We start from the raw sequence: 144,179 nt of genomic DNA, 5'->3' as shown, positions 1-144,179 counted from the left end.
TTTTTTTTAGAGCGCGGACGACCGATAAACAGTGGTGTGCAACCTGTGCCAAACTAGGATCAGCAGGGAAGCCACCACTTCCAGCCTGACCACCACCAGCATGCGCAGGCATATGATTGCTAAACACCTGTTGAGGTGAAATGCAGTCCATTCACCGCCTGTGGGTCACACCACTGCTTTTTCCTCCATCTCAAATGCTGGCACTGAGATGCAATCCCCCTCCCAGAACTTAGGCATGAGCGTCTCCCGCCCTGCTTCCACCCCTTAGCTTGCACGGTCCTCCACTGCCTTCACCAATGTGTCCAAGCACTGTGTTCAGCTGCCCATAACAGAGGCATTAGAGTGCAAGCGCTAATATGCAGCCACCCACCCGCAAGCACAATTGCTAAACGTGCATATAAGCAAACTGCTGAGCCTGGAGATGCTCCCATATAGGATGGTCGAAAGTGAGGCTTTCTGCAACCTCATGGCAGTGGCCACCTCACGCTACTCGGTTCCAGTCGCCACTATTTTTCCCGCTGTGCCGTCCCCGCCCTACACCAGCATGTGTCACGGAATATCAACCGTGCCCTCATCAACACGGTTACTGGGATGGTCCACTTAACTACCGACACATGGACAAGTGTTGGCAGGCAGGGACACTACATCTCCCTGACAGCACATTGGATTGACCTGGTGTAGGCTGAGACAGAGTCTGACCCTGGGTCCGCTCACGTTCTACCCACATTGAGGATTGTGCTTCTTACCTCGGTCATGGTTTCTCCGGCTTATTATGCCACCTCCTACAACCTCCTCCTCCTCCACCTATCAATTACCATCTGTGAGCACGTCGTCTTCAGTCAATAGCACGAGGCGCTGCAGCACTACCATGGGGAAGCGGCGACAGGCTGTGCTGAATCTCCTGAGCTTAGGTAACAAGAGGCACACCCGAGAGCTGTTAGAGGGTTTGACGGAGCAGACAGATCTGTGGCTTTCGTCGCTGATCCTCCAACCAGGCATGGTCGTGTGTGACAATCGCCATAACCTGGTGGCGGCTTTGCAGCTTGGCAAACTAACACACATGCCATGACTGGCCCATGTGTTCAATCTGGTGGTTCAGCGTTTCTTAAAAACTACCCCAATTTGTCTGAGCTGCTCAGCAAGGTGCATCGCGTGTGCGCACATTTCAGAAAGTCGACCACAGATGCTGACACCCTCAGGACACTTCAACAGTGCTTCCAGCTGCCAGTTCACCGACTGTTGTGCAACGTGCCCACGGGCTGGAATTCAATTTTGCACATGTTGGCTAGGGTTTATGAGCAGCATAGAGTCATTGTTGAATACTAGCTGCAACATGAGCATCGGAGTGGTAGTCAGCCTTCGCGCTTCTTCACAGAGCAGTCAGGAAACTTTGAGGAGTCTATGCAAATGGTGAGTGGCGATGCGGCCATTATCAGCTTAACCATCTTGCTGTTTTGCGTGCTGAGAAGGTCGCTGCTAAGCATTAGGGCTGACGCTTTACAGATAGAACAGGAGATGGGGGATGACAATACATTGCTTGATAGCCAGACCACCCTCACGTCTGTTTCTCAGCGTGTATTGGAGGGGAGGAGGGGGAAGAGACGGCTGCCCACACTGCAGAGGGTACGCATGCCTCTTCCCTCACAGCGTATATCGGCTGAAGAGGAGGAGGAGGTGAAGGAGGAGGCTGAGAGACATCCTCCTAGTGAGGACAGCGATGTGTTGCGTACTGGGACTCTGGCACACATGGCTGACTTCATGTTAAGCTGCCTTTCCAGTCACTCTCGCGTTAGACGCATTCTGACCAACACAGATTACTGGGTGTTCACCCTTCTCAACCCACGGTATAAGGAGAACCTTTTCACTCCCATTCCTGAAGAGGAAGGGAGTACGAGAGTGATACAATACCACAAGGCCCTGGAGACAGCCCATGTACCTGATTGGCTGCACAGCTGGCTGACCTGCAGGTCCTGGTAGCCTACAAAGGAAGGCTTTTTTTGAGCAGAACAGCATACAGCGCCCCCCTGCGGCAGCTTCAAGGGTCTTCCTCGGCGGCATGAAACAAGTGTGACTCCCCCTGCCCCTGATGTAATTTTCATATTGCCAGCAGCAGCAGACCCAAGGCGCCCCCCCCCCCCCTCCTCCCGATGCCATGTTAACCTCAGCAGCAGCAAAGAGCCCACTGCACCAAGGGGAGAAACTGTGACAGGCAGACGACCGCAGACTGCAGCACCACAGCAGGGATCCCACTACGCCACAGCACAGCAGGAGCATCTGCGGCGGCACATGGCCAGTAACTGTGCACGGGGGACAGCGCATCATGGAGCAGAGAGGCAATGGGCTGCAGGGAGCAGGCAGCTGATGCCCGGAACGCAACACACAGCCAGCAGCAGTGACTGAGGCCTCATCCTCCGGGTGGTTGGGAGCCAATCCAGAGAAGCGGCGCGGGACCAAGCGGTAAGAGTCAGAGGTGCTGCGTCTCCACTGCTTTTTGCTGGCCATGCGGGCTTAGGGTGAGGGTTAGTTTTCTACCTAGGCTTAGATTATACACTGTAAAGGCTGGAGTGTTCCAGCTGTAACATGCCAGCATTTACAGCTCATAATCTAAGCCTAAGTGGAAAACAAACTCTGACCCTAAGCCTGCACGGCTGGCAAAAGGCAATGGAGACGCTGCTAGTACCTTCAAGGCTTCACCCTGTCAGGAGCTAGGGGTGTGACAGGGGCGTTCCCCCTGTCAAACCCCTAGCTTCCAGTGGCGTCAATATACAATAATACCGGAAAGACCTCAGCACTCCAAATGAAGTCCTGTATTCACCCAGAAACATATTACAAAGATTCAAACTCTTACAGGGTTTCTATCAAGCAATATATAAAGTAATAGTGCAGAGTATTTATGTTGCGTAGCAATGACATCACTTCCTAATCCAATCAATCAATAATAAATAAATAATGAATAAACAACTGATACATAAAAACACCAATAAATAATAATAATAATCTTCATTTGTATAGCACCAACTTATTCTGCAGCACTTTCGAAACAGGGGGAACACAAACAATACAGCAATTACATGTGGTATTCAGTTATTTGAAACAAGCAGGGTGGGGGTGGTAAAGGGTACAGGAGCAGAATATGTACACAATAGACAAAGTGGAAAGTGTGGGAAGCCATAGGAAGGGGCAGGAGGCATGTTGTGGGGGTGAGGGATTAGATCAGGAGATTTGGTATGCTTCTTTGAAGAGATGCGCCTTTAAGGCACGTCTGAAGCTCCGTGTTGGGGATTGACCGGATGTTTAGGGGTAGTTTGTTCCTTAGGTTTGGTGCTGCTCTAGAGAGGTTCTGGAGCTGAAAATGTGAGCTTTGTGTTAGAGGAGCGTTTAGTCTGAATGTGCTAGCAGATCGGAGCACACGGGATGGGTAATATATGGACAGTAGGGAAGTGATGTACGGTGGTGCGGTGCCATGGAGAGCTTTGTGGGTGAGGGTGATGAGTTTGAATTGTGTTCTCTAATGGATGGGCAGCCAGTGCAGAAACTGTCATAGTGCAGAGGCATCAGAGAAGCAGCTGTATAGGAAAATGAGTCTAGCTGCCGCATTTAGTATGGATTGGATTAAATCAACGAGCTTGTTAAAAATGCACTGAATGACCACTTTATTAATGATATGCCTTTGTCAAAACTGGAGCATTTCACTTGGCATACTGTAAATACAACTAGATGCTGAAATCATTAGAAATATTTGCCTGTGTGGACAGGAGAGCTTCTTTCTGTTGTAGCAAATTGATGGCGGTACTGATATGCTTTGACCATATTATTCTATGTACTCTCAGAGATGTTCTAAATGATTGGGATCTAGAGAGTTTATGTCACGCAAAGACCTTTTGGTATAAACATTGCTGCTTTTATGTCCTTGAAGGAAAAAAAGACTATTAAATTTTGCACCTTGAATGCTGTCACATCTTTCTTGTATGTTCCTAGGTTAGATCCATGGACTCTTGGTCCAGATGACAATGCATTTGTTTTCTCACTACTAAAGTGCTCTGGATTGTGCTGCTGGTGGTGTATTTGCTTCTACTCATGTGAGATCTGGGCAGTGTGATAGTTAGGAAGCAAGAAAAACTCACTGCCATGTTCTTGGAACCAATGACTATACTCCTTGTGGCATAGTGCATTGCCCTGCTGATAGTGTCTTTTTGGCATAGGGTAAACGGCTGACATTAAAGGGGTTGTCCCGCGCCGAAACGGGTTTTTTTTAACCCCCCCCCCCCGTTCGGCGTGAGACAACCCCGATGCAGGGGTTAAAAAAACAAACCGCTCAGCGCTTACCTGAATCCCGGCGGTCCGGCGTCTTCATACTTACCTGCTGAAGATGGCCGCCGGGGTCTGCTCCCTCCGTGGACCGCAGCTCTTCTGTGCGGTCCATTGCCGATTCCAGCCTCCTGATTGGCTGGAATCGGCACGTGACGGGGCGGAGCTACACGGAGCCGGCATTCTGCACGAGCGGCTCCATTGAAGAGAGCAGAAGACCCGGACTGCGCAAGCGCGGCTAATTTGGCCATCGGAGGGCGAAAATTAGTCGGCTCCATGGGAACGAGGACGCTAGCAACGGAGCAGGTAAGTAAAAAACTTTTTATAACTTCTGTATGGCTCATAATTAATGCACAATGTACATTACAAAGTGCATTATTATGGCCATACAGAAGTGTATAGACCCACTTGCTGCCGCGGGACAACCCCTTTAAGGTATGAACTCGGTCGTCCACTATGCCTAGGTAAGACCTAATGTTAAATGTCCATGCACAGGTATCAGAGGAGTGAGGGATTGCCAAGTAAACATTCCCAACACCATTCTTCTACCTTCACTGGCCTTACCTGTTGATAGATGACAGAAATGGTTCATTGATTCATGCAGGTTGTGCCAAATTCTCCCGTGAGCATGATGCAACAGAAGCCTTGGCTCATCTGATCATAGGATGATTTTCTGCTGCTCAGTTATTCAATTGTTGCACTCTTTTCCCCCAATAGTCTCGCCTATCTGTTTTTCTTAGCAATAGCACTTAAACTGTTCACCTCCTGCTATAGCCAAATGAATTTTGCACTCTGACACACTAGTTGAAGCAAAGGTTGTGTTTGGCTGCAGTTTCCTTGACTTTGCACCACCTGTCCATCAGAACAATTCTTCTTTCAGTGATGAGTTGTTTCCATCCACAGGATCTACTTTCGCTGGAGATTTTTCCTCAGTCACATGATTTTCTGAATACTTTCCACACAATTACATTAGAAAACCCCACAAGGTTGGCAGTGAAATCCTGGCCGCGGGTAGTCCAGTGCTGATGACCAGGCCTCGTTGGAAGTCACTGAAATCACTGGATTTTCCCATCTAATGTGGACTCACACTGAAACTGATCCACCTATCACTTGTTTGTATGCTTTATTCTAGGATTTGGGGTATAATTTCCATACAGGGAAGCCCCAATTAAAAGTAGGCCAATGTCTCTAAAAAAAAGTGACAATTTTGTGATACGCAGTAACTCGCAGGCAGTCAATTACATTGCCTTACACAGTTCCGATCATATTAGAGTGTTATAATTACATAATACTCAAGTGCAAAACAGAACAAGGCATTTTCTATTTATGCGAGATAGAGCCCATTGTTCCCCATGTGCGCCTACATACACACGCCCATACACAATTACGTACACCAAACAACACGCTTATTATGGGAAAAATAAACAAAAGCATAAAAAAAAGATGTCCTGAACATGACAGCAAGCGTGAGAACGCGGTCATGTGCAGTAGAATTTCACCGTCATACGCGGCAGTACACAGGGTCACAGCTGACCCTAGCAGCATTTTACATTGATGGCTGTATGAGTCCAGCCTTAACTGTAATCTAAACTGGAACAACCAGGTTCAGGCAGCTGCTGCCAAGGCAAATAGGATCATGGGTTATATCAAAAGAAATCTAGGAGCACATGATAAGAACATTGTTCTTCCTCTTTACGAGTCACTGGTCAGACCACACATGGAATTTTGTGTAAAGTTTTGGGCCCTGGTACTTAAGAAGGTCATATCAGATCTTGAGCGGGTACAAAGGCAGAGAACTAAAATAATAAAAAAATATCAAAATTGGAGTTATTTAGCTTAGAAAAAGACAGCTGAGGGGCATCCTAATAACTATGTATAAATATATTAGGGGTCAGTACAGAGATTTCTCCCATCATCTATTTATACTAAGGAATGTAACAAGAGGGCACTCTCTATGTCTAGAGGACACGTTTCTACACCAACATAGAAGAAGGTTCTTTTTTGTAAGAGCAGTGAGACTAGGGAACTCTTTGCCTCAGGATGTGGTGGTGACGAACTCACTAAGGGTGGCTTCACACGAGCATGTTTTTGTGCGTACATAGTGCACATGATTGTTCATCCTCTTTGCAAGTCACTGGTAAGACCACACATGGAATTTTGTGTACAGTTTTGGGTACTGCTACACAAGAACGTCATATCAGAGCTTGAGCGGGTACAAATGCGGGCAACTAAAGGTATAAAAAAATATCTTAGAAACAAATATCTTAGGAAAAGACAGCTGAGAGGCAACTTAATAACTATATATAAATATATTAGGGGTCAGTACAGAGATCTCTTTCCTCGTGTATTTATACTGAGGAGTGTAACAAGGGGTGCCCTCTAAGTGTAGAGGAAAAATTTCTAAACCAACATAGAAGGGAAGTTCTTTTCTGTAAGAGCAGTGAGACTAGGGAACTCTTTGTCTCAGGATGTGGTGGGACAAACTCACTAAAAGAGTATGAGAGGAGTCTGCATGCCTTTTTGAGTACAATATTACATGTTTTATCATTGATTACTTCAGAAGGATCAGTGATCCAGGGATTATTCTGACTGCCAGATTTGGAATTTGGAAGGAATTTTTTTCTGCTAAAACGAGGGGAGGATTTTATCTCTTTCTGGATAAACATTTTTAACTGGATAGATATGTGTCCTTTTAGCCTTACATAATATTTTACTATGTTACTTACAAGCTGATACTCATCTATATGAATATTTATCTATTTACAGGCCACAGTTTGAGACATTTATACTCCCTCTGATTTTCCACTTTGCCATTGATAATATTAATCAGAATCCTGACATCCTACCCAACATATCTCTGGGATACCATTTTTATGACACATGTTTAGATAGACGATTGGCGATACACCGTGTTTTACATCTTATGTCTGGTCCAGATAAGGTGATACCTAATTACTCATGTACAGGCCGTGGCCAGCTGATCGGTGTCATCGGAGATCACCACTCATCTACCACTATTTTAGCAGCACAAATCCTTGGACTATATGGATATCCTCAGGTATTGGATACTCTAAGTGCTGTCCTAAACTACAAGTGCTGTAATATGATAGAATTGGGATATTTGAGTGCTTGTTGTAGTTTTAATGATAAGTGTACAATGTTATTCAAATACATCTAATATATATGAGGGATGTCTCCAATGTGTAAGTTGCATGGACATTGGATGTGTCCTACATGTTGTCTTTCTATTTAATCATGTGAAAAAATAAGATGTGGTCATGACTGCACAGGGATGAACTAATTCCACGCCTCGATTCTGAACTCATTGCACAGATCATCACTGACTGTTTAATTGTAAGGTAGGTTGCAGCCTAAACTGTGGTAGCATATCTTGGTACAGGTGCTCACTACACTCCAACATTCAATTTACATTATTATCAGAGTCAATGGGGCACATTTATGAAAGGGTTTATACCAGCTTGCAGCATTAAAAAGTCATAAAATGTAGCACAAAAGATGTTTTTCCGTAAAAAAAAATTGCAATGTTTTTCCTTTCTGCGTAGTGACAAGGACTAAATTTTATAAAGTTTAAGACTTCTTCAACGAAAAGTTGGAATATTTCTAAAGGGAAAAGAAGAGAATATGAAAAAGCAGCATACATTACATAAAAACTTACAAAAATAAAGGGGATAAAGAGTAGGACACTAGACCTTATTGGTTGGATTGGTTAAGAAATCTGGGTGCTGAGAAGACAAACTTGGGGCAGCAGTTCCTGCAGTTGCTAAATTCATCTGGAGTTCTGATCAAAGAGGTTCTGCATCCCTGGGGTCTTATGGGCTCTCTTGCTTCTTCCAGTGCAGACTATTCCTGAGATGACATCTGCACTTATTCAAGCTATTCAATTGCTAGCCTGGGTCTGCTTTTTACAGGGCTGCTGTTTTCTTACTACTGCTATCAGTGCCTGGAGGGGTTGGGCTCCTGCATGCAGAGCTGTGAGCCTCATAGTGGGTGCTGTGTGTGGACACTGTCTGAGCCCTGTAATTATGTGCCTTCTCCTTCTTACTTGTTGGGCTGCCCTTCTTTTCTGTTACTGGCGAAGCCTGCATTGGATGTCCTGAAAGCAGGGGACAGGCGGAGACCCTCCACATACCCTGTGACTCCAGGAGTGCCCCCTGGTCGCCGCTCTCACTTCTGCACTGAGAGCCTCATGGTGGGGGCTGTTAGCGGGCACCATCTTGGACCTGCTGTTTGCTGCCTCCCCACTTCTTTCTATGGAGCGCCCCTCATTCCTCCCTGTGAATGCCTTATTTAGAGACATGGGGCAGGGGGAAACCCTCTTTCACTCTCCCTGGGTCTTGGATTCTACTTCAGCAACCACCTCCTCTTCTGATAGTGCTGCCTCCTTAACCCTATCTCCTCTGCTGCCAGCCATGCTGTGAAGAATTCTGTCAGGTGCTTAGTACTGGGGCGCACTGCCTTCCTCTTTGTCATGACGCTACATCTTGATCTATAGCTTCTTCTCCTCTGGTGTGTGATGGTCAGGACCCTCTGTGTCGGTAGCTGATGTTATCGTTTCAGGTCAGTACCGCAAATCTCAGCTTCTTGCTTCCTTTCTTGCCGCCATCCAGGCCTCGCCCCCAGAAGCTTTTATAGATTACAGTTAATGAAAGGTTAGGTGACACAAAGAGGAAGTTACACATTTTGGCGACATCTGTTAGTAGGGAGAACATACTAACAATATACTCTGTATTATAAGATACACGTTGTGCCTGATAGAATAGAGCGATAGAAGTTAATACAACTTGATTTTATCTTGAAGCCTGTTCTATTTTCATAAATCAAAGAATATCCATTACCAGATCCATCACACAGACTGAAAAACTAAGTTGAGAACACACAAAGCCATGTATAGCTTAGCTAATCAGAGATGAGATACCATTAACCACCTGAGAAGGAGGACTTCAAGTGTTTCAAAGTAGTACTAGCTGACTTATACAGCATTGTATATACTAGGGGGAAGCAGGGGGAGAGTAACTAATCAGTAAAAGTGAAAAAACCCTGGAATGATTTTAAGGAGTCATAAATAATTAATCTGAATATAGTGACCATAAAATACTGCATACATAACTGATATACATATGCTTATCTACCTAGAGGGGTCCACATTTGATAATACGCCAACTGTTATCCCACAGTTAATGTCAAATCTGAAAAAGAGCAAAAAGATTTAAAAATATATAATTATATATTATTATATTTATAAATAGACATAAAAACACAATTGGATATTAATAGATATGCTCTGAATCACTTGTAACCAAGTCAGTATGAACAGAATGGGGGAAGAAAGGTGAACATTAGAGATGAGCGAGCAGCAAAATGCTTGGGTGCTCGTTGCTCGAGTCGAACTTTTCGCAATGCTCGAGAGCTCGTTTCGAGTAACGAACCCCATTGAAGTCAATGGGCGACTCGAGCATTTTTTTATGGGACCGATGCTCCGCTTAGGTCATGAATTGTAAATCTCTGGAAATCCTCAGATAGTCATGGAAACACCACAGAACCGGATAGGAAAGGACAGGGGCAGCATGCATGGCTGCATATGGGTCTCCCAGGTCCCACTACTAAGCCAAAATGGGGGCAAGAGTGTGGCGTCACCCCCCCCCCCCCCCCCAACAATTTTTACTTTGGACAAACCCTCATTAGCAAGGCACACCATAGCTAAGCACCACACTACCTGCAACCAAGGACAATCACTGCCTGCGGGTCACACTGCTACCTCTTCTCCTGGGTTACATGCTGGCATTGCTGTCCAACCACCCCGCACAATCTTGCGCCCACAGCGCACACAAAGGTGCCCCTGCGCAGCGTTCAGCTGCCCTCATGCCACACATTCGCTTCATAGCCACACCACCCTCATGTCTATTTATAGGCACATACTGGATGAGGAGGAACCGGAGGCACCATCACCATCATGCAGAGGGTTGGCAGGGCCAGGCAGAGACCCTCTTTGAAAGGGGGGCGATAGCCCACAATGCTATTGAGAATTGATGATAAATTGACATTCGATCATCATTCCAATCCCGTGCCGCCTCCGTCACAAAATTGTCAGGAGCTGCAAACGTGGGCATAAAGGGGACTCAGGTGCCAGCACTTCTACACATCTCCAAAATGAAGCAATACTCTGTGTGGGAAGCATGTGAGCAGGCCCAGGGTCAGGCTCGGTCCCAGCTTCTATCTTGTGTGACCCAAGGTGCCACGAGTTGCATAGCAATGGGAAATCCATGTGTCCCCACACAATTCATTCTGTGTAGGTGTTAGATAGCTCAACACCGCAATGGAAAGTCTTTGAGTTCCTTGGGCTTGCCTATGCTGTCGGTGCACAAAGATGGTATTACACAAGAAGAAATCAGAGCGCCCAAACATGGCAGAGTTTCACCCCGCCAAGTACCTCGGCCCACATTTCTACCCTAGTCAGTCAGTGTATTTGTGCCAGACAGGTAAAACACTGCAATGGGAAGTCTTTGTGCACTCACAGCATAGGCAAGCCCAAGGAACTCAAGCATGGTATTACACATGAGGAAATCAGAGTGACCAAACATGGCAGAGTTTCACCCTGCCAAGGACCTCTGCCCACATTTCTACCCTAGTCAGTCAGTATATTTGTGTCAGACAGGTAAAACACCGCAATGGGAAGTCTTTGTGCACTCACAGCATAGGCAAGCCAAAGGAACCCAAGGAAAGTATTAAACATGAAGCAATTACAGAGCCCAAACATAGCAGTCTTTCAGTCCGCAGAGGACCTTGGCCTCTGCACACACCCTCAGCAATCGTGGGCATAAAGCGGACTTCGATGGTAGTACAGCTGTGAACGTCTCATTTAATTAGTTGCGGTTGCTTTCACCGCTCCAAAGACTGGATTAACCAGGAAGAAGTTCCACAGGCCCAACCTGGCGCAGAGCATTTCCCACAGGACATAGGCGGACTCTGATGCTAGTACAGCAGTAAACGTCTCATTAATGCAGTAACGCTCCTCTTGTTTGGCCCAAACTAGTGTCTCAGATAACTGTGGTAACACGAGAGAAAATACATGTGGCCCAGTGCTGATCGCCTGACCCCAAGCAGGAGGAGGAGGTGGCATTACAAGGCCAAGAAACCATGACCAGGACCGCTATAGTCTGTGTGGGAAATATGCGAACAGGATATGGGTAAGGCTCGGTCCCAGCAAACACCTTGTGTGACCCAAGGTGCCCCGAGTTACATAGCAATGGGAAATCCATGTGTCCCCACACAGATAGCTCAACACTGCAAGGGGAAGTCTTTGAGTTCCTTGGGCTCGCCTATGCTGTCAGTGCACAAAGATGGTATTACACAGGAAGAAATCAAAGTGCCTAACCATGGGAGAGTTTCACCCCGCCAAGGACCTTGGCCTCGGCCCACATTTCTGCCCTAGTCAGTCAGTGTATTTGTGCCAGATAGGTAAAACACCGCGATGGGAAGTCTTAGTGCACCCATAGTATAGACAGACCCCTGTAACTTTCCTGTAGCAAAGGTATAAACAGATCCCAGTAACATTTCTGTAACAGAAGTATAGGCGGACCCCAGTAACATGTCTGTAGTAAAGGTATAGGCGGACCCCAGTAACATGTCTGTAGCAGAAGTATAGGCGGACCCCAGTAACATTTCTGTAGTAAAAGTATAGGCAGACCCCAATAACATTTCTGTAGTAAAAGTATAGGAAGAACCCAATAACATTTCTGTAGTAAAAGTATAGGCAGACCCCAATAACATTTCTTTAGTAAAAGTATAGGCAGACCCCTGTAACATTTCTGTAGTAAAAGTATAGGCAGACCTCTGTAACATTTCTGTAGTAAAAGTATATGCAGACCCCTGTAACATTTCTGTAGCAAAAGTATAGGCAGACCCCAGTATAATTTCTGTAGCAGAAATATAGGCAGATCCCTGTAACATTTCTGTAGCAAAAGTATAGGCAGACCCCAGTAACATTTCTGTAGCAGAAGTATAGGCAGACCCCTGTAACATTTCTGTAGCAGAAGTATAGGCAGACCCCTGTAACATTTCTGTAGCAAGAGTATAGGCGAACCCTATAAACATTGGTGTACCATGAGTGTAGGCGAAGGCTGAAAAAATTAGTTAGATAACAGTATAGGCGAGGGCCAGAAAAATTGGTGTACCAAGAGTACAAGTGTACCCCTGAAAAATTGCTCAACCGCGAGGGCAGGTGAAACCCATAAACATTTTTTAAAGATACAGCTCGCTGTTACTTAATTTGTAACTGAGTCTGGAGGCAACCCTGAAAAAAAAATTGGTTTCTGTCAAAGTATCGAATAGTTTTTGAAATAGTAATAGTAATTGTATTAGTTTTGAAATTTTGAAAAATTGTAAAAAAAAAAAATATAAGCAGAGCCTTTTTGGCCGCAGAAAAAATCCTCCGGTGATGGAGAATGCTTATTTCTCCGGTTGCAGCGAAAAGAATCTTTAGGTTCCACTGCTCTCCGCCGGTGGAGAAGAGAAGTCTGGGTAAATCCAGCCTTTGTTCATCTTTATGAGTGTAAGCAAGTCGACACTGGCAGTTGACAGGTGGGTACGCTTGTCCGTGATGATTCCCCCAGCTACACTAAACACCCTCTTTGACAAGACGCTAGCGACAGGGACGGCCAGCACCTCCAGGGTGTATAGTGCAAGCTCGTGCTACGTGTCCAGCTTTGAAACCCAATAGTTGTATGGAGCAATGGCATCACGGTGGACGGTGGTACGATCGGCTACATACTCCCTCACCATCTTTTTACAGTGCTCCCTCCGACTCAGCCTTGACTGGGGAGTGGTGACACAGTCTTGCTGGGGAGCCATAAAGCTTGCAAAGGCCTTGGAGAGTGTTCCCCTGCCTGCGCAGGACATGCTGCTTGATCTCCGCACCTCCCCTACTAGTTGGCCCTCGGAATTGCGTCTTCTGCCACTAGCGCTGTCAGATGGGAAGTTTAGCATCACTTTTTCCCCAGGGCCCTGTGGTATTGCATCACTCTCGTACCCCTTTCCTCTTCAGGAATGAGAGTGGAAAGGTTCTCCTTGTACCGTGGGTCGGGAGGGGTGTACACCCAGTAATGCGTGTTAGCCAGAATGCGTCTAACGCGAGCGTCACGAGAAAGGCAGCCTAACATAAAGTCAGCCATGTGTGCCAGGGTGCCAGTACGCAACACATCACTGTCCTCACTAGGACGATCACTTTCAGGATCCTCTTCCTGCTCCCCTTCAGCCCATACAGGCTGAACAGATGAGGGGCAAGCAGCATGGGTACACTCTGCAGTGTGCCCAGCTGTCTCTTCCACCTTCTCCTCCTCCTACTCCTCCCCTTCCTCCTCCTCCTCCAAAATGCGCTGAGATATAGACATGAGAGTGGTCTGGCTATCAAGCGACATACTGTCATCCCCCATCTCCTGTTCCAACTGAAAGCGTCGGCCTTTATGCTTTGCAGCAAATTTCTCAGCAGGCAAAGCAGCCGGATGGTAACGCTAATGATTGCCGGATCGCCTCTCACCATCTGGGTTGACTCCTCAAAGTTTCTGAGGGCCTGGCAGATATCTGCCATCCAGGCCCACTCCTCAGTGAAGAATTGGGGAGGCTGACTACCACTACGCCGCCCATGTTCCACTATTGCTCTAGGCTGCTCGTACAGCCTGGTCAACATGTGCAGCCTTGAATTCCCGCGTGTGGGCACGTCGCACAGCAGTCGGTGCTCTGGCAGATTAAACCGATGTTGCAGGGTCCTAGGGTGGCAGCGTCCGTGGTGGACTTGCGGAAATGTGCGCAGACGCGGCATACCTTGCCGAGCAGATCAGACAAGTGTGGGTAATTTTTAAGAAACCACTGAACCACCAGATTGAAGACTCGGCCCAGGCATGGCACGTGTATGAGGCTGCCGAGCTGCAGAGCCGCCACCAGGTTACGGCCGTTGTCTCACACGACCATGCTCGGTTGGAGGCTCAGCGGCGAAAGCCAGAGGTCGGTTTGCTCTGGCAGACCCTGCAGCAGTTATGGGGACGTGTGCCTCTTGTCGCCTAAGCTATGTAGTTTCAGCACAGCCTGCTGACGCTTGACCACGCTGTGCTGCCGCGCCGTGCGATACCGACTGCTGGCGACATGCTAACACTTTTTAATTGAGAGGTTGAGGTGGCGGAGGAGGAGGAGGGGGAGGGTTTGGAGGAGGTAACCACGCTCGAGTGGGCACGATTTATGTTGCGGGAGACGTGCTGGTGTAGGGCTGGGAGAGCACACCGGGAAAAATAGTGGCGACTGGGAACCGAGTAGCGCAGGACCGTCGCAGCCATCATGTTTTTGAAAGCCTACGTTTCCAAAAGCCTCTACGGCAGCATCTCCAGGCTGATTAATTTGGCAATGTGCACGTTTAAAGCTTGGTGGGTGGCGGCGTATTTGCTCTTTCGCTCCAACGCTTGTGTTAGTGACAGCTGAACGCTGTGCTGAGAGACATTGCTGGATGGAGTGGAGGACAGTGGAGGTGAGGGTGCGGGTGCAGGCCGGGAGGTGCTCGTGCCTGTGTCCTGGGAGGGGGATTGGATTTGTGTGGCAGGTTGGGGCACAGAGGAGGGGGCAGTGTTGTGACCAGGAGGCGGTGAACGACCTTCGTCCCACTTTGTGGGGTGCTTGACCATCATATGCCTGCGCATGCTGGTGGTGGTGAGGCTGGTACTGGTGGATCCCCGGCTGATCTTGGTGCTACATAGGTTGCACAACACTGTTCGTCGGTCATCCGCGCTCTCACTGAAAAACATCCACACCTTTAAACACCTAGCCCTCTGCACGGAGGCTTGCCGCGAGGTGGTGCTTTGGGAAACAGTTGGGGGATTCTCCGCTCTGGCCCTGCCTCTCCCCCTGGCCACCCCACTGCCTCTTCCAACCTGTCCTGCTACTACACTTGCCTCCCCCTCTGAAGCCCTATCCTCAGTAGGCTTAGCAAAGCAGGTGGGGTCAGTCACCTCATCGTCCAGCTGATCTTCCTCCGAATCCTCTGTGCACTCCTCCCTCGGACTATGTGCCCTTACTACTACCTCACTGACAGACAACTGTGTCTCATCATCATCCTCCTCCTGTGAGGATATATATATATATATATTGCCATATGTTCTTTATACTTTTATACCTATATGCAAGTTTTATTCAATTCCAAATGAGAAAAAAAACTTATATGTCGCCTTACATCAGATATTCCAAGGCTTTACAAGGCGAAGACAAGATGTTTCTAGAAATTCAGAGAAGATACGGAACCAGACACAAAGCCGCGTGTACTTGGCCGTTTTCCCAGAAGCGCTGGAACAAGATATCAAGATGTTCAACCATGTACATAATTTTCACTGTCTCAGGCCGGAAATCCGGACTGCCCATATATGGTTATTAGCCCATCACCCCTGCTGGTGATGGGACAAAGGGTATAAGATCTCATGTAATCTGTAATAAATCACGTTGGCAAAGCGCAGCCATGTCCCGTGTGAGGAATGATACCAGACCTCTGTGTGGTGTTTTTTTCTTTACCGCCGGCAACGGGGCAAGTGGGGTGGGCCCGATTGGTGCTGTACTTAGAATATATTACCCTGACAAATGGCGCAACCAACTGGGGCGGTAAAACCAGGAGCTTACAGCGCAATTCACCCGGATCCACGCCACGGGGAAGCCGTCCTGCTGCAAACCGAGCCTGATCAACTCACTTAGAACTCCAGGTAAGGCCAGCATATATTTATGTTGTGTTTTACACTGCGAAGTCTTGCAGCAGGACGGACTATCTGTGGTTTGTGACCGGACGGGTTGGGTTAAGAGTTCTACACGGTAACTCGTGTGGGCTCCGGGTTTGCCGTCATGGACCACTGACCGTGATATGCGCACCAATCGGTCACCCGGAAACTAGTCTGTAGTCTATTTGTTGTTGAAGTCCGTAGCATTTTAACGATAGTGGAGATTGTTTGATTGTTTGCTGTATCTGCAGAAGTTTTTTTTTCTCTTTCTTTTCATTTTTGTCTCATAGAAGAAGGGACCCTCGGGTTTAGTTTAGTTAGTTAATGGTTTAGCTGAGGAGGAGACACACTCTATGAGATAAGTCTCATAGAAAAAGGGACTCTCGGTTGTTTTGCCTTATATATGGGGCTAACGATTTGATTTCAGAGAGATGCATTTTTATGGGACTGGTTCCATGGAAGAAGATGCCCTCGGTTGTTTTGCCGGTATATAAGGGGCTGACAATTTGAAAATTAAGAGGGATGCACTCTATGGAGCGTGTTATTTTTATTGTTGTTGTTGTTCTAATATGCGTAAGATCTTATTAAAGAAGACAGAGCCCCTCAAGGGCTGCCGCCGTGTGGATGAATTTGTAAAATGTAAGAAAACTCTAATGAAAATGTGTGACACCGACCCGCACGGCAGATTACAAAATGGTGTCTGGGAGGAGGTCTTTAGGACCGAGAGGTGCCTTGGAAGATCAAGGTTTTCTAGACAGTGCTGGAGGAGGAGGAGAGAGGAGAGAGAGAGAGACAGTCAGAGAAAGTATGTACACATTATTTGTTTAAGAAAGTATCCGTAAGTGAAATGTTGAAAAGTACAGTAAGTGATCAAGAGGGCGTCAGGAGAGTGTCTATTGAAGGTTATATTGGCAGTTAGGTAAGGGAGAGAAGTATGAGAAGCAGGCAAAGTCGATAAGAAAGTTACAATGCATGTGATTTGTTGGCAAAGAAAGAAGAAAATGTGTATAATACAAGATAGATAATAGATATAGATATATATGTGTGTGTATATATATGTATATACTGTATGTGCAAATAGTTAACTGAGCTTGCTTTTAGGGGAGAAGAGTTTTGTTGACATGTAGCTGCGAGTCTGTGTAAGCTTTCCAAGGTCGGAAGATAACAGCGAGAGAGAAAATGCAATAACAACCTTGGTTAATATCTTTGCTTGCTTACAATGAATTGAAATGAATTTAATTAATTATACTGTCTTAGTAGGCAGGGAAATATAGTAATTTCTAATGTATATTCTTACTTATACAGGGGTTGAAAATGAAGAACATGTTGCGCTGTAATTATGATTTCAAAATGCAGGCAATAGTTTACGCTAAAACAATTCAGTCTGTGTTTCATATTCGCGGAGAGATAACAGTTTGTTTTAAAAAGGTGGGGGCTTTCAGAATTCACTCCAAATTCAGGGTCACAGAAACTAAAACACTTCAGCGTTTAATACAGCATATAATAGTTTCAGTAAATAAGAAAGATAGAATATCTCAGTCACTTAGCAAACTTTTTCACATAATTTGTCAAAGATAGCGCTCATTCACAATCTCATCTCAATAGAATCATGTACTTTATAAAATTAAAAGCACTCACCTCGATGTTTTTCAACTGATGTATGTATGTTTGTCAAACTTTTTTTCGTCCGTGCATCTGTATGTACTGGTACACCTTCAATAGGGGGTGACGGAGCAGACTTGAGAGCATGGATGGATGAGAGTTAGTAACCCGTGTTCAAGCTGTGGTGGAATGTGTGATGCAGGTAATGACTGGGGATAAACGTCCTCCCCATGCATGGGACTTTGCTTGGTTGAGATGTGGACGTGTAGACTGTTAAGCTGAAATTAAGTTGGGAAGAAAGACGCACGGAGCCAATATCGAAGGGGTGGAGCTAGATGATGTAATAGTACGTAGTAATGTTTCATCCTTCTTGTCCAAGGGAGGGGTGAGGAGCGTGAGCAGCTAGTAAAAGTTTTTGTTTTGTTTTTTTTCTCCCGTCTAAGACATGGCAGGCAGGAACAGACTAATAATGAATTCACTTAAAGGGATCTCACATTTCCAATATTAATAGGTGTTTGTAGATTATTCTGTCCCGGTGTAACTCATGTTTCTGTTATAGGTGCTAACATCTTACAGGCCTTATCTGCATCCATCAAATCTTCTTACAATGTTGTACTACCTTAAACCGGGTACTATTGTTCCAATTGAGTACCCTGGTTTAAAGGGGGGGGGGGGAGGAGAAGGCATAGGTGATCTAGGTATTGCAAGTCAGCCATTTTTAAATTCAGCCATTTTTAAATTTTTTGCAAGCCATTTTTAATTTTTTTAAATTTTTTTGCAAAGGGGTTCTGATCTTTTTGAAATAAAATACCAGCATGATTGTCTAGCATTGATGCAACAAGAAAATTTAAGTTTTAAAAAGTTACTGAAAGCCCTTGCTAACAATGCATATTTTGAGTTGTTTTTTATAGATGGTACCCAGGGTGATTGACGACTCCACACTGGATATACAGTGGTTACACAACAAGATGTCCTAAAAGCAGAATGCCTCCGCATGTCGCAGTACAAGAAGCGGAACTAAAAGCCCTAGCTGAGGCGTGTAGAGTGGTAGAAGGTAAGACGGCAAACATTTGCACTGACTCCCGGTATGCATTTGGCATAGCTCATGATTACGGCCCAACATGGAAGGCCAGACAATTTTTTACCTCAGCAGGACAGCCAATTAAGAATGATGCAGCGGTCTCATGGAGGCCCTACTTCTACCTGACAAGGTGGAACGCTCACACCAATTCCTACACCAAAGAAGCAAGAGGCAACGCCATCACAGGCCACACAGCAAAAGCAGCGGCCCTCAAGCCGTGGAAGAAAGAAGAAAAGAAGAATTTGATAATAACTTTGGACTTTGACAAAACTTTAGACTTTGATATGAACTTGGACTTTGCTATGAACTTGGACTTTGCTATGAACTTGGACTTTGCTATGAACTTGGACTTTGCTATGAACTTGGACTTTGATAAAAAATTTTGGACTTTGATATGCTAAAGACTTTACAGTTACAAGCCAGCAAGGAAGAAAAGACAAATGGACTAAAAAGGGACGGCGTATGGTGAACAGTCAACAGCACTTGCCTACCACGGTCCCTGTGCCCCATGATGGCCCAGCTGATGCACGAAAAGACGCACCTCTCGAAGCAGTAATGATGTCGACGCTTGAACGAGGACGGGTGGCTCCTGGGTTTTCTGTAGCTGCTGCATCATTTGTCCAATTTTGCATGATCTTTGCCGTAAGCAACAGGGCAGAAGTAAAATTTGCCACACCACACTTGCCTAGACCACTCTACCCATTTCAGGGATTGCAAATTGGCTACACTCAGCTCCTACTTGTTGGGAAGCATGAATATGTGCTTGTTGTTGTTGTTGATGTTTTTCAGGTTGGAGACCTACTCTGTTACCAAAGTAAATAAGCAGGTAACCACACAGAAGCTCATGAATGAGGTAATCCGCAGATATGGGGTACCGGAAGTGATTGAGTCAAACAAAGGTACACACTTCACAGGTGAAATAATGCAACACATTATGTCTGTTTTTGGGTATATTCCAGGCTTTTCACACACCCTACCATCCACGGAGTTGTGGGAAAGTAGATACAAAAGGCAATGAAGAAAATGGGCAAATTTTGAATTGAGTGTCTTCTATTAGTTTTTCTTTTTCTTAGGAGGATACATGCCACAGTAGCAGAGTTTGGGGAATGATTTTCTTGTTAATTTTGTCATAGGCCTCTCCAAGGAATTGTCAATAATGTATTCTGTAGTCTCTGCTTTTCTCCCAGGTCCTACAGATGAGTGTCACAATCTAAAACCAGGTGACAGGGTCTATGTGAAAAAGTTTGAGAGAGAAACCCTGTTTGAATGTCCTTACCAGATGTTGTTCACCACCCAAACTGCAGTCAAGCTCGAAGGAAAGCCCACTTGGATCCACACTTCGCACTGAAAAAACTAATGATCCTACATATCCTTTAAATGCTATAATGTGGTACAATTCCTCTAACACACACCTTTGACTACTGTACACTAGCCCCCTGTTTCAGAACAAATTAATACAATCAAATGTGCAATATGAAGCCTACACTGAGGGTGAGAATCCAACACCGCATTGTGCTAAGAGATAAGTTGACGCTCCAGATGGTAACTTTGATCCACATGTACACATAGATACAATAGGAGTGCCAAGGGGGGTGCCAGATGAATTTAATTCTAGAGATCAGGTTAAAGCAGGTTTTGAGTCCTTATTTGCTATTTGTCACTGTTAATAATAATGTAGATTGGATGAATTATATCTATTACAATCAGCAGAGGTTTGTAAACTACACCAGGGATGCTTTTGCAAGGGTTAGCTGACCAGTTAGGGCTTACTGCATCCATGGCCCTAGAGTAGCCGTGGATATGATTTTAACAGAAAGAGGTGGGGTATGTAATTTCCTGTATGTGTATTATCCCTTTGATCAAAAAGAGTATGAGTAAGGGACTGGACAATGTGACACCAAAATTTCCCTTGTTTGAAAAAGATGAAGAGCCAGTTCCGATAATGCCAACCAGATACGTTACCAGAAGAATGGAGAAATGGACTAGTACTGTGTCTGCCCCGGTCTCATAAGATGGACTGTCAGTGGACTTCCCATTTGCCTAGGGAAAGTGCAGAAGACCTTAGGTTCCGGCGAGGGCACACCCTGTGGGGTGTTAACTCGTACAGATAGAGGGTATGGATGCCCGGAAATAAGCCCAGGGAATCCATGGCCTCCTTTTGAGGTGAGGTAGGGATCCCTCCCTTTTAGGAGTAGGGACTTACGGGCAGTGGAGAAACCCTGACGCAAGGGAGAGACGACCGAGGAAGAGTGCAAGGTCTGATGCTTGAACTCCATATTAAGTTTTTTTAGGGGGGTTTGTGAGTATATATATATATATATATTGCCATATGTTCTTTATACTTTTATACCTATATGCAAGTTTTATTCAATTCCAAATGAGAAAAAAACTTATATGTCGCCTTACATCAGATATTCCAAGGCTTTACAAGGCGAAGACAAGATGTTTCTAGAAATTCAGAGAAGATACAGAACCAGACACAAGGCCGCATGCACTTGGCCTTTTTCCCAGAAGCGCTGGAACAAGATATCAAGATGTTCAACCATGTACATAATTTTCACTGTCTCAGGCCGGAAATCCGGACTGCCCATATATGGTTATTAGCCCATCACCCCTGCTGGTGATGGGACAAAGGGTATAAGATCTCATGTAATCTGTAATAAAGCACGTCGGCAAAGCGCAGCCATGTCCCGTGTGAGGAATGATACCAGACCTCTGTGTGGTGTTTTTTTCTTTACCGCCGGCAACGGGGCAAGTGGGGTGGGCCCGATTGGTGCTGTACTTAGAATTATATTACCCTGACACTCCTCATGCACAAAAAGCTCTGGAGACAGTTGCCGGAAGTCCCCAGCCTCATCATCCGGACTCCGGGAACTTTCAAAAGTTTGGGCATCGGTCACAACAAACTCCTCAGGTGAGAGAGGAACCATTTTTTCCCACTCATGGCAGGGTCCCGAAAACAGTTCCTGGGAGTCTGCCTGCTCAGAATATGTCATTTTCATGGAGTGAGGAGGCTGGGAGGAAGGAGGAGCAGCAGCCAGAGGCTTCAGAGTTGCAGTCCCTAGTCCGGGAGTAGTGTACTGCGTAGAAGACTGAGTGGTCGATACATTGCTGGATGTATTTTCTGCCATCCACGACAGGACCTGCTCACACTGCTCTATTTGTAATAAAGGTCTACCACGCGGACCTATAAATTGGGATATGAAGCTGAGGACCCCAGAAACTTGCCTCTCTCCTAATCCCACAGCAGCCGGCTGTGATTCACCTGGACCAGGAACTCAGCCTGTGCCCACACGCTTGCTTGGACATCCACATCCGCATCCTCGACCCTTACCCCTACTCATCATCATGGCGGATTAAGAATAGAGCGGGGCCCAAATGAATTACCCCACTATACAGCACTGACAACTGTGGTTTAATTCACTGCACACAGAGACTTGTAGAAAGCGGAGGCTCTATGCTGTGACTTGAAAAAATTAACCCGCTGTCTTGTGCTGATACCTAGGGGTAATTTACTGCTCGCAGAGACTTGTAGATTATAGAGGCTGTGAGGAGTGGGAGAAGACTCTAAAGCCAGTGGATAGTGTTGGTAACTGCGGCTATCTCCACCCCACCAACAAAAATATTATTGTCAGACGCTCTACACAGCAGCAGAGTTGCAATACTTTGCAGTGGCCCGGGTGATATTACAGTACTGTTTAGTGGTGAGACAGCTGTCTAATTCACTGCAGACAGAGAACGGTATAAATGAGGTAGTTTGCAGCAGGCTAGAAAACGGTATAAATGAGGTAGTTTGCAGCAGGCTAGAAATTATTTGAGTGCACTTTCACGGTGAGAGCGGTATTGTACGGCACTGCAGCCTGAAAAAAGTATTACTGAAAGGCTGCAAACAGGCCTAGCTGTGTAATACAAAAATGGAAACACTACAACTCCCAGCAGGCCCCAACTAAAATGCACATGGTCAGATGTCGCCCAACGAAGGAGCTTTGCAGTTTTTGCACGGAGGATACGGACTGTATAGTGTTTATAACTTTCCCTATAGAAGTGGCTGTGGCCCCAACACTCTGCGTCTAATTCACTGCAGACAGAGAACGGTATAAATGAGGTAGTGTCGCTGCAGGCTACGAATTATTTGAGTGCACTTTCACAGTGCACTTTTCAAGTCTTTTGGAGAGGGGGCTGTCCTTCGTCCCCACGGCCCGGTTTGACCCGTTCGTGTGGATGAAGGACATTTCCCTCTTCACTCGGAAACTACGATGGAAAAAGTTTTTTGCCATCAAAAATAGGGAACACATGAACGAATTAGGTCTAGATATCTCTGACCTTCCTGGTCTTCAAGCCTTACAAGAATTGGAGGATGAGAATCTTAAGGTCCAAGGCACTGGTCCCTTTACAAATTTGAAACCCTCCAACAAATCCAATCCTCCTTTACTCAAAAGTCCGGAAATTAATATTTTCAAAAAGTTTGTGAAAAAATGACCTTAAGGCACTGAAAATTTCCAAAAATTCACATCCAAACCTGACGCAGGGCGAACTCAAAACACTCAAAAATCTAAAAATGAATTCACGGATAATTATCAAACTATCCAATAAAGGCGGTAACATCCTGATAATGAACAGGCCACAATATGTGGAAATGTGTCAACCTCTACTCCGTGATACCTCTACTTATGGTTTACTATCCTACAACCCTACCAACATTTTTGTATCTGAACTTCAGAATTTACTACGGCGGGAACTTGACTCAGGCTGTATCAGTGATAAAGAATACCAATATATGTGTCCCACTAGGCCAACAGTGGCAATGTTTTACGCTTTACCAAAAGTGCACAAAGGCACAAATCCAATTAAAGGAATACCTATAGTGTCAGGGGTCGACAACCTCACTCAAAACCTGAGCATCTATACTGATAAAATCTTGCGTTCATATGTTCTTTCTTTACGGTCATACGTTAGAGATACTATGGGCGTCCTTCGTGTTCCTGATGGAATTTCGGTCGACCCCGACATCCTCCTTACCTCATTGGATATTGAATCACTCTACAGCTCAATTCCACACGAACGTGGACTACAGGCGGTCAAATTCTTTCTCCAGCAGAGGGTCGCATTTCAATAACCATAACCAATGTATCCTGGACTTTCTCGAATTCACTCTGAGTCACAATTATTTTCTGTTTGACACCAAGTACTTCCACCAGCTCAGGGGTCCAGCGATAGGGACGCCTTGTGCCCCATTCTATGCTAATCTGTACCTGGGCTGGTGGGAGGAAAGGTTCATCTATAACAACACAATGTGGTCTGATAACATCATCCTCTGGCTCCAATATATCAACGACATCCTCGTTTTCTGGGAAGGCACTTCTACATCTTTCAAGAGCTTTGTGGACTCACTGAATGAGAATACCCTAAACCTTCATGTAACCAGTGAGATCAATTCTACCACTTTGCCTTTCTTAGATCTGCTGATCCAGAAAAACGAGGATGGTACCATCTCGTCCACACTCTATCGCAAAGCAACAGCCCCAAATAGCCTACTCGGCTGTTACAGTCATCATCCCACTCCTCTCAAGCGAGGAATTCCGAAAGGACAATTCTTACGTATGAGACGGAATTGTTCAGACGATTCTTCCTTCTTGGAAGAAAGTAAAAAATGTATCCAGCGATTCAAGGATAGGGAGTACCCAGAAAACGTGGTCCTAGAGGCCTTTAGGCATGCATCCCAACAGAAACGCACAACTCTCCTAACACCTCGTGAACGTTCGGTTGATCAATATACCTGAGTGATAGGCACTTTTGACACAGCCTCAACACAAGTACGCCATATCTTGAACAACTATTGGGACATCTTAAAGAGTGATACGGATCTTGGGAAATCTATTTCACCCATGCCACTTATTACCTTTTGCTGGGGTCATAACCTTAAAGATCACCTTGTTAAAAGTCATCTCTACCCGGACGACACAAAGACCTGGCTTGGGTCCAACAAACCCTGCGGAACCTTTCCATGCCATGGCTGTGCGGCATGCCCGTTCATACTAAAAGGCAACTCATTTACTGGTGCTTCCACTTAAAAAAAAACATATCAGTGTCGCGATTTCATCAGTTGCAGGACTCAAAACTTTATATATATGGCTACCTGTCCGTGCCCTAGAAACTATATAGGAAAAACGATCCAACAATTCCGTCGCAGAATTTTAGGGCATATTAGAAACATAAAGTGCCATGAGTCCACACCCCTTGCGGATCATATCTGGGCAATGCATGATGGAAATGCACACTCTCTTAAATTTCAAGGCATTGAATTGCTGCGGACACATGGCCGGAGAGGGAATATCGATCAATGCCTGTTCCAAAAAGAAGCTGCGTGGATCTACCGCTTGAACACCCTTAACCCAGCCGGCTTAAACGAGAACTTGTTTTCTAACTGCTTCCTATAAATTGCTGCAGACTGTTACTCTATTTTTTTAGATCTAGTGTCTGGATAGAAAGCTGAATAAATATCTCTCCTTCTTATTGATCTCGGCATTGCTGCCACTATCTCAATTATGAGTACTATGAGTTATATCATGTATGTTTTACTGAGCTTTCATTATAGCTTTACACTTTATCACCAGTACTTACCTTAATATTCCCAAATAGGACTATCAACCCCGGTTACATTAGGAATGCTCCCATTCCTTCTTGGATCAATTTCTGTAGTAAAGATGTAATCCTAAATTAAAATATAACTTTTATTAATTATTTATTCTAAAATCCTATTCGGATATGAGGGCTTTCATAAAAAAAACTTTTATAATGGGCGTGTGATGCATTCCATTAACACTTGTATATCCAATAAAGCACCTTAATATGTTGTTTAGTGAGGCGAATCTGCTGTGTATAAATATCACTTTGCAGAAACTCTTACAAATAGAAACGCTAGCTTCCGACCAGCTTCAATGTTTTTAGCGCACTATATGTTGTTTCGTACGCTTTTTTCCGGCTGGGGTTGGATATACACAAAAACAAATATTCTAGTCTCTAGTCTAGGACTAAGATCCTTTTTATAAGATTCAATTATAAATCTTTATCTAGAGAGAGATGTATAATCTCTCTTGGTTCTGTTGTGTATAGCTCGACGCGTTTCTTCGCTATTCGCGATTCGTCAGGAGCAACACTATTTATCACGTAGAACCAGATAGGTTAGGATCAAGCACACTAATGCAAATACATTGATCCAGTATATCTTTGGACCCAATGTATAGTGTGCACAAAAATATAGCACGCCAGTACAGGTGCATTCAGAAATTAACCAGATGGCTATATAGCGATGATACCCCTAAAGTCCCTATCTGTGCTCAGGTCACTGATACTAGTCACTAGTGCCCGGCTCAAGAGGGTGGTCAGCAAATCAAGATACATAAATAAACAAAAAGAAAAGAATCTGGCAGCAGCTCCAGCCTTAGACCGCCTGCAGACGAGCGGAAATCCCGCCGCGGGATTTCCCGCGGGATTTCCGCCGCTGAAAGTCTGCATAGGAGTGCATTACAATACGCACTCCTATGCAGACGGCCGCGGTTTGGCCGCGCGAAATCTCGCGCGGCAAACAAACCGCGGCATGTTCTAATTTTGTGCGGAGCACGCACTTACCTGGCCGCCGGCTCCGGTCTGCGCATGCGCCGGCTGCGCGGCAGCCGGCACATCAAAGAGCCGGGGCCGCCAGGCGCGGGTGAGTACGCGCTCGCCCCTGCAGGCTCTGGGGTCGGATCGCGCGGCGAGATTTCTCGCTGCCGGATCCGACCCGCTCGTCTGCAGGCGGCCTTAGTCGTAGGCTGGAGGCATCTTACCACTAAGGCTGGAGCTGCTGCCAGATTCTTTTCTTTTTGTTTATTTATTTATCTTGATTTGCTGACCACCCTCTTGAGCCGGGCACTGGTGACTAGTATCAGTGACCTGAGCACAGATAGGGACTTTAGGGGTATTATCGCTATACTTGCTAAATAGGGTCCTGCAACCTTTAGAACTTAGGGTTAGCACCTAGTTAGCGAGGTTGAAAAACTACCTAGCGCTTATAGATACTGGTGACTGAAACCCTGGCTTCTCTTTGAATCGTATTCTGGTAGCCTAGTTCCATTTAAAAACAGATGCCGGTTTAAGATAGCATTCAGGCTATATAAATATTTAGAATGATCCTGCCGAAGTATCATCCAAATATATAGCCATCTGGTTAATTTCCGAATGCACCTGTACTGGCGTGCTATATTTTTGTGCACACTATACATTGGGTCCAAAGATATACTGGATCAATGTATTTGCATTAGTGTGCTTGATCCTAACCTATCTGGTTCTACGTGATAAATAGTGTTGCTCCTGACGAATCGCGAATAGCGAAGAAACGCGTCGAGCTATACACAACAGAACCAAGAGAGATTATACATCTCTCTCTAGATAAAGATTTATAATTGAATCTTATAAAAAGGATCTTAGTCCTAGACTAGAGACTAGAATATTTGTTTTTGTGTATATCCAACCCCAGCCGGAAAAAAGCGTACGAAACAACATATAGTGCGCTAAAAACATTGAAGCTGGTCGGAAGCTAGCGTTTCTATTTGTAAGAGTTTCTGCGAAGTGATATTTATACACAGCAGATTCGCCTCACTAAACAACATATTAAGGTGCTTTATTGGATATACAAGTGTTAATGGAATGCATCACACGCCCATTATAAAAGTTTTTTTAATGAAAGCCCTCATATCCGAATACGATTTTAAAATAAATAATTAATAAACGTCCTCTATTGGACGGGCTACATCCCCCCTCCCTAAGGGGCGGTCCTGGGCTAGGTATTTATGGCGCTGACGCCAAGACAGCAATCACTACCTGTGGTTCACCATCAGAGCCACAGGTCTTACACCTTTCTTTCCATCTTTTATTTTCATTTGATGCTCTGGCTAAATTATCATTAGGGTTTTGGGACAAGCTACCCAATATTGATCAGACTATCAGCTAGTGCCACTTAAAGGCATGTGAGGGTATATATATATATATTGCCATATGTTCTTTATACTTTTATACCTATATGCAAGTTTTATTCAATTCCAAATGGAAAAAAAATCTTATATGTCGCCTTACATCAGATATTCCAAGGCTTTAGAAGGCTGAGAGAGATGTTCTAGAAATTCAGAGATGATACCGAACCAGACATGAAGGCCGCATGTACTTGGCCGTTTTCCCAGAAGTGCCGTATCAAGATGTTCAACCATGTACATAACTTTCACTGTCTTAGGCCAGAAATCCGGACTTCCCATATATGGAGAATGCATGTTTGGCCGTTTTCTTAGAATTGAGTGGGTGATTCTTTGTACTGGAGTTAATTGAATACGTGATTTTCTGTACAAGCCAGAGGCGCCTCACTGTCTAAGGCGGAAATCCGGACTGCCCATATATGATTATAAGCCCATCACCCCTTGTTGGGGAGGGGACAAAGGGTATAAGATCTCATGTAATCTGTAATAAAGCACGTCGGCACAGCGCAGCCATGTCCCGTGTGAGGAATGATACCAGATCCCTGTGTGGTGTCTCTTCTTACTGCCGGCAACGGGGCAAGTGGGGTGGGCCCGATTGGTGCTGTACTTAGAATATTTAATACCCTGGTAAATGGCACCCGAACGTGCGGCGACAAAACCGGAGCTTACAGCGCAATTCACCCGGATCCACGCCACTGAGAAGCCGTCCTGCTGCAAACCGAGCCTGATCAACTCACTTAGAACTGCAGGTAAGACAAACATATATTTATGTTGTGTTTTACACTGAGAGTCTTGCAGCAGGACTGACTATCTGTGGTTTGTGACCGGACGGGTTGGGTTAAGAGTTCTACACGGTAACTCGTGTGGGCTCCGGGTTTGCCGTCATGGACCACTGACCGTGATATGCGCACCAATGGCTCACCCAGAAACTAGTCTGTAGTTTATTTGTTGTTGAAGTTTTAACGTTTTAATAATAGTGGAGATTGTTGTATCTGCAGAAGTTTTTTTTCTCTTACTTTTTATTTTGTCTCATAGAAGAAGGGACTCTCGGTCGTTTTGCCTTATATATGGGGCTAACGATCTGATTTCAGAGAGATGCATTTTATGGGGCTGGTTCCATAAGGAGAAGGGACCCTCGGTTGTCTTGCCGGTATATAAGGGGCTGACAATTTGAAAATTAAGAGGGATGCATTCTATGGAGCGTGTTATTATTATTATTGTTGTTGTTCTAATATGCGTAAGATCTTATTAAAGAAGACAGAGCCCCTCAAGGGCTGCCGCCGTGTGGATGAATCTGTAAAATGTAAGAAAACTCTAATGAAAATGTGTGACACTGACCCGCACGGCAGATTACAAAATGGTGCCTGGGAGGAGGTCTTTAGGACCGAGAGGTGCCTTGGAAGATCAAGGTTTTCTAGACAGTGCTGGAGGAGGAGGAGAGAGGAGAGAGAGAGAGACAGTCAGAGAAAGTATGTACACATTATTTGTTTAAGAAAGTATCCGTAAGTGAAATGTTGAAAAGTACAGTAAGTGATCAAGAGGGCGTCAGGAGAGTGTCTATTGAAGGTTATATTGGCAGTTAGGTAGGGGAGAGAAATAAGGGGAGCAGGCAAGTCGATAAGAAAGTTACAATGCATGTGATTTGTTGGTAAAGAGAGATGAAAATGTGTATAATACAAGATAGATAATAGATATGGATATATATGTGTATATATGTATATACTGTATGTGCAAATAGTGCAAATAGTTAACTGAGCTTGCTTTTAGATGAGAAAGATTGTTGACATGTAGCTGCGAGTCTGTGTAAGCTTTTCAAGGTCGGAAGATAACAGAGAGAAAGAATGCAATAATAACCCTGGATAATATCTCTGCTTGCGTAAATGGAATGAAGGCTTGAAATGAATTTAATTAATTATACTGTCTTAGTAGACAGGAAATATAGCAATTTCCAAAACATATATTCTTACTTATACAGGGGTTGAAAATGAATGTTGCAAGGTCTCAGGATATGTGTTAATTATGAGTTCAAAATGCAGGCAATAGTTTAAGCTAAACAATTCAGTCTGTGTTTCATATTCGCGGAGAGATAACGGTTTGTTTAAAAAAAAATTTAAAAAAAAAGGTGGGGGCTTTCAGAATTCACTCCAAATTCAGGGTCACAGAAACTAAAACACTTCAGCGTTTAATACAGCATATAATAGCTTCAGTAGATAGGAAATATAGAATATCTCAGTCACTCAGCAAACTTTTTCACATAATTTGTCAAAGATAGCGCTCATTCACAATCTCATCTCAATAGAATGATGTACTTTATAAAATTATAGCACTCACCTCAATGTTTTTCAGCTGATGTATGTATGTTTGTCAAACTTTTTTTCGTCCGTGCATCTGTGTGTACTGGTACACCTCCAAGGGGGGTAACGGAGCAAACTTGAGAGCATGGATGGATGAGAGTTAGTGACCCGTGTTCAAGCTGTGGTGGAATGTGTGATGTGGATAATGACTGGGGATAAAAGTCCTCCCCATGCATGGGACTTTGCTTGGTTGAGATGTGGACGTGTGGACTGTTAAGCTGAAATTAAGCTGAGAAGACGGACGCAATGTGCCAATATCGAAGGGGTGGAGCTAGATGATGTAATAGTACGTAGTAATGTTTCATCCCTCTTCTCGACAAGGGAGGGGGTGAGGAGTTTGAGCAGCTAGTAAAAGTTTTTTGTTTTGTTTTGTTTTGTCTCCCGTCTCAAATTTTGATAAGACATTGCATGCAGGAACAGACTAATAATGAATTCACTTAAAGGGATCTCACATTTCCAATATTAGTAGATGTTTTGTAGATTATTCTGCCCCGGTGTAACTCATGTTTCTGCTATTGGTGTTAACATTTTACAGGCCTTATCTGCATCCATCAAATCTTTTTACAATGTTGTACTACCTGAAACAGGGTACCCTTGTTCCAATTGAGTACCCTGGTTTAAAGGGGGGGAGGAGAAGGCATAGGTGATCTAGGTATTGCAAGTCAGCCATTTTTAAATTCAGCCATTTTTAAATTTTTTGCAAGCCATTTTTTAATTTTTTAATATTTTTTGCAACAAGGTTCTGATCTTTTTGAAATAGAATACCAGCCTGATTGTCTAGCAGTGATGCAACAAGAAAATTTAAGTTTAAAAAAAAAAAAAAAAAGTTACTGAAAGCCCTTGTTAATAATGCATATTTTGAGTTGTTTTTTATAGATGGTACCCAGGGTGATTGACGACTCCACACTGGATATACAGTGGTTACACAACAAGATGTCCTAAAAAGCAGAATATCTCCGCATGTCGCAGTACGAGAAGCGGAATTAAAAGCACTCACGGAGGCGTGTGGAGTGGCCACAGGTAAGACGGCAAACATTTACACTGACTCCCGGTATGCATTTGGCATAGCTCATGATTACGGCCCAACATGGAAGGCCAGACAGTTTTTTACCACAGCAGGACAGCCAATTGAGAATGATGCAGCGGGCAGAGTCTCACGGAGGCCCTATTTCTACCTAACAAGGTGGAAAGCTCACACCAATTCCTACACCGGAGAAGCGAGAGGCAACGCCATCACAGACCACACAGCAAAATCAGCGGTCCTTAAGCCGTGGAAGAAAAAAGAAAAGAAGAATTTAACAATAACTTTGGACTTTGATAAAAACTTGGACTTTGATTTGAACTTGGACTTTGATAAAAACATTGGACTTTGATATGCTAATGACTTTACAGTTACAAGCCAGCAAGGAAGAAAAAGACAAATGGACTAAAAAGGGACGGCGTATGGTGAACAGTCAACAGCACTTGCCCACCATAGTCCCTGTGCCCCATGATGGCCCAGCTGACGCATGAAAAGACGCACCTCTCAAAGCAACAATGATGACGACGCTTGAACAAGGACGGGTGGCTCCTTGGTTTTCTGTAGCTGCTGCATCATTTGTCCAATTTTGCATGATCTTTGCCATAAAGCAACAGGGCAGAAGTAAATTTGCCACATAACACTTGCCTAGGCCACTCTACCCATTTCAGGGATTGCAAATTGGCTACACTCAGCTCCTACTTGTTGGGAAGCATGAATATGTGCTTGTTGTTGATTTCTTTTCAGGTTGGAGACCTACTCTGTTACCAAAGTAAATAAGCAGGTAACCACACAGAAGCTCATGAATGAGGTAATCCGCAGATACGGGGTACCGGAAGTGATTGACTCAAACAAAGGTACACACTTCACAGGTGAAATAATGCAACACATCATGTCTGTTTTGGGTATATTCCAGGCTTTTCACACACCCTACCGTCCACGGAGTAGGGGGAAAGTAGATACAAAAGGCAATAGAGAAAATGGTCAAATTTTGAATTGAGTGTCTTTCATTAGTTTTTCTTTTTTCCAGGAGGATACATGCCACAGTAGCCGAGTTTGGGGAATTATTTTCTTGTTAATGTTGTCATAGGTCTTTCCAAGGAATTGTCAATAATGTATTCTGTAGTCTCTGCTTTTCTCCCAGGTCCGACAGATGAGTGTCACAATCTAAAACCAGGTGACAGGGTCTATGTGGAAAAAGTTTGAGCGAGAGACCCTGTTTGAATGTCCTTACCAGATGTTGTTCACCACCCCAACTGCAGTCAAGCTTGAAGGAAAACCCACTTGGATCCACACTTCGCACTGAAAGAACTCATGATCCTGTATATCCTTTACATGCTATAATGTGGTACAATTCCTCTAACACACACCTTTGACTACTGTACACTAGCCCCTGTTTCAGAACAAATTAATACAATGAAATGTGCAATATGAAGAGTACACTGAGGGTGAGAATCCAACACCGCATCGTGCTAAGAGAGAAGTTGACGCTCCAGGTGGTAACTTTGATCCACATGTATACATAGATGCAATAGGAGTGCCAAGGGGGGTGCCAGATGAATTTAATTCTAGAGATCAGGTTAAAGCAGGTTTTGAGTCCTTAATTGCTATTGTCACTGTTAATAATAATGTAGATTGGATGAATTATAACTATTACAATCAGCAGAGGTTTGTAAACTACACCAGAGATGCTTTACAAGGATTAGCTAACCAGTTAGGGCCCACTGCATCCATGGCGTTCCAAAATAGAGTAGCCCTGGATATGGTTTTAGCAGAAAGAGGTGGGGTATGTAATTTCCTGTATGTGTATTATCCCTTTAATGTGACCAAAATTTCCCTTGTTTGAAAAAGATGAAGAGCCAGTTCCGATAATGCCAACCAGATACGTTACCAGAAGAATGGAGAGATGGACTAGTACTGCGCCTGCCTCAGTCTCATAAGATGGACTGTCAGTGGACTTCCCATTTGCCTAGGGAAAGTGCAGAAGACCTTAGGTTCCAGCGAGGGCACACCCTGTGGGGTGTTAACTCGTACAGATAGAGGGTATGGATGCCCGGAAATAAGCCCAGGGAATCCATGGCCTCCTTCTGAGGTGAGGTAGGGATCCCTCCCCTTTTAGGAGTAGGGACTTACGGGCAGTGGAGAAACCCTGACGTAAGGGAGAGACGACCGAGGAAGAGTGCAAAGTCTGATGCTTGATCTCCATATTAAGTTTTTTAGGGGGGTTTGTGAGGGTATATATATATATATATTGCCATATGTTCTTTATACTTTTATACCTATATGCAAGTTTTATTCAATTCCAAATGGAAAAAAAAACTTATATGTCGCCTTACATCAGATATTCCAAGGCTTTAGAAGGCTGAGAGAGATGTTCTAGAAATTCAGAGATGATACCGAACCAGACATGAAGGCCGCATGTACTTGGCCGTTTTCCCAGAAGTGCCGTATCAAGATGTTCAACCATGTACATAACTTTCACTGTCTTAGGCCAGAAATCCGGACTTCCCATATATGGAGAATGCATGTTTGGCCGTTTTCTTAGAATTGAGTGGGTGATTCTTTGTACTGGAGTTAATTGAATACGTGATTTTCTGTACAAGCCAGAGGCGCCTCACTGTCTAAGGCGGAAATCCGGACTGCCCATATATGATTATAAGCCCATCACCCCTTGTTGGGGAGGGGACAAAGGGTATAAGATCTCATGTAATCTGTAATAAAGCACGTCGGCACAGCGCAGCCATGTCCCGTGTGAGGAATGATACCAGATCCCTGTGTGGTGTCTCTTCTTACCGCCGGCAACGGGGCAAGTGGGGTGGGCCCGATTGGTGCTGTACTTAGAATTTTAGTGACCCTGATAGGCGTACATGAGAATCTTACTCTAGCTGAATTAGGGACTTAGGGCTGACTGTCCGCTATATGAACAGACCTCTGGTTCAAATCTTCTAGACAAGCAGATTAGACCATCTCAGCATCTTCTCTTTTGGTCTATATTGCTAACGGTCAGCCTTAATTTGGTATGACTAGGACACCTGTCTATAAGTGTCTGTATTCATCTGCATAGAGATTTACTATTTGGATCATCTCTATAAGGCATCAACGAGGGGACCTTTATACTGAATTTTATCTCTAAGTGTGATCCCTTAAAACGGGGGTTAGCCATTAATCTAGGCTGCCTCTGGGTTCCCTAACAGAAAAGAACCTCTTCCTGATACGTTATTGTACCTATATCATACAGGTCAAGAGTCTATATATATATATATATATGTCGTCAACAGATGTCATACACTTTTAGCCATCACCACGTTGTCTTACCATACGAGTTGGTCTGATAAGACACGGGACATAAGGAAAGTGCCTTGAAATACATTCTAGTATTTTTATAATAGTCAATCATTTATCTTGGCTCCTGAGGAACCACCTTTATAAGTGGGGAAACGCGTTGAGCTTTAAAAACTTGCTGACTTGCGAACTGCAACTCTCTAGCTGAAAACTATACAAGTTTCTCTTAGCAGTACTCCGCAAAAACTGACTATCTGTCATACGTACCTGGATACACATAAATCCAATCCTTAATTGTCTATATCGCACTTACCTTGATATACAGAAATCGAACTTATCCTCTCGTACACATGAAAAGTATCATACTGTAGTACATGAGTAAAGTGTCTAGAAAGGATATTGCTGTATCCTTTGTCTTCATGTTTAGTCTGTCTGTCAGCCCATTAATGTTGTTTTAATAGGATCTCAATAAACATGATCACTGTATGTTTTATTTTTATATACTAAGATAATTATTGTATCTTAATTGTTTAACCCCTTAGCGGCCAAGCCTGTTTGCGCCTTAATGACCAGGCCAAATTTTTGAAATCTGACATGTGTCACTTTAACATAGAATAGCTCCATAAAGGTTTTGTATATCCAAGTGATTCTTTTTTTTTGTTTGTTTTTTGTTAGTTCACTTTTTATTGAAAAAATTTTCATACAGGGTATTCAACCTTACATTAGTGTAATTTGTTTATCCAAGATGCTATAACATAAAGCCCAAGGAGGTTCTTACAAAATACATGCGTATGTTACCATATTAACTGAATAACCTTATTGAGCTGACATGTGTCTAAACTGCCCAACCTGGTCAGTCACCACGCTCAAAGGCTTTATTTATCTGGCCAGAGTGGGCAGAGGTAATCGCTTTTATGCATCTATACTTATAAAACCTATATAAATTGTTAGTAGGGTAGGGATTAATGGCTAGGATAGGGGGAACGAAGTGAGAGGGGGAAACGGGGGGAGGGGGGTAGAGTTGGGGCAGGGGAAGGGATGAGAGGGAGGCGGGGGGGTGGGGGGGTGGTGGTCTCAAATCTCCGTATTCAGACTTCAAACTTTTATTCTGCGCTTAACCCCACTTTTATGATCTTGGTACATAAACTGATGCCTTCCACTCGACACCTACGTCTACACATTTGTAGGTAACATTGTTATTTCCCCTTATATCTTAGGACCCTGAGGCAATTTTTTCGGGCTTAATTGCCCGTGTGCAGATGGTCCCGTCCCTGCCGGGGGGTTGCAGAGACGCGAGCACCCGAGCGGCGTCCTCCCGATGGCTCATAATTGGTATATCTCAAAGCTCCCTGGAGCTCTGTGGTTTGGCAAACGGGGAGGGTCCATCATTCATGTCCTCGGTCTGGTAAGATGGTATGGCTAAAAACCAGTGTGATAAAACCGTTCCAGTGTCTCACATTTTAGGGTTGAGTTTGTTATGTGTGGTAGATTATTGTCAGAACCGGCAACTCTCGGGGCCGCCGGGCCCGCACCACCGGTCCGGCCACCCGGGGTACAGGAGCACGGCGCAGAGGTACCCCGGTTCTTGTGATCTCCCCGGGCCGCTGTAAGACTGGTCGCCGCCGGGTTGCTAGGGAGGCAGCTGGTGCTTCTAGTCGCTTGACTACCAGGCTGGCTTCCCTGGTAACTGTCTGTGCAGTGAGACTGGGGGCGTGCCCCCAGCCCCGCCCTGATTAGCCCTGCTGCTGTCAGGCTCCCCGCCCCAATCAGCTTCTGGGGCGGGAGCGCTGACAGCATTTAAATAGGTGTGTTTTCCTCTCAGGCCTTGCCAGTGTTAGTTTGGTTCTCCAGCTGCACCCGCGTTTATCCTGACTGCTCTTGTGACCTCGGCTTTTCTGACACCTGCTTTTGGACTTGACTACGTTTTTGCCTGACCCCTCCGTACTGCGTACCCTCTTGTTGCCTACCCGGATTGTCTGACCATTCTACCGTTGCTTGTCTCAGTGTCTGTTTGTCTCCCGTGTCCCGCTTCCCTAGTGAGGGTAGGGACCGTCGCCCAGTTGTCGCCCTGGGGGGTAGCCCAGGGGGGCAAGTAGGCAGGGACAGGGGTTGCGGGATATCTCAGGGACCCCCATATCCCGGACACTGTCCTGACAGTAACACTGGCCGAACTAAGGTCAGACCCTTGCATCCGCCCGGCAACTTTGAGCCCCTCGATGGAGGCCGTGGCGGCTGTAGCGAACCAGGTCCAGGTCCTTACGACCCTTGCCCAGGACCTAACAGCCCGCTTGCAGCCACGGGAACAAGTGGCAGCTGCAGGCCCCATGCAGCCCTCGTCCGCTCCAGGAACGATGTCAGAACCTCGAGCCACGCTTCCGGATTGCTTCTCCGGAGAGAGAGATCAGTTTTTTGCATTTAGAGAGAGCTGCAAGCTCTACTTTGATCTCCGCCCCCACTCCTCTGGTACTGAATACCAGAAAGTGGGAATCGTAATTACCCGCCTGAGGGGAGAGCCCCAGAATTGGGCTTTCTCGCTACCAGCTGGCTCTCCAGCCCGACTATCCCTTGACGCCTTTTTTTTCGCCCTGGGTCAAATTTATGACGAACCCGACCGGGCGGGCTACGCAGTCTCCAAACTTCTGGCCCTGCGCCAGGGTTGTAAGATGGCGGAGGACTACTGTTCCCAATTCCGTCAACATTGTACGGAATCCCGGTGGAACGATGCCGCCCTAAAAGACTTATTTTTGACCGGTCTGTCTGAGGATCTCAAGGACCTACTTGTGGCCCACCCAGAGCCTAAAACCCTGGAGCAAGCCATGTCGCTGGCTATTCGAGCCGACCGACGTTTGAGGGCCAGACACGCCGCTCGGACCACCCCACTCCCCACGTCTACTTCTTCGACTGACCCGACCTTTTACCCTCCCACCACCGAGGCCATGGAGCTGGGAGCCGTGAACCCCGAGCAACGACGGGAACACCGCCTGAAGAAGAACCTCTGCTTCTACTGTGGGGAGCCGGGTCACCGCATTGCTACCTGCGCTAAGAAGCCACGGCAGGAAGAACTCCCGCTCCTAGGCAGTTATCGGGGGGACTGTCTAGGAGCCAAGGTACTCCCTGTGTTGTCCAAAATGTTAGTGCCTTGCACCCTAGAATTTCATGCTATCCACCGTACTGGGCAAGCCTTTGTTGATTCGGGGGCTGCGGCTAATTTCGTTAACTTTAATTTCGTTGCTCAACTGTCCGGGGTTTTGTTACGTTTAGAAACTCCGATTCTGGTTTCAGGAGTGGACTCCACTCCTTTGCAAGCAGGGGTGGTTAATCTGGTGACCCCTGAAGTAAGGTTTACTATAGGAGCCTTACACGTTGAAACCTGCACCTTTCTAGTGATGAGAGATTTGTCTGTGGACGTCGTCCTAGGCCTCCCCTGGCTCCGGGAGCACAACCCGGTAGTAAATTGGGACACGTTGGAACTGGTAAAGTGGGGTCCCCGCTGTGCCAACCACCTTTGTGCGGTGAAGGTGGGAATCTCCACCTGCGAGGGGAGCCCCCTACCAGAATACCTCTCCGAGTTTTCTGACGTGTTCTCCAAACAATTATCTGAAGCTCTGCCCCCTCATAGGGAATGGGACTGTAAAATAGACTTGATTCCTGGGGCCAAACTTCCTAAGGGCCGCATTTATAACGTTACGGTTCCAGAGAGAGAATCCATGAGGGACTACATCCAGGACAGCCTGGCCAAGGGGCACATCCGGCCCTCAGAATCCCCGGTGGGTGCCGGGTTTTTCTTCGTTGAGAAGAAGGATGGGGGTCTCCGGCCCTGTATTGACTATAGAGAGCTAAATAAAATCACAGTCCGAAACCAGTATGCTCTTCCACTCATTCCTGACCTCCTCAACCAGGTCGCTGGTGCCCGATGGTTTTCTAAACTTGATCTCAGGGGAGCATACAACCTCATCCGCATTCGGGAGGGGGATGAGTGGAAAACCGCCTTCAATACGCCCCTCGGGCATTTTGAATACCTAGTTATGCCTTTTGGATTGTGTAACGCCCCCGCCATTTTTCAGGGGTACATGAACTCAGTGTTTCAGGATATCATGGGGGTGTTCGTGGTTGTATATCTAGACGACATTTTGATTTTTTCCTCCGACTTGCCGAGTCACCATACTCACGTTCAGACTGTGCTAGCTCGACTCAGACATAACAAGCTGTTTGCTAAACTCGAGAAATGTGTTTTCGGGGTACAAAAGATATCATTTTTGGGGTATATCATCACGCCATGCGACTTCCAGATGGATCCTGAAAAGGTGAAGGCCATCACGGAGTGGGCCCAGCCAGGGTCGTTGAAAGCCCTTCAACGCTTCCTCGGCTTCGCCAACTACTATCGCAAATTCATTAAAGACTTCTCCGTGGTGGCTAAACCTCTAACGGACCTCACCAGAAAGGGGGCAGATGTGAGGACCTGGTCTTCTGAGGCTCTGAGGGCCTTCAATACCCTAAAGGCGGCGTTCTCGTCTGCACCTGTCCTAGTACAACCGGATCTGTCCAGTCCTTTTGTGGTGGAGGTAGATGCCTCTGAGTTTGGTGTGGGAGCGGTACTGTCCCAAGGTCCCTCCACTCTCACCAACCTTAGACCGTGTGCCTATTTTTCTAGGAAGTTTTCGTCCACCGAACGGAACTATGATATAGGCAACCGGGAATTGCTGGCGATTAAGTGGGCTTTCGACGAGTGGAGGCATTTTTTGGAAGGAGCCCATCACCAGATTACGGTACTCACTGACCATAAAAACCTCACTTATCTAGATTCCGCTAAGAGGTTAAATGCTCGGCAAGCCCGCTGGGCCTTGTTTTTCTCTCGGTTCAATTTTGTTGTTACCTATAGACCCGGTTCTAAGAATGTCAAGGCTGATGCCCTGTCTAGGAGTTTTGGTTCTCCGGAACCTTCCGAGCCGGAGCCTGAGAGCATTCTCTCCCCTGGGGTGGTCCTCGCTGCTGTCTCCTCCGACCTTTCACCTCTCATTCACGCCGCTCAACAATCTGCTCCTGAAGCCCTTCCGGAAGGCAAATTATTTGTCCCGTTGTCACTGAGATTGAAAGTGTTAGAGGAGACACATGCTTCAGTCCTAGCTGGACACCCCGGTATCAGGGGTACTCTGGAGTTAGCGGCCAGACTCTATTGGTGGCCGCACATGGCCAAGGATGTACGGGTATTTGTGTCCGCGTGCCCGGTTTGCGCAAGGGGGAAGAACCTCAGGAGACGTCCTGAGGGGCCTCTTCTGCCCTTGCCCATTCCGTCCAGGCCATGGTCCCATTTGTCCATGGATTTTATTACTGATCTGCCATCCTCGCTGGGGAATACGGTCATTTGGGTAATAGTTGACCGTTTCTCCAAAATGTCTCATTTTGTTCCACTTGGCAAGTTGCCTAACGCCAAACTTTTGTCTGAGATGTTCATCAAGGAGATTGTTCGGTTACATGGGATCCCCGAGGATATTGTGTCTGATAGAGGGGTTCAGTTCGTCGCTCGCTTCTGGCGAGCCTTCTGTAAAAATCTAAACGTTAATTTGTCCTTTTCCTCCGCTTTCCATCCCGAGAGTAACGGACAAACGGAACGGATGAACCAAGAACTTATCCAGTATCTGCGACTGTTTGTCTCTGATAACCAGCATCAGTGGGCCAACTACTTACCTCTCGCCGAATTTGCTATTAACAACCATGGTAACTCGTCGACCCAACTGTCACCTTTTTTTTGTAACTATGGGTTCCATCCCCGGTTCTCGCTTTCTACTCCTTTGGTCTCGAACAATCCGGCCGCCGACATATCCGCCGAAGAACTGTGCACAGTTTGGGCCCAGGTTCGTAAGAACCTTCAGGGTTCCCAAGAGAAACTGCGTAAATACGCAAATAAAAGACGTACTATCTCTGCACCTTTTGTGGTCGGGGAGCAGGTTTTATTATCATCTAAGAATCTGAGACTTAAGGTTCCCTCCCTGAAACTTGCTCCTCGGTTCATTGGCCCATTTACGGTTTCTCAGGTTATCAACCCGGTGTCATATAAGTTGGCACTTCCTGACCCCTGGAAGGTCCACAAGGTTTTTCACAAGAACTTGCTTAAGAAGTATGTGACTCCAGTTCTCCCCACCCAGAACCCGCCTCCTCCCTCTCTGGTACAGGGGGAACTGGAGTATGAAGTAGAAAGGCTTGTGGATGCCCGACGGGTTAGAGGTGGGCTGCAGTACCTGGTCCACTGGAGAGGATTTGGCCCTGAGGATAGGACGTGGGTCCCTGCCAGGGACGTGCATGCGCCACGCCTAGTCCAGGCATTCCACAGGGCTTTCCCGCTTAAGCCCGCACCTGGCCATGGGGGTCCGGTGTCCCCCCGTAGAAGGGGGGGTACTGTCAGAACCGGCAACTCTCGGGGCCGCCGGGCCCGCACCACCGGTCCGGCCACCCGGGGTACAGGAGCACGGCGCAGAGGTACCCCGGTTCTTGTGATCTCCCCGGGCCGCTGTAAGACTGGTCGCCGCCGGGTTGCTAGGGAGGCAGCTGGTGCTTCTAGTCGCTTGACTACCAGGCTGGCTTCCCTGGTAACTGTCTGTGCAGTGAGACTGGGGGCGTGCCCCCAGCACCGCCCTGATTAGCCCTGCTGCTGTCAGGCTCCCCGCCCCAATCAGCTTCTGGGGCGGGAGCGCTGACAGCATTTAAATAGGTGTGTTTTCCTCTCAGGCCTTGCCAGTGTTAGTTTGGTTCTCCAGCTGCACCCGCGTTTATCCTGACTGCTCTTGTGACCTCGGCTTTTCTGACACCTGCTTTTGGACTTGACTACGTTTTTGCCTGACCCCTCCGTACTGCGTACCCTCTTGTTGCCTACCCGGATTGTCTGACCATTCTACCGTTGCTTGTCTCAGTGTCTGTTTGTCTCCCGTGTCCCGCTTCCCTAGTGAGGGTAGGGACCGTCGCCCAGTTGTCGCCCTGGGGGGTAGCCCAGGGGGGCAAGTAGGCAGGGACAGGGGTTGCGGGATATCTCAGGGACCCCCATATCCCGGACACTGTCCTGACAATTATGTTCAGCTAGTGTTTTTGCTTGTTCGCTACTTGGGTGTGTCTCTGCTTCAATGCAGTTTGGTCTCCTCTCTAATGGTATCGACTGGAAAGAGTACCAAGTAGACTCTGTTGGAGCTAATCACCTCGGATATAGGGGTGTCCGCTCTTGGGGGCTAACCTTGTGTTGTGGTGCTAGAGCAATAGTTTACCCAAGGTGACCAGGTGGTCAGGAATGCTGGATATGTCGAGTTAGTCCAGCTAAGGATCTCCTCAAACTGGTATATCTGGTTGATCTTTGCTTTCCACATCTTAATGGAAGGGGGTGCTGGGCTTCTCCAATGGAGGGGGATTAACGCTTTGGCTGCCGCAACCATAAATGCGGCGAGTTTGTCCTTTAGGGAATTGAATGACTTGTTTGGTCTATTTAATATTATCGTGTCTGGGGTTAGAAGGATTGCTTTTCCCAGGATTCTATGCATTTCACTTTTAATTTCTGACCAAAAGGATTTAATTGTCGTGCAGTTCCACCAGATGTGTAAATAAGAGCCTGTCTCCTCCTGGCATCTCCAGCACTTATCTGATTCTGAAAGTTTATAGTAATACAACCACTCAGGGGTTTTGTACCATCTAGATAGCAGTTTATAGTGGTTTTCTTGGAGGCGAACGCAAGGGGAGACGCCATAAGAGGCTTTAAATATCATTTTAATTTCTGCATCAGATAGCTTGATGTCAAGCTCCTTCTCCCATGAGGAGATATAGAATGGTCTGCTTAATGTGTGCGCTGATGTGAAATTTTTGGCCAGAGAAGAAATTTTCCTGGATTCTGTATTTTGGGATTTTATTAACCTTTCAAATTCCGTTGTTGGCCTTGTGGAAGGGTGATCTTTTTTAAAATTGGCGATTGTATTCGCAATGTGCGTAATGTGGAGGTTTTGTAGTTTCATTTGTATGCCTAACGAGTTAATCGCGGTGGTAGGTTCCTCATGAATAATGTTTTGTAAGTCTTGAATTGTATTTTCTTCAAAGATGTTCCAGAGGTTCTCTGGTGTCCAGGTCTTAGGATGTTTGATGATATTGGGAAGTAGGCTTAAAGGTGCGCATGGTGATGGCGAGGGAGCTAACTCGTGGGATAGAGCGTCCCAGGTCTCGCAGATGCCCCTCAGCAGGATACTAAAGTCTTTTGACCGGTATGTTTTTGGGCCGGGGAGCCACAGATCTCTTATAAGGTTGTTACCATAGGTTTGTTGTGCTATTTTCCTCAATTTATGGTTTTTTATCGGGGCTACCATTCCCAGCCATCTGTTTAGGTTTATTGCCTTGTAGTATTCCAAGATGTTAGGGAGGCCCACTCCTCCATGTTGTCTTCTTCTAGACATTAAAGAATATGCCAGACGTGGGCGTTTATATTTCCAGAAGAAACATGAAAATTGTGAATTGATTTTCTTAAAGAAGGATTTGGGTATGTGTATTGGTAACATTCGTAATTTGTATAAGATCTTGGGTAAAATATATGTTTTAATGAGATTTTTCCTTCCAAACCAGGAGATAATGGGTAAGTTATATGCAGTTAGGAGAGATGGGATTTCTGTTATTAACAGCCCCAAATTGGTCTCATAAAGTTTGGAAAGGTTATTTGTAATTTTGATGCCAAGGTAGTCTATTGAGTGATCTGCCCACGTGAATGGGGATGATTTCTTTACTTCCTCTGCCCTGTGGGGAGGTAGTGAAATATTTAGTATGACCGATTTGTTTATATTAACTTTTAAGTTGGAAAAGCTGCCGTATTCATCCAGTAGGAGATTTAAGCTATTAAGACCTTGTGCAGGATTTGTAATCAGGAATAGCACATCATCTACAAATGCAGCGGATTGAATACAATCCCCTCCAACCTCTAAGCCTCGTATTTCTGGATTTTGTCTAACCGCCTGGAGGAGAATCTCTAATGTGAGGATGAATAGTGTGGGGGAAAGTGGGCATCCCTGGCGCGTGCCGTTTGTTATGTTGAATGGTTGGGATAGGATATCATTTATTTTTATTCTTGCGTAGGGTTTTGCGTAAAGGGAGAAGATGGCGTCGATGAGTTGGCGAGGGAAATTGAATTTGTCGAGGGTCGCTCTCATAAATGACCAGTTTACTCGGTCAAATGCTTTTTCAGCATCGATCCCCAGGAAAATTAGGGGGATGTTCTTTTTCTTAGCATATTGTATCGAGTGTAGAAGTATGGCAGCGTTGTCCTTTCCCTCTCTACCTTTTACGAAGCCTGTCTGTTCGTCAGAAACTAGTTTGGGTATAATTCTGCTCAGGCGATTAGCAATTAATTTAGCCCAGATTTTTAGATCTACCGTATATACCGGCGTATAAGACGACTTTTGAACCCCGAAAAATCTGCTCTGCAGTCGGGGGTCGTCTTATGCGCCGGTAATACAAAAAAAAAAAAAAGTGTAAAAAAAAAAATGTTATTACTCACCTCCCACGGCGTTCTGTCGCGCTCCGGCAGGCTGTCGCTCGCTCCGGCAGGCTGTCGCTCGCTCCTCGTCCCCGCCGCAGCATAGCTTTCTGAATGCGGGGCTTGAAATCCCCGCTTCCAGAAAGCTAGTACACACGCCGGCAGCCATGACAGCATTGAATGGCTGTGATTGGCTGAAGGCGCACGTGTTAGCAATCACACCCATTCAATGATGTCATTGAATAGTGTGATTGGCTGAAGCCACGTGTGCTTTAGCCAATCACAGCCATTCAATGATGTCATGGCTGCCGGCGTGTGTATTAGCTTTCTGGAAGCGGGGATTTCAAGCCCCGCATTCAGAAAGCTATGCTGCGGCGGGGACGAGGAGCGAGCGACATCCTGCCGGAGCGCGACAGAACGCCGGGGGAGGTGAGTAATATTTTTTTTTTTTTTCTCCACTGTATACCGGCGTATAAGGTGACAGTTGGGGGGTCGTCTTATACGCCCCGTCGCCTTATACGCCGGTATATACGGTACGTTCAATAGAGAGATTGGGCGGTAGTTGTTGCATTGGGTTGGGTCTTTGCCTTCTTTATGTATTAAGGTGATGTGGGCTTCCTGTGATTGTTTGGGGAATGTGGCTCCGTTCATAATTGCATTTAATGTAGATCTAAGATTGGGTTCCAAAATGTGTTGTAGTGTTTTATAGTAACCTGTAGTGAGGCCATCAGGTCCCGGGCTCTTACCGTTGGGGAAGCTATTTATAACTTCTATCAGTTCTTCTTGGCTCACAGGGGTCAGGAGATCTGTGGCTTCTTCTGTATTAATTTTGGGGAGAGTGAGCTTTTTGAGGAATACCTCCATGCTCTTGTGTTTTCTTTCAAGATCTGTTTGTGTGAGTTTACCTTCAATGTTGTATAAATTTGTGTAGTAGTTATGAAATTCTGTCGCTATATCTTTAGATGATGTAGCTTTCCCCCCCGAGACTTTTTTAATTTCTTTGATGTGAGTTTTTTCTCTCGCTTTTTTAATGAGGGTTGACATCAGTTTGCCTTCCTTATCTCTGTGAGCATATATCTTTTGTTTGAAATTTATAGAGGATTTAGCAAACTTTTTGTCAAGGATTGACCTTAATTGATCTCTGAGAGCAATTAGTTCAGTTTGTGCCTTTTCTGCTAATGCAAGTTTCCTTTTTTGCTCTAGGGATGCAATATTTGTTAATAGGTTATCTATTTTCTTTTGTTTCTGTTTCTTAAATTTTGAACCTAGAGATATGAATAGGCCCCTCACGAATGCCTTGTGTGTTTCCCATATCAAGGGAGCATTTGTGTTGTCTTTTGAATTAATTTAAAAAAATTCAGAAAGATTCTTTATCAGCTCTTGTTTATATTCCTCTTCTCTTAATATCGACTTGTTTAAGGACCATCTCCATTCCCCTAAGTTGTTTGAAAATATATTTAAACTCGTGTGCATTGGGGCATGATCTGAAATTGTTATGCAGTCTATTTGGGAGCATTGCATGGCTTTTAGTAAATTGTTTGACACAAAGATGTAGTCGAGTCTCTGGTGTGAGGAGTGGACATGCGAGTAGAACGTGTAATCCTTTTCTCCTGGGTGACTATATCTCCAAGAGTCAGTTATATTTAGTTCCTGCAAAGCTAAATGAATTCTTTTAAGTGCCCTCTGCGAGACCTGGGACCTACCCTTTGAGGTGTCTAGCAATGGGTTTAGTGTCACATTTAGATCCCCGCCCAGAACTATGTGGCCCACCGCAAAGGCCCTCAGTGTATGCAGAGTGTCTGTAAGCCACTTGGTTTGGTTCGTGTTAGGTACATAGATGTTGGCTAGGGTGTACGGGGTACCACCTATTTTGCCTTTTACGAATAAAAAGTGACCCTCTGTATCAGTAAGTTGTTTTTCACTCTGAAAGGGGAGATCTTTGTGAATTGCTATTGTTACACCCTTTGAGGCTGAGGAGGGATTGCAACTGTGGAACCATTGTTTAAAATAGTTTTTTGGGAGGGTTGGAATCTTGTTACTTTTAAAATGAGTCTCTTGGAGAAATGCGATTTTGGTTTTACTTTTTCTTAATAGCCATATCATATGATGTCTTTTGTTAGGGGAGTTTAAACCTTTAGCATTGAAAGTGGTAAATGTTGTGCTTCCTGTTTGAGGAGATTTTTTGTTGTTTCGGTATATGTTGTGGAGTATCAGATTTATCAAGATGTCTCGTAGACATATTTCTGGGTTCTGTTTACGTATAGATTTGCGTGGAGAGTGAAGGTGGAGGGGAGAACGGGTTAAACTGTTGGAAGTAAAACTGCAGTTAACGTTGATTTCTTGACAGGGAAAGGGGTGTCTGGTCTACTGTTGTATGAACTGTAGCTGTTTTGTGTGGATCAGAAGCACCCCAACAACCTCCCCTTGCGGGTCTCTGTTGTCGGTGTCTTTCTCATCTCAGTACTGCCCCTAAGTTAGGGCGAATGTTGGAGTTCTGTATGTGGTGGACTCACTCACGTGTGCGGCCTCCCCTGATGGCGTGTGGTCGGGTGTTATCCTCAGTTCCGCCTGTGCCGTCCGGGGTATTCCTCTCCACCCTCTGGACGGGCACCTCCCTCCATTGATTGAGTCCTGGTGTTGTGGCATGAACCTGGGTATGGAGAGAGGCAAGCCGGAATAGCAGGAAGTAGACGACATGAGAGGTAGAAGGAAAGAAAAGGCACGTTAACTTAAACAATAACAAGTGCAAATGTTTCCTTCGTTGCCAACCTGACACAGTCTGCCTGAGAAGCTTATTATAACTAGAGTACATACTGGTGAACTTGCCTGATCTGATAACCTTCATGCTGGGATCCCCGGGTAGGGGGAACCCGGTGGGTCGACCCCCATACGACCCCCAGGCCCCACCCAGCCCCGGGACCCACTCCCCCAATCAGGCTCCTCCTCTTGCACAATTCTTAACCATTAAGGGTTAGTAATCCTCAATTCAAACAAATTTGACTTAAGAGTCTTTGTTTAAACGTCTGATGCTCGCGCTCTCCTCTTGTATCGGTCAGCGGATGTGAGAGTTGGAAAGTAGGAGAACTCTTTCATAGATACTTGAGTCTTGCGAGGAGAAGTTCACCAGCGTCTAGAGATGATCAAACATGTTCGGCCCCGCCCCTTTTCGCCCGAACACCGAACTTTGCGAGTACTTCCGTGTTCGGGCGAAAAATGTTCGGCGGTCGCCGTGGCAGCGCGGGGGGTGAGGCGGGGAGTGGGGGGGAGAGGGAGAGAGAGAGGGCTCCCCCCTGTTCCCCGCTGCTGCCGCCCGCGCTGCCACGGCGACCCCCGCCCCCCGGCGGCCCCCGAACCTTTACGCCCGAACACTGAAGTGTTCAGGAAAGCCGGTGTCCGGGTGCGTAAGTGTCCGTTACGGACACGTTCGATCATCTCTACCAGCGTCTCTTCTGTATTAACGTATTGGGTAAAGTAGGCAGTACAAAGAGGGCAGCTTAAATCTCAAAGAGCAAAAGTCTCGTGACTGTGTCTCCCTCTCGTTGGTCTACAGCGCCACTCATCCGGGAGGTCGTCACCACTGCAAAAAAAAAGTCTCTTAAAGTGTTCTAAGATGAGGTTTTTGTGCCATGTTTTTTGCTTTTGGGTGATTTGAACTTCGTAATTGATTTCCAAGGCTCTACCTCCGGGAGAGGGGGTATAGTTAAATCGTATTGTGTCAGCAACCAGGAAGGTATATCTATTGGATCTATTTTCAGTTGTTGCCAGATTGCCTCAAGGTCTTCCGGGGTTCTGACTGTCAATCTGTGCCCCGCATCATTAAATGCTAGACCAAATGGGAACAGCCAGGAGTATTGAATTCCTTTTGATTTCAGGGCTTCCAGAAGAGGTCGCAGTAACCGCCTTTTTGCAAGAGTGGATGGCGCGATGTCCTGGAAGAAAAGTAATGGCGCGTCATTATATTTGAACATCTGACGAGTTCTTGCGGCATTTAAGATGGCACTTGTGTCAGTGAAGGAGAGCAGGCCGCAAATTACATCTCTTGGCGGGTCTCCATTTTTAGGTTTGGGTCTGATTGTCCTGTGTATTCTCTCAATTTGGATTTGTGTGACTCTCTCTTCTCCCAATAAATCTGTAAAGATTTCTTCGGCCACTTTGCGTAAGGATTCTGTTGCCCAGGATTCCGGAAGACCTTTTATCCGGACGTTACAGTGCCTGCTGCGGTTTTCTTGATCCTCGATTAAAGTGAGCGCTCAATCTAGGTATGATCTGTAAACTTCCACTACTTGCGTGGTGGCTTTTGCATGTTCTATGATGGCTGAGTACGAACCCTCCCGGTCCTCTACTCTGTGGCCTATTTGTTGTAACTCGGTTTTGATGTCCGCCAGTTCCAACATTATTGGTTGGGTGACTTTCAGGAGTGCTTTTTAAAGAAAGATTTAGATATTTGGGCACTGAGGTCGCACTCTTCTTCTTCCATATCGCTATCTAGCCCTGAGTCTTGAGTTGCAAGGTCAGAAGTGTTTTGTGAGGGGAGCGATTTTGCCATGGTGCTTGGGGATTGTAAGCTTTTTTTTTAAAGAAATTTCTGCATGTCGACTTGATTTATTTGTCTTCTTGGTGTGTTTGGTGGATCACAGCTGCGTTCTCTGCTACCCCTCACCATTTTGTGCAATTATAAGAGGCTCGTAGAAATTTATCTGACGATCAGAGGGGCCTTGGAAATTAGCTATATTGTATTGTGTCGGCGTTGTGGGTCAGGTCAAGGTGCAACTTCCTTCACACAAATTAGAATTCAGACTATCATCTTTGTAGGCTGGCTTCAGCCCATGAGTAGATGGTGTTGCAAGATGACAGAGGAAAAATTAAATTTTACGGTTTTGGCAGACATATCTATAGTCCTGAAAAATTATGTTGAAGATCTGTGTGTTACAGTTCTGTAGAGAATTAGAGCTATGCTTTTGGGAGGGTTTCTTCTTTTCTTTTCTGTGCGCCAGTAAGCTATTTGCTTATTGGTAATGAAAAATTGTTTAGCGTGTTGCAGTAATAACAGACATGTGTCTGGAGACTTCAAAAATTGAGTGAATTATGGAGCTGGGTAAACCAGCTCCGGAAAAATTAGGGCAGCACCCTTAAATACGATTTTGTTTTGCTTTAACTTGTGTAGTTTGGGCTGGATGCTCCTATGAGATAAAGCCTCTGCTATCTCTGATGGCCGCAGGCTCGGAGGGGGAAGAGGGAGGGGGGGCGGGATGGCGGGAGATTCGGGCGGGAAACAGGCTTAATGGTGGGCAGCTGGGATTCTGGGTGAAATAATTGTTCCCTTAGCTCTGGAGAGTTTGCCTGGTGTGTGAGAAGGCTTATTAGGGTCTCCGGTACTCACTATTTTTGTGAACGCCGTCTCTCTCCTTCCTGCAGGTTGCTGCAGCTCCCGCTCGTGGGACTATCCAGGGAAGAGTCCTGTATGCTGTTTTTGTGCCCCAAGCTCTCCTCTGCTCCTCTCTACTGGCGCTGCTAGTCGGAGCTCTCTGGGGATCTTCTGCTTTAATATACAGTCCCTCTAAGGATCCTCCGTGCGTACCACTCACTCTCCTCTCTCCCGCTCCCGTCCAGGGCTCCGCACCGGTGCTGTATTCCGGGACTTCCGTTACCCCGATGTCGTGGGGAAACCACTCAAAATGATCCTCCCACTGCAGTGGGGTTCTTTCAGTTGGTGTGGGAAGCAGTTGTTGGCTAGAAACGCCAAAAGAAGTCTTAAAAACCTCTATGGCTCCGGAGCCACGTTTCAATGCGTCCTCACACTCTGCAGGCTTGGCCACGCCCCCCATATCCAAGTGATTCTGACATTGTTTTTTCACCACATATTGTCCTTCATTGAGGTGGTGAAAATAGACTGATAGAATTTGTGTATATTTATTAAAAGTGCCAATATTGGGAACATTTGAAAAAATTGTTGTTTTCTTTACATTTTCAATTGCAATATATCAAATATGTGCAAACATACTGTACAAATTTTTACTACAATATATATTTCCATCTGTTTACTTTATTCTGGATGCGCATTTGAAAAACTATTGTGTTTTTTAACCATTTAGGAGACATATAAATTTAACATTACTTTTCAGCATTTTGAGGAACACTTTGTTTTCCTACACCAAGCCAAGATTGCAAATGCTCATAGGTGCCAGAATGATAGATACCCCTATCTGACCCTATTTTAAAAACTACGCCACTTAATGTATTCATTGAGGGGTGTCATGAGTATTTTGACCCCACAGTTTTTTTTTCAGAAATTAATTAAATTTAGAGGAGAAAAAGTAAAATTTCATATTTTTGCAAGTATGTCATTTTAAAGACATATTTTTTTCCTATAGTGCACATGAAAATGAGGATTGACCCCCCAAAATAGATACCATGTTTGTCCTATCTTCAGAAACATAACCATTGTACCCCTAATCTTATGTCTGGATGCACAACGGGGTCCAAAATGAAAGGAGTAGTCAGCGTCTTTCAGAACAGCAATTTTGCCTGAAGGCGTTTTAGGTCCCATAGCACACTTGTTGAGCTTTTGAGCAGCCAAAACCATAAAAAGAAAACCCACAAATGACCCAATTTTGAAAACTAGACTCCCTAACAAATTTATCTAGGTGTATACTGCATATTTTGATCCCACAGTATTTGAATGAATTCAAGCAAAGCAAAAGGAAAAAAATTGTGATATTCGTGTTTTTGGCAATTTTGTCATTTTAAAAACAGCTCTTTTTGTACAGCACTCATATGAAGGAATACTTGCACCCCAAAATATGTACCCCGGTTTGTCCTGTTTTCATAAATATACCCATTGTTGCCCTAATTTTATGTCTGGATGCACAACGGGGCCCAAAATGAAAGGAGTAATCGGTGGCTTTCAGAACATAGATTTTGCTTGAAGGTCTTTTATGCCCCATAGCACACTTGTAGAGTTCTTGAGCGGCTAAAACCATAGAGAACCCCCACAATTGACCCCGATTTGAAAACTAGACTCCTTAACAAATTTTTTTAGGGGTGTGTTGACCATATTGACACCACAGTTTTTGAGTAAATTCAAGCAAAGCAAAAGGAAAAAAATGTGATTTTTCATTTTTTTGGCAATTCTGTCATTTTAAAAACAGCTTTTTTTTTGTACAGCACTTATATGAAGGAAGACTTGCACCCCAAATTAGATACCCCTATTTGTCCTGTTATCGGAAATTTACCCATTATACTGCTAATCTTATGTCTGGATGCACAACAGGGCCCAAAATGAAAGTAGTAGTCGGTGGTTTTTAGAACATAAACTTTTATGCCGCATAGCACAATTGTAGAGTTCTTGAGCACCCAAAACCACATAGAACCCCCACAAATGACCCCATTTTAAAAACTAGACCCCTTAACAAATTCATCTAGATCTCTCCCTCCCCCCGCTACCCCCCGCTACTCCCCGCCACCACCCCGAGCCTGCTCGGACCAGTAAGCAGTTACTCGAGAAGAGAGATGCTCACTCAAGTAACTGCTTTATCTGAGTGTGCTTGTTCATTTGTAGTTAAAATACACAGTACACCCCTAAGCAAAGCAGTAGGAAAAAAATTACGATTTTCATTTTTTGGGCAATTGTGTCAATTTAAAAACAGGGTTTTTTTGTACAGCACACATACAAATGAAGACTTTCACCCCAGAATGGATACCCCTGTTTATCCTGTGTTCAGAAACCTACCCATTGTGGCCCTAATCCACTCACAGGACACATCGCAAGGCCTATAATGGAAGGAACACCCGTTGGATTGCAGGGCACGACAGAATAAATTCCAGGCCCCATTACTCACTTTTACGGAATAAAAATTGACTCCTTAAAAATATCCCCCCCCCCCTCTCCTTTCACCCTGCGCACCCTTTTTGGCGTTCCCCAAAAAGATAAAAGTAATAATGTGAACTGTGTGCTGTTTTCGAAGACAGGGGTAATTAAGGGGGCCTGGTTGGGATGGGTACATACAGTTTGACCATGGCAGTTAATAACATCCATCTACCTTCTCCCTCTCTCAACAGGTACGTTCATTTCTGCATCATCCCACTCCAAGCTTAACTCCTGCTATCTCCCTCTCCTTAAATCCTCTGTGCTGCTTGCTTGCTTGCTGTGAACTGTGTATTTTGCATTTCATCTGTTTGCATCGGTACGTTCATTTCTGCATCATCCCACTCTAAGCTGAACTCCTGCTATCTCCCTCTGCTTAAATCCTCTGTGCTGCTTGCTTGCTGTGAATTGTGTATTTTGCATTTCATCTGTTTGCATCGGTAAATGAAACTTTACTTTTAGTCATTTCTGCCATCCACCTCTCCCAAATGGCATCCTTCACCCATCCTTGCTGAGATGCTTTCCTTATCTAAGGAGAGCAATAAATTTCACCCTTTTGGTCATTAGGTTTGCAATGTTAAAGACAGCTGGCCAGTCCATTGGAACCTGATTAGCCACTCCCAGCTGTTTCCTAGTCATACCTTAAACTTTCACTATGATATCAGTGTAAGCATGCATGCCATGCGTGTGGCTGCCACGCAAATATAATGCTGTATGAAGTATGCTGGATAAAGTATGATACAGTTTGACCATAGCAGTTCAACAGGATAGGAGACAGGTAGGCCACAAACTCTGCCTAAATACTTTACACTTCAAAGCTATTGCTAATGCTGTCACCTCTGTTCTCATCCTTGCTCTCAGTTTCAAAACTTCTTCCAAGCGCCCACCTCTGGGGTACACTATTCACATTAGCCCCTCTCTACTGTCCTCACCTATGCACAGCTTGCATGCACTCTTTACCTTCTTGCTTAGCCTCAAACCACCTAGCGCCAATTATAAAAATAACAGTCATCCTCATAAATCTCCTAACCATCTGCTAACCCTTTCTATCCTGCTGCTACTAGCTGCTGGGGATATCTCTCCCAATCCTGGCCCACCCTCCACTGCTCCTAGTTATCATCCCCTACCTGACTCACTAATAAAATCCCCAAGCCCAACTGCTAGCCCATGCATACCCTCCCCTGACTCCTTTAAATGTGCGCTCTGGAACTGCCAGTCAGCATGTAACAAACTCCCCACCATCCACGACTTTTTTACTGCTCATTCTTTAAATCTGCTCGCTCACACAGAAACGTGGATACAGCAGTCTGACACGGCCTCCCCTGCTGCACTGTCTTACAATGGCCTGCAGTTCTCCCTACTGATCCTCCTCGACCTTTCCGCAGCATTTGACACTGTTGACCACAAACTCCTCCTCAGTATGCTTCGCTCCATTGGCCTAAAGGATATTGCTCTCTCCTGGTTCTCCTCCTACCTATCTGACCGCTCTTTCAGTGTCTCCTTTGCTGGCTCTACCTCCCCTCCTCTTCCTCTTGCTGTTGGGGTCCCCCAGGGCTCGGTCCTAGGCCCCCTTCTTTTCTTGATCTACACAGCCACAATTGGACAAACCATCAGGAGATTTGGCCTCCAATACCACCTCTATGCTGACGACACCCAGCTATACACCTCTTCCCGTGACATCTCTGCACCTTTACTCCAAAACATCACCGACTGTCTGTACGCTGTCTCTAACACTATGTCCTCTCTCTACTTAAAACTAAACCTCTCTAATACTGACTTACTGGTATTTCCACCCTCCACTAACCGACCTCATCCTGACTTCTCTATCTCAGTGTGTGGCGCCACCATAACTCCTAGACAACACGCCCGCTGCCTTGGGGTCATATTTGACTCTGATCTCTTTTACCCCCTACATCCAATCTCTGGCCCGAACATGTCAGCTGCACCTCAAGAACATCGCAAGAATCTGCTCTTTTCTCACTGTGGACACGCTAAAAACGCTTACTGTTGCCCTTATCCACTCCCGGCTCGATTATTGCAACTCGTTGCTGATCGGCCTCCCCTACACCGGACTCTACCCTCTCCAATCCATCCTGAATGCGGCAGCCAGGCTCATCTTCCTGTCCAGCCGCTACTCGGATGCCTCTGCCCTGTGCCAGTCACTGCACTGGCTGCCCGTTAAATACAGAATTCAATTTAAACTCGCTACCTTCATCCACCAAGCCCTCCACAGTGCAGCGCCCCCCTATATCGCCTCCCTCATCTCAATCCGTCAACCAGCCCGGGCTCTCAGCTCTGCTAATGAAACCAGACTGAGCGCCCCTTTAATTCGAACTTCTCATTCCCGCCTCCAAGACTTCTCCAGAGCAGCATCGGTCCTCTGCAAGGCACTACCAAAGGCTACCCGAGCAATCCAGGACTCGCAGAACTTCAGGCGTGCTCTAAAAACGCACCTCTTCAGGGAGGCATACCGCATTCCCTAAACAAACCCCTCTGTTCTCCGCCTGATAACATGCTCTCGGCCCTAGTGACTGCAATCCCTGCTAGCCATCATAAACCGCTCCTGCAGTCACACCGTTTCTACCGTCACACGTCTAAATGTCTGACCATTGTCTATGTGTATAACATCGCTCACTCTTCCACTTCGCCATACCATGCATATCTCCAGCCCCTTTACCTTCTGTATCACCCCACTATTCGTAGTATGTAAGCTCGTTGGAGCAGGACCCTCACCCCTATTATATCAATCAACTGATTACTATATGTAACTGTGGTTCTGTAATTTTTGTATTTTGTCTTTCTGTATTCCCCCTGTCTATGTAAGCGCTGCAGAATATGTTGGCGCTATACAAATAAAGATTATTATTATTATTATTAAATGGGGGAATAAAAACGGATATCCCTCCTCCTCTCATGCTTTTTTAAGGGTGTATTTTGTGACCTTAGCGGCAGGGATGGGGTGTAAAAAGTGGAGCTCTGTGAGGCTTTGTAAGCTTGCTGAGGTGCAGTGGTCTCACGCAGAAGGCGCTCAACAAACTGCAGGAAGGCGAGCGTTCCCAGGGCTTCTTGTAAACTACGTATTACAGGTAGCAGTCTAAATAATCTTGGGTTCACATGTCCGAATGTGGAATCTCCTTGTGGAGGCCAGCAGCGGATTCCAGCTGTGAGCCCGGCCGCGGCACTGCGTACGGCCGCATAATGTACTGCGCATAACTGTGTACTCACACAGGTGGTCATGCGCAATACCCCTTTTTTGTGTTTGTATTTCCTGCACAGTCAGTTAGCGATGACCCACAGTCCGTACACATTGTGGTAGCGTATGGGCTGCGGGTATATCCGTGACCATGGAGCACAATGGGCACTATGTAGTGGATAATAGAACCTGCTGTGTTCTCTTTTCTGCAAGTGGATTACGATATTCGAACCCACTAATGTGAGTGGAATTGTGTGATTGCATCTGTGAGGGGAGATGAAACTTCAAATTTTTTTTAACTTTTACATGATTGCCACTATCCATTGGATAACGGCAAACACGTGAACAGGAACTGTTCAGAGAGGCCCCCCCCCCCCCCCCCCCGTGAAATCTCCAGCCTCTTGGCTAAGATTTGTAGCGAGGAGCAGGGAGAATTTAAATTACCCTGGCAATCCACGGCTTTTCACCTGCGTCTGCCATTTTGGCGATGGGAGCGTGCGCAGAAGCTGGGATAAGGTCCGAGGATAAATCCGGGGGCCTTAGGTACGTAATTTCATCTCCCTCACGGATATGATCCATGAGGGGAGATGAAATGTAAGCTTTTTAAACTTTTTTAAGCTTTTTTTTTTTTTACACTCTTTTTTTTTTTTTTTTACTTCAAATGATCACTGTTTTACATTGGATAACAGTGATGACGTCCCCGGTGACATCTCTATGCTCCTGGCTACACATGGTAGCTAGGAGCAGAGGAATTCTGAATTTCCTGGGGCGCGAGCCCTTCTGGAGCCAGGAGATGTCAAATTTGCCGGGGCTCCAAGCCTTTTGCGCATATGAGTGACATCATGCGTCAGGAGGGCATGCGCAGAAGGCTGGCGTCTAGTCCCGGAGAGCCAGATCAGTGGGAAACAGCACAGAGGACGGACAACTGAATCTTAAACTTTTTAAAACTTTTTTGCACTTTAATGCGATCAGCGCTATCCAATGTATAGCGCCGATCGCATTGCTGAGGGGGACTCCCTGCAGCCCGGAATGATAGCTCCAGGCTGTCAGCTACCTGCAGGCACTGGCAGCATGGAGCAGTCACGTCCATAGCCCACGTGGCTTTAATCCCTGCAGAAGCATGTTTCTACATCCTCAGGGATTAAAGCCCACTTTTCTAGAACGAAAAAATACTACGGGCTGGTCACTAAGGGGTTAATGATCACATGATCTTGAACAACTTTAAATAATGGTCTTTGCGCTGATGCATTGCATAACAACCTATAGATTCTGTGATTTCCTCTGTGACAGAAACTGTTGTCGATTATTGAGGACTTCCCTAATAAATTGACTGAAAACAGTCTACTAAATGTACTTTCTTTTTTTTCTGTGTTTTGCAGATCAGCTATGGAGCCTCCGACCCCTTATTATCTGATAGAATCCTCTATCCACATGTTTTCCGCATGGTCCAAAATAGCCACATCCACAATATGGTGATCACCGACCTCTTGAAGTACTTTGGCTGGACCTGGGTTGGGATTTTAGTGTCGGAGGATGACAGCGGAGAGAATGAGCTGCAAATACTAACAAAGTACATGAGAGAGCGCGGGATCTGTGCCGCCTTCACCATAAAACTTACAGAACAGAATGTTTATTTTAAAGATATGGATTTACATGTTTTAGATATTCCAGAAGGAGTCAATATCATTATAATGTGCGGGACCTACTCTAATTATGGAACTCATTTTTTATATAATTATGGTTCTATATTGCTTGACAAAACCTTCATCCTTCCACCATCGTGGGCTTACAGTTTAATGCTTATGGAGTACCGGGATTCAACATTGAATGGAAGTCTGGCAGTGGACGTTTCATCACAACCTTTTTCTGGAATGGAAGATTTTTTTAAAAACTACAAGAAATTCCCCAATCTATTCCATTATCAGTCTTTCTGGACACTATTAGATTTAATGGCAGGAAATGATGATAAAGATTCATTTATTTTAGTCAATTTCAACGATGAAAGGTATAATGGCACTTGTCAGTATACCGTGCCCAGTCTGAGGAATTTCCTCTCAGCGGGGGTTGCCCCAAGACTGTATTCTGCAGTAGAAGTTCTGGGAAAAGCTCTACATGAAATGTTCTTATTCATAAAATACAAATATAAAGATGACTCAGTAACTGGATTTATACACAACAGACGGAAGTTACAGCGCTACATACAAATGATGAAGTCCTCACCGGATCCAATGAGACCTTCATATTACTTTAATGAGCAGGGGGAGGCCGAACACCCATATAAGATCATAAACTGGTTGTATTTAGATGAGGCTACACACGTGGTTGACATAGGAAATTTTTCACCGTGTGCTTTCAGTGGTGAAAATCTTCACATAAATCCGCAGTCTATAACTTGGAAACACACAAATAAGGTAAGAAGTGTTACATCATGCAGGTGACTTTGTAAAGCTATTGTCTGTCATGAAACATCATTTTTTCGTTTACTAATAGAATTAATCTACATAAGCAACTGAAAAAAAAATACTAAAAATGACCATAATCACTGATACAAAGATATATGGGCTGGTACAAACACCATCTCCCTGCAGTACGTAGAAGGGCAAAATGCTATATGGGGAGGTAAGACAGCTGCAAAATACAAATATACTTTATGGGGGTGGCTGCTTAGTATTATGCTTTCACACAGATACGTTTTGTATAATGTCCTAGTCATACTGACATGTGTAGTGAATAGAGATGAGCGAGCACACTCGTCCGAGCTTGATGCTCGCTCGAGCATTAGGGTACTCAAGATGCTCGATACTCAAGTCGAGCACCATGTGGTACTCGAGTTAATTCAATTTCCTTCCCTGCATGTTTAGTGCCATTTTCTAGCCAAAAGACATGCAGGGAAGGCATTATAACTTCCTCCTGTGACATGCCAGCCCTATCCCACCCCCCTGCAGTGAGTGGCTGGCGAGATCAAGTGACCGCCGAGTACTTAAAGCGGTCCCGCCCGCGGCTCGCCTCAGACACACGCTGGCAGAGATTAGGGAAAAGTGCTGCTGCTGCTATAGGGAAAATGTTAGTGTAGGATCCTGTCTTCAAGAACTCCAATGGTCCTTCTTAGGGCTACCTCTGACTGTGTGCATTACAGTTGTGGCTGGCTGGGAGCAGCAGTGCACAATTTTTTTTTTTCATCTCGGGTTGTGCAGGCTATTACAGCTATAGTGTTCTCAGTCTGCAGTCTATTATACTGAGTATAGGGAAAGTGCTGCTGAGATAGGGAAAGTGTTAGTGTAGTATCCTGTCTTCAAGAACCCCAACGGTCCTTCTTAGGGCTACCTCTGACCGTGTGCATTTTACTTGGTGCCTGGTGGGAGTTGTAGTGCTTCCATTTTTGTATTACGCAGCTAGGCATGTTTGCAGCAGCCTTTCGTAATATTTTTTTCTGGCTAGAGTGCAGTACAATACCGCTCTCACCGTGAAAGTGCACGCAAATAATTCCTAGCCTGCTGCGAACAAACCTATTTGTACCATTCTGCGTCTGCAGTGAATTAGACGCAGAGCGTTGGACCACAGCCACTTCTAGAGGGAAAGATATATACACTATACACTCCGTATCCTCTGTGCTAAAAACCAAAAGTTCCTTCCTTGGACTACATCTCAGTGTGTGCATTTTACTTGGGGCCTGCTGGGAGTGGTAGTGCTACCATTTTTGTATTACGCAGCTAGGCCTGTTTGCAGCCTTTCAGTTAAACTTTTTTTCTGGCTGCAGTGCAGTACAATACCACTCTCACCGTGAAAGTGAACGCAAATAATTCCTAACCTGCTGCGAACAAACTTATTTATACCGTTCTCTGTCTGCAGTGAATTAGACGCAGAGTGTTGGCGCACAGCCACTTCTAGAGGGAAAGTTATATACACTATACAGTCTGTATCCTCCGTGCAAAAACCGCAAAGCTCCTTCATTGGGCGACATCTGACCGTGTGCATTTTACTTGGGGCCTGCTGGGAGTAGTAGTGCTTCCATTTTTGTATTACACAGCTAAGCCTGTTTGCAGCCTTTCAGTTAGACTTTTTTTCTGGCTGCAGTGCCCTACAATAACGCTCTCATCGTGAAAGTGCACTCAAATTATTCGTAGCCTGCTGCGAACTACCTCATTTATACCATTCTCTGTCTGCAGTGAATTAGACAGCGGTCTCACCGCTAAACAGTACTGTAATATTTACCGGAGCCACTGCAAAGTATTTCAGCTTTGCTGCTATGCAGAGCGTCTCACAATATCATTTCCGTTGGTGGGGTTGAGATAGCTGCAGTTACCAGCACTATCCACTGGCTTCAGAGTCTTCTCCCACTCCACACAGCCTCTATTATCTTCAAGTCTCTGTGAGCAGTAAATTACCCCTACATATCAGCGCAAGACAGAGGGTTACTTTTTTCAGGTCACAGCATAGAGCCTTCGCTATCTACAAGTCTCTGTGTGCGGTGAATTAAGGCCCAGTTGTCAGTGCTGTACAGTGGGGTAATTTATTTGGCCCCTGCTCTATTCTTAATCCGCCATGATGAGGAGTAGGGGTAAGGGTCGAGGAAGTGGACGCGGACGCCCAAGCGAGGCTGTGGGCACAGGCCGAGTTCCTGGTCCAGGTGAATCACAGCCGGCTGCTGCGGGATTAGGAGAGAGACAAGTTTCTGGGGTCCCCAGCTTCATATCACAATTTATGGGTCCGCGTGGTAGACCTTTATTACAAACAGAGCAGTGTCAGCAGATCCTGTCGTGGATGACAGAAAATGCATCCAGCAATGTATCGACCACCCAGTCTTTTACGCAGTCCACTATTCCCGGCTTAGGGACTGCAACTCTGAATCCTCTGGCTGCTGCTACTCCTTCCTCCCAGCCTCCTCACTCGATGACAATGACATATTCTGATGAGCAGGTAGACTCCCAGGAACTGTTCTCGGGTCCCTGCCACAAGTGGCAAAAAGTGGTTCCTCTCTCACCTGAGGAGTTTGTCGTGACCGATGCCCAACCATTGGAAAGTTCTCGGAGTCCGGGTGATGAGGCTGGGGTCTTCCGGCAACTGTCTCAAGAGCTTTCAGTGGGTGAGGAGGACGATGATGATGAGACACAGTTGTCTGTCAGTTAGGTAGTAGTAAGGGAAGTAAGTCAGAGGGAGGAGTGCACAGAGGATTCGGAGGAAGAGCAGCTGGACGATGAGGTGACTGGTTTGCTAAGCCTACTCGGGACAGGGCTTCAGAGGCGGAGGCAAGTGCAGCAGCAGGACAGGTTGGAAGAAGCAGGGAAGTGTCCAGGGGTAGAGGCAGGGCCAGAGCGAAGAATCCCCCAACTGTTTTCCAAAGCACCCCCTCGTGGCAAGCCTCCGTGCAGAGGGCTAGGTGTTCAAAGGTGTGGATGTTTTTCAGTGAGAGCGCGGATGACCGACAAACAGTGGTGTGCAACCTGTGTCGCACCAAGATCAGCCGGGGAGCCACCACTACCAGCCTCACCACCAACAGCATGCGCAGGCATATGATGGCCAAGCACCCCACTAGGTGGGATGAAGGCCGTTCACCGCCTCCGGGTCACACCATTGCCTCTTCCCCTGTGCCCCAACCTGCCACACAGATCCAATACCCCTCTCAGGACACAGGCACAAGAGTCTCCCGGCCTGCACCCTCACCTCCACTGTCCTCCACCCCATCCGGCCCCCGAGCTGTTGCAGGGTCAGACAGAGCAGACCAACCTCTGGCTTTCGCCGCTGAGCCTCCAACTGGGCATGGTCGTGTGTGACAACAGCCATAACCTGGTGGCGGCTCTGCAGCTCGGCAGCCTCACACACGTGCCATGCCTCACGTCTTCAATCTGGTGGTTCAGCGATTTCTGAAAAACTACCCTCACTTGTCTGATCTGCTCGGCAAGCTGCGCCGCATCTGCGTACATTTCCGCAAGTCCACCACGGACGCTGCCACCCTAGGACCCTGCAACATTGGTTTAATCTGCCAGAGCACCGACTGCTGTGCAATGTTCCCACACGGTGGAATTCTACGCTGCACATGTTGGCCAGGCTCTCTGAGCACCGTAGAGAAATAGTGGAATACCAACTCCAACATGGGCTGCGTAGTGGTAGTCAGCCTCCCCAATTCTTTACCGAGGAGTGGGCCTGGATGGCAGATATCTGCCAGGTCCTCGGAAACTTTGAGGAGTCTACCCAGATGGTGAGCGGCGATGATGCAATCATTAGCATTACCATCCCGCTGCTATGCCTGCTGAGAAGTTCACTGCAAAGCATAAAGGCCGACACTTTGCGGTTGGAACAGGAGATGGGGAATGACAGTATGTCGCTTAATAGCCAGATTACCCTCATGTCTATATCTCAGCGCGTTTTGGAGGAGGAGGAGGAGGAGGAGGGGGAGGAGCAGGAGGTGTAAGAGACAGCTGGGCACACTGCACAGGGGACCCATGCTGCTTGCCTCTCATCTGTTCAGCGTGTTTGAGCTGAAGAGGAGGAGGATCCTGAAAGTTATCTTCCTAGTGTGAACAGTGATGTGTTGCATACTGGTACCCTGGCACACATGGCTGACTTCATGTTAGGCTGCCTTTCTCCTGACCCTCGCGTTAGACGCATTCTGGCCACTACAGATTACTGGGTGTACAACCTTCTCGACCCACGGTAAAAGGAGAACCTTTCCACTCTCATTCCCGAAGAGGAAAGGGGTACGAGAGTGATGCAATACCACAGGGCCCTGGTGGAAAAAGTGATGCTAAACTTCCCATCTGCCAGTGCTAGTGGCAGAAGGCGCAGTTTCGGGGGCCAAGTAGCAGGGGAGGCATGGACATTAGCCAGTATGTTCAACGCAGGCAGGGGAAGACTCTCCAAAGCCTTTGCCAGCTTTATGGCTCCCCAGCAAGACTGTGATACCACTCCCCAGTCAAGGCTGAGTCGGAGGGAGCACTGTAAAAAGATGGTGAGGGAGTACGTAGCTGATCGTACCGCTGTCCTCTGCTCCATACAACTATTGGGTGTCAAAGCTGGACACATGGCACGAACTTGCGCTGTGCGCCTTGAAGGTGCTGGCTTGTCCTGCCACTAGCGTCTTGTAAGAGAGGGTGTTTAGTGCAGCTGGGGGAATCATCACGGTTAAGCGTACACGCCTGTCAACTGCCAGTGCCGACATGCTTACACTCATAAAGATGAACAAAGCCTGGATTTCCCCAGACTTCTCTTCTCCACCGGCGGAGAGCAGCAGACCCGAAAGATTCTTTTCGCTGCAACCGGAGAAAAAGCATTCTCTAGCACTGGAAAAAAAGGGGGAATTAGCTTTGTCAATCTCTCTCGGATATTAGTCCCCCTCCTCCTACTCCTCCTCCTGAAACATCATGACATCACGCTGAACTGCCAATTTTTCTGCGGCCCAAAAGGCTCTGCTTACAATTTTTTTTGCAATTTTTCAAAGTTTCAAAAGTATTGATACTTTAATAGAAACCAATTTTTTCACAGGGCTGCCTCCAGGCTCTGTTACAAATTAAGCAATAGCGAGCTGTATCTTTAAGAAATATTTATGGGTTTCACCTGCGCTATCGGTTGAGCAATTTTTCAGGGGTACAATTGTACTCTTGGTACACTAATTTTTCTGGCCCTCGTCTATACTGTTATCTACCTAATTTTTCCGGCCTTCTCCTACACTCATGGTACACCAATGTTTCAGGGGTTCGCCTATACTCTTTCTACAGAAATTTTACTTGGGTCTGACTATACTTCTGCTACTGAAATGTGACAGGGGTCTGCCTATACTTATACTACAGAAATGTTACTGGCGTCTGTTTATACGTTTATTACAGAAATGTTACAGGGTTCTGCCTATAACTTCGCTGCAGAAATGTTACTGGGGTCTGCCTATACTTCTGCTACAAACTTGAAAAAATGATGTTGGCAGCAGTTGCAGTGCAAAGCAATGAAGATCTTTTTATTCCTCCCAAAACATGCAAACACGACGTTTTGACTCCATGAGTCTTTGTCAAGTATAGACAACAAGTGAATAACATACAAATATATAGTGTGTCTGATATCACATTAACCAATCACAACATAACATATAATAAAAATTGACCTGCATTCGTTGATGTCATCATGGCACACACCCTAAAGGTACCATGTTTCTGGCCTTCAACTTCCTCCTATGCTTATCGCGTTGTCATGGCATTTTAGCTTAGAGACCTCCCATTGCTTATTGAAGGTCACAAGGTGCGTGCGTTTCTGCCGTCACTCGTGACGTCATGGCGTCACGCTGGCAGAACGTGATCACGTGTGATCGGCGTGCCACCTCATCCAGAGCGTTATAGCAGAACGTCCCGAACGTCATCCAGAGCATCTCGACGGAATGTAATCACCTCTAATAGGTGTGCCGCATCATCCGGAGCATGCCGGCATCAAGTCACATGACAGGATGACGTGCCCCGTCATCCGAAGCATACAGAGATGTCGGGTAGACCATTACAACGATCGTTGGCTCCCCCCCCTGTAGGGAAGTTGCCATTATCCAGAAGGCCCTGCCCTCTTGCTGGCCACTGGATCTGGGTATCAAGCATAGTCATTAGTGCATTACATATGGGCATAATGTCATAATGTCTACCATATAATAAAAGATTTTGCTCTAGCACATTGTGTATATTATTACACTGACGTTTTATATACTCTGACGCTTTATCTATAATTACCATGAATTTAGAAAATATGTGTCACTGTTCTATCCCCTATTTCACCGCACACCAACATAATTGTTCGCATGCAGAATAAGGATGCTACAAAGTCATTACAATTATCCAGTGGTGGTTAACTTATCTAGTCGGATCGATGTGACATTTACATGGATAAAGGTTCCAATGCGTCTTGTATATTCTTAGTGCCATGATGACCTCACGAATGCACTGTGAAGACAAAACCGATATAATAGTGAGTTAAAATCCATAATAAACATGGCGTAACCGATGCAGAAAGTAGCCAAAATAATCACAGGAACATATGGGTGTCATATTCATGATTCAAACCCCTTGGGGTCATTGTGTCCAAATTGAAAATCCAACGTAACTCTTTTCTCAATAATGATCGCATTCTATTCCCTCCCTAAAATGTTTCCGGTACAGAGTCAATAATCCGAAATTTTAATTGGCTCACTGAGTGTCCATTATCATCAAAATGACGCGGTACCGGAAGATCCAACTTTTTGGTGCGGATCGCACTCTTGTGACTAGAGATTCTATTTCTCACCTCCTGTGTAGTTTGGCCTACATATTGCAGGCCACACGGGCAGGTGAGTAAATAGATAACATATGTCGAGGAACACGTGTACCAGCCCTTAATTTGGAAACTTTTCCCTGTTTGCGAATGGAAAAATTAATCACCTTTAACCATGTTTGAGCAGCTGGAACAGCCCAAACATGGATAATTACCCATTTTAGTGGACAAAAAGGTTTTAGGTCTTATTGGAGGGATTTTTTCAAAGGTAGATTGCACCAATTTGTCCTGCTGACTCACACAGCGTCTGTATGACATAATCGGTTGTTCACCAAATTCAGTTGCTTGTGGGGCTAACTGTAATAATGGCCAGTGTTTACGTAAAATGGATGATACCTGTCTGCTTACAGTAGTATATGTAGATATGAATGGTATACGTTCCTTTTTGACGACTCTATTCTGTGGTGTTAACAATACGTCCCGTGTAAGCCTCTTTGCCTGTTCCATTTTTTCAAAAACTAATTTTTTGGGATAACTCCGACTGAGAAATTTCTTACACATCTTACTTGGCACCCGGCTATGCCTGAAACTAAACACCTTTAGGGTGTGTGCCATGATGACATCAACAAATGCAGGTGAATTTTATTATATGTTATGTTGTGATTGGTTAATGTGATATCAGACACACTGTATATTTGTATGTTATTCACTTGTTGTCCATACTTGACAAAGACTCATGGAGTCGAAACGTCGTGTTTGCATGTTTTGGGAGGAATAAAAAGATCTTCATTGCTTTGCACCGCAACTGCTGCCTACATCATTTTTTCAAGTTTATACAAGGAATGGCTTGGTTTGGATCCCAATCCTAGTGGGCGCGCAGGACATTTGTTCAACCTTATTGGACTCAATCAGTGCTGCTGACATCTTCCTTTTTTCTGCATATACTTCTGCTACAGAAATGTTACAGGGGTCTGTCTATGCTTCTGCTACAGAAGTGTTACTAGGGTCTGCCTATACTTCTGATACAGAAATGTTACTGGGGTCTGCCTATACTTCTACTACAGAAATGTTACTGGGGTCTGTCTATACTGTTACTACAGAAATGTTACTGGGGTCTGTCTATACTGTTACTACAGAAATGTTACTGGGGTCTGTCTATACTTTTACTACAGAACTGTTACAAGGGTCTGCCTATACTTCTGCTACAGAAATGTTACTGGGGTCTGTCTAAACTTTACCTACAGAAATGTTACTGGGGTCTGACTATACGTCTACTACAGAAATGTTACAGGGGTCTGCCAATACTTTTGCTACATAAGTGTTACTGGGGTCTGCCTAGACTTCTGCTACAGAAATGTTACTGGGGTTTGCCTAGACTTCTGCTACAGAAATGTTACTGGGGTCAGCCTACATGTTTGCTACTGAAATGTTATTGGTGTTTGTTGGCCTATACTTCTGCTACAAAAAATGTTGCTGGGGTCCGCCTATACTTTTACTAAAGAAATGTTACTGGGGTCTGTTTATACCTTTGCTACAGGAATGTTACAGGGGTCTGTCTATACTATGAGTGCACTAAGTCTTCCTATCACAGTGTTTTACCTATCTGGCACAAATACACTGACTGACTAGGGCATGAATTGTTGGCCGAGGCCAAGGTTGTTGGCGGGGTGAAACTCTCCCATGGTGGGGCACTCTAATTTTTTCCTGTGTAATACCATCTTTGTGCACTGACAGCATAGGCGAGCCCAAGGAACTCAAAGACTTCCCCTTGCAGTGTTGAGCTATCTGTGTGGGAACACATGGATTTCCCATTGCTATGTAACTGAGGGCACCTTGGGTCACACAAAGTGGAGGCTGGGACCGAGCCTGACCCTGGGCCCAATCACATACTTCCCACACAGACTATAGCGGGTCCTGCTCATGGTTTCTTGGCCTTGTAATGCCACCTCCTCCTCCTGTTTGGGGTCATGGGATCAGCACTGGGCAACATGTATTTTCTCCCGCTTTATCACAGTTATCTGAGACACTGGTTTGGTCCAAACAAGAGGAGCGTTACTGCATTCATGAGACCTTCACAGCTGTACCAGCATCGGAGTCCGCTCTATGCCCGCGATTGCTGAGGGTTTGTGCAGAGGCCTATGTCCTCGGCGTAGTAAAAGTCTGCCATGTTTGGGCACTGTGATTTCTTCAGGTTTAATACTTTCTTTTGGTTCCTTGGACTCGCCTATGCTGTGGGTGCACAAAGACTTCCCATAGCGGTGTTTTACCTCTCTGCCACAAATACACTGACTGACTTGGGTAGGGTGCAGAGTGCAGATGGCTTTCCCCTTGCGTTGTCAATTGAGGCATCCGATACCTACACAGAATGAATAGTTTGTGGACACATGGATTTCCCATTGCTATGTCACTCGCGGCACCTTGGGTCACACAAAGTGTTTGCTGGGACCGAGCCTGACCAAGGGCCCGCTGACATACTTCCATACTTCCCACACAGACTATAGCGGGTCCTGGTCATTGTATTTTTGGCCTTGCAATGCCACCTCCTCCTCCTGCTTGGGGTCAAGGGATCAGCACTGGGCAACATGTATTTTCTCTCGTGTTACCACAGTTATCTGCGACACTGATTTGGGCCACACGCATTCATGAGACCTTCACAGCTGTACTAGCATCGGAGTCCGCTTCGTCCCCGCGATTGCTGATGGGTTGGGCCGAGGCCTATGTCCTGGGGAAAATGCAACTGTGCCAGGTTGGGCCTATGGAACTTCTTCCTGCTTAAGACAGTCTTTGTAGCGGTGAAAGCAACCGCAACTAATTAAATGAGACGTTCACTGCTGTACTAGCATCGGAGTCCGCTTTATGCCCACCATTGCTGAGGGTATGTGCAGAAGCCGAGGTCCTGAGGGAAATGAAACTCCGCCAGGTTGAGCCCGTGGAAATTGTTCCTGGTTAATCCAGTCTTTGTAGCGGTGAAAGCAACTGTAACTAAATAAATGAGACCTTCACAGCTGTACTAGCATCGGAGTCCGCTTCATGCCCGTGATTGCTGAGGGTGTGGACAGAGGCCTATGTCCTGGGGAAAATGCAACTGTGCCAGGTTGTGCCTATGGAACTTGTGCCTGGTTAATGCAGTCTTTGGAGCAGTGAAAGCAAACGTAACTGATTTAATGAGACCTTCACAGCTGTACTAGCATCGAAGTCTGCTTTATGCCCACGATTGCTGAGGGTGCGGGCCAAGGTACTTGGCGGGGTGAAACTTTGTCATGTTCGGGCGCTGTGATTTCTTTATGCGTAATACCATCTTTAAGTTCCGGGGCTCGCCTATGCTGTGGGTGCACAAAGACTTCCCATTGCGGTGTTTTACCTGTCTGACAGAAACCCACTGACTGACTAGGGCAGAAATGTAGGCCGAGACCCTTAGCAGGGTGAAAGTCTGCCATGTTTGGGCACTGTAATTGCTTCATGTTTAATACTTTCCTTGGGTTCCTTTGGCTCGCCTATGCTGTGAGTCCACAAAGACTTCCCAGAGTGGCGTTTTACCTGTCTGACACAAATACACTGACTGACTAGGGTAAAAATGTGGGCCGAGGTCCTTGGCGGGGTGAAACTCTGCCATGTTTTGGCGCTCTTATTTCTTCTTGTGTAATACCATCTTTGTCCCCCGACAGCATAGGCAAGCACAAGGAACTTAAAGACTTTCCATTGCGGTGTTGAACTATCCAACATCTATACAGAATGAATTGTGTGGGGACACATGGATTTCCTATTGCAATGCAACTCGCGGCACCTTGGGTCACACAAGATGGAGGCTGGGACCGAGCCTGCCCCTGGGCCTGCTCACGTGCTTCCCACACAGAGTATTGCTGCATTGTGGAGATGTGTAGAAGTGCTGGCGCCTGAGTCCCGTTTATGCCCACGTTTGCGGCTCCTGACAATTTTGCGACGGAGGTGGCACAGGATTGGAATGATGATTGAACGTCAATTTATCATCAATTCTCAACAGCATTGTGGGCTATCGCTCACATTTTCAAAGAGGGTCGCTGCCTGGCCCTGCCATCCCTCTGCAGTGTGTGCCTCTGGTTCCTCCCCATCCAGTATGAGCTTATAAATAGACATGAGGGTGGTGTGGCTATGAAGTGAGCGTGTGGCATGAGGGCAGCTGAAGGCTGCACAGGGAAACTTTTGTGTGCGCTGTGGACGCAGGGTCGTGCGGGGGTGGTTGGACAGCATGTAACCCAGATGAAGAGGCAGCTGTGTCACCCGCAGGCAGTGATTGTCCTTGGTTGCAGGTAGTGTGTTGCTTAGCTAAGGTGTGCCTTGCTAATGAGGATTTGTCCGAAGTAAAATTTGTTAGGGAAGGAAGACTCTTGCTCCTATTTTGGCTTAATAGTGGGATCTGGGAGCCTGAGATGCAGCCATGCATGCTGCCCCTGCCCTTCCCAATCTGTTTCTGTGGTGTTTCCATGACTTTGAGGTTTTCCAGAGTTTCACAAGTCATGACCTATGCGGAGCATCGGTCCCATACAAAAATGCTAGAGTCGCCCATTAACTTCAATGGGGTTCGTTACTCGAAACGAGCTCTCCAGCATCGTGGAAAGTTCAACTCGAGCAACGAGCACCCGAGCATTTTGGTGCTTGCTCATCTCTAGTAGTGAACCATTCAAACCTACAGAACGCAGATGCTGGGAGGAGAGGTCAGGGGTCATGGCCTCTGGTTCTAGTAATGGTGGGCAAATGGGAGCGACCAGAGGTTTAGGATGGGAAAACTATTACTATTGGGTATGCTAAATGTATGGACAGCAGCTAAACCTTTCCTCAGTGATCACTAATGGTATGGCTATGGAGGCAAAATATTCTGAATGATCACATTATGTAATTGTCAGCGTTCAATTCCAGCTGTTTGAAAAAGAAGCATTTCACCTTGAAACACATCACAAACTGGCAAATTAGTAAACATTGTGTTCACAGTCCATAATCTTCTCTGTGTTTAGTGCTCAAGTCCTAGCGTCACTTATACTTTTACCGAGGAGCAATAGGTCAGAACAACTGTAGTACATCAGTTATTTACTTTTGTGTCTTTAGTTCTCTGTATGCTAAAACAGCAAGAAGAGTTATAGGTGGTGCCAATGCTGAGGAGCTGATGTAGGTGGTGCCAATGCTGAGGAGTTGATGTAGGTGGTGCCAATGCTGAGGAGCTGATGTAGAAGGTGCGTGTGCTGAGGAGCTGTTGTAAGAGGTGCCAGAAATGAGCAGCCGTTGCAGACAGAAATAGTTCTAGGGAGATGATGTATGCAGTGCTGTTTGTTCATCCATTAGTACACAAAACTGGAAAACTGTATGTGATGGATATGCTGGATTACTACACAATAAACCGAGTGAGTGATGAGAGACAGCACCAACAAGGTTTACACTGTTTTAAGCAATTATGTCAGACCAGGAACATGAGTCCTGGAAGAGGAACACATTGCATAGGAAGTCCATGGATAGGATTTTCAGCCATTAGGGTGGGATACCCAGCAAAGGAATTATAACATAAAGATGTGTCCTCTCAATTTTGTTATGGACTCAGAATTGTCAGAATACAAAATTGATACAATCTAGTGCCATCCAATAAGAAGTAAGTCTATTAAATATACACACTTTTTTAATTTGGCGATCAAGGAATGATGAAGGGTCAATAGATGCATCTGAGACATCTTTTACAATTGTCCACTAAAAAAAATGTGTACATTAAATGTATACATTTTTTAAAACATGGAATCATATTGTGAGCATGGCAGATGAATGGCCTCTTTATTATTTTGTTTTCTTTTATCTTGGAAAGTGTCATGTTGTGGGAAAGACTAAAAGAAGACATTTCTGTAGGCCACAGGAGAAATCCACTTACTGGCAATAATATGGAGCCAACTTCAAAATCTTCTTCCTCATAAATGTCCCTCATGGATTTAGCTGCAGCTTCATCTCCCCTCTACAAAACAAGTCTTCCAAGGCAATGAATCTTTCGCAGCATCCCTTAGAAGTTCTGGCTGCAGCATCATCTCCGCTTTTCAATGAGGTCTACAAGCAGGTTTCTCTTTAGCCCCTACCTCACAGGCTGAATTGGGAGGTAATTTGAAAAATCTATACATGTCACTAAATAAACATAGGCTAGGCTAATTAATTAGGGGCACAGCATGGAGGTTTTCCCAGCACATAGATGAACATGATCAGATCAGCAAGTGTAGTGTCCCCATTGTCTTTGGTAATTCTATGTTTCTCTCTTTAATTGTGTGGCGATGAGATCTCATTATTGCTGTTACCATGCAGGGCGGCGCGGGGTCCCACGATCGGCACATGCGGCTCCGGCGTCGGCGTCCTGGAGCTCTAGGTCGGGGCTCTCCCGGCGGCTTGGGGCGGCCGTTGGGCGGCGGCGTGGGCGTGTCGACCCGTAGGGTGCCGCCCGCACGCCTCCATCCTTCTTATGCAGCAATGGGAGGAGTTGTCTCTGCCCACTCTCCACCCCTGGGCGGAGCCTTGTAGTTAAAAGACTGGCAGTGATCTGAGCTCACTGCCAGTTATTAGTTCTGTCAGCCACTAGTCAGTCCTGTCTGCAGTTCAGCTCAGTCAGTTCTCTAGCTGCTTGTCAGTCTCCTTTCCCAAGCCTTGTCTTGCTCTGTAATTCCTGTTTGGTCATTCCATCTGCCTTTTCTGTCGGCACTCTGTCCCTCACTAGTTAGGTTCTTCTTTGTAGTCGCCAGGTCCCTAGCCTAGGGTAGGGACCGCCGTCCAGTTGTCCGCCTGGGGTTAGCCAGGGCCGAGGCAAGTAGGCAGGGACAGTGGGGTGCTGGAAGTTCAGGGCACCCCACCTGGCGCTCAGGGGGTCAGAGTGCCGTAACAATTGCTCTAAGTTTTTGTCCTGTTTCCCCAACATAAAGGCCCCCAACAGGACATTTACTGCACAGGATCAGGTAGACAACATCGGACATGGAACATGCGATCTTATAGTCCTGCTGTGTGTTGGGGATCTATGTCCTGTCAGTGGTCAGTACATGTGAGCGGTTTCTTGCATTGCAGGGAAAAGTTCCTTTTTGTGTCTCAGAGGGCAATGCACTCCTGATTATAAAGTTGCTCAAATTTTGGAGGGAAGGGTCTGGGAATATGGTTTCAGGCGGACATTCTTTTGTAGGGTACTAAGGGAAACTGCAAAGAAACTCTGATGTATGTTTTGCTTGTTGCTTCTACCAGGGGTAAAAGAAGCAACAAGCGAAATGTACATCGATGCTTTGGTATGGTTTTTGTGTTGGATGAATGTGGTGACAGTGCTTATTTGCACTGGATTTATATGCCATTTACCTTTCTATTCATTGATTATGATATATAACTGATATATGTTTTGGTAACCAGTCTTCATGCATACCTAACTTATGGACATTGCATTCTTTATTCCAAATCTTTGTATGTAGTTTTAACTTTGTTATTGAATAAAGTATTTTTCTTTTACACTACGTGTTTTTTTTCCCCTTTGGGTGGATTTTCTGTGGTGCTTTATTGGCTGTGATAATATAGAAGGTTCTAAACTAAATAAAGTCAATGTGAACATGGCTCCATAACCAAATGGATTACCCCCAGAAGTTCTTCAAGAATCAGCTCAGCTCTTTCTGCAACCCAGTTCTATTGGCTTCACACACAGCATTTTTCTGGAAAATTCTCTTGCAATTTTTGAGGCACTTTTTTGATCCAAAGCCAGAAGTGGATTAAAAAAGAATGAAAACTATAAAGGAAGAACTTCTCCTTCCTGCTAGATTGAATTCTGGCTTTGGCTCAAAAAACTGTATCAAAAACTGCAAGTGCAGCTTCCAAAAAATACTGTGTGTAAAGCCACCCTTCATAACATTTAGAGATACTCTAGTGACTGGCATAGTGGCAATGGACTTGTAATATCATGTTCATTGTTTATTTGAAACATACTCCACATTATCCCTGGGTAATTATAGGCCTTTAAGCCTAAAAAGCTTGTCCAAGATAAGAAAAATGTGTGGAAACATAATAAAGAGCTCATAGAGCTCATGCTCACCTCTCTCCGTTTGTGCCCTACCAGCATTTCCAGTCTTTGCTGATGATGTCATCTTTGTAGGTAGCAATCAGCCTGAGCCATCTTTGAACAAGCTGCTGCAGCCAATTGGAGTGCTTAGTGATCATCACTGATGACTATCATTGGCCATCACGGCAGGTTTATGGGACATCACAGGCATACTACAACCTGACTTCAGCATGCCTAGAAACATTGTCATACACTTGAAAATGTTTTCACAAATTGATAATCTGCTATTCAACAGTGTGTGTGTGTGGGAGTTGCCTCAAGTGGAAGCTATACAGACCTATTTTTATTTAAAAAAAAAACTGAAATCTTACCAATTATCCCCAGAATTTGTTTTGATTTACTAAATCAGATTTCCAAAAACACCATTATGTCATCATTACCATATATCATTATTTCTTACAATGTTTGCCAGAATAAAAAGCTCTAATTTCATTATTAGAGATGAGCGAGCACCAAAATGCTCGGGTGCTCGTTACTCGGGACGAAATTATCGCGATGCTCGAGGGTTCGTTTCGAGTAACGAACCCCATTGAAGTCAATGGGCGACCCGAGCATTTTTGTATATCGCCAATGCTCGCTAAGGTTTCCATTTGTGAAAATCTGGGCAATTCAAGAAAGTGATGGGAACGACACAGCAACGGATGGGGCAGGCGAGGGGCTACATGCTGAGCTGCATCTCAAGTTCCCAGGTCCCACTATTAAGCCACAATAGCGGCAAGAGTGCCCCCCCCAACAACTTTTACTTCTAAAAAGCCCTCATTAGCAATGCATACCTTAGCTAAGCACCACACTACCTCCAACAAAGCACAATCACTGCCTGCATGACACTCCACTGCCACTTCTCCTGGGTTACATGCTGCCCAACCCCCCCCCCCCCCCTGCACGACCCAGTGTCCACAGCGCACACCAAATTGTCCCTGCGCAGCCTTCAGCTGCCCTCATGCCACGCCACACTCATGTTTATTTATAAGTGCGTCTGCCATGAGGAGGAACCGCAGGCACACACTGCAGAGAGTTGGCATGGCTAGGCAGCGACCCTCTTTAAAAGGGGCGGGGGCGATAGCCCACAATGCTGTACAGAAGCAATGAGAAATATAATCCTGTGCCACCGCCATCAGGAGCTGCACACGTGGGCATAGCAATGGGGAACCTATGTGCCACACACTATTCATTCTGTCAAGGTGTCTGCATGCCCCAGTCAGACCACGTTTTTTTTATAAATAGTCACAGGCAGGTACAACTGGGAATCCCCAACTCCGCAATGGGAATTCCGTGTGCACCCACAGCATGGGTGGCTCCCTGGAACCCACCCGCTGTACATAAATGTATCCCATTGCAGTGCCCTGGACAGCAGAGCTAACGTCAGATTAAATGCAGGTGGTCTTCGGCCCACACTGCATGCCCCAGTCAGACTGGGGTTCTTTAGAAGTAGACACATGCAGTTACAACTCCTTGTGGACCGACAGCATGGGTGGGTGCCAGGAACCCACCGGCGGTACATAAATATATCCCATTGCAGTGCCCAACACAGCTGATGTAACGTCAGCTTTAATGCAGGTGGGCAAAAAATTAATTGGATTACACTGTAGGCGAGGGCCCCAAAAAATTGGTGTACCAACAGTACTAATGTGCGTCAGAAAAATTGCCCATGCCCAACCAAGAGGGCAGGTGAAACCCATTAATCGCTTTGGTTAATGTTGCTTAATTTGTAACTAGGCCTGGAGGCAGCCCAGTTAAAATAAAAATTGGTTCACGTGGAAGTTTTAACGCTTTAATGAGCATTGAAATGTATAAAAATTGTTTACAAAAATTATATGACTGAGCCTTGTGGGCCTAAGAAAAATTGCCCGTTCGGCGTGATTACGTCAGGTTTCAGGAGGAGGAGGATGAATATTATACACAGATTGATGAAGCTAAAAGGTCCACGTTTTTGATGGTGATAGAGAACAATGCTTCCATCCGCGGGTGCAGCCTACGTATTGTTTAGGTATCGCTGCTGTCCGCTGGTGGAGAAGAGAAGTCTGGGGAAATCCAGTCTTTGTTCATCTTGATGAGTGTAAGCCTGTCGGCACTGTAGGTTGCCAGGTGGGTAAGCTTATCTGTGATGATTCCCCCAGCCACACTAAACACCCTCTCTGACAAGACGCTAGCCGCAGGACAAGCAAGCACCTCCAGGGCATACAGCGCGAGTTCAGGCCACGTGTCCAGCTTCGACACCCAGTAGTTGTAGGGGGCAGAGGCGTCACCGAGGACGGTCGTGCGATCGGCTACGTACTCCCTCACCATCCTTTTACAGTGCTCCTGCCGACTCAGCCTTGACTGGGGAGCGGTGACACAGTCTTGCTGGGGAGCCAGAAAGCTGTCAAAGGCCTTGGAGAGTGTTCCCCTGCCTGTGCTGTACATGCTGCCTGATCTCCGCGCCTCCCCTGCTACCTGGCCCTCGGAACTGTGCCTTCTGCCACTAGCGCTGTCGGATGGGAATTTTACCATCAGCTTGTCCGCCAGGGTCCTGTGGTATAGCATCACTCTCAAACCCCTTTCCTCTTCGGGTATCAGAGTGCGAAAGGTTCTCCTCATACCGTGGGTTGAGCAGTGTGTACACTCAATAATTCGTAGTGGCCAGAATGCGTGTAACGCGAGGGTCATGAGAAAGGCATCCTAACTTGAAGTCCGCCATGTGTGCCAGGGTACCTGTACGCAACACATGGCTGTCCTCACTAGGAAGATCACTTTCAGGATCCTCCTCCTCCTCCTCTTCAGGCCATACACGCTGAAAGGATGACAGGCAAGCAGCATGGGTACCCTCAGCAGTGGGCCAAGCTGTCTCTTTCCCCTCCTCCTCATCCTCCTCATACTCCTTCTCAACGCGCTGAGATATAGACAGGAGGGTGCTCTGACTATCCAGCGACATACTGTCTTCCACCGACTCTGTTTCCGAGCGCACAGCACGTCACACAGCAGTCGGTGCACTGGCAGATGAAACCGATGTTGCAGGGTGGCAGCGTCCGTGTGGGACTTGCAGAAATGTGCGCAGAGCCGGCGCACCTTTCCGAGCAGGTCTGACATGCATGGGTAGCTTTTCAGAAAGCGCTGAACCACCAAATTAAAGACGTGGGCCAGGCATGGCACGTGCGTGAGGCTGCCGAGCTGCAGAGCCGCCACCAGGTTACGGCCGCTGTCACACACGACCATGCCCAGTTGGAGGCTCAGCGGCGCAAGCCAGCGGTCTGTCTGCTCTGTCAGACGCTGCAGCAGTTCGTGGGCCGTGTGCCTCTTATCTCCTAAGCTGAGTAGTTTCAGCACGGCCTGCTGATGCTTGCCCACCGCTGTGCTGCCATGCCGCGCGACACTGACTGCTGGCGACGTCCTGCTGCTGCTGACACATCTAGATTGCGAGACAGAGGTTGAGGAGGAGGAGGAGGGTGCTTTAGTGGACGAAGCATACACCGCCGAACATACCACCACCGAGCTGGGGCCCGCAATTCTGGGGGTGGGTAGGACGTGAGCGGTCCCAGGCTCTGACTCGGTCCCAGCCTCCACTAAATTCACCCAATGTGCCGTCAGGGAGATATAGTGATCCTGCCCGCCTGTGCTTGTCCACGTGACTGTTCTTAAGTGGACCTTGGCAGTAACCACGTTGGTGAGGGCGCGTACAATGTTGCGGGAGACGTGGCCGTGCAGGGCTCGGACGGCACATCGGGAAAAGTAGTGGCGACTGGGAACTGAGCAGCGCGGGGCCGCCGCCGCCGTCATACTTTTGAAAGCCTCCGTTTCCACAACCCTATACGGCAGCATCTCCAGGCTGATAAATTTGGCTATGTGCACGTCTAACGCTTGAGCGTGCGGGTGCGTGGCGGCGTACTTGCGCTTGCGCTCCAACACTTGCGCTAGCGACGGCTGGACGGTGCGCTGACAGACATTGGTGGATGGGGCCGAGGACAGCGGAGGTGAGGGTGTGGGTGCAGGCCAGGAGACGGTAGTGCCTGTGCCCTGAGAGGGGGGTTGGATCTCAGTGGCAGGTTGGGGCACAGGGGGAGAGTCAGCGGTGCAAACCGGAGGCGGTGAACGGCCTTCGTCCCACCTTGTGGGGTGCTTGGCCATCATATGTCTGCGCATGCTGGTGGTGGTGAGGCTGGTGGTGGTGGCTCCCCGGCTGATCTTGGCGCGACACAGGTTGCACACCACTGTTCGTTGGTCGTCTGCACTCTCAGTGAAAAACTGCCAGACCTTTGAGCACCTCGGCCTCTGCGGGGTGGCATGGCGCGAGGGGGCACTTTGGGAAACAGTTGGTGGATTATTCGGTCTGGCCCTGCCTCTACCCCTGGACACCGCACTGCCTCTTGCAACCTGCCCTGCTGATGCCCTTGCCTCCCCCTCTGAAGACCTGTCCTCAGTAGGCGTAGCAAACCAGGTGGGGTCAGTCACCTCATCGTCCTGTTGCTCTTCCTCCGAATCCTCTGTGCGCTCCTCCCTCGGACTTACTGCCCTTCTACTACCTCACTGATAGACAACTGTGTCTCATCGTCATCGTCCTCCTCACCCACTGAAAGGTCTTGAGACAGTTGCCGGAAGTCGCCAGCCTCACCCCCCGGACCCCGGGAACTTTCAAAAGGTTGGGCATCGGTCACGACAAACTCCTGCAGTGGAAGAGGATTCGAAACCCTTGCTGCCCATTCTGGGCAGGGGCCCGAGAACAGTTCCTGGGAGTCTGCCTGCTCCTCAGAATGTGTCATTGTAATGGAGTGAGGAGGCTGGGAGGAAGGAGGAGCAGCAGCCAGAGGATTCAGAGTTGCAGCAGTGGACGGCGCAGAACTCTGGGTGTTCGATAGATTGCTGGATGCACTTTCTGCCATCCCTGACAGGACCTGCTCACACTGCTCATTTTCTAATAAAGGTCTACCGCGTGGACACATTAATTGTGAGATGAATGTGGGGACGCCAGAAACGTGCCTCTCTCCTAATCCCGCAGCAGTCGGCTGCGATACACCTGGATCTGGAGCTCGGCCTGTGCCCACACCCTGACTTGGGCCTCCGCGTCCTCGGCCGCGTCCACGTCCTCTAGGCCTACCCCTACCCCTCAGCATGGTGTATTACCAGTAGTGCAGAAACAGAACGCTGTAATTAAATGTGCCGCTTATTGGCCTGTGGTTGAAGGCTGACTTTGCTTACGGAACGCACAGCAGAGGCAGGAAATAATTTTGCGCAAGCCTGCTGTAACACTTAGCTGGCTGCGTATGAATTAGGAGGATAACTACCCCCAGCACAGACCCAGTACACTGAGGACAGTCACAGGCAGCCCAAATAGATTTTTTTTCCCCAAATGTTTTTGGAAAGGTCCACTGCCTATATTCAATCAATATGTCTTCTGTCCCTGCCTCACCACTACTGGCCCTGGAGTATGTATAATTACTGCAGGGCGCAATGCTCTGCACGGCCGATATACAAAAAAAAAAAAGTGCAACACTGCAAAAAGCAGCCTCCACACTACTGCACACGGTTAGATGTGGCCCTAAGAAGGACCGTTGGGGTTCTTGAAGCCTAAAATACTCCTAACAGTCTCCCTATAGCAACTCCAGCAAGACAGCACTTTCCCTGAGCTATGTCAGAACGCATCTGTGGCGAGCCGTGGGAGGGGCCGATTTATATACTCGGGTGACACCTGATCTCGCCAGCCACTCACTGCAGGGGGGTGGTATAGGGCTTGAACGTCGCAGGGGGAAGTTGTAATGCCTTCCCTGTCTTTCTATTGGCCAGAAAAGCGCGCTAACGTCTCAGAGATGAAAGTGAAAGTAACTCGAACATCGCGTGGTACTCGTCACGAGTAACGAGCATCTCAAACACGCTAATACTTGAACGAGTATCAAGCTCGGACTAGTACGTTCGCTCATCTCTATTCATTATCCTTCCAGTACATTTCCCTTAACCCCTTAGTAATCAGCCCATAGTGTTTCTATATCTTGCCCAAGTGAGCTTTAATTGCAGAGGACATAAAAACATGCATCCTCTGGGGATTAAAGCCCTACAGGCTGTGGATGTAACTGCTCCATGCTGTTGGTTATCGGAGTTAGCCAACATCATTAAGTTTTCATCCCAAGCCACGGGACTACTCCTCCGGTCATGCAATCGCTAGTATCCACCGGATACCGGCGATCGCTTTAAAATCAATGTAAAGTAAAAAGAAAGTTAAAGTTTCAGCTCCCCTTATGTATTGGATTCATAAGTGGAGCTGAGAATTCTCACCCCTGTCCTCCATGATGTCCGTTGGCATTCTTGTCCTCCCCGGACCTGATGCCAGCGTCTGCACATGCGCGCCAGACGGCATTACGTCAAGCGCATGTGTAGAGGGCAAGGAGGCCAGGGAAATTTAAAAACTCCCAGCTCCTGGCTAGCATTAGTAGCTGACAGCAGGGAGCTATCACCGAGAACCGCTATATGCAGTTCCTGGTCACATGAGCGCTGTCTTCCAATGGATAAAGTTAAAAAAAGTGTAAAAACAAAAAGAAAAGTTTGTTTCATCTCCTCTCTTGGATTATCAAAATATACAAACGACAAAGGGGCCAGCAGCACGTACAAAAGATGCTTGATGTAAGGAGGAGATCCCCCGCGTAGTCAAGAGGTAGAAAAAAAGCATACCTTTATTAGATATCCCAGATAAAACACAGACAGCAGCAACGTTTCGGCTTTTGGTTAGCCTTTGTCAAGCTCATTAGTGTAACATACAGACACCATATTTAAATAAACCAACACCAATCAAAGACGACATGTAAAAACACACCTACAAAATACTTGCCTCTGATAGGAGTGTGGAACTGTCCATCAAGTGTTGCCGCCCCGGGTCATCAACAACAACACCTGTGTTGCCTGAAAAAAGCCTAAGAGCTAGTAATGCCATAGCTGTGATGTCATCACATGGAGACCAGCAGCTCACGTGTTGTACCTACACCCGTTCGCTATGGTGATGTGTAAACAACTGAGGGGTGAGGAGGTGAAGCATCATCAGCAGCATCAGCAAAAAAGCCTTAGAGCTTACCATCATGTCGCAAAGGGGCGGCGGGACCGCCGTGTCTATATGTAAACAGTTGGAAAGTTAGTCCTAATCGCAAGGGGCAACCTCTCTGGCTCCGGCGAGTCACAAGTGGGCGTGGCCTCGCGATATCGGCACGTCATAATGGGGCGGAGTTATGGGGGGAAAAAAAAGACACAAATGTAGTCCCAGTGCCTGCACGTCACAACGGGGCGGGACTTAAAGGATACGCCGCGTCATAGTGGGGCGGGATTGTAGGGAAAGCACACTCATGTGAACCCAGTGCCACCGCGTCACAACGGGGCGGAGCTTAAGGGATGCGCCGTGTCATAGTGGGGCGGGATTGCTAGGAAAACCTACACAACATCCCACTTCCATGAGACACAAAAACGTGCAGGATAATCGCAGCCTGGGTGATCACGCAAAATTTAAGACAATTGAAGTTTGATGTTCCTTTCGGTTTTGGCCCCGTTGTGCATAAAGACATAATATTATGGTGACTATGAGTATGTTTCTGAACAAAGGATAAACAAGGCTATCTATTTTGGGGGGGTGGGGGAGGCTTCATTCATATGTATGCTGTATAAAAAAAACGTTTTTTAAAATGACACAATTGCCAAAAAAAATGAAAATCACAATTTTTTCCTTCTGTTTTGCTTGAATTCATTGAAAAACTGTGGAGTCAAAATAAGCAGTACACACCTAGATGACTTTGTTAAAGGGGTTGTCCCGCGAAAGCAAGTTGGGGTATACACTATATATATATATTAATGCACTTTTTAATGTACATTGTGCATTAAATATGAGCCATACAGAAGTTATTCACTTACCTGTTCCGTTGCTAGCGTCCTCGTCTCCATGGTGCCGTCTAATTTCAGCGTCTAATCGCCCGATTAGACGCACTTGCGCAGTCCGGTCTTCTCCCTTCTGAATGGGGCCGCTCGTGCCAGAGAGCGGCTCCTCGTAGCTCCGCCCCGTCACGTGTGCCGATTCCAGCCAATCAGGAGGCTGGAATCGGCAATGGACTGCACAGAAGACCTGCGGTCCACCGAAGGTGAAGATTCCGGCGGCCATCTTCACAAGGTAAGTAAGAAGTCACCGGAGCGCGGGGATTCGGGTAAGTACTATCCGTTTTTTTTTTTAAACCCCTGCATCTGGTTTGTCTCGCGCCGAACGGGGGTGCTATTAAAAAAAAAAAACCCGTTTCAGCGCGGGACAACCCCTTTAAGGTGTCTAGTTTTCAAAATGAGGTGATTTGTGGGGCATCTCTGTCGTATTGACCGCTGAAAGGTTCTACAAGGGGGTAATGGGGCCAAAATCACCAAGCTAAATGTCTGTTCCGAAAGCCACCAGCTGCTCCTTTCGGTTTGGGCTCTGTTTTGCATACAGACAGAAGATTAGGGCCACAATGGGTATGTTTCTGAACACGGGACAAACAGGGGCTGCAAGTCTTCAGTCATTTTGGTGCTGCACAAAAAACAAACTGTTTTTAAAATGAATTGAGATGAAGATATAGATGCACGTTTAAATCTAATATGCAAAAAAATTTTGGATAGGGAGTATTCCCATGAGGTTGTACTACCTGCATCAGATTAAGCATGTTCCTTAAGTCAAATGGATTTGTTGACCCCCCAGAATAAGCAAGAAAAGCCCCCCCCCCCCCAAATAGTCAGTATCCAAGTAAAAAAGTAGATTCAGTGCTCACGGGATCCACGGCACTGTATAGCACAGATTCCCCCAATGGGTTAAATAACAGTTACTTTATTGCAACGCATTTCGGCATCAGAAAGCCTTTTTCAAGCAATAACTATTATAGCAGCAGCACACACTCAGATATATATATCATATACAATAAATGCTCTTACCTCGCTAGACGCCGCATACCTTGTGGTGTTGCTGTTATAATTGTTATTGCTTGAAAAAGGCTTTCTGATGCCGAAACGCGTTGCAATAAAGTAACTGTTATTTAACCCATTGGGGGAATCTGTGCTATACTGTGCCGTGGATCCCATGAGCGCTGAATCTACATTTTTACTTGGATACTGACTGCATGAAGACTTCTTTGGGAGAAGTCTGATTTGATGTCAGCTGGCTCTCTGGTGTTTTGCTGGATGGTGGATCAGGCAGGAAAACTTGGTTTCCTATATTTTTATGCCTTCTTGGATGTTGGGTGCCAGTGGGACCCCTTTGATAAGGTGGATAAGTGCGGTTTCAACTGTGATCTGACCCCCCCCCCCCAAATAGTATTTGTGTTTACCTATAATCCTGTGAGTAGTAGGATAGCAGGGATCATCAAATGCTATTGCTCTATTTTGGGCAAGAACTGCCCACAAATAGCAGAGTTTGTGAATCTTCCTGTGATGGCCTAAAGGAGATGCTGCAACATCAAGGACAAACTGGTCTGCTCATACCAGGGAGTGGAGAAAACACAAAGACAACAGGTGTTAACCCGACCCAGACAGAGAAATTTTCTCTGCTTGGGGTGTTCATTTGTTAAAGGGTCTAGTATTTAAAATGGGGTCATTTTTGGGGATTCTCTGTCATTTTGGCCACTCAAGGGCTCTACAAATGGGCGATGGGGACTAAAACACCTTCAAGCAAAATAACTGTTCTGAAAGCCACCAGCTGTTCCTTTCAATTTGGGCCCCGTTGTGCATACGGACATAAGACTAGGTCCACAATGGATATGTTTCTGAACACAATAGAAACAGGGGTATCCATTTTGCCATGTCTTTCATGTCTTTAAAAGAACATATTTTCAAAAATATGAAATTTTATTTTCTCTCCTCTAAATTTCATTAGCTACTGAAAAGAAACTGTGGGGTTAAAATACCCCCGACACCCATTGGTAAATACATCAACGGGCTCAGTTTTTAAAATGGAGTCATTTGTTGGGGTATCTATCATCCTGACTGCTATGAGCCTTTGAAATCTTAGCATGGTGCAGGAAAACAAAATGTTGCTCAAAATTTTAAGAATTAATGCAAAATTTGTATGTCTCGTAAATTGTTAAAAAATTGAACGTTTTTCATATATGCGTCCAGAATAGACTAAACAAATGGAAATATATATCTCATCAAAACGTTGTTCAGTATGTTTGCACATATTTGAGATATTGCAAATGAAAATGTGAAAAATTTGGCACTTTTAAAAAATATACACAAAACTCGGGTACACTAAATACTGTTGCTTTTTATGTATGTGGGACAGTAGGGATAGAAAATCACATTACATTCAAGTGGACTGGCCTACAAGAAATCTTGACTCCACTGAGAAAAATGTAATTCCCGAGCCTCTTGTGGACTTAAAAGATGTTCTTCTTCCACTCCTTCATATAAACCTGGGTTTAATGAAAAATTGTGTCAAAGGTATGAACCAGGAAGGACGGGCATTTAAGTACTTAAGAGACAAATGTCCTACATTGAGTGATGCAAAGGTTAAGAAAGGTTTTTTTGTTTGGCAACAAATTAGACAACTCGTAAAGGATCCTGCATTTATCCAAGTTTTTGAGAGAAAAGAAAAGGAAGCTTGGCACGCCTTAAATTGAGTTATTCATGGATTCTTAGGCAACACAAGAGATGATAACTATACTCAGTTGGTGACAGTACTTCTGGAAAAATAACATCAACTCGGAAGCAACATGCCCCTTAAAAAACATTTTCTCCACTCCCACCTAGACCTTTTCCCTCCTATTTGTGGAGCTGTCAGTGATGAACACAGAAAAAGATTCCACCAGGAGATTTCTGTAATGGAACAAAGATATCAGGGCCATTGGAATGAAGCAGTGTTTGCATATTACTGCTGGTCTGTGAGTAGGGTTGCTCTGGAACTCACTTACAAGAGGCAAGCCAAAAGAAAACGATCTCATGAAGTCACCACATGATTCTCTTCACACCAAATCACCTGCCAGGAATTCTTCCAGCAATTTAGAACTCTTAGAATGTAACTGTCATAAAAAAAATTCAAATGCACTTTCAATGTTCTTAGCATACGTAATTAAAATGTAGCATTTTCTTTTAATTCGTTAAAATAACATACTTCCACCTATTGTATATCACAGAAACTAGAGCTAATAAAAATTTTCTTTGTGATATTTGTTTTTCTCACCCCAAAATTAGTAAGATTTGACTCAAGAAGTTAAGGAAACATTCCAAAATATTTTTTTGGTGGCCAATTTTATAATCCAAAAATTTGTTAAAAAGATGTACACAATTATTATTGACAACCATTAATTTTGCTTTGTAAATCAGACAGAAAGCTTCTATTGTCATTTTAGTGGCAGCAACACAACTAAATCCCCCGTTTTTTGTTTCCCTGGAGAAATCTGGTAAATAAAGTTCTGAGAATCATTAACTGTTTCCTGACCGCCCACTGTAAATTTATGTCCTAGCTTGCTGGCCTCTGTGTAGCAACAACAACAATTTATCTTTCTTTCTCCCACCAGATCATGCGTCCTAGAGCAGGTCCAGCCCCAAATACTGTCATTATCAAGCACTGCTTCGAGTGCACTCATCAGGATCTCCATGGTTCAGGTCCCCATGTGATAGTCCTGACAGCCACTCATAGTGCTACAAATAGAGATGAGCGAGCACCAAAATGCTCGGGTGCTCGTTACTCGAGTCGAACTTCCCGCGATGCTCGAGGGTTCGTTTCGAGTAACGAACCCCATTGAAGTCAATGGGCGACCCGAGCATTTTTGTATGGGACCTATGCTCCGCTAAAGAAGGGGGAATATTGGACATCATAACCCCCTCCTTCAAAGTAAGTCTCCTTCTTTTGAAGGAAAAAGTTTTTTTCTTTTAAATACGATTTTAAAGTTCTGTGAGCGCAGGAAGTATTTTTATTGAATGAAACATTTCTATGCTCCGCTAAGGTTTTCAGTTGTGAAAGTCTGGGAAATTCAAGAAAGTGATGGGAACGACACAGAAACGGATGGGGCAGGCGAGGGGCTACATGTTGGGCTGCATCTCAAGTTCCCAGGTCCCACTATTAAGCCACAATAGCGGCAAGAGTGCCCCCCCCCAACAATTTTTTACTTCTGAAAAGCCCTCATTAGCATGGCATACCTTAGCTTAGCACCACATTACCTCCAACAAAGCACAATCACTGCCTGCATGACACTCCGCTGCCACTTCTCCTGGGTAACATGCAGCCCAACCGCCCATTTCAGTAATAGTAGCAGTCAAGACAGGCCCCAGTAAGAATTCCAAAGCAGCAGTATAGGGGGAGCACAGTATTAGTTCCATTTCAGTATTAGTAGCAGTCTGGACAGGCCCCAGTAACATATCACTAGCAGCAGTATAGGGGGAGCACAGTATTAGTTCCATTTCAGTAGTAGTTGCAGTCTAGACAGGCCCCAGTAACATATCACTAGCAGCAGTATAGGGGGAGCACAGTATTAGTTCCATTTCAGTAGTAGTTGCAGTCTAGACAGGCCCCAGTAACATATAACTAGCAGCAGTATAGGGGGAGCACAGTCTTAGTTCAATTTCAGTAATAGTAGCAGTCAAGACAGGCCCCAGTAAGAATTCCAAAGCAGCAGTATAGGGGGAGCACAGTATTAGTTCCATTTCAGTATTAGTAGCAGTCTGGACAGGCCCCAGTAACATATCACTAGCAGCAGTATAGGGGGAGCACAGTATTAGTTCCATTTCAGTAGTAGTTGCAGTCTAGACAGGCCCCAGTAACATATCACTAGCAGCAGTATAGGGGGAGCACAGTATTAGTTCCATTTCAGTAGTAGTTGCAGTCTAGACAGGCCCCAGTAACATATAACTAGCAGCAGTATAGGGGGAGCACAGTCTTAGTTCAATTTCAGTAATAGTAGCAGTCAAGACAGGCCCCAGTAACAATTCCGAAGCAGCAGTATAGGGGGAGCACAGTATTAGTTCCATTTCAGTATTAGTAGCAGTCTAGACAGGCCCCAGTAACATATCACTAGCAGCAGTATAGGGGGAGTACAGTATTAGTTCCATTTCAGTAGTAGTAGGAGTCTGGACAGGCCCCAGAAACGTATCACTAGCAGCAGTATAGAGGGAGCACAGTATTAGTTCCATTTCAGTAGTAGTTGCAGTCTAGACAGGCCCCAGTAACATATCACTAGCAGCAGTATAGGGGGAGCACAGTATTAGTTCCATTTCAATAGTAGTAGCAGTCTGGACAGGCCCCAGTAACATATCACTAGCAGCAGTATAGGGGGAGCACAGTATTAGTTCCATTTCAGTAATAGTAGCAGTCTGGACAGGCCCCAGTAATAATTCCGAAGCAGCAGTATAGGGGGAGCACAGTATTAGTTCCATTTCAGTATTAGTAGCAGTCTAGACAGGCCCCAGTAACATACCACTAGCAGCAGTATAGGGGGAGCACAGTATTAGTTCCATTTCAGTAGTAGTAGCAGTCTGGACAGGCCCCAGTAACATATCACTAGCAGCAGTATAGGGGGAGCACAGTATTAGTTCCATTTCAGTAATAGTAGCAGTCTGGACAGGCCCCAGTAATAATTCCGAAGCAGCAGTATAGGGGGAGCACAGTATTAGTTCCATTTCAGTATTAGTAGCAGTCTAGACAGGCCCCAGTAACATATCACTAGCAGCAGTATAGGGGGAGCACAGTATTAGTTCCATTTCAGTAGTAGTAGCATTCTAGACAGGCCCCAGTAACATATCACTAGCAGCAGTATAGGGGGAGCACAGTCTTAGTTCCATTTCAGTAATAGTAGCAGTCAAGACAGGCCCCAGTAACAATTCCGAAGCAGCAGTATAGGGGGAGCACAGTCTTAGTTCCATTTCAGTAGTAGTAGCAGTCAAGACAGGCCACAGTAACATTTCCGTTGCAGCAGTTTAGGGAGATAACAGTCTCTTTCGCATTTCAGTAGTTGCAGTATAGACAAGGCCCCAGTTACATTTATGTAGCAAAAGTGTAGGCCAACCCCACACACCTTGCTGTACCATGAGTGCAGGCGAAGCCCATTAAAATTAATAGGATTACACTGTAGGCGAGGGCCCAAAAAAATTGGTGTACCAACAGTACTAATGTACCTCAGAAAAATTGCCCATGCCCAACCAAGAGGGCAGGTAAAACCCATTAATCGCTTTGGTTACTGTGGCATAAATTGTAACTAGGCCTGGAGGCAGCACAGTTAAAATAAAAATTGGTTCAGGGGCAAGTTTCAACGCTTTAATGAGAATTGAAACGTATAAACATTGTTTACTAAAGTAATATGACTGAGCCTTGTGGGCCTAAGAAAAATTGCCCCTTCGGCGTGATTACGTGAGGTTTCAGGAGGAGGAGCAGGAGGAGGATGATGAATATAATACACAGATTGATGAAGCTAAAAGGTCCCCGTTTTTGATGGTGATAGAGAGCGATGCTTCCATCCGCGGGTGCAGCCTACGTATTGTTTAGGTAGCGCTGTTGTCCGCTGGTGGAGAAGAGAAGTCTGGGGAAATCCAGGCTTTGTTCATCTTTGAGTGTAAGCCTGTCGGCACTGTCAGTTAACAGGCGGGTACGCTTATGCGTGATAATTCCCCCAGCCGCACTAAACATCCTCTCTGACAAGACGCTAGCCGCAGGGCAAGCCAACACCTCCAGGGCATACAGCGCGAGTTCGGGCCATGTGTCCAGCTTCGACACCCAGTAGTTGTACGGAGCAGAGGCATCACGGAGGACGGTCGTGCGATCGGCTACGTACTCCCTCACCATCCTTTTACAGTGCTCCTGCCGACTCAGCCTTGACTGGGGAGCGGTGACACAGTCTTGCTGGGGAGCCATAAAGCTGGCAAAGGCTTTGGAGAGTGTTCCCCTGCCTGCGCTGTACATGCTGCCTGATCTCCGCGCCTCCCCTGCTACCTGGCCTTCGGAACTGCGCCTTCTGCCACTAGCGCTGTCGGATGGAAATTTTACCATCAGTTTGTCCACCAGGGTCCTGTGGTATAGCATCACTCTCGAACCCCTTTCCTCTTCGGGTATGAGAGTGGAAAGGTTCTCCTTATACCGTGGGTCGAGCAGTGTGTACACCCAGTAATCCGTAGTGGCCAGAATGCGTCTAACGCAAGGGTCACGAGAAAGGCATCCTAACATGAAGTCAGCCATGTGTGCCAGGGTACCTGAACTCAACACATGGCTGTCCTCACTAGGAAGATAACTTTCAGGATCCTTCTCCTCCTCCTCCTCCTCCTCCTCCTCCTCAGGCCATACATGCTGAAAGGATGACAGGTAAGCAGCATGGGTACCCTCAGCAGTGGGCGCGGCTGTCTCTTCCCCCTGCTCCTCCTCAGGCTCCTCCCCCTCCACCTCCTCTTCCTCCTCCTCAACGCGCTGAGATATAGACATGAGGGTGCTCTGACTATCCAGCAACATACTGTCTTCCCCCGCCTCCGTTTCCAAGCGCAAAGCATCTGCCTTTATGCTTTGCAGGGAACTTCTCAAGAGGCATAGCAGAGGAATGGTGACGCTAATGACTGCAGCATCGCCGCTCACCATCTCGGTAGACTCCTCAAAGTTTCCAAGGACCTGGCAGATGTCTGCCAACCAGGCCCACTCTTCTGTAAAGAATTGAGGAGGCTGACTCCCACTACGCCGCCCATGTTGGAGTTGGTATTCCACTATAGCTCTACGCTGCTCATAGAGCCTGGCCAACATGTGGAGCGTAGAGTTCCACCGTGTGGGCACGTCGCACAGCAGTCGGTGCACTGGCAAATTAAACCGATGTTGCAGGGTCCGCAGGGTGGCAGCACCCGTGTTGGACTTGCGGAAATGTGCACTGACCCGGCGCACCTTTCCGAGCAGGTCTGACAAGTGTGGGTAGTTTTTCAGAAACCGCTGAACCAACAAATTAAAGACGTGGCCAGGCATGGCATGTGCGTGAGGCTGCCGAGCTGCAGAGCCGCCAACAGGTTACGGTCGTTGTCGCACACAACCATGCCCGGTTGGAGGGTCAGCAGCGAAAGCCAGCGGTCGGTCTGCTCTGTCAGACCCTGCAGCAGTTCGTGGGCCGTGTGTCTCTTCTCTCCTAAGCTGAGTAGTTTCAGCACGGCCTGCTGACGCTTGCCCACCGCTGTGCTGCCACGCCGCGCGACGCCGACTGCTGTCGATGTGCTGCTGCTGACACATCTTGATTGCGAGACAGAGGTTGCGTAGGAGAAGGAGGAGGAGGTTGGTTTAGTGGAGAAAGCATACACCTCCGCAGATACCAGCACCGAGCTGGGGCCCGCAATTCTGGGGGTGGGTAGGACGTGAGCGGTCCCAGGCTCTGACTTGGTCCCAGCCTCCACTAAATTCACCCAATGTGCCGTCAGGGAGATATAGTGGCCCTGCCCGTCTGTGCTTGTCCCCGTGTCCGTTGTTACGTGGACCTTGCCAGTAACCCTGTTGGTGAGGGCGCGTACAATGTTGCGGGAGACGTGGTCGTGCTGGGCTGGGACGGCACATTGGGAAAAGTAGTGGCGATTGGGAACCGAGTAGCACGGGGCCGCTGCCACCATCATGTTTTTGAAAGCCTCCGTTTCCACAAGCCTATACGGCAGCATCTCCAGGCTGATCAATTTGGCTATGAGCACGTTTAACGCTTGAGCGTGCGGGTGCGTGGCGGCGTACTTGCGCTTGCTCTCAAACAGTTGCGCTAGCGATGGCTAGACGCTGCGCTGAGAGACATTGTTGGATGGGGCCGAGGACAGCGGAGGTGAGGGTGTGGGTGCAGGCCGGGAGACGGTCGTGCCTGTGTCCTGAGAGGGGGGTTGGATCTCAGTGGCAGGTTGGGGCACAGGGGGAGAGGCAGTGGTGCAAACCGGAGGCGGTGAACGGCCTTCGTCCCACCTTGTGGGGTGCTTGGCCATCATATGCCTGCGCATGCTGGTGGTGGTGAGGCTGGTGGTGGTGGCTCCGCGGCTGATCTTGGCGCGACAAACCTTGCACACCACAGTTCGTCGGTCGTCTGCACTCTCAGTGAAAAACTGCCACACCTTTGAGCACCTCCGCCTCTGCAGGGTGGCATGGCGCGAGGGGGCGCTTTGGGAAACAGTTGGTGGATTATTCGGTCTGGCCTGCCTCTACCCCTGGCCACTGCACTGCCTCTTCCAACCTGCCCTGCTGCTGCACTTGCCTCCCCCTCTGAAGACCTGTCCTCAGTAGGCTTAGCAAACCAGGTGGGGTCAGTCACCTCATCGTCCAGCTGCTCTTCCTCCGAATCCTCTGTGCGCTCCTCCCTGGGACTTACTGCCCTTACTACTACCTCACTGATAGACAACTGTGTCTCATCGTCATCATCCTCCTCACCCACTGAAAGCTCTTGAGACAGTTGCCGGAGGTCCCAAGCCTCATCCCCCGGACCCCAGGAGCTTTCCAAAGGTTGGGCATAGGTCACGAGAAACTCCTCCGGTGGGAGAGGAACCATTGCTGCCCAATCTGGGCAGGGGCCCGAGAACAGTTCCTGGGAGTCTGCCTGCTCCTCAGAATGTGTCATTTTCATGGAGTGAGGAGGCTGGGAGGAAGGAGGAGCAGCAGCCAGAGGATTCAGAGTTGCAGCAGTGGACATCGTAGAAGACTGGGTGGTCGATAGATTGCTGGATTCACTTTCTGCCATCCACGACAGGACTTGCTCACACTGCTCAGTTTCTAATAAAGGGTTCTCAGAGGGTAGGCAGTTAGAGTCAAACTAATAAATTTAAGGCCCAATTCACAGACGTGACTTATATTAAAACTCAAATTTTAATAAGATACGATTAAAATACGAAAAAAAGGGGGCACTACACTGACAAACATACAAACACAGAAAACCAGGTAAGGTGAACCACAGATAATAGCGGTACCCGTAACGACCTGGATTTATGATACTCGATGAAAATTATCTCGAACACTCCACCAGACAAGAAACAGAAAGACCCCAACAGGGCCAGAGTGGGAATTGAACAGGCTCGTTTGATTATAATGGTACAAGAGCCTGATGGGGTCTTTTAAGATCTCAAGGCTCCACTCTGTCTCTGTGAGAAGGCTTATAAAATGAGCCTGTTCAATTCCCACTCTGGCCCTGTTGGGGTCTTTCTGTTTCTTGTCTGGTGGAGTGTTCGAGATAATTTTCATCGAGTATCATAAATCCAGGTCGTTACGGGTACCGCTATTATCTGTGGTTCACCTTACCTGGTTTTCTGTGTTTGTATGTTTGTCAGTGTAGTGCCCCCTTTTTTTCGTATTTTAATCGTATCTTATTAAAATGTGAGTTTTAATATAAGTCACGTCTGTGAATTCAGTTTCTAATAAAGGTCTACCGCGTGGACCCATTAATTTTGAACTAAATCTGGGGACACCAGAAACTTGCCTCTCTCCTAATCCCGCAGCAGTCGGCTGCGATGCACCTGGACCAGGAGCTCGGCCTGTGCCCACACCCTGACTTGGGCCTCCACGTCCTCGCCCGCGTCCACGTCCATGTCCTCTAGGCCTACCCCTACCCCTCAGCATGGTGTATTACGAGTAGAGCAGAAACAGAACGCTGTAATTAAATGTGCCGCTTATTGGCATGTGGTTGGAGGCTGACTTTGCTTACGGAACGAACAGCAGAGACAGGAAGCAATTATGCGCAAGCCTGCTGTAACGCTTAGCTGGGTAATAATGAGCGACTACTACCCCCAGCACACACGCAGTAAACTGAAGACGGTCAGAGGCAGCCCAAATATAGTATTTTTTTCCAATTTTTGGAAAAAAGCCCACTGCCTGTGATATAGCCTGTATATGGATTTTCCTGTTGGAGGATGACTGTGGTTATTGAAAGAACAGTGCAGCCAGAAAAAAATTATACGCAAGGCTGGGTATTAATGAGCGACTACTACCCCCAGCAAACACGCAGTAAACTGTAAATGGTCACAGGCTTAGCTGGGTATTAATGAGCGACTACTATCCACAGCACACACGCAGTAAACTGAAGACGGTCACAGGCAGCCCAAATATAGTATTTTTTTTCCAATTTTTGGAAAAAAGCCCACTACCTGTGATATAGCCTGTATATGGATTTCCCTGTTGGAGGATGACTGTGGTTATTGAAAGCCCAGTGCAGCCAGAAAAAATTATGCGCAAGGCTGGGTATTAATGAGCGACTACTACCCCCAGCAAACACGCAGTAAACTGTAGATGGTCACAGGCTTAGCTGGGTATTAATGAGCGACTACTACCCCCAGCAAACACGCAGTAAACTATAGACGGTCACAGGCTTAGCTGGGTAATAATGAGCGACTACTACCCCCAGCACACACGCAGTAAACTGAAGACGATCACAGGCAGCCCAAATATAGTATTTTTTTCCAATTTTTGGAAAAAAGCCCACTGCCTGTGATATAGCCTGTATATGGATTTCCCTGTTGGAGAATGACTGTGGTTATTGAAAGCACAGTGCAGCCAGAAAAAATTATGCGGAAGGCTGGGTATTAATGAGCGACTACTACCCCCAGCAAACATGCAGTAAACTGTAGAAAAAATTGTGCGCAAGGCTGGGTATTAATGAGTGACTACTACCCCCAGCAAACACGGAGTAAACTGTAGATGGTCACAGGCTTAGCTGGGTATTAATGAGCGACTACTACCCCCAGCACACACGCAGTAAACTGAAGACGGTCAGAGGCAGCCGAAATATAGTATTTTTTTTCCAATTTTTGGGAAAAAGCCCACTGCCTGTGATATAGCCTGTATATGGATTTCCCTGTTGGAGGATGACTGTGGTTACTGAAAGCACAGTGCAGCCAGAAAAAATTATGCGCAAGGCTGGGTATTAATGAGCGACTACTACCCCCAGCAAACACGCAGTAAACTGTAGATGGTCACAGGCTAAGCTGGGTATTAATGAGCGACTACTATCCCCAGCACACACGCAGTAAACTGAAGACGGTCACAGGCAGCCCAAATATAGTATTTTTTTCCAATTTTTGGGAAAGAGCCCACTGCCTGTGATATAGCCTGTTTATGGATTTCCCTGTTGGAGGATGACTGTGGTTATTGAAAGCACAGTGCAGCCAGAAAAAATTATGCGCAAGGCTGGGTATTAATGAGCGACTACTACTCCCAGCACACGCAGTAAACTGAAGACGGTCACAGGCAGCCCAAATATAGTATTTTTTTTCCAATTTATGGAAAAAAGCCCACTGCCTGTGATATAGCCTGTATATGGATTTCCCTGTTGGAGGATGACTGTGGTTATTGAAAGCATAGTGCAGCCAGAAAAAATTATGCGCATGGCTGGGTATTAATGAGCGACTACTACCCCCAGCACACATGCAGTAAACTGTAGAAAATATTATGCGCAAGGCTGGGTATTAATGAGCGACTACTACCCCCCAGCAAACACGCAGTAAACTGTAGATGGTCACAGGCTTAGCTGGGTATTAATGAGCGACTACTACCCCCTGCACACACGCAGTAAACTGAAGACGGTCACAGGCAGCCCAAATATAGTATTTTTTTTCCAATTTTTGGGAAAAAGCCCACTGCCTATATAGCCTGTATACAGATTTCCCTGTTGGAGGATGACTGTGGTTATTGAAAGCACATTGCAGCCAGAAAAAATTATGCGCAAGGCTGGGTATTATTGAGTGACTACTACCCCTAGCAAACACGGAGTAAACTGTAGATGGTCACAGGCTTAGCTGGGTAATAATGAGCGACTACTACCCCCAGCACACACGCAGTAAACTGAAGACGGTTACAGGCAGCCCAAATATAGTATTTTTTTCCAATTTTTGGGAAAAAGCCCACTGCCTGTGATATAGCCTGTATATGGATTTCCCTGTTGGAGGATGACTGTGGTTATTGAAAGCACAGTGCAGCCAGAAAAAAATTATGCGCAAGGCTGGGTATTAATGAGCGACTACTACCCCCAGCAAACACGCAGTAAACTGTAGATGGTCACAGGCTTAGCTGGGTATTAATGAGCGACTACTACCCCCAGCACACACACAGTAAACTGAAGACAGTCAGAGGCAGCCCAAATATAGTATTTTTTTTCCAATTTTTCGGAAAAAGGCCACTGCCTGTGACATAGCCTGTATATGGATTTCCCTGTTGGAGGTTGACTGTGGTTATTGAAAGCACAGTGCAGCCAGAAACAATTATGTGCAAGGCTGGGTATTATTGAGTGACTACTACCCCCAGCAAACACGCAGTAAACTGTAGACGGTCACAGGCTTAGCTGGGTAATAATGAGCGATTACTACCCCGAGCACACACGCAGTAAACTGAAGACGGTCACAGGCTTAGCTGGGTAATAATGAGCGACTACTACCCCCAGCACACTCGCAGTCAACTGAAGACGGTCACAGGCAGCCCAAATATATTATTTTTGTTACCATGCAGGGCGGCGCTGGGTCCCGCGGCCGGCGCGCGCCGCTCCGAGGTCGGCTTCGGCGTCCCGGAGCGGTGCTGTCAGGGATCTCTCGGCGGCGTGGAGCAGCCAGCGTGCAGCAGCGTGGAGCAGCCAGCGTGCTGCGGCGTGGGCGTGTCCGCCCGTAGGGTGCCGCCCGCTCTCATCCACCTCCCTTATGCAACAGTGGGAGAGTCAGCTCCTCCCACTCTCCGCCCCGGGGCGGAGGCTTTTAGTTAAAAGGCTGGCAGTGACCTGAACTCACTGCCAGTTATTGGTTCTGCTAGCCTCTAGTCAGGTCTATTCTAGTCTGTCCTAGTTGCTTGTCAGTATCTTTTTGTTTGCCTGAGAGCTACACCTCCAGCCTTGATTCACCTAGTAGTTTGTTGGTCTGTTACACCTGCCTCTTCTGTCGGCACTCTGTCCCCTGTTAGTAGTTCCATCTAGGCAGTCGCCAGGTCCCTAGCCAGTGCAGGGACTGCCGCCCAGTTGTCCGCCTGGGGTTAGCCAGGGCCGAGGCAAGTAGGCAGGGACAGTGGGGTGCAGGAGATCAGGGCACCCCAACTGGCGCTCGGGGGGCAGAGTGCCGTAACATAATAACTGGCCATTTTAAACCGTTTGTCATGGAGGCGATCAGTTCCCTCACGAACCAGCTGCAGGCCCTGGTGCCTGTGATCCAGGATTTATCCGCCCGCATGGTGGCCCAGGAGCAGCGGGGGGTGTCGCAGGGGTCGGACGCCTCAACCAGCCCCGAACCCAAGTGCCCTCTTCCCGAGGTGTTTTCTGGGGAGAGGAACAAGTTTTTTGTCTTCCGACAGGCGTGTCGCCTGTTTTTTCGCATGCGTCCCCGTTCTTCCGGGTCGGAGGCTCAGAGGGTCGGGCTGATTATGTCCCTGCTGCGGGGCTCGGCCCAGACATGGGCTTTCTCCATCCCCGAGGGTTCCTCCTGCCTGCAGTCCGTGGACTCCTTTTTTCAGGAACTCGGGGGTATCTTCGACGAACCGGACCGAGCGGGGTTGGCGGTTTCACGGTTGTTGGCGCTGCGGCAGGGGTCGTCGTGTGTGGAGGATTATTGCTCCAACTTCAGACGCTATGCGGGGGATACGACATGGAACGATAGCGCGCTGAAGGACGTTTTTCTGCAGGGCCTCTCGGACGCAGTTAAAGACCTGTTAATTTCCCATCCCGTTCCCGGGTCCTTAAGGGAGGCTATGGAGCTAGCGGTGAGGGCAGATAGGAGGCTCAGGTCTAGGAAGCAGGACAGGCAGACCCGTAGAGTCAGGGAGGTCAGTGGCCCTGGTCCCTCCTCCTCCTTACCAGTCTCTGCGCCCGAGCCGATGAAGGTGGACCCGCTGGACCCCAAAGAGCGACGCCGGATCCGTTTGTTGCATCGCCTCTGCCTCTACTGCGGGAAAGCTGGACATCGGGTGATAACCTGCCCACTGAGGTCTCAACGCCCGCAGCCGGAACCGGCGGAAAACTACGAGTCCTAGGCGATTGCAGGGAGGATCGCCTAGGACTTCAGGTACTTCCTAAACTTTTGGTACCGTGTCATGTGAGATTCTGGGATTTTTCCCGATCAGGGCGGGCGTTTATTGATTCCGGAGCAGCCGCTAACTTGATAAGTCTGGGTTTTGTCCGTTCTCTGATGGCGGAATTTGTGGCGTTGAAGACGCCAATTCATTTTACCAGCATTGATGCTACCCCTCTCTCTACAGGCTTGGTACGATGGAGGACCCCAAGGTTACAGTTCACGGTGGGGGTCCTCCACTCGGAAGAACTGTCTTTCTTGGTTATGGAAAAAATGTCGGTTGATGTGGTGCTTGGTATGCCCTGGTTGGCACTGCACAACCCCCAATTTGATTGGTCCACCCGGGAATTGACTCATTGGGGGTCATCGTGTCACAATCACCTGTCTACCATAGCTGTGTGCTCCGCAGATACGGTGCTCATTCCGGAGTATTTGTCAGACTTTCAGGATGTATTCTCCAAACAACTGTCTAAGGCCCTGCCTCCTCATAGGGAGTGGGACTGTGGTATCGACCTGATTCCCGACGGTCCCATCCCTAAGGGAGCCATTTTCAATCTGTCAGGTCGTGAGCATGAAGCCCTCAAGTCCTATGTCTCGGAAGCTCTGGCCAACCGACATATCCGGCCGTCCAGGTCCCCTGCCGGGGCAGGTCTCTTCTTTGTAGAGAAGAAGGACGGGACACTAAGGCCTTGTGTGGATTATCGGGCCTTGAATAAAATCACTGTGAAGAACCAGTGCTCCTTGCCCCTAATTCCTGACTTGTTGAATCAGGTGGTAGAGGCGCACTGGTTCTCCAAACTGGACTTAAGGGGGGCTTACAATTTAATTCGCATCAGAGAGGGAGATGAATGGAAGACAGCGTTCAACACCCCGTTGGACATTTTGAATGTCTGGTCATGCCTTTTGGACTCTGTAATGCCCCCGCTGTGTTTCAGGGTTTTATGAACGCAGTCTTCCACGACTTCCTGGGGGTATTTCTGGTCATCTATCTGGACGACATCCTGGTGTACTCACCTGACTGGGACTCACATGTGCGGCACCTGAGGTTGGTCCTGACCCGTTTGCGCGAGTATCAACTTTTTGTCAAATTAGAGAAATGTACATTTGGCTCTAAACAAGTATCCTTCCTGGGTTATGTAATCTCACCCACAGAGATTCAGATGGAGTCTGATAAAGTAGCAGCAATCTCCCAATGGGTCAGACCCGACAACCTCAAGGCTCTCCAGCGGTTCTTAGGTTTTGCAAATTTCTACCGCAAATTCATTAGAAATTACTCACTTATTGCTCAACCTCTGACCGACCTGACTAAGAAGGGGGCTGACTTGGGTAAATGGTCGCCTGCAGCCCTTGAGGCTTTTAGCCGTCTAAAAAAGGCATTCACGACTGCCCCGGTGCTAATACAGCCGGACGCACGACTACCCTTTTTTATTGAGGTAGACGCGTCGGAAGTGGGGACAGGAGCAGTATTGTCGCAGGAAGTCAGTGGGAGGTCTGGCTATAGCCCATGTGCGTTCTTTTCGCGAAAGTTCAATTCAGCAGAGCGCAACTACGACGTGGGTAACCGTGAATTGTTGGCTATCAAATGGGCTCTGGAAGAGTGGCGACACCATCTTGAGGGTGCTAGACACCCAATTACCGTATATACTGATCACAAGAATCTGGTATATCTCGCCAATGCAAAAAGACTCACTGCTCGTCAAGCCAGGTGGGCGTTGTTCTTCGCCAGGTTTAACTTCGTCGTGACATATATCCCCGGAGAGAAGAACGTGAAGGCGGACGCCCTGTCACGGAGTTTCGGGGTACCAGACAGTGGGACCATGACTCCCGAGAATATCTTAGCCCCCGGCGTGGTGGTGGCAGCGTTAGAGTCTAACTTCGTCCCTCAACTACAGGATGCTCAGCAGGACGCTCCGTCAGGGGTGCCGGAGGGCAGATGGTTTGTGCCAGAGACCCTACGCCCTAGAGTCATGGATGAGTCCCACTCGTCGGCTCTCGCCGGGCATCCAGGGTTCCAGGGGACCCTGGAGCTTTGCTCCCGATACTTCTGGTGGCCAGGCATGTCTCAGGAGATCCGCAACTTTGTGAGGGGTTGCTCGGTCTGTGCTCGCAATAAGAGTCGGCGGCGTCCTCTGGAGGGTCCTCTGAGACCACTACCGGTTCCTTCCAGTCCCTGGTCTCACTTATCAGTAGATTTCATCACTGACCTACCAGAATCCCAGAAGTGCACCACTATCTTAGTGGTGGTCGACCGGTTCTCAAAGATGGCACATTTTGTGGCGTTAAAAAAGCTACCCTCGGCAAAAGAATTCGCCACGATTTTTGTAAAGGAAATAATTCGCCTACATGGGGTTCCCCAAAATATTGTATCTGATCGCGGGGTTCAGTTTGTGTCGCAGTTTTGGCGTGCCTTCTGCAGAAACCTGGGAACGTCGCTTTCCTTCTCGTCAGCGTTCCACCCGCAGACTAATGGTCAGACTGAGCGGAAGAACCAAGACTTAGTGCAATATTTACGGTTGTTTGCTAGCGAAAAGGCTTACCAGTGGGCAGAGTTCCTGCCGTTGGCAGAGTTTGCACTAAACAACCGCCTTTGTTCTTCTACTGGGGTGTCTCCATTTTTTAGTGTATACGGTCAGCATCCTCGCTTCCTTACAGCAATCCCTACTCCGTCGCTCTGTCCGGCAGCTGATGACGCCACAGATACGCTTCGGGGAGTATGGAAAGAGGTGCAGAGAAACTTGGAGGCAGCGGGGGCCCGTATGCAGTTGCGCAGTGGGAAGAGTTTGTCGGTGTCTGAACCTTACAGGGTGGGACAGAAGGTATACCTGTCTTCTAAAAATCTCAAATTGCGGGTCCCGTCCTTGAAGCTGGCGCCACGTTACGTGGGGCCGTTTGCCATCACACGTGTGGTGAACCCACTCGCCTACGAGCTGGGGTTGCCAGCCACATGGAGGGTTCACAGGGTATTCCATAAGTCGCTGCTGAAACCTTTTGTCCCTTCGGTGATACCCACCTCCGGTCCCCCTCCGCCCACCCTGGTCCGGGATGAAGTCGAATACGAGGTCCAGGAGATACAGGACTCTCGTCGGTGTCGAGGAATCCTACAATACTTGGTGGCCTGGAAGGGTTTTCCACCAGAAGATCATTCCTGGGTGGCCGCATGTGATGTTCATGCTCCCGTGTTGGTACGGCGGTTCCACCGTCGTTTTCCAGATAAGCCTGGTCGAGTTTCCGGGGGCCCGGAGGTCCCCCGTCAGAGGGGGGGTAATGTTACCATGCAGGGCGGCGCTGGGTCCCGCGGCCGGCGCGCGCCGCTCCGAGGTCGGCTTCGGCGTCCCGGAGCGGTGCTGTCAGGGATCTCTCGGCGGCGTGGAGCAGCCAGCGTGCAGCAGCGTGGAGCAGCCAGCGTGCTGCGGCGTGGGCGTGTCCGCCCGTAGGGTGCCGCCCGCTCTCATCCACCTCCCTTATGCAACAGTGGGAGAGTCAGCTCCTCCCACTCTCCGCCCCGGGGCGGAGGCTTTTAGTTAAAAGGCTGGCAGTGACCTGAACTCACTGCCAGTTATTGGTTCTGCTAGCCTCTAGTCAGGTCTATTCTAGTCTGTCCTAGTTGCTTGTCAGTATCTTTTTGTTTGCCTGAGAGCTACACCTCCAGCCTTGATTCACCTAGTAGTTTGTTGGTCTGTTACACCTGCCTCTTCTGTCGGCACTCTGTCCCCTGTTAGTAGTTCCATCTAGGCAGTCGCCAGGTCCCTAGCCAGTGCAGGGACTGCCGCCCAGTTGTCCGCCTGGGGTTAGCCAGGGCCGAGGCAAGTAGGCAGGGACAGTGGGGTGCAGGAGATCAGGGCACCCCAACTGGCGCTCGGGGGGCAGAGTGCCGTAACAATTTTTTTCCAATTTTTGGGAAAAAGCCCACTGCCTGTGATATAGCCTGTATATGGATTTCCCTGTGGGAGGATGACTGTGGTTATTGAAAGCACAGTGCAGCCAGAAAAAATTATGCGCAAGGCTGGGTATTAATGAGCGACTACTACCCCCAGCAAACACGCAGTAAACTGTAGACGGTCACAGGCTTAGCTGGGTAATAATGAGCGATTACTACCCCCAGCACACACGCAGTAAACTGAAGACGGTCACAGGCAGCCCAAATCTAGTTTTTTTTCGAATTTATGGAAAAAAGCCCACTGCCTGTGATATAGCCTGTATATGGATTTCCCTGTTGGAGGATGACTGTGGTTATTGAAGGCATAGTGCAGCCAGAAAAAATTATGCGCAAGGCTGGGTATTAATGAGCGACTACTACCCCCAGCAAACACGCATTAAGCTGTAGAAAAAATTATGCGCAAGGCTGGGTATTAATGAGCGACTACTACCCCTAGCACACACGCAGTAAACTGTAGACGGTCACAGGCTTAGCTGGGTAATAATGAGCGACTACTACCCCCAGCACACACGCAGTCAACTTAAGACGGTTACAGGCAGCCCAAATATATTATTTTTTTCCAATTTTTGGGAAAAAGCCCACTGCCTGTGATATAGCCTGTATATGGATTTCCCTGTTGGAGGATGACTGTGGTTATTGAAAGCACAGTGCAGCCAGAAAAAAATTATGCGCAAGGCTGGGTATTAATGAGCGACTACAACCCCCAGCAATCACGCAGTAAACTGTAGAAAAAATTGTGCGCAAGGCTGGGTATTAATGAGTGACTACTACCCCCAGCAAACACGGAGAAAACTGTAGATGGTCACAGGCTAAGCTGGGTATTAATGAGCGACTACTATCCCCAGCAAACACGCAGTAAACTGAAGACGGTCACAGGCAGCCCAAATATAGTATTTTTTTTCAAATTTTTGGAAAAAAGCCCACTGCCTGTGGTATAGCCTGTATATGGATTTCCCTGTTGGAGGATGACTGTGGTTATTGAAAGGACAGTGCAGCCAGAAAAAATTATGCGCAAGACTGGGTATTAATGAGCGACTACTACCCCCAGCAAACACGCAGTAAACTGTAGATGGTCACAGGCTTAGCTCGGTATTAATGAGCGACTACTACCCCCAGCAAACACGCAGTAAACTGTAGACGGTCACAGGCTTAGCTGGGTAATAATGAGCGATTACTACCCCCAGCACACACGCAGTAAACTGAAGACGGTCACAGGCAGCCCAAATCTAGTTTTTTTTTTCCAATTTTTGTGAAAATGCCCACTGCCTGTGATATAGCCTGTATATGGATTTCCCTGTTGGAGGATGACTGTGGTTATTGAAAGCACAGTGCAGCCAGAAAAAATTATGCGCAAGGCTGGGTATTAATGAGCGACTACAACCCCCAGCAATCACGCAGTAAACTGTAGAAAAAATTATGCGCAAGACTGGGTATTAATGAGCGACTACTACCCCCCAGCAAACACGCAGTAAACTGTAGACGGTCACAGGCTTAGCTCGGTATTAATGAGCGACTACTACCCCCAGCAAACACGCAGTAAACTGTAGACGGTCACAGGCTTAGCTGGGTATTAATGAGCGACTACTACCCCCTGCACACACGCAGTAAACTGAAGACGGTCACAGGCAGCTCAAATATAGTAATTTTTTTTACAATTTTTGGGAAAAAGCCCACTGCCTATATAGCCTGTATACAGATTTCCCTGTTGGAGGATGACTGTGGTTATTGAAAGCACAGTGCAGCCAGAAAAAATTATGCGCAAGGCTGGGTATTATTGAGTGACTACTACCCCTAGCAAACACGGAGTAAACTGTAGATGGTCACAGGCTTAGCTGGGTAATAATGAGCGACTACTACCCCCAGCACACACGCAGTAAACTGAAGACGGTTACAGGCAGCCCAAATATAGTATTTTTTTCCAATTTTTGGGAAAAAGCCCACTGCCTGTGATATAGCCTGTATATGGATTTCCCTGTTGGAGGATGACTGTGGTTATTGAAAGCACAGTGCAGCCAGAAAAAAATTATGCGCAAGGCTGGGTATTAATGAGCGACTACTACCCCCAGCAAACACGCAGTAAACTGTAGACGGTCACAGGCTTAGCTGGGGAATAATGAGCGATTACTACCCCCAGCACACACGCAGTCAACTGAAGACGGTCACAGGCAGCCCAAATATATTATTTTTTTCCAATTTTTGGGAAAAAGCCCACTGCCTGTGATATAGCCTGTATATGGATTTCCCTATGGGAGGATGACTGTGGTTATTGAAAGCACAGTGCAGCCAGAAAAAATTATGCGCAAGGCTGGGTATTAATGAGCGACTACTACCCCTAGCACACACGCAGTAAACTGTAGATGGTCACAGGCTTAGCTGGGTAATAATGAGCGACTACTACCCCCAGCACACACACAGTAAACTGAAGACGGTCAGAGGCAGCCCAAATATAGTATTTTTTTTCCAATTTTTGGGAAAAAGCCCACTGCCTGTGATATAGCCTGTATATGGATTTCCCTGTTGGAGGATGACTGTGGTTATTGAAAGCACAGTGCAGCCAGAAACAATTATGTGCAAGGCTGGGTATTAATGAGCGACTACTACCCCCAGCAAACACGCAGTAAACTGTAAACGGTCACAGGCTTAGCTGGGTAATAATGATCGACTACTACCCCCAGCACACACGCAGTAAACTGAAGACGGTCACAGGCAGCCCAAATATATTATTTTTTTCCAATTTTTGGGAAAAAGCCCACTCGCCAGCCACCCACTGCAGGGGGGTGGGATAGGGCTGGAAAGTCACAGGAGGAAGTTGTAATGGCCAGAAAAGCACGCAAATTTCTCAGGGAAGGAAATGTAATGGAGTCGAGTGCCACGTGGTGCTCCCCTCGAGTAACGAGCATCTCGAACACCCTAATACTCGAACGAGCATCAAGCTCGGACGAGTACGTTCGCTCATCTCTAACTACAAACCTTTCTGCCAGCCCCCACCCCTCTGCCACTTGTCGGGATTGAAGGAGAGAGAAGCAGCAAGTATTGTTAAAGCACAACATTAATTGACCCCATGAATGAGTTATCCCAATAACATAATATCTTTATATTTAGGTTGGTAGGATGTAGGTCGTGTAGATTGTGGACTGTAGGGTTATTCTTTTTATTTACTAGAAATCATTTACCTTTTTTTTTTACATCAATTAGTAATAACTTGAATTTTGAGTTTATATAAATTAATGAATCTCCTTAAAATTCTCTATGGTGCTAATTATAATTCTATAGGTAGTTCAAATAAATAAACTACCTGTTAATCCCGGTTTTACTCAAGTTTATTTGGTACAGGTGTTTACCTGTTGTTCGCATGAAAAATTTTATGAAGTTGTGGTTACTTCAGAGGAATCGAGGAATAAAATATGCATACACATGTTTAACTCTTTACATGCTGTGGTCAGTGTGACCACGGTATATAAAAGTCTGACAGAAGAAGACTGCTCCCCCTCTCACCCATTGGACCCCCACAATGTGATCATAGTGTCCAGATTGGTTGCTATGGCACCCAGAATTTTGAATATGGCCTTTGAGTTCACCTGTTACGATGGCCTATGAGGCTCAGCCTTTGACTGTGTTTCACAGGCTTTCTTACACAATGCTATACTGAAGTAGTGCATTAGAAGAATGACAAAATGTGGTGATATTCAACTCCCCTAATGGGACAAAAATAAAGAGTATTAAAAAATTGCTAAAGGAAAAATGTCAAAACCTCACCTTTCCACCTTTAGTGCAGGCTCACATGAGGGTACTTGAATTGTGTATCATGAACGCGATGCACGCTTGTGTAATACATGGAACATTTCATCAATTTAAATACATTGATTTTCAGTCACATTAGTGTTTTTCATTGAATATAGTACGCAAATAAAAAATAACACAGCATGTTCTATTTTACCGTGTATTACACGTGATACAGACTTTTTGTTCTCTATGGATGGTTACGAAATGCTGTACATATTGTGTGCACGTGGAATTTGTATGCAATGTCGCTTAGCGACAGAGTGGGAATAAAAGAAAAAAGTGAAATCAGGAGGCCTGCACATGGTAGCGTACCTGAGATATGGTGTCATGCGCAGGCAAAAATCACTGCCATACATGGCGATATGTGGGTCCACACCACGGTTATGTTCTGTGTCATAAACTTAGCGTTTTAGCACATGATTGTATGAGTCTGCCCTTACTATGTAAAAGTAAGAATAAAAAATTTAAAAAAAAATTCCATGTGGCATCACTGCCTTCACAATGACCCATAGAAAAATATGTGTACATTATTTAACCCACAAAGTGCACACCATAAAAAAATAAATTAAAGACATGGGAAAAGTTGCTAATTGTACCTATGTCACTTTATAGGTCTTTAGGGGTCTGTGAATGCGGGAATAAACAAAAAATACACAAATCTGTTGGCCTGGGGCAAAAGTGGTGAGGCCAGTGCAGAAGGCAGAAAAGTTGCTAAATATTTGTGCATGCAGGACTTACACCCAAATCTGCAACTTTTTGATGCCAGAATTCTGTAGTATAAAGAAGGATAAACTAAAACAATGGTAAATCAGTCTTAGGCCTCGGTCACACGGGCGATTTTCCATGTGATCTGCACATGCGATGTGCGATTTTATAAAACCATTGCTTTGCCTTGGTATTCGACACATGAGTGCTTTTTATGCGCTCGTCCGATAAATTATAGAACAGAAATCGCAGATCGCACCTATCTGCGATCTGCGATTCCTGTTCTCTTCTCTATATGTGCTCAATGGGGCCGGCGGCAGCAGCGCCGACCCCATTGAGAACATATACTAGACAAATCATTCTCCTCTGCCACAGCTGTAACAGCTGTGGCAGAGAAGAATGATGTTTGCCCATTGAATTTAATGGAGCCGGCAATACAGAAGGCTCCATTGAAAGCAATGGGCTGCCGGCGATCGCACAATGAATTTTTGGGAAGGGCTTAAAAATATAAGCCCTTCCCTGAAATTCATCCAGAAATGTGTAAAAAGAAAAAAAAAAACCTCACCTGGTCCCGGCAGACGGAGTTCAGCCGCGGCTGGCCGGCAGTTCTCTTGAACTGCTGTGAGTAGTATTCAGCAGCCGGGGATTTAAAATCCCCGCCTGCTGAATGAGCTGCCTCTGATTGGTCACAGCCCTGACCAATCAGAGGCAGCTCTCACTCACCCATTCATGAATTCATGAATGGGTGAGTGAGTGCTGCCTCTGATTGGCTCAGCGCAGGGACCAATCAACGGCAACTCGCAGCTGAATGACAGCTGAGAGCTGCCCCTGATTGGTCCCTGCGCTGAGCCAATCAGGGCTGTGACCAATCAGAGGCAGCTTATTCAGCAGGCGGGGATTTTAAATCCCCGGCTGCTGAATACTACTCACAGCAGTTCAGGAGAACTGCCAGCCGGCCGCGGCTGAACTCCGTCTGCCGGGACCAGGTGAGTATATATATTTTTTTTCTTTTTACACATTTCTGGATGAATTTCAGAGAAGGGCTTATATTTTTAAGCCCTTCCCGAAAATTCATTGTGAGATCGCCCACAGCCCATTGCTTTCAATGGTGCCGGCTATATTGCTCGCTCCATTGAATTCAATGCGCTGGACAGCGCTGAACTGCTCTGGCCCGTTTCTAATGAAACGCGGCTAGGAGCAGTATTTTCGGGCGATTTCTGACTTCTGACTGAGGCCTCACTGTCAGAAAGTTTTTTCTAATATCTAATTTGTGTCTCCTCCCCCCGTTTAGTTTCATCCCATCGCTTCTATTCTTTCCTTGTGCAAATGAGAATAGGACTGATCCCTTTGCACTGCGACAGCCCTGCAGATATTTGTAGACAGCTATTAAGTCTTCTCTCAGCCTTCTTTATTGCAAGCTGAACATTCCCAGATCCTTTAAGGGTTCCTCATAAGACATGATTTGCAGACCACTCACCATCTTGGTAACTCTTCTCTAAATTTGCTCCAGTTTGTCTATGTCTTTTTTAAAGTGAGGTGCCCCGAACTGCCTAGTACATGCTAGTGATATCTAGAGTAAAATTGATGTGTCTAGTACAAATGATATGAATAGTACAAGTGATGTGTCTAGTACAAGGGACATGTCAAGTACCAGGGACATGTCTAGTACAAGTGAGATGCCTAATATAAATGACATGCCTAGTACAAGGGACATGTTTAGTACAATTGAAGGGATACATTCCAATCTACAATGGGTATATAATTTTATGTAGCATTTGAGAAAATTCAAATTCAAACTCTGCTACTACATCACCTTAGAAGCGTTATCCGACGCCACCGCAGTTACTCCCCGGGTCCCGACACTGTTTCTCTTCTTCATCTTCTGGCCGTAGATTGAAAAATCCTGCCTCCTGGAAGTGCTGGCTGTAATTGGCTGACGTTTAGCCAGTCACATCCAGTGCTCAATGAATGGCTGTAATTGAACCAATCACAGCTATTCATCAACTGCTGGCTGTGACTGGCTAAGCGTCAGCTAATCACAGCCAGTGCTTTCATGAGGCGGGGATTTTTGAAACCCCGGTCAGAGGATGGTACAGAGAAACAGTGCCAGAGACCAATAACAAGCTGCTGGGCAGCAAGGGAGAGATGATGTATACTTATTTTTTTAATTATTTTCTTCAGCTACATCTTATTTTTAGGGTAGGGCTAATATTTCAAGCTCCCCACCCAAAACTAAAATCCCGGCATGTGATGCTACAAATGTGCGCGACTTTGTAGCCCACAAAATCACGGTATTGCTGCAAGAAGACGCAGCTAAATCACACGGACCAGCGATGCGATATCACTGCAATTTTCTTGCAGCAATGCCGTGTCACCCGTGTGAAGGAGGTCTTATGCTGTCCTAGATATAGTCGTGGAAGTGAAAGAATTTCTACCTATTTTTTCAACCTTTTCTACACAGATGATTTATTGCAGCACATTGTCTTGCAGACAAATTTATATGCTGCTCAACTGTCACATACAATCCTAACACTGATTGGGACATCAGCAAATGTACAGGAGGTAAAACCTGTTTTAAGTCTGATAACTGAATACAATCCTTCACAACACAAAAAGAATTCTGCAAGAGTGAGCGTATTATGTGACATGCTTGTTTGTGGAAACTCTCATTGTAGTAAAGGTTCTTGTCTTTTCCTTCAGATCCCAGTATCTCGCTGCTCAGACCAATGTTTACCTGGAAGCAGAAAAAAGGCAACAGAAACAATTCATACCTGCTGCTACTACTGCGTCCCTTGTTCAGAAGGAGAAATATCCAATATAACGGGTACATGGTAGTTATGAGCAGTAGGACTGTGTAATGAGTGATGGTGATAAAGGTTACTCATCCCAATTTTCACGTAATCTAATCCGGTTATTCCGAACTGATTCTTGGCTCAAATTGTAGAGAAATTGAATTACCCATAATCTCTGCTGTAGCGGTCAACGTGTAGCCAATCAGCAGCCAGGGTGCATTGCTGATGTTACAAAATGTGTTCTCCATCTTACATGTGGGCAGCAGTTTCATTGTACTCCTGTAGCATGTGACCTAGTGATATATAATATAGGTGTAGTTGTACAAGTGGCCATTTTACATTTAAGCACAGGAAAGAGAAGCTACATCACATTTCTGTACCTATATAACACGTGGTCTGTTGTTAATGGGAACATATATTCTACAAAGGGTATATTGCTGCTGGTTGTGAAAGCTTGTTGCCAACAGAGATCTTAAACTGTGTTTAAGTGCAGGGAGCAAAGAAAGTTACTGCATCACATATATGCCTATACAAAATGTAAATCCGGTCTCTGCTGTCAATGTATAGAGCAGCAAAATAATCTTTGGTGCAGGGAATATTACAGTTCTCAGTTTTTGACCTCAGACGTGTTTCTAAGTTGCCAGTCCAGCTACTATGAATTTTTTACAGACCTTACGCAGGTAGCAGTGGGGTTTAATTTAAGTGAATTTAATTATGCTATGCCAAACAGGGACAGCTCGCAAAGATACAAGCTTTATCCTGTGCCTTTCCATTTTCACATATTGTGCCTCCAAGGCATTGCAGCTTATTTAATTGGTGGTGTTTTTTTTTTTTTTTTGGTAATATAAAACAAACAACAAATACACACAGTGCATGCCGGCAGCCTTGAACGCCATTCAATCAATTGTTTGCAGGCTAATAAGTAGCAAAAACTAGACTAAAGAGTAAACACTAAAACCAACAACAACAAAAAATACCAAAATAAATAAAAAGAAAACACGAAGAAAGCAAGGGTTAGAGGACTTGGTTGTGGAGGAGGAAGTCAACAAAACAGCACCACCACCAGTGGCAGAGGAAGTCTAGAATACTTTTTTCAGCCCATCACAGCCTGCAGCAAAGGCACAGGGTAGTAAACTAGAACAATATGCAAAGGGAAGTGAAAGGCCTGGCAAAAATATACAGCTAAGGAATAAAATTGAGAATATTGCTATTAGAAGCGAAAAGAAAGCACAAAGACATCCAATTCTGAAGAAAAGTAGAGGAACAAGAAACACCGATCACAAACTAAAATGTTTTTACACAAATGCACTGAGCATAGGAGAAAGGAAGGAGAATTAAAGCTCCTGACTGAAGAGAAATCTGTAGTCATAGATATCATGGTAACTTGGTGGGAGGATTCATATGATTGAAATACAAGGCTTAACACCTTCAGTGGCGGGTTTCTTACTACCCTGTCAGACCCACGTTTTTTAAATGGGCCAATTATTTAATTTTAACTAATTTTCCAGTCGCATTCCAAAAGCCATAACTTTTTTCATTTTTCCATTGACACAGCCATATGAAGGCTTGTTTTTTGCGGGACAAGTATTTTTTTTATGGCATCATTTTTGGGTATATATGATGTATTGCAAAACGTTTGTAACTAATGCGAGGGTCACGGGAAAGGCAGATTAACATGAAGTCAGCCATGTGTGCCAGAGTCCCAGTGCACAACACATCGCTGTCCTCACTAGGAGGATAACTCTCAGCCTCCTCCTCCTCAGACCATACACGCTGAACCAATGTGAGGGAAGTAGTATGGGTACCCTCTGAAGTGTGGGCAGAGGTCTCTTCCCCCTCCTCCTCCTCCTCCAATAGGTGCTGAGAAACAGACGAGAGGGTGGTCGGGCTATCATGCAACGTATTGTCATCCCCCATCTCCTGTTCTATCTGCAATGTGATGACCTTAATGCTTAGCAGCGACCTTCTCAGCGTGCAAAGCAGCGGGATGGTTTCGCTGATAATGGCCACATCGCCGCTTACCATTTTCGCTGACTCCTCAAAGTTTCCCAACACCTGACAGATGTCAGACATGCATGCCCACTCCTCTGTGAAGAAGTGCGGAGGCTGACTACCACTCCGACGGGCATGTTGCAGCTGATATTTGACAATCGCTTCACTCTGCTTGTAAACCCTGGCCAACATGTGCAATGTTAAATACCAGCACGTAGGCACGTTGCACAACAGTCAGTGAACAGGCAGATAGAAGCGCTGTTGCAGTGTCCTAATGGTGGCAGCATCTGTGGTAGACTTTCTGAAATGTGCGCACATGCGACGCACCTTCTGAGCAGCTCATACTAATTGGGGTAGTTTTTAAGAAAGTGCTGAACCACCAGATTGAACACATGGGCCAGACATGGCACGTGTGTTAGTCTGCCAAGCTGCAGAGCCGCCACCAGGTTACGCCCATTGTCACACACAACCATGTCTGGTTGGAGGTTCAGCGGCGAAAGCCACAGATCTGTCAGCTCCATCAAACCCTGTAACAGCTTTTGGGCAGTGTGCCTCTTGTCACCTTAGCTCAGGAGTTTCAGCACGGCCTGTCAACACCTTCCCCACGGCAGTGCTGCAGCGCCTCGAGCTACCAACTGAAGGCGACGTGCTCACAGATGGTAATTGAGAGGTGGAGGAGGAGGTGGGGGGGGGTGGAAGAAGAGGCATAATAAGCTGGAGAAACCATGACCGCGATGGGACCCGCAATCCTCGGTGTGGGTAGCACGTGAGCGGACCCAGGGTCAAACTCTGTCACAGCCGCCGCCAGGTTAACCCAATGTGCCGTCAGGGAGATGTAGTGTCCCTGCCCACCAGCACTTGTCCACGTGTTGGTGGTGAAGTGAACACGTGCTTGTGTAGTGCAGGGACGGCACAGCGGGAAAAATAGTGGCGACTGGGTACCGAATAGCATGGGGCGGCGCCACCATGAGGTTGCGGAAAGCCTCACTTTCAAGCAGCCTATAAGGCAGCATCTCCAGGCTCAGCAGTTTGCTTACATGCACATTTAGCAATTGTGCATGCAGGTGGGTGGCTGCATAATTGCACTTGCGCTCTAAGGCCTCTATAATGGGCAGCTGAAGTCCGTGCTGGGACACATTGGTGTAGGCAGTGGAGGACCATGCAGCTAAAGGGGTGGAAGCAGGGCGAGGGGAGCTCGTGCCTAGGTCCTGGGATGGGGATGGAATCTCAGTGCCAGCATGTGAAACGGGGGAAGAGTCAGTGGTATGACCCGCAGGTGCTGAATGGCCTGCGTTCCACCTTGTCGGGTGCTTCCAGGGTTTCAAACACCTAGCCCTCTGCACGGGAGCTTGCCGCGAGGAGGTGCTGTGGGCAACAGTAGGGTGATTAGTTGCTTTGTACCTGCCTCTCCCTCTGGCCACCCCACTGCCTCTTCCAACCTCTTCTGGTGCAGCAGTTGCCTCACTCTCAGAAGCGCTGTCCTAAGTAGGCTTACCAATCCAGGTTGGATCAGTCACATCATCATCCACGAGCTCTTCCTCTGACTCCTCAGTCTGCTCCTCCCTCAGGCTTAATGATCTAACAGCAACCTCACTGACAGAAAGCTGTGTCTCATCATCTCTCATCATCATCCACAAATACCTCTTGAGACACTACTTGGAAGTTTCCATCTCCCTGAGACTGTGAAAGGTCCAAATTTTGGGCATTGGTCATGACAAACTCCTCAGGTGGCCCAATAACCATTTTTTTCCGACTCAGGGAAGGGAACCGAGAACAGTTCCTGGGAGACTGCCTGTTCAGAAACTCTCCTTTGCTGGGAGTGACCATGCTGGGAGGAAAGAGGAGCAGTTCGAGGTTTTCGAGGTCCGGTTCCTTGGCTAGCCTGAGTGGACTGCGTGGAAGACTGGGTGTTGGATAAATTAGTGGACATGTTATCCGCTATCCCCGTCATCACCTGTTCGCACTCCTGTGCTTTTAATAATGGTCTACCACGCAGACCTGCAAACTGTGAGATGAAGCTAGGGAGCATAGATACACGGCGTTGTACTTCTCCCTCAGCAGCAAGCACTGTTTCACCTCACCCAGGACCTCGGCCTCTACCCACACTCTCATTCAGATGCCCACGTCCATGTCCATGTCTTTGACCTCGACCCTTACCCCAGTCTTTATCATATTGGATAATGCACTTGGTCAAAATGCTATGCAAACTGCGAGTTATTCTGTGTATGCTTATAGGTAAAAATAGACACTAAACGGAGTATAGTGTTGTTAGAAAGTGTGGATTGACAGGACCCACACAGGGGTATATAGCATAAGCTTTGAGCCCCCCCAAAAAACAAATTTAAACAGTCTATACTATTGTTAGATTGCGTGGATTGACAGGACCCACACACATGTATGTAGCGTGCGCTTTGAGCCTCAAAATACACACAAACAGTGTATACTGTTTTTAGATAGCATGGATTGACAGAATCCACACACGGGTATATAGCATACACTTTAAGCCCCCCCAAATTTTTTAAACAGTATATACTGTTGCTAGATAGCATGGATTGACAGGACCCACACACGAGTAAATAGAGTACGCTTCACCCCCCAAAAAAATTTTTAAACAGTGTATACTGTTGTTAGATAGTGTTCATTGACAGGACCCACACATGTGTATATAGCGTATGCTTTGAGCCCCAAAATATATACAATAAACAGTGTATACTGTTGTTAGATAGCATGGATTGACAGAACCCACACACGTGTATATAGCATACGCTTTGAGTCCCAAAATATACACAATAAACAGTGTATACTGTTGTTAGCTTGGATTGACAGGACCCGCACACGTGTATATGTAGCATTTATCTTTGAGCCTCCCAAAAAATTTAAAAAAAGAAAAATAATAGGAGTTTTAATACGCTTTGAACCCCCCCACCCTGCAACTTTTCAAACAGTGTATACTGTTGTTAGATAGAGTGGATTGACAGGACACACACATGTGTATATAGCGTACGCTTTGAGTCCCAAAATATACACAATAAACAGTGTATACTGTTGTTAGCGTGGATGGACAGGACCCACACACGGGTATATATAGCGTACGCTTTGAGCCCCCAAAAAATTTAAAAAAAAGAAAAATGATAGGAGTTTTGTTACTTGCTATCTAGTCTCTGTACACCACTAGCAGTATACTGCATAAAACCATTAACAGTATGCAGTATACAGCCGGGATACTTGAGAATACTTTGTGCGCACTACTGCTCACAGCCAGCCAAACTGCTGATGCACACAATGAGAGGAGTAGTAGTCCTAGAAAGAACTGTTGGGTTCTTGGAACAAGGATCCCTGCCTAGCCGCAACCTCTAACCAACACTATCACTTTCCCTGAATAGCAGGAGCTCTGTCCCTCAGCTAATCCAGCCTGCGTGTGAGGCGAGCCTCAGGTGACTGGAGTTTTTATGCTCGTAGGTCACCTGATCAGGCCAGCCAGTCACTGCTATAGACATGCACAGGGTTGGCACGACACAGCAGGAGGTGCAAAAGCCTTCCCTGCATCCCAATCTAGTGATATTACTGTGCGATTGCAGTGTTAGGGTTGCTCTACATATTGCAAAAATTCCTATTTTGGTCTGGTGGATATGTGGTACCCATAACGAAGTATAATCATGATGATGGGTTTATGGGGTGTAAGGATTTCCCATCCATAAACTATTTCCCCACCTCACTCTACGTAAATGTTTGAGTCTGTCCAAAATTTGGTGTTTTTAAGCAATATTTAATAAAGTTAATCATTTTGATTTTCTTTTTCAGTGATTACTTTTAAAATAAGAAGCATAACTGTTGTCTTCCTTATTTCAGTTTTCGATCAAGGAGACCATATGTGGGCATTATTTTATTTTCAGTGACATCACTGCACAATTGACCCTGAACCACTGTACACTATTTTGACCACTATTTTTGGTTGGATCACAATGTTCATCACATATTTAGTGCCCTAATTTATCCAGACTCCAGACAGAATCATGAATATATTCAGACCCCAGAGATCCTAAAATGTATTAGCGCCCAAATTAGACACCCTGAATAAGTCAGACTCTAGACCAAACCACTTGAATAATCAGTACCCTACATATGTTTACCCTACTGGCTCGCTTTATCCAGGAGCACCACTGTACTGCTACCTGATGCTATCTAACCTCAGGACATTTTGTGCACACTGGGTATTGATGTTGCACAACATCAGAACCCAGTGCAATAACACTTGGAGATGAAGAAAAGTCAGGAGGGTAAGTACACTGACAATCCTGGGCTCACTCAACTGTTATTGCTTTGTGGCTTATAGTACCGTCTTTCCCTAAGGAAAGGGTAGTTAAATAGGAGAAACAAGTTCTGGAAACATTATTTGGCCTTCACCCTTACCAAAATAGCCAACATATTAGGTAATTTTGCTTCCCATATGGTGGTAGAGATATTTCACGTAGATGGATATATATACAGTATCAGCTAGATAGATTTAATGTGTAATATGTTATGGGATATTTCTACAGATGCTGATAACTGTATTAAATGCCAAAGTGAGGAATGGCCAAATGAGAAGAGAGACCGATGCCTGCCAAAAGTCATAGAATTCATCTCTTACCAAAATGACGCAATGGCTTATGTATTTTCTGGTGTCTCAGTCTTCGGATGTCTTGTGACTGGCTTCATATTTTTAATATTTATTACCTATCGGCACACTCCTATTGTTAAAGCTAACAACCGGAACCTGAGTTACGTCCTCCTGGTCTCTATCATCCTCAGCTTTCTCTCAGTCTTCTTGTTTCTTGGTCGTCCCAACGATGTAACTTGTAGATTGCGGGAAACCAGTTTTGGAATATTCTTCTCAGTAGCCATCTCTTCACTTCTTGCCAAGACTGTTATTGTTTGTGTTGCTTTTAAGTCCACCAAGCCTGGAAGCCCCTGGAGAAAATGGTTGAGTGTAAAGTTGCCCCATACCATAGTGCTATTGTGTTCATCTTTACAAGTTGTTCTCTGTGTTATCTGGTTGTCTATCTCTCCCCCATTCCAGGACCTGGACACTCAGTCTTATCCTGATAAGATCATCATTCAGTGCAATGAAGGCTCAGATATCTGCTTCTACTCCATGTTGGGTTATATGGGGCTTCTGTCAGCTGTGAGCTTTGTGCTGGCTTTCATGGTAAGGACATTACCGGACAGTTTTAATGAGGCCAAGTACATCACCTTCAGCATGCTGCTGTTCTGCAGTGTCTGGATCTCCATGATCCCAGCTTATCTGAGCACCAGAGGGAAATACATGGTGGCAGTGGAGATATTTGCAGTAATAGTGTCCAGTGCTGGACTTTTAGCTTGTGTGTTTTTCCCAAAATGTTTTATCATTTTATTTAAATCTGAAATGAATAAAAATACTGACCTGCTGAGGAAAAGGAAGGAATGAGGGCAAAATATTACCACGTGTCAGGGATTGAACATTTTGCAGATATTCCAGTTATTTGGTGCTTTTTAAAAAATTGTATCCATTCACTGTATATGCATAAACTTATAGCTCAGTGAGGATATGACTGCCGACACCCAGAATAAGAGTCCCCCATTTTCTTGAGGAAAATAGTGTTATACCATGTAGAGTAAAGTTAAACAAAGTAATGTTGTAGATATGATACCATTTAATGGCTAAACGCCCTTTTACAAATTGTTTATAGCTCAAAATTCATTCAAACAAGCGAACATGAGTGATAATCATTTAGTATGAAGTGAAAATATTAATCCCTTGTCATTTGTAGGTGTTTAAGCTGACTTTTCAGTCAGTTAAAAAACCTTGTTAAAACTCGACAGCTCACTGGTTCCTCATTCTGTATGATAGCTCCCCGCTCAGCGCTTCCCGTAGTAAAAGGGACTTAAAAAAGTAGAATGATGTTACAACAAGCATTTGAATCTACCTAGGATTCTTCACCGGGCTCCTAACAAGACAGATCTGAAGTGTCATATATATAAATGGACCTTTATATGGTCCAGAAAATGGACAGAGAAATAGTGTAATAAATTGCATTTAAAACAGTAACTGAACCGTATATGCGGGAAATACGACCTTAATGAGTCCACAGATAAACTGTCATTCAATGCATGTGACTTCCAATTTACCCACTGGGGAATTCATCAGAGCTGGAAGGGCCTGTTCACAGCAAGCTGATTATATTCAAGAAGTCAAAAACATCATCAACAGGTTCCTCCAATGGGGTTACCCAGCACACACCATTCAGAATGCGTGCCTAAGAGTGGATAACAAATTCAAGGATTTATATCTATCACATAACACAGCCACATTGAGGGATGATCCATCTTTGAGACAAAATGACTTCCTTGCACATATTCTGAATGGTGGTGTTGCGGCAAAAATGTATGGCCGTTTAGGGAAAGCTGAGTGTACCTTGTGAATGATGTTATATGACCCATGCGACGGCGATAGCACTGGAATGAAAGCACTGCAGGCTCAGGACGTGATAACTCCATGCTGCCGGTTACCAGAGGTAGCCGACAGCATGGAGCTGTCATCTGGGGCGTGGAACCCCACCCCCAGTCACGCGATCGCTGGTATCCACTGGATACCGGCAAACGCATTAAAGTTACCAAAAAGTTAAACAAAGTTAAAGTTTCAGCTACCCTTACGGATCTGATCCGTAAGGGGAGCTGAGAGTACTCAGCCCCTGTCCTCCACGCCGTCCGGCATCATCTTCTTTCTCCCCGGCCCTGCCACCGGCGTCTGCGCATGCGCGCCAGACGCATTACGTCACGCGCATGCGCAGAAAGCTGGGAGGCCAGGGAAAATTAAAAACTCCCTGCTCCCGGCTAGTATGAGTAGCCGAGAGCAGGGAGCTGTCACCGGGAGCTGCTGTATGCGTTTCCTGGTCACATGATCGCTGCTGTCCAATGGATAGCAGCGATCATGTAAAAGTAAAAAAAAGTTGAAAAAAAAAAAGAAAAAAAGTTTGTTTCATCTCCCCTCATGGATCATATCCATGAAGGGAGATGAAATTAGGAACCTAAAGCCCCCAGATTTATCCGTGGACCTTGCCTGTCTTCTCTGCACGCGTCTGTGCCAAAAACAGAAAAATAGATACTCACCTCCCTTCAGCTGCCGGGGCTCAGGCGTGTCTTCTCCTGCTGTCCCCTGCACTGTGGTGCTGATCTATCAGCAGGTGGGGATTTAAAATCCCCGCCTGCTGAAAGAGCTGAATGTGATTGGCTGTGCCCCGGCAGCTGAAGGGAGGTGAGTAACTTTTTTGTTTTTTTAAACCACTTTTACTTGATTTTCAGGGAAGGGCTTATATTCAAAGCCCTTCCCTAAAATCAATTGCCGGCAGCAGAATCCTCTACCGCAACTGACATGTGTGACAGCTGCGGTAGAGAATTAAAGAATTCCTCTGCGGGGGACACAACAGCGGCAGACAGGTAAGTATTTTTTTTTTTACACTACTTTTAATTGCTTTTCATGGAAGGGCTTATGAAGCCCTTCCCTGAAAAGTCATTGACAGCTGCTGGGGCTCAGCGTTGACTTCTGCCGCTGTCCCCGGCTCTGTAGCACTGCTGAGCTTTCAGCAGCCGGGAATTTAAAATCCCTGCCTGCTGGTGGCTCTGATTGTGATTGGTTGAAGCATTTCAGCTAATCACAATTACAGCTATCAGCAGGCGTGGATTTTTAATCCCCGGCTGCTGATAGCTGAGAGCTACAGAGCCGGAGACAGCAGCAGAAGTCAACGCTGAGCCCCGGCAGGTGAGTATTTTTTTTTTTTACTATTTTAAAAGGCTTTTCAGGGAAGGGCTTCTGAAGCCCTTCCCTGCAAAGCCACTGACAGATGCCGAGGCTCAGCGGGGACTTCTGTTGCTTTCCCCGACTCTGTAGCGCTGCTGAGTTATCAGCAGCTGGGGATTTAAAAATCCCCGCTTGCTGGTAGCTCTGATTGTGATTGGCTGAAGCACTTCAGCCAACCACAACCAGAGCTACCAGCAAGCGGGGATTTTAAATCCCTGGCTGCTGATAGCTCAGAACTACAGAGCCGTGGACAGCGCCAGAAGTCACGGCTGAGCCCTGGCAGTTGAAGGGAGGTGAGTATTGTTTTCTTTAAATTTTTTGCACTATTTTAAATGGCTTTTCAGAGAAGGACTTATCAAGCCCTTCCCTGAAAAGCCATAGACGGGATGCCGGCAGCAGGATTCTCTACCGCAGCTGTCATGTGTGACAGCTGTGGTTGAGAATTGAAGAATTCCTTTTGCTGCATCTGCCACAGATGTGGCAGATGTAGCAGCAGGGAATTCTTTTAACTAGCCGGGGGTGAAGGAAACATCTGCCGTATGCGGCAGATGTGTTCTTCATGCCCGCGGGGGTCACAACAGTGGCGGAGGGATACGTTTTTTTTTTTATGTTTTTTTGTTTTGCACTAAAATGTTTCTTTTTCAGGGAAGGACTTATATGTAAAGCCCTTCCCTGAAAAAGAATGCAGGGAGCCGACAGAGCATTTTTTTCAATGGAGCCGCCGGCAGCAGCTGCGGCTCCATTGACAACAAGCACGCAGCTGTGTTCACGCGTGTTTTTGCTCGTACCTAGGTGCGGATGTATGTAAACCTAAGTACGCACCAAAACACGCTCATGTGAACCCATCCTCAATCACCATATAACATACTATAAAGCAATTACCTGCACCTTGGTTACTTTCTTCTTAAGAGAACAGCAACTTACATGATTTTTTTCTTGTTACACTATGTATATACTCATTGCGCACAAATTATATATATATATATATATATATATATATATATATATATATATATATATATATATATATATATGATAATAAAGTGTTGTGTTGCTCAGAACTTTAGAATTTAGGGGTTACGATACAATGTGTACAACTTTAGAAGTTGATATATATGTGTGTATATGTATATATGTGTGTGTGTATATATATACACACATATACATATACACACATTGTAGCACAGCGGGGGTTAAAGAGCACTCCAAACCATCACTTTTCTTCTTATTTGGTTTATTTACACAGTCGTTAACAGAAACATAAATAACTGGTTCTCCAGATAAATGGTAAATGATAGCAACAAACAAAGTCTCTGTTCAGGTTTAATCCTCCTCAGTCCGGAGGTGACACAGGTAAATCCTCAGCTGAGGAGAGCATACAAGTCCATTGAGGTGCACAGACCTGTGGATGTCCAGAGCGCAGCTGGTCCTTATGCCTTCAATCTCTCTGGCTCTTGTCCAAGGGCAGGCGCATCTCCTCCAGGGGGCCTACTGCAACCAGGTAGCGCCTCGTCCACAGGGTCTCTCTGTTCACAGTGGAAGTCATAGAGTAACTGCAGCCTGTATCTCTCAGGCGCACACAACTCTCTCTACCTTCCACCTGTCTCCTTAAATGGCATCCTGGACAGGTGGTAAGATCTGGCCTGGAGTGAAAGGGTCCGGACTACCTCACAGAGACTAATAACCTCTGTGACACATACCTTCCACTCCAGACCATTCCTCTCACCCTGTTACAACATATGCATCAGCTTCTAAAGTTGTACACATTATATTGTAACCCCTAATTCTAAAGTTCTGAGCAACACAACACTTTATTATCTTCCAGACCAGCCCTATTACGGCTACTCTTAATATTTCAATATATGTTAATTCAAAGACACATATACAATTTTATTATCATAAATAAATAAGGCATGTGAATAATCAATCTGACAATGTTACATAAATATGTATTCTCCATTGTTTCCACTGTTTTGTGATCACCTCTGCTGTCCTACTATGTTATTCCATGCAAACCGCTCATTCTCCTTCCCGACCTCAAACTAAACTATCCTACAAGGGCAGGTTGCCTTACCTAACACTGGGAGAAGTGCATGAACACCCTGGGCATTTTTCAGGAGTCCACACCCTTTCTCAATACAAGCTAACACCCCGTAGGGCATCCCCTCGCTGGCACCTACAGCAGCTGTGCTATCCCTGGGTAGGAGAGAGACTGAGCGTGTGTCTACATGAGACAAGCAGAAGCAGAACACAATATTGCAAAGAGATGTTTGAAATCACATTTTAAAGTGCAGTCCATCTTTGCTCAGCTGTCCATAATTCATGCGGAATTCACTCTTTGTATTTGAACAGTACTTGCTGCTTTGCTCTGTTGTTCAATAGCTTCATAGATCAGGTCAACGAGTATGATAGTCATCATGGAGATTTCTCCTTGGAGATGATACTGGATGGACAAATTTCCACAATGTTAGAAGAACACATAAATATTAGACATTTTAAAGTTTTAATTGTCTGTTTCTCAGTCTTAATGTGTGATTTGTCATTGGCAAATGTTTTTCACTGTGACTTGTATTTTTCATTAATCTGATATTTCTTCATAAATGCTCATTATTGGTCATTAAGTTAGAGTGAGTATACATATGTCTCTCAACCTACATTCTATAGCTTTATCATTCTAATCTTCAAGCAAGTTAAGCTGAGTAGCTAAGCTAACATTTTAATATTCTTAACACATTTTATCACAATCCAAACATTAAATTCTGAGGAAAATAAACATGGATGGCATCCACTGGGCCTGTAGATTTACTTGCCTGAGCCTCATTGGCTCTGGCCTGGGATCATATTAGTGGAGTTCAGTACTCAAACTGCAATACCTATTGCTCCCAGTAGGGTGTCATACCATTTGCCCTTCCTCATTATTATTATTATTATTATTATGAGGATGAGCATGACATTTATTTTACACAGGATATAATAATACATAGTTACTCTCCTGCCTTGGTCACTCTCTGGCAGTGACTAGTGTGAACCCAGTTTGTTTTCCTCTCAGGCTTTACTGAAGTGGCTGCTGTCATCTGATCTTGGTAAGGACCCTCGTAGCGTGGTCATGGAGATTTTGTTACATGTTTTCAATATCCTGGCTCCAGAACATGTGTTGTATACACAGAGTCAGGATCTGGAAGAGAAGCAAACACTTGTTTATACATCAAATATAAATGTTTCTACAGGGCCTGGACATACCTGGAGAAAGTACCATACTGTATCTGCAACTGCTGTCGATAGTACCGCCCTGTAATGGAAGCTAGTCCAAACGGGATACAATGCAGAAGACAGGGTGGCAGGGAGGGTGAAAAGCGGTTATTTATATTGTCTCTGGAATCCCATACCGACAAAATTACCTCGTTCAACAATTTGGCTGCTACCTCTGTAGTGGCAAAACTATACCTAATCGGATAGGCCTTAACGTATACAGATAAGCTGTCAACACAGATATGGCATTTTATATATATATAATGCCATATATATATATATGTAAATTTGCAACCTTTAAAAGTAGGTAGAGCAGCCTAGGTGTGTGCCTCTGTGGTGTCTTTACTACTCTCCCTATGTAAAGCACAGGTCATATGCGCCTGGGTATACCTGGCTGCGACCATGCTGAATCCAGGGACAATCCAATGTTGAGACACAAAGTTGCACATATCAGTCTTTGACTAGTGTGTCTTTCCATGTGCACAATGGGCCATCATCGAGTAGAGGGCATGAGGGGGCGTGGCCAAGAGAGGCACCAGAACGGAAGCTTTTGCCTGAGGCTTCGCTTTAAACAGGCTCAAAAGCAACTGAAAGCAACTAAAGACGGTAAAAAACTGAAAAAAAGGACGTTGGAACTCACAGTGAACCCAGCGATGCCAAGGAGGAGGACGTCCAAAGCGAAACCAGCGAGGCTGGAGGATTTTTTCCCGGCGCACGGCACCCTACCCAGCATGGAGCCAGGAGAAGACTCGGCCGGCGTCCCTGCGCTGGAGGAAGCGCCGGAGGACTCAGCTGAAGCAGAGGCAGGTGAGCCGTGGGACACAGAGGGGATGTTAGACACAGCAGAGAAGCCTGCAGACACCCCAGACACAGCGGCAGCAGCTAAAGATAACAAAGGGGCTGGGGACAACACTAAACAAGCTAAACAGCTTAAGCAGACCAGGGGACATAAGATGGCGCCGGACACGCTGCCACAGAGCGCCCCATCCCCCACAGACAGTCCAGCAAAGCAGAGGCCAAACTAACAGATGAAAGTAGCCCAACTAGCCAGGATGAAAACAACATAATAAAAGAAAGTGGTCTGGCAAGTCTAACAGCTTCTAATAAGCCCGTCTCAGAACTTTATATTAAAGAGATTGTAATGGCGCTGCATGAAAACATACAGTCTGATATAAAAAGCTTGACTTCATATGTTGACACCACAGTTCAAGAAGTCAAAGACCGCATGGGGAAAACAGAGTCAAAAATGGGTGAGCTGGTCAAATCCCACAACTCCCTGATAGATGCCCACTATGACTTGGAGGGGTCTGTAGCCAAACTGCAACAAAAATTAACAGACCTAGAAGATAGGAACAGACGTAATAACGTCAAGCTAAGAGGCGTCTCTGAAAAAATATTGAACGCTGAAATTACAGGCTATGTGACACGCTTCCTCCGCACGATTCTGCCAGACACCCCAGAGGAAGAGCTAAAAATAGATTGAGCTCACAGACTGCCTCTCCCGAAATTCCTCAAAACGGACACCCCCAGGGATATTATAGTGCGCATACATTTTTACAGCACGAAAGAGGCACTTATGAGCACTGTCAGAAAGATAAAAAGACACTCTCCAGCCCCTACTCCGAGATACGAGTATATATTGACTTATATCAGGCCACCATGGAAGCAAGAAGAAGCTTTGCAGAGGTGACATCAGCCCTGAGAGACGCAAACATCCCCTATAGATGGGGTTTCCCTACAAAAAGTATCGCCACCAGAGCAAATCTAACCCACATATTCCACAATCCCAACTCGGCAGCAGAGACTCTGAACGCATGGGGCTTTAAAGTCTCAAACCGTGACAAGACCACATCTAGAACATCAGCTCCTGGCAAACTCGGGAAAACCTGAAAAAATGAACCAATCCAAAAGCCTTTTGCTTTGCTCCACTGAGTGGAATTTAATTTTCGCATCCCGTCTTAAAACAAGACACTTTGAGCCCAACCGAACCACAAGCACAAGCTTGTGCAAACGTGCATTTAAAATTACTAAAATAATTATACAGCAAATTTTCATTCACCTACGAGCACCCCTCGCTCACTTGACCACAAGTTGCGTCACTTTCTTGCTGGAAGAGGGAAGTTGCTCTTTACAAAGCAAGGTCGTTAAAATAGTCCGCTACGTTGTTTTTGTCTGTTCTTGTGTTTTTTATTCATTGGCAGATATGCATGGTTCCTATCATCTCCTCGCCTCCTCAGACGTCATCGCATCAACAAGAAAATGGCTACAAAACTGATGTCATTAAACGCCAACGGCTTGAACGCTCCCTTTAAAAGAAGCTCAGTGTGGAAGGAAGCACGTCGCCTAGATGCAGAAATTGTATGTATTCAGGAGACACACCTGTTGCATGCAGACACTTCAAGAATGACGCACAAAAAATATCCCCAGATTATATATGCCTGCGCCCCAAAAAAACACGCAGGGGTTTTAATAGCATTTAAAGATACAGCCCCATTCAGTATAGATAAACAAGTATGCGACCCAAAGGGCCGTTTTATAATATTGGTGGGCACACTCAAAAACACACCAGTAACAATAGCCAACATATATGTCACCAATTCACAGCAAATACGCTTTCTAAACAAAATCCAAAAAAGAATAAAAAGAGTAGCTAAAGGCTCAATTATTATAAATGGCGATTTTAACCTAGTGCCAGAAAAAAACATAGATACTACAAACCGCGAGATGAAGAGAGGAGCGCCCTTGGGTGAATGGATAAAAAACAATGCATTTTATGACACGTTTAGATGCCTGAATGCCTCTGCCAGGGAGTACTTCTTCTTTTCTGCGCGACATAAGACCTTTTCACGCATAGATCTGTGTCTGGTTGACAAATCTCTTATTACTACAGTAATTAAATCAGAGATAGGCACAATAACATGGGCAGACCATGCACCAATAATGACCTCTCTCGTATTCGGGGAAAATCGCCACCTCACCAAATTATGGAGGAACAACACATATATAATGAAGATACCTGAAATTCAAAAACAGATACAAGTAGCACTCGATGAATATTTTATACTAAATAACACAGACGAGGTTAGCCCAGAAACAATATGGACAGCCCACAAAGCCTTCATGAGGGGCATCCTCATAAAAATAGGAGCCAGATATAAAAAAGAAAAGATATCCAAAACGGAAACGCTACTAAGCAAAATTCAAATCCTAGAAAAGCAACTACAATCCTCAGCATCCCAACAACATTACAATGACTTATTCGAAACTAGATTAGAATTACGCAAAATTCTACAGGGGGACCATGACAGGGAAATTACATCTCACCGTGCAAATATATACGCTTCTCTCAATAAACCCTCAAAATGGATGGCCAATCTAGTTAAAAAGAAAGTGGGGAAGGCGAGCATCCCGTTCCTATGGAGCTCCAAAAAAAAAGAATACAAAATAAGTCATCCAAAACAAATACTGGAAGCATTTCGCTCTTTTTACAGCAAACTGTATAATCTTAAAAATGACTAGAGATGAGCGAACACCAAAATGTTCGGGTGTTCGTTATTCGGAACGAACTTCCCGCGATGCTCGAGGGTTCATTTCGAACAACGAACCCCATTGAAGTCAATGGGCGACCAGAGCATTTTTGTATTTCGCTGATGCTCGCTAAGGTTTTCATGTGTGAAAATCTGGGCAATTCAACAAAGTGATGGGAACGACACAGCAACGGATAGGGCAGGCGAAGGGCTACATGTTGGGCTGCATCTCAAGTTCACAGGTCCCACTATTAAGCCACAATACCGGCAAGAGTGGGCCCCCCCCCTCCCAACAACTTTTACTTCTGAAAAGCCCTCATTAGCATGGCATACCTTTGCTAAGCACCACACTAGCTACAACAAAGCACAATCACTGCCTGGATGACACTCCACTGCCACTTCTTCTGGGTTACATGCTGCCCAACCGCCCCCCTCCCCCCCACAGCGCACACCAAAGTGTCCCTGCGCAGCCTTCAGCTGCCCTCATGCCACGCCACACTCATGTCTATTTAGAAGTGCGTCTGCCATGAGGAGCAACCGCAGGCACACACTGCAGAGGGTTGGCACGGCTAGGCAGCGACCCTCTTTAATAGGGGCGGGGCGATAGCCCACAATGCTGTACAGAAGCAATGAGAAATAGAATCCTGTGCCACCGCCATCAGGAGCTGCACACGTGGGCATAGCAATGGGGAAGCTATGTGCCACACACTATTCATTCTGTCAAGGTGTCTGCATGCCCCAGTCAGACTGGTAATATGCACCTTAACAGTAACCGCGTTGGTGGTAATGTGGTGGTGACTGCGGACCTAGTAGCACGGTTGTATTTTGTTGGTTTTCGGAATGTGGCCAGGATTAAGTGGGCCGTGGCGGGGGGATGGTGTGGGGGCTCTCTTGTTGTGTCGGTAAAGGTGAAATTCTTGGACTGCCACCAGACGAACCAATGCAAAGGCATTTGCCAACAATGTTTTCCCTGTTGGAGGAGGAGGGGGATGTTTTTGAGGCACTACGTGTCCTCTCCACGTGTCCGTGGTTATATGCACCTTAACAGTAACCGCGTTGGTGGTAATGTGGTGGTGACTGCGGACCTAGTAGCACGGTTGTATTTTGTTGGTTTTCGGAATGTGGCCAGGATTAAGTGGGCCGTGGCGGGGGGATGGTGTGGGGGCTCTCTTATTGTGTCGGTAAAGGTGAAATTCTTGGACTGCCACCAGACGAACCAATGCAAAGGCATTTGCCAACGATGTTTTCCCTGTTGGAGGAGGAGGGGGATGTTTTTGAGGCACTACGTGTCCTCTCCACGTGTCCGTTCCATGTCAGCAATAGTAGCACTCAAGACAGGCCCCATTAACAATTCTGAAGCAGCAGTATAGCGGGAGCGCAGTCTTCGTTCCATGTAAGCAATAGTAGCACTCAGGACAGGCCCCATTAACAATTCTGAAGCAGCAGTATAGCGGGAGCGCAGTCTTCGTTCCATGTAAGCAATAGTAGCACTCAGGACAGGCCCCATTAACAATTCTGAAGCAGCAGTATAGCGGGAGCGCAGTCTTCGTTCCATGTAAGCAATAGTAGCACTCAGGACAGGCCCCATTAACAATTCTGAAGCAGCAGTATAGCGGGAGCGCAGTCTTCGTTCCATTTCAGTAGCCTTAGTATAGCCAAGGCACAAGTTACATTTATGTAGCTAAACTGTAGGCCAACCCCACACACCTTTCTGTACCATGAGTGCAGGCGAAGAACATAGAAATTACTATGATTACACTGTAGGTGAGGGCCCCAAAAAATTGGTGTACCAACAGTACTAATGTACCTCAGTAAAAATTGGCCATGCCCAACCAAGATGGCAGGTGAATCGCTTTGGTTAATGTGGCTTAAGTGGTAACTAGGCCTGGAGGCAGCCCAGTGTAACGAAAAATTGGTTCAAGTTAAAGTTCCAACGCTTTTAAGCGCATTGAAACTTATAAAAATTGTTCAGAAAAATTATTTGAGTGAGCCTTGTGGCCCTAAGAAAAATTGCCCGTTCAGCGTGATTACGTGAGGTTTCAGGAGGAGGAGCAGGAGGAGGAGGAGGAATATTAGACACAGATTGATGAAGCAGAAATGTCCCCGTTTTGGATGGTGAGAGAGAACGTAGCTTCCATCCGCGGGTGCAGCCTACGTATTGCTTACGTATCGCTGCTGTCCGCTGGTGGAGAACAGAAGTCTGGGGAAATCCAGCCTTTGTTCATCTTGATGAGTGTTAGCCTGTCGGCACTGTCGGTTGACAAGCGGCTACGCTTATCTGTGATGATTCCCCCAGCCGCACTAAACACCCTCTCCGACAAGACGCTAGCCGCAGGACAAGCAAGCACCTCCAGGGCATACAGCGCTAGTTCAGGCCACGTGTCCAGCTTCGACACCCAGTAGTTGTAGGGGGCAGAGGCGTCACCAAGGATGGTCGTGCGATCCGCTACGTACTCCCTCACCATCCTTTTACAGTGCTCCCGCCGACTCAGCCGTGACTGGGGAGCGGTGACACAGTCTTGGTGGGGAGCCATAAAGCTGGCCAGGCCCTTAAAGACTGTTGCACTGCCTGGGATGTACATGCTGCTCGATCTACGCACATCCCCTGCTACCTTGCCCTCGGTACTGCGCCTTCTGCCACTAGCGCTGTCGGCTGGGAATTTTACCATCAGCTTGTCCGCAAGGGTCCTGTGGTATAGCAACACTCTCGAACCCCTTTCCTCTTCGGGAATCAGAGTGGGCAGGTTCTCCTTATACCGTGGATCGAGTAGTGTGTACACCCAGTAATCCGTCGTGGCCAGAATGCGTGCAACGCGAGGGTCACGAGAAAGGCATCCTAACATGAAGTCAGCCATGTGTGCCAGGGTACCTGTACGCAACACATGGCTGTCTTCACTAGGAAGATCACTTTCAGGATCCTCCTCCTCCTCCTCCTCCTCCTCAGGCCATACACGCTGAAAGGATGACAGGCAATCAGCCGGTGTACCGTCAGCAGCGGCCCAAGCTGTCTCTTCCCCCTCCTCCTCATCCTCCTCATGCTCCTCCTCCTCCTCCTGTACGCGCTGAGAAATAGACAGGAGGGTGCCCTGACTATCCAGCGGCATACTGTCTTCCCCCGCCCCCGTTTCCGAGCGCAAAGCAGCTGCCTTTATGGTTTGCAGGGAATTTCTCAAGATGCATAGCAGAGGAATGGTGACGCTAATGATTGTAGCATCGCCGCTCACCACCTGGGTAGACTCCTCAAAATTACCAAGGACATGGCAGATGTCTGCCAACCAGGCCCACTCTTCTGAAAGGAATTGAGGAGGCTGACTCCCACTGCGCCGCCCATGTTGGAGTTGGTATTCGACTATAGCTCTACGTTGTTCATAGAGCCTGGCCAACATGTGGAGCGTAGAGTTCTACCGTGTGGGCACGTCGCACAGCAGTCGGTGCACTGGCAGCTTAAAGTGATGTTGCAGGGTGCGCAGGGTGGCAGCGTCCGTGTGGGACTTGCGGAAATGTGCGCAGAGCCGGCGCGCCTTTACGAGCAGGTCTGACAAGCGTGGGTAGCTTTTCAGAAAGCGCTGAACCACCAAATTAAAGACGTGGGCCAGGCATGGCACGTGCGTGAGGCTGCCGAGCTGCAGAGCCGCCACCAGGTTACGGCCGTTGTCACACACGACCATGCCCGGTTGGAGGCTCAGCGGCGCAAGCCAGCGGTCGGTCTGCTGTGTCAGACCCTGCAGCAGTTCGTGGGCCGTGTGCCTCTTATCGCCTGAGCTGAGTAGTTTCAGCACGGCCTGCTGATGCTTGCCCACCGCTGTGCTGCCACACCGCGCGACACCGACTGCTGGCGACATGCTGCTGCTAACACATCTTGATTGCGAGACAGAGGAGGAGGAGGAGGAGGAGGAGGAGGGTGCTTTAGTGGAGGAAGCATACACCTCCGCAGATACCACCACCGAGCTGGGGCCCGCAATTCTGGGGGTGGATAGGACGTGAGCGGTCCCAGGCTCTGACTCTGTCCCAGCCTCCACTAAATTCACCCAATGTGCCGTCAGGGAGATGTAGTGGCCCTGCCCGCCTGTGCTTGTCCACGTGTCCGTAGTTAAGTGGACCGTGGCAGTAACCGCGTTGGTGAGGGCGCGTACAATGTTGCGGGAGACGTGGTCGTGCAGGGCTGGGACGGCACATCGGGAAAAGTAGTGGCGACTGGGAACTGAGTAGCGCGGGGCCGCCGCCTCCATGATAGTTTTGAAGGACTCCGTTTCCACAAGCCTATACGGCAGCATCTCAAGGCTGATGAATTTTGCTATGCGGACGGTTAACGTTTGAGCGTGCGGGTGCGTGGCGGCGTACTTGCGCTTGCGCTCCAACAGTTGCGCAAGCGACGGCTGGACGGTGCGCTGAACTACACTGCTGGATGGGGCCGAGGACAGCGGAGGTGAGGGTGTGGGTGCAGGCCAGGAGACGGTAGTGCCTATGTCCTGAGAGGGGGGTTGCATCTCAGTGGCAGGTTGGGGCACAGGGGGAGAGGCAGGGGTGCAAACCGGAGGCGCTGAACGGCCTTCGTCCCACCTTGCGGGGTGCTTGGCCATCATATGTCTGCGCATGGTGGTGGTGGTGAGGCTGTTGGTGTTGGCTCCCCGGCTGAGCTTTGCGCGACAAAGGTTGCACACCACTGTTCGTCGGTCGTCAGGCGTCTCTGTGAAAAACTGCCAGACCTTAGAGCACCTCGGCCTCTGCAGGGTGGCATGGCGCGAGGGGGCGCTTTGGGAAACACTTGGTGGATTATTCGGTCTGGCCCTGCCTCTACCCCTGGCCACCGCACTGCCTCTTGCAACCTGCCCTGCTGATGCCCTTGACTCCCCCTCTGAAGACCTGTCCTCCTGAGTAAGCGTTGCACACCAGGTGGGGTCAGTCACCTCATCGTCCTGCTGCTCTTCCTCCGAATCCTCTGTGCGCTCCTCCCTCGGACTTACTGCCCTTACTACTACCTCACTGCAAGACAACTGTGTCTGATCGTCATCGTCCTCCTCACCCACAGAAAGTTGTTGAGACAGTTGGCGGAAGTCCCCAGCCTCTTCCCCCGGACCCCGGGAACTTTCCAATGGTTGGGCATCAGTGACGATAAACTCCTCTGGTGGGAGAGGAACCGCTGCTGCCCAATCTAAGCAGGGGCCCGAGAACAGTTCCTGGGAGTGTTCCCGCTCCTGAGCAGGTGTTATTGTAGTGGAGTGAGGAGGCTGGGAGGAAGGAGGAGCAGCAGACAGAGGATTCGGATTGGCAGCAGTGGACGGCGCAGAACTGCGGGTAGACGATAGGTTGCTCGAAGCACTTTCTGCCATCCAGGACAGGACCTGCTCACACTGCTCATTTTCTAATAACCGTCTCCCGCGTGGACCCATTAATTGGGCGATGAATGTGGGGACGCAAGAAACGTGCCTCTCTCCTAATCGCGCAGCAGTCGGCTGCGACACACCGGGATCAGGAGCTCGGGCTGTGCCCACACCCTGACTTGGCCCTCCGCGTCCTCGGCCGCGTCCACGTCCTCTAGGCCTACCCCTACCCCTCAGCATGCTGTATTACCAGTGATTTGATTTCACAGGCAGGAAATAAATTGGCGCAAGACTGCAGGCCAAATATAATTTTTGCCCTTTTTGGAAAACGAAAGGCCCCACTGCCTCTAGTGAATGAATTATCTAAGTTTAATAACTGTGCTGTGTCCCTGCTAATGTGTCACAGAACGTGAAGGTAGCAGAGTTATTATAACTCTTGGAGAGCAGGTATTTTTTTCCCAATTAAGGAAAGCAAATGGCGAAGCCAGCAGTAAAGCGTAGCTGGGTGCGTCTGATTTAGCAATGTTGTTCACGCAGCTCACACGTGTCCACCGCCCTTAGGACGGACAGAGGCTGGACAAATAGATTTGTTTTCAGTTTTTTGGCACCAAAAGGCAGCACTGCGTATATTCAATGAACATGAGAAGTTTAATAACTGTGCTGTGTCCCTGCTTATGTGTCACAGAACGTAAGGGTAGCAGAGTTATTATAACTCTTGGAGAGCAGGTATTTTTTTCCCAATTAAGGAAAGCAAATGGCGAAGCCAGCAGTAAAGCGTAGCTGGGTGCGTCTGATTTAGCAATGTTGTTCACGCAGCTCACACGTGTCCACCGCCCTTAGGACGGACAGAGGCTGGACAAATAGATTTGTTTTCAGTTTTTTTCCACCAAAAGGCAGCACTGCGTATATTCAATGAACATGAGAAGTTTAATAACTGTGCTGTGTCCCTGCTTATGTGTCACAGAACGTGAGGATAGCAGAGTTATTATAACTCTTGGAGAGCAGGTATTTTTTTCCCAATTAAGGAAAGCAAATGGCGAAGCCAGCAGTAAAGCGTAGCTGGGTGCGTCTGATTTAGCAATGTTGTTCACGCAGCTCACACGTGTCCACCGCCCTTAGGACGGACAGAGGCTGGACAAATAGATTTGTTTTCAGTTTTTTGGCACCAAAAGGCAGTACTGCGTATATTCAATGAACATGAGAAGTTTAATAACTGTGCTGTGTCCCTGCTTATGTGTCACAGAACGTGAGGGTAGCAGAGTTATTATAACTCTTGGAGAGCAGGTATTTTTTTTCCCAATTAAGGAAAGCAAATGGCGAAGCCAGCAGTAAAGCGTAGCTGGGTGCGTCTGATTTTTACAGGTTGCAGACGCAGCTCACACGTGTCCACCGGCGTTAGGCCGGACAGAGGCAGGACAAATTTAATTATTTTCCGTTTTTTGGCACCAAAAGGCAGCACTGCGTATATTCAATGAATAACAACTGTGTTGTCGCCCTGCCTATACAATTCTTTCCCTGCAGTATCAATGGAGGGTGCAATGGTCTGCAGAGGCGATTTTGAGAAGCAAAAAAAAATGCAGCACAGCTAACAGCAGCCTGGACAGTACTGCACACGGATAAATATGGCCCTAGAAAGGACCGTTGAGGTTCTTGAAGGCTACACTCACTCCTAACACTCTCCCTGCCTATGCAGCACTTCTGTCCCTAATGCCAGGTGCAACGGTCTGCAGAGGCGATTTTGAGAAAAAAAAAATTGCCACTGCTAACAGCAGCCAACACACAGCTATCAGTGGCCCTAATAAGGACCTTTGGGGGGTCTTGAAGCCTACACTAACTACCAATTCTTTCCCTACAGCAGCTCCGGTACAAACAGCACTGTCCCTCATCTAACTCACACCGCATCTGAGGCGAACCGCGGGAGGGGCCGACTTTTATGTTCGGGTGACACCTGATCTTCCCAGCCACTCACAGCAGGGGGGTGGTATAGGGCTTGAACGTCACAGGGGGAAGTTGTAATGCCTTCCCTGTCTTTCAATTGGCCAGAAAAGCGCGCTAACGTCCCAGGGAAGGAAGTGAAAATAACCAGAACACCGCATGGTGTTCGTTACGAATAACGAACATCCCGAACACCCTAATATTCGCACGAATATCAAGCTCGGAAGAACACGTTCGCTCATCTCTAAAAATGACCCAAAACTTACCCACCCTAAAGTCGAAGACATAGAAAATTTCGTGAGTAAAATTAACTTACCCGTAAAAAATGAAACACAAGCAGATAAACTAAAGGGTCCAATAACAAAAACTGAAATAATGGATGCAATATCCTCCATGAAACAACAAAAAGCGCCGGGACCTGATGGGTTCTCGGCTGAGTATTATAGAATGTTCTCGGGTTCTCTGACTCCCTGTCTAGTGAGGATGTTTAACTCAGCTATGGAGAAAGGAAGATTTCCTGAAGAAATGCTCCAAGCCACAGTAATAGTACTGCCTAAGCCCGGTAGAGAACCGGATGACCCAGCGAACCTTAGACCGATATCATTGCTTAACGCAGATGTCAAAATTTATGCAAAAGTATTGGCAAACAGTTTACTTGACATACTCCCAACGATAGTGCACTCCGACCAGGTCGGTTTTGTAAAGGGGCGGCAGGCTGCGGACGGCGCCAGGAAACTTTTAAATCTTATCCATGGTTTGAATAGCACAAAATTACCAACAGTAGTCATGGCCCTAGATGCTGAAAAAGCTTTTGACAGGGTTCACTGGGGTTACGCATTTAAAGTTTTAGAGAAATTTGGCATGGGGGGAGAGATGATTGGCGCCGTCCGGGCCCTGTACTCCTGTCCGACAGCAAAGGTGATGGTAGATGGGGCTCTTTCTGAGAAATTCCAAATAACAAATGGAACACGCCAGGGGTGCCCGCTATCCCCGATCTTATACGTCCTCATGGTGGAGCCGCTTGCTGAACTAATAAGATCTTCTATAGACACAAGAGGAATCCCCCTGAACGCCCGCCAACATAAAATCGGCCTTTTTGCCGACGACATTGTTCTAACTCTATCCCACCCGCTGGAATCCCTGAGAGCTGCCTATCGAATAATAGAACAATTTAGCAACATCTCATACTACAAGGTCAACGTTGATAAGACAATAATATTAGGCATAAATGTCTCAAGGGATCTAAAACACATAATCCAAACAGAGTTTGCCTTTAAGTGGGAAAAAGAAAATATATCTTATTTGGGGACATTAATGACAGCAAACATAAACAAATTAGAAACAATAAATTTTACACCTCTCCAGGAAACAATCCAGAAGGAGCTAGATTATCAATCAAATATAAACTTGTCATGGCTGGGTAGGATTATGACATACAAAATAAAAATATTGCCAAAGATCCTATACCTCTTTAGAGTACTACCAATTCCCATATCAAAAAACACACTTAAAAAATTACAAAGACAACTTGCAATATTTGTCTGGGGAGGAAATAAATCGAGACTAGCCACACCAATCTTAACCCTACACTGTAAAAAGGGGGGAGCGGACTTGCCTAACCTAGAGGCATACTACAACGCGAACATCTTAAATCAAACTAGGAACTGGATAAAAACAGAAAACGTGATGGCTTGGGTGGGCATGGAAGCATGCCTCACTAACTCCAAAAAAGGGAACGCGCTACTATTAGCGGCCTCCCTTGAAGCAATGACAAAAAACCCAGAAGTAAAAATAAACCTAACAAATCCGCCCCCCACTGTTATGGCCTCCCTGAACTCATGGAAGGAGTATACTGTGAAAGTAGCAAAATATGACACATACACAAAACCAAATATACCCCTGGAAATAGAAAGCCTATTCAACATAGATATAAACCTAGACGAATGGGGAAAAAAAGGGATTAAAAAGATAGACGATTTAACAACAGAAGGCGAGATACTGCCTTTCGAGAACATAAGTTCAAAATACAACCTGTCTCAAAAGGACTTCTAAAAAATTCATCTATCCACAAAACAAAAATCCCAACCACAGTTCTCGGAAAGATCACAATACCTCCCCCCTCGCTAGGAAAATCAGACACCAGATATTTTTATGATGTTTTGACAGATAATAACATCCTTCTCCCAAAAAAAATGCACATGCTCAATTGGGAAAAAGAGCTAGGAGAAAAAATATCAATTGAAGACTGGGAAAAAGCTTACAAAACGGCATGCGGCTCCACTAGAGGCTTGGGTATTCTAGAAACACAAATAAAAATAAATCTGAGATGGCACTACTCTCCCTGCCTACTAGCTAGCAGGCTTCACAAGTCAGATGGCAATTGTTGGAGAAACTGTGGGCAGAGAGGTACTCTTACCCACATTTTTTGGTCATGTCCAGCTCTAAATAACTACTGGGGTCCAATTCTCAACCTACTAGAAGCCTCATTAAAGTCTAAAGTAGAAAGGAAGGCTAAACTAATAATATTACTGATTGACTTGAACAACTATCCCCCTAACATCAGATATCTGTTAGGTCATGCACTGATGACAGCTAAATCCCTTATAGCTAAATACTGGAAAAATACTGCTTCCCCAACGGTTGGGAAGTTCAGTGACTGGATGGCTGAACAACGAGTGTTCGAAGGGTGGTTGGCGTTACGAAATAACTCTCTTAAGAGATATAAAGAGGAGTGGGGAATGTGGAGATGAGGAGGAACAAAAAACAGAATCTACAAGAAGCAATTTTAGTGCCAATTGTTTAATTGTTTAGTTATAAAAAAAAAAATGGTTTTGTGCAATTAATATATAACAAACGAGATTTGAACATGTTATAATATGTTGTGATGTAATCAGAAGAAACGAATTTTGGTTGTAACAATTCAATGATAATCTATTAACAACAAAATTCTGTATGTAAGTTGTCTGAATCTCAAATAAAAATTTAATATTTAAAAAAAAAGAAGTCACAGAGCCCAAACATGGCAGACTTTCACTCCGCCGAGGACATAGGTCACTGCACACACCCTCAGCAAATGCGAGCATGAAGCGGACACTGATGCTAGTCCATCTGTGAAGGTCTCATTAAATCAGTTACGTTTTCTTTCACCGCTCCAAAGACTGCATTAACGAGGAAGAAATCCCACAGGCCCAACCTGGCGCAGTTGAAGTTCCCCCAGGACATAGGCCTCAGCCCATACCTTCAGCAAATGCGGGCATGAAGTGGACTCTGATACTAGTCCAGCTGTGAACGTCTCGTGAATGCAGCAACGCTGCTCTTCTTTGGCCCAAACAAGTGTCTCAGATAACTGTGGTAACACAGGAGAAAATACATGATGCCCGGTGCTGATCCCCTGACCCCAAGCAGGAGGAGAAGGTGGCCTTACAAGGCCAAGGAAAACCGACCAGGACCCGCAGTAGCCTGTGTGAGAAGTATGTGAGCAGGCCCTTGGTCAGGCTCGGTCCCAGCAAACACCTTATGTGGCCCAAGGTGCCGCGAGTGACATAGCAATGGGGAATCCACTTTTCCACACACTAGTCATTCTGTTTGGGTGCCGGATACCTCATCGACAACGCCAAGGGGAAAGCCATCTGCACTCTGCACCATACCAAAGTCAGTCAATGACTTTGTGCCAGACAGGTCAAACACCGCTATGGAGAGTCTGTGTGCAACCACAACATAGGTGGGTCTTGGGCGACCCAAGACATGAACCATAAAGAAATCAGAGTGCCAAAACATGGCAGACTTTCACTGCGCCAAGGACATAGGCCTAAGCTCACACCCTCAGCAATCGTGGGCATGAAGTGGACTCCAATGCTAGTACAGCTGTGAACGTCTCATTAGTGAAGTAACGCTCCTCTCCTTTGGCACAAACGAGTGTCTCAGATAACTGTGGTAACACGAGAGAAAATACATGATGCCCAGTGCTGAAACCCTGACCCCAAGCAGGAGGAGGAGGTGGCCTTAGAAGGCCAAGAAACCATGACCAGGACCTGCTGTAGCCTGTGTGGGAAGTATGTGAGTGGGCCCTTTATCAGGCTTGGTCCCAGCACACACCTTGTGTGGCCCAAGGTGCCGCGACTGACATAGCAATGGGAAAATCTATGTGCCCGCACACTATTCATTCTGTGTAGGTGTCGGATAGCTTAATCGACACCGCAAGGGGAAAGCCATCTGCACTCTGCACCCTAACCAAGTCAGTCAGTGTATTTGTGGCAGATAAGTCAAACACCGCCATGGGAAGTCTTTGTGCACCCACAGCATAGGCGAGCTGAAGAAACCCAAAGACAGTAATAAACATGTAGAAATGGCAGACTTGCACTGCGCCGAGGACATAGGCCTCTGCACACACCCTCAGCTATCGTGGGCATAGAGCGGACTCCGATGCTAGTACAGCTGTGAACGTCTCATTAATGCAGTAACGCTGCTCTTCTTTGGCCGAAACCAGTGTCTCAGATAACTGTGGTAACATAGGAGAAAATATATGATGCCCAGTGCAGATCCCCTGACCCCAAGCAGGAGGAGGAGGTGGCATTACAAGGTCAAGACACCATGACCAGGACCCGCTAAAGTCTGTGTGGGAAGTATGTGAGCGGGCCCAGGGTCAGGCTCGGTCCCAGCCTCCACCTTGTGTGACCCAAGGTGCCCTGAGTTACATAGCAATAGGGGGAAATCAATGTGTCCCCACACAGATATCTCAACACTGCAAAGGGCAACTTGGTCTCGGCCCACAATTCTGGCCTAGTCAGTCACTGTATTATTTGTGCCAGATAGGTAAAACACCGCAATGGGAAGACTTAGTGCACCCATAGTATAGACAGACCCCTGTAACATTCCTGTAGCAAAGGTATAAACAGACCCCAGTAACATTTCTGTAGCACGAGTATAGGCAGACCCCTGTAGCATTTCTGTAGTAAACGTATAGACAGACCCCAGTAACATTTCTGTAGCAGAAGTATAGGCAGACCCCAGTAACATTTCTATAGTAACAGTATAGACAGACCCCAGTAATATTTCTGTAGCAGAAGTATAGACAGACCCCTGTAACATTTTTGTGGCAGAAGTATAGGCAGACCCCTGTAACATTTCTGTAGTAGAAGTATAGGCAGACCCCTGTAACATTTATGTAGCCGAAGTTTCGGCAGACCCCAGTAACATGTATGTAGCAGCAGTATAGGCAGACCCCTGTAACATTTCTGTAGCAAGACTGTAGGCGAACGCCTGATAATTGGGGTACCATGACTGTAGGCGAGGGCCAGAAAAATTTGTGTACCAAGAGTATCAACGTACCCCTGAAAAATTGCTCTACCGAGAGGGCAAGTGACGCCCGTAAATATTTTTTAAAAGATACAGCTCGCTGTTGCTTAATTTGTAACACAGCCTGGAGGCAGCCGTGTTCAAAAAATTGGTTCATTTTAAAGTATCAATACTATTGAAACTTAGAAAAATTGTAAAAAAAATTGTTAGATGAGCCTTTTTGGGCTCATCTATCAATTTTGGCAGTTCAGCGTGATAAAAAGATGTTTCAGGAGGAGGAGGAAGACTAATATCAGAGACAGATTCACAAAGCTTTTTTCCGGTGCTAGAGAAGAATGCTTTTATCTGCGGTTGCAGCGAAAATAATCTTTAGGTTCCGTTGCTCTCCGCCGGTGGAGAAGAGAAGTCTGGGGAAATCCAGGCTTTGTTCATCTTTATGAGTGTAAGCATGTCGGCACTGGCAGTTGACAGGCGGGTACGCTTATCCGTAATGATTCCCCCAGCTGCACTAAACACCCTCTCCGACAGGACGCTAGCGGCAAGGCAAGCCAGAACCTCCAGGGTGTACAGCGCAAGTTCGTGCCACGTGTCCAGCTTTGACACCCAATAGTTGTATGGAGCAGAGGCATCACGGGGGACGGTGGTACGATCGGCTACGTACTCCCTCACCATCTTTTTACAGTGGGGAGTGGTGACACAGTCTTGCTGGGGAGCCATAAAGCTCGCAAAGGCCTTGGAGAGTGTTCCCCTGCATATGCTGGACATGCTGACTGATCTCCGCGCCTCCCCTGCTACTTGGCCCTTGGAACTGCGCCTTCTGCCACTAGCGCTGTCAGATGGGAACTTTAGCATTACTTTTTCCACCAGGGCCCTGTGGTATTGCATCACTCTCGTACCCCTTTCCTCTTCGGGAATGAGAGTGGAAAGGTTCTCCTTATACCATGGGTCGAGAAGGGTATACACCCAGTAATCCGTGTTGGCCAGAATGTGTGTAACGCGAGGGTCACGAGAAAGACAGCCTAACATGAAGTCAGCCATGTGTGCCAGGATGCCAGTATGTAACACATGGCTGTCCTCACTAGGAAGATCAATTTCAGGATCCTCCTCCTCCTCCTCCACAGCCCATACACGCTGAACAGATGAGAGGCAAGCAGCATAGGTACTCTCTGCAGTGTGCCCAGCTGTCTCTTCCCGTCTTCCTCCTCCTGCTCCTCCCCCTCCTCCTCCTCCTCCAAATGCGTTGATATAGACATGAGGGTGGTCAGGCTATCAAGCGACATACTCTCATCCCCTGTTCCAACCGCAAAGCGTCAGCCTTTATGCTTTTCAGCGAACTTTTCAGCAGGCATAGCAGCGGAATGGTAACGCTAATGATTGCAGCATCGCCGCTCACCATCTGGGTAGACTCCTCAAAGTTTCTGAGGACCTGGCAGATATCTGCCATCCAGGCCCACACCTCGGTAAAGAATTGGGAAGGATAACTCCCACTACGCAGCCCATGTTGGAGTTGTTATTTCACTCTTGCTCTACGCTGCTCATAGAGCCTGGGCAATCTGTGCAGCGTAGAATTCCACCGTGTGGGCACGTCACACAACAGTCAGTGCTCTGGCAGATTAATCCAATGTTGCAGGGTCCTCAGGGTGGCAGCGTCCGTGGTGGACTTGCGGAAATGTGCGCAGACGTGGCGAACCTTGCCAAGCAGGTCAGACAAGTGTGGGTAGTTTTTCAGAAACCGCTGAACCACCGAATTGAAGATGTGGGCCAGGCATGGCACATGTGTAAGGCTGGCGAGCTGCCACCAGGTTACGGCTGTTGTCACACACGACCATGCCCGGCTGGAGGCTCAGCGGCGAACGCCAGTGGTCGGTCTGCTCTGTCAGACCCTGCAACAGTTCTGGGGCCGTGTGCCTCTTGTCACCTAAGCTGATTAGTTTTAGCATGGCCTTCTGACGCTTGCCCACCTCTGTGATGCTGCCGTGCGATACCGACTGCTGGCGACGTGCTGTTAACATTTCTTAATTGCGAGGTAGAGGTTGCGAAGGAGGAGGACGAGGGGGAGAGTTTAGAGGAGGTCGCATAAACTGCCGCACTGAGGTAGGACCCGCTATTCTGGGTGTGGGTAGGACATGAGCAGTCCCAGGCTCTGACTCAGGCCAAGTCTCCACCAAATTCACCCAATGTGCCATCAGGGAGATATAGTGGCCCTGCCCGCCAGTACTTATCAACGTGTCCGTGGTTAAGTGGACCTTTCCAGTAACCGCGTTGATGAGGGCAAGTATAATGTTGCGGGACACGTGCTGGTGCAGGCTGGGACGGAACACCGGGAAAAATAGTGGCGACTGGGGACCGAGTAGCGCCGGACCACCGCCATCATGTTTTTGAAAGCCTCTGTTTCCACAAGCCTGTACGGCAGCATCTCCAGGCTGATTAATTTGGCAATGTGCACATTTACAGCTTGTGTGTGCGGGTGCGTGGTGGTGTATTTGCGCTTTCGCTCCAACGCTTGTGTTAGCCACAGCTGAACGGTGCGCTGAGAGACATTGCTGGATGGGGTGGAGGACAGTGGAGGTGAGGGTGTGGGTGCAGGCCGGGAGGCGCTCGTGCCTGTGCCCTGAGAGGGGGATTGGATCTGTGTGGCAGGTTGGGGCACAAGGAAAGAAGCAGTGGTGTGACTCGGAGATGGTGAAGGCCTTCATCCCACCTTGCGTGGTGCTTGGCCATCATATGCCTGCGCATGCTGGTGGTGGTGAGGCTGGTAGTGGTGGCCCCCCGACTGATCTTGTGCGACACAGGTTGCACACCACTGTTCGTCGGTTGTCCGCGCTCTCACTGAAAAACATCCACACCTTTGAACACCTAGCCCTCTGGACGGAGGCTTGCCTCAAGGGGGTGCTTTGGGAAACAGTTGGGGGATTCTTTGCTCTGGCCCTGCTTCTACCCCTGGCCACTCCACTGCCTCTTCCAACCTGTCCTGCTGCTGTACTTGCCTCCCCCTCTGAAGTTCTGTACTCAGTAGGCTTAGCAAACCAGGTGGGGTCAGTTACCTCATCGTCCAGCTGCTCTTCCTCTCAATCCTCTGTGCGCTCTTCCCTCAGACTTATTGCCCTTACAACTACCTCACTGACAGACATCTGTGTCTCTTCATCATCATTCTCCTCACACACTGAAAGCTCTTGAGACAGTTGCCGGAAGTCCCCAGCCTCCTCAGCCGGACCCGGGAACTTTCCAAAGGTTGGGCATCGGTCACGACAAACTCCTCAGGTGAGAGAGGAAACAGTTTTTCCCACTTATGGCAGGGACCCGAGAACAGTTCCTGGGAGTCTGCCTACTCATAATATGTCATTTTCATGGAGTGAGGAGGCTGGGAGGAAGGAGGAGCAGCAGGCAGAGGATTCAGAGTTGCAGTCTCTAGGCCGGGAGTAGTGGACTGCGTAGAAGACTGGGTGGTCGATAGATTGCTGGATGCATTTTCTGCCATCCACGACAGGACCTGCTCATACTGCTCTGTTTGTAATAAAGGTCTATCACGTGGACCCGTAAATTGTGATATGAAGCTGGGGACCCCAGAAACTTGCCTCTCTCCTAATCCTGCAGCAGCCGGCTGTGATTCACCTAGACCAGGAACTCGGTCTGTGCCCACACCCTCACTTGGACGTCCACGTCCTCGACCCTTACCCCTACTCCTCATCATGGCAGATTACGAATAGAGCAGGGCCCAAATAAATTACCCCAATGTACAGCACTGACAACTGGGCCTTAATTCACTGCACACAGAGACTTGTAGATAGCGGAAGCTCTATGCTGTCACTTGAAAAAAATAACCTGCTGTCTTGTGCTGATACCTAGGGGTAATTTACTGCTCAGAGAGACTTGTAGATAATAGAAGCTGTGTGGACTGGGAGAAGACTCTAAAGCCAGTGGATAGGGCTGGTAACTGCGGCTATCTCAACCCCACTAAAGGAAATGATATTGTGATACACTCTGCACAGCAGCTGAAATACTTTGAAATGGCCCCAATAAGATTACAGTACTGTTTAGCAGTGAGACCGCTGTCTAATTCACTGCAGACAGAGAACGGTATAAATGAGGTAGTTTGCAGCAGGCTAGGAATTCTTTGAGTGCACTTTCCTGGTGAGAGCGGTATAGTACGACACTGCAGACTGAAAAAAATCTAACTGAAAGGCTGCAAACAGGCCTAGCTGCATTATACAAAATGGAAGCACTACTACTACTCCCAGTAGGCCCTAGGTAAAATGCACACGGTCAGATGTAGCCCTAAGGCCTTAGTCAGACGGGCGTTTTTAGCCGCGATTTGCGCATTCGCATGCGTCCGGCGATTTTTTAAAACCATTGCTTTGCAATGGTATCGGACACATGAGCGCTTTTTATGCGCTTGTCCGATAAATTATAGAACAGAAATCGCAGATCGCACCTATGTGCGATCTGCGATTCCTGTTCTCTTCTCTATATGCGCTCAATGGGGCCGGCGGCAGCAGCGCCGACCCCATTGAGAACATATAGAAGACAAATCATTCTTCTCTGCCACAGCTGTAACAGCTGTGACAGAGAAGAACGATGTTTGCCCATTGAATTCAATGGAGCCGGAAATACAGCCGCTCCATTGAAAGCAATGGGCTGCCGGCGTGCGCGGGGTGAATTGTCGGGAAGGGCTTAAATATATAAGCCCTTCCCTGCAATTCATCCTAAAATGTGTTAAAATAAAAAAAAAAAATGTATACTCACTAGAGATGAGCGAACGTACTCGTCCGAGCTTGATATTCGTGCGAATATTAGGGTGTTCGGGATGCTCGTTACTCGTAACGAGTACCACGCGGTGTTCTGGTTACTTTCAGTTTCCTCTCTGAGACGTTAGCGCGCTTTTCTGGCCAATTGAAAGACAGGGAAGGCATTACAACTTCCCCCTGTAACGTTCAAGCCCTATACCACCCCCCTGCTGTGAGTGGCTGGGGAGATCTGATGTCACCCCAGTATAAAAATCGGCCCCTCCCGCGGCTCGCCACACATGCCTTGTGACTTAGCTGAGGGAAAGTACTATCGTGCTGGAGCTGCTGTAGGGAGAGCGTTAGGAGTTAGTGTAGGCTTCAAGAACCCCAAAGGTCCTTCTTAGGGCCACATCTACCTGTGTGCAGGCTGCTGCTAGCAGTGTTTTTTTTTTTTTTTCTCAAAATCGGCAGTGCAGAGCATTGCACCCGGCATTAGGGACAGAAGTGGTGCTTAGGCAGGGAGAGTGTTAGGAGTGAGTGTAGCCTTCAAGAACCTCAACGGTCCTTTCTAGGGCCAAATTTAACCGTGTGCAGTACTGTGCTGGCTGCTGTTAGCAGTGTTGCATATTTTTTTTTTCTAAAAATCGTCAGTGCAGAGCATTGCACCCTCCATTGATACTACAGGGACAGAATTGTGCAGGCAGGGCCACAACACAGTTATTGTTCATTGAATATACGCAGTGGGGCCTTCCCTTTGCAAAAAAGCGAAAAAATTATATTTGGCCTGCCTGTGTCAGTCCTAAGGTCTCCGTGTACGTGTGTGCTGCGTGGAGAACGTACAAAAATCAGACGCAACCAGCTACGGTTGAGTGCAGCCTTGCGCCATTTTCTTTCCTGACTGGCAAATACCTGCTCTGCCAGAGTTAATAACGCTGCTACACTAAAGTTGTGTGACACTTTTTCAGGGCCACACCACAGTTATTAAACGTATTGTTCATTGAATATACGCAGTGGGGCCTTCCCTTTGCAAAACAGCGAAAAAATTATATTTGGCCTGCCTGTGTCAGTCCTAAGGTCTCCGTGTACGTGTGTGCTGCGTGGAGAACGTACAAAAATCAAACGCAACCAGCTACGGTTGAGTGCAGCCTTGCGCCATTTTCTTTCCTGACTGGCAAATACCTGCTCTGCCAGAGTTAATAACTCTGCTACACTAAAGTTGTGTGACACTTTTTCAGGGCCACACCACAGTTATTAAACGTATTGTTCATTGAATATCCGCAGTGGGGCCTTCCCTTTGCAAAAAAGCGAAAAAATTATATTTGGCCTGCCTGTGTCAGTCCTAAGGTCTCCGTGTACGTGTGTGCTGCGTGGAGAACGTACAAAAATCAGACGCAACCAGCTACGGTTGAGTGCAGCCTTGCGCCAATTTCTTTCCTGCCTGGGAAATCAAATCACTGGTAATACAGCATGCTGAGGGGTAGGGGTAGGCCTAGAGGATGTGGACGCGGCCGAGGACGCGGAGGGCCAAGTGAGGGTGTGGGACAGGCCGAGCCAGTGCGGTGGCCAGGGGTAGAGGCAGGGCCAGACCGAATAATCCACCAACTGTTTCCCAAAGCGCCCCCTCGCGCCATGCCACCCTGCACAGGTCAAGGTGCTCTACGGTGTGGCAGTTTTTCACAGAGACGCCTGACGACCGACGAACAGTGGTGTGCAACCTTTGTCGCGCCAAGATCAGCTGGGGAGGCACCACCAACAGCATGCGCAGGCATATGATGGCCAAGCACCCCACAAGGTGGGACGATGCCCGTTCACCGCCTCCGGTTTGCACCACTGCCTCTCCCCCTGTGCCCCAACCTGCCACTGAGATCCATCCCCCCTCTGAGGACACAGGCACTACCGTCTCCTGGCCTGCACCCACACCCTCACCTCCGCTGTCCTCGGCCCCATCCAGCAATGTCTCTCAGCGCAGCGTCCAGACGTCGCTAGTGCCACAGTTTGAGCGCAAGCGCAAGTACGACGCCACGCACCCGCACGCTCAAGCGTTAAACGTGCAGATTGCAAAATTGATCAGCCTAGAGATGCTGCCGTATAGGCTTGTGGAAACGGAGGCTTTCAAAAGCATGATGGCGGCGGCTGCCCCGCGCTACTCGGTTCCCAGTCGCCACTACTTTTCCCGATGTGCCATCCCAGCCCTGCACGACCACGTCTCCCGCAACATTGTACGCGCCCTCACCAACGCGGTTACTGCCAAGGTCCACTTAACAACGGACACGTGGACAAGCACAGGCGGGCAGGGCCACTATATCTCCCTGACGGCACATTGGGTGAATTTAGTGGAGGCTGGGACAGAGTCAGAGCCTGGGACCGCTCACGTCCTACCCACCCCCAGAATTGCGGGCCACAGCTCGGTGGTGGTATCTGCGGCGATGTATGCTTCCTCCACTAAAGCACCTTCCTCCTCCTCCTCCTCCAACGCAACCTCTGTCTCGCAATCAAGATGTGTCAGCAGCACGTCGCCAGCAGTCGGTGTCACGCGGCGTGGCAGCACAGCAGTAGGCAAGCGTCAGCAGGCCGTGCTGAAACTACTCAGCTTAGGAGAGAAGAGGCACACGGCCCACGAACTGCTGCAGGGTCTGACAGAGCAGACCGACCACTGGCTTGCGCCGCTGAGCCTCCAACCGGGCATGGTCGTGTGTGACAACGGCCGTAACCTGGTGGCGGCTCTGCAGCTCGGCAGCCTCACGCACGTGTCATGCCTGGCCCATGTCTTTAATTTGGTGGTTCAGCGCTTTCTGAAAAGCTACCCCCACTTGTCATACCTGCTCGGAAAGGTGCGCCAGCTCTGCGCACATTTCCGCAAATCCCACACGCACGCTGCCACCCTGCGGACACTGCAACATAGGTTTAATCTACCAGTGCACCGACTGCTGTGCGACGTGCCCACACAGTGGAACTCTACGCTCCACATGTTGGCCAGACTCTATGAGCAGCAAAGAGCTATAGTGGAATACCAACTCCAACTTGCGCAGCGCAGTGGGAGTCAGCCTCCTCAATTATTTACAGAAGAGTGGCCCTGGTTGGCAGCCATCTGCCAGGTCCTTGGAAAATTTGAGGAGTCTACCCAGGTGGTGAGCGGCGATGCTGCAATCATTAGCGTCACCATTCCTCTGCTATGCATCTTGAGAAGTTCCCTGCAAAGCATAAAGGCAGACGCTTTGCGCTCGGAAACAGAGCCGGGGGAAGACAGTATGTCGCTGGATAGTCAGAGCACACTCCTGTCTATATCTCAGCGTGTTGAGGAGGAGGAGCATGAGGAGGATGAGGAGGAGGGGGAAGAGACAGCTTGGCCCACTGCTGACGGTACCCATGCTGCTTGCCTGTCATCCTTTCAGCGTGTATGGCCTGAGGAGGAGGAAGAGGAGGAGGAGGAGGATCCTGAAAGTGATCTTCCTAGTGAGGACAGCCATGTGTTGCGTACAGGTACCCTGGCACACATGGCTGACTTCATGTTAGGATGCCTTTCTCGTGACCCTCGCGTTACACGCATTCTGGCCACTACGGATTACTGCGTGTACACACTGCTCGATCCACGGTATAAGGAGAGCCTTTGCACTCTCATTCCCGAAGAGGAAAGAGGTTCGAGAATGATGCTATACCACAGGGCGCTGGTGGACAAACTGATGGTAAACTTCCCATCCGACAGCGCTAGTGGCAGAAGGCGCAGTTCCGAGGGCCAGGTAGCAGGGGAGGCGCAGAGATCAGGCAGCATGTACAGCGCAGGCAGGGGAACATTCTTCAAGGCCTTTGCCAGCTTTATGGCTCCCCAGCAAGACTGTGTCACCGCTCCCCAGTCAAGGCTGAGTCGGCAGGAGCACTGTAAAAGGATGGTGAGGGAGTACGTAGCCGATCGCACGACCGTCCTCAGTGACGCCTCTGCCCCCTACAACTACTGGGTGTCGAAGCTGGACAC

General features: G+C 46.9%; 1 protein-coding gene across 1 annotated transcript; it reads left to right on the top strand.

The window, feature by feature from the left end:
* Positions 1 to 24,041: 24,041 nt before the first annotated feature.
* Positions 24,042 to 113,788, top strand: LOC136573247 (vomeronasal type-2 receptor 26-like). Its single transcript, XM_066574546.1, has 4 exons — positions 24,042 to 24,512; positions 56,333 to 57,364; positions 106,259 to 106,382; positions 112,881 to 113,788. Exons 1-4 carry the CDS (start codon positions 24,042 to 24,044, stop codon positions 113,786 to 113,788), a joined length of 2,535 nt encoding a protein of 844 aa, XP_066430643.1.
* Positions 113,789 to 144,179: the final 30,391 nt, after the last annotated feature.

Source organism: Eleutherodactylus coqui, chromosome 7, assembly GCF_035609145.1.
Source record: "Eleutherodactylus coqui strain aEleCoq1 chromosome 7, aEleCoq1.hap1, whole genome shotgun sequence".
In the NCBI taxonomy this organism is placed as follows: Eukaryota; Metazoa; Chordata; class Amphibia; order Anura; family Eleutherodactylidae; genus Eleutherodactylus; species Eleutherodactylus coqui.
The sequence above is the reverse complement of the archived record's forward strand: the minus strand, read 5'-3'. Positions and strand labels throughout refer to the sequence as shown.

Excerpts from the sequence above, each read along its gene's own strand:
- LOC136573247 (XM_066574546.1), top strand. The coding sequence starts at position 24,042 with ATGTGGTCTGATAACATCATCCTCTGGCTCCAATATATCAACGACATC. Across the intron at positions 24,513-56,332 it reads TAACACCTCGTGAACGTTCG|ATCAGCTATGGAGCCTCCGA; the intron begins GTTGATCAATAT and ends TGTGTTTTGCAG. Across the intron at positions 57,365-106,258 it reads CTTGGAAACACACAAATAAG|ATCCCAGTATCTCGCTGCTC; the intron begins GTAAGAAGTGTT and ends CTTTTCCTTCAG.